The sequence below is a fragment of the Aythya fuligula genome, chromosome 3 (assembly GCF_009819795.1).
Source record: "Aythya fuligula isolate bAytFul2 chromosome 3, bAytFul2.pri, whole genome shotgun sequence".
Classification (NCBI taxonomy): domain Eukaryota; kingdom Metazoa; phylum Chordata; class Aves; order Anseriformes; family Anatidae; genus Aythya; species Aythya fuligula.
In genome coordinates, this window is record NC_045561.1 from 70,354,432 (window position 1) to 70,476,327 (window position 121,896).

At 41.1% G+C, this 121,896-nt stretch overlaps 3 protein-coding genes across 3 annotated transcripts; 2 read left to right on the forward strand and 1 right to left on the reverse strand.

Moving 5' to 3' along the window:
- The first annotated feature begins 21,333 nt into the window (after nucleotides 1-21,333).
- On the forward strand, nucleotides 21,334-34,859 carry NR2E1 (nuclear receptor subfamily 2 group E member 1). The gene is made up of 9 exons (XM_032185421.1): nucleotides 21,334-21,358; nucleotides 25,726-25,871; nucleotides 26,045-26,132; nucleotides 26,349-26,584; nucleotides 27,547-27,693; nucleotides 31,913-32,009; nucleotides 32,401-32,550; nucleotides 32,791-32,896; nucleotides 34,697-34,859. Exons 1-9 carry the CDS (start codon nucleotides 21,334-21,336, stop codon nucleotides 34,857-34,859), a joined length of 1,158 nt encoding a protein of 385 aa, XP_032041312.1.
- Nucleotides 34,860-36,579: 1,720 nt separating this feature from the next.
- Nucleotides 36,580-52,540, reverse strand: SNX3 (sorting nexin 3). The gene is made up of 4 exons (XM_032184768.1): nucleotides 52,352-52,540; nucleotides 43,033-43,128; nucleotides 42,221-42,345; nucleotides 36,580-39,358 (listed from the first exon to the last, which is right to left on the reverse strand). Exons 1-4 carry the CDS (start codon nucleotides 52,511-52,513, stop codon nucleotides 39,253-39,255), a joined length of 489 nt encoding a protein of 162 aa, XP_032040659.1. The 5' UTR covers nucleotides 52,514-52,540; the 3' UTR covers nucleotides 36,580-39,252.
- A 5,457-nt stretch (nucleotides 52,541-57,997) lies between these two features.
- Nucleotides 57,998-120,752, forward strand: AFG1L (AFG1 like ATPase). Its single transcript, XM_032184359.1, has 13 exons — nucleotides 57,998-58,078; nucleotides 63,933-64,159; nucleotides 72,927-72,978; nucleotides 73,600-73,701; nucleotides 74,956-75,086; nucleotides 80,732-80,831; nucleotides 83,148-83,206; nucleotides 98,135-98,217; nucleotides 101,403-101,473; nucleotides 101,730-101,830; nucleotides 117,127-117,267; nucleotides 118,657-118,770; nucleotides 119,507-120,752. The coding sequence occupies exons 1-13, from the start codon at nucleotides 58,000-58,002 to the stop codon at nucleotides 119,639-119,641; spliced, it is 1,395 nt and encodes a 464-aa protein (XP_032040250.1). The 5' UTR covers nucleotides 57,998-57,999; the 3' UTR covers nucleotides 119,642-120,752.
- The last annotated feature ends 1,144 nt before the right edge of the window (nucleotides 120,753-121,896 follow it).

The following is a 121,896-nucleotide window of genomic DNA, read 5'->3' on the forward strand; positions in this document are numbered from 1 at the left end:
TCCTTGCCTTCTTGCTTCTGCAGTTGTAACAGTGAGACGAGTCCACAGAAGTCCTCCCGCAGCCTTAATTCCACATCAGGTTTCTGACTTTTGCAACTTTCTGATTTCCTTGTGCTGTTGGTATTTTTAGCTTTCTGAATCCTCACTGCAGTCCTGCTCAGTTAGTAACCTCCAGTTTACTTGCCAAAGTTTCCTTGGCCTCCCCTGTCCCCGGAAAAGCTGCTGGTCCTCAGCCATCTGGTTACTGGTTCCTTATTCATCTGTTTTGAACCTGTTCCAGTTTCTGCTGCCCCCCAAAAATTTTACCTCCAGTCCCAGGCCATCTCCCAAGCCTTTCAACACAGCCTTCAGATGCTGCTTTAATCCCTTCAGCGAAGTCTCATGCCCTTTTCTTGAGATTTTAGACTTTATTTTTGGTTATTTGTGATATCCTCAATTTCTGTGGGTTTTGTTCATAGAATTTCACAGGAAGTCGCAGTGCATGGCAGAGCACAGCAATTATTTTATTTTATTTATTTATTTATTTTTATTCTTTCTCCACTGGAAACAGCTCATTTGAAATAACCTAAAATTGCATTTGCCTACTTGGCAACCCTATAGCTCTAGTGTCCCATGACCAGAGTGTGGTCAGTAACAGGTTTTTTTTTTCCCCTTTTGCATTTCTAAGTAATGAACTTCTGGCTTCAGGCAGAAATTCTTCTAATTCATCCATAAATCCATTTTACACAATTACAAATCATCGTTTTTCTATTTGTAAAGGCTATCAGCTCTTCCTGTTGGATATTCCTGTCCTTCTCTGAATAGATAATGGTGTTTCATTTTGCACCCAGATGATTATTAAAAAATATAAATTGAGTAACTTCTTGAGAAACCCAAAGAGTGGTTTTCCTTGATCTGACTGCTCCCTATTCCTCCTGTTTAGCTCATGACCTCCCACAAGCTGTTACACTGAAATTTAGATATACCAGAGTTCCTTTATTAGAATGGAAAAATGTCAAAAAAATATGTTTTCAAGTGTCCCTCTGTTCCCGTGGATACAAAAGGACACTGAAACAGGAGTAGGTGCCTAAAGATATGCAGAATTACTGCCCCTCTCAAAGACTCCACCTTAAATTTAGGAACCCTCTTCTAGATACCTGGTCTTCCCCAGACATCCTTCCCACGGTACTTTTAGTATGGTGGAGGAGCACCTGCAGTGGCAGCCACAACCAGGCTCATGGACATCAAGAGACCTGGGTGAAGCCTCTCCAGGCTTCTGCCAGCATTCTTCCTCATCTCCTGTACCAATTCCTTTCTGTTCCTTTTTGGGAAATTGAAAGATAAATGGGTTTACTACCAAAACAAACAAACAAACAAACAAACAAACAAAACCTCTTCCTCTTCTCAGTCACTTGTAAGTGTTCCTATACTGAACATGGTTAAAAAGTAATTCTAGTATGCACCTTTTACCATCTTTATCAAAGATGTATTAACACTGAAATCACCGTCAAGTGATCATCGTCAAATTCCAGACCAAGGATGCAATTTGGGTTGCAATTCCAGGAGCACTAGCTCAGGAAAACAAACAAACAAACAAACAAACAAAAATTTGTAAGTCACCTTCTCATCCTTCGTACACACCTTACAGCCACAGCTACAAGAATCTCCTCCCTCCCGTGAGATGTCCTCATCCTGTCCCTACTCTGGACATCATCTCCATGAGTAATACACTGCTTACACCAGGGCTTTCTCCAAATGCTATTCAATGTTGCCAGGAGATTCATCACAAGAGTGCTGAAGTTAAAGAGAGCTGACACCAGCTCTTCACCCTCATATATACTTTAATATGGAAGCTCCAGTGATTCAAAAATACATCTAAGTAACAGGAACCCTGCATTCACCTACCCAGAATGACTTACAAAGCCTCCTAAAGATGCCACCTTAAATTTAGGAACCCTCCTCCAGGCAGAGAACGAAGCTCTCAAAACCACAGGACTGCTACTAGAAGACAAAAGGCAGTAGGAAAACATATAAAAATCCACAGTTACTCTTGAAAAGCTACTGCTGCTCCGTAATAAAAGCATAATAGCGTGTGGCACTCTTATAGCACTTTATCTGGAGACCTCAGTGGCTACACAATGGGTGAGTTAGTTTGTTTCTTAGCCTAAAAGAGAAAAAAGCCCAAAACAGAGCTGTGGGAACACAACGCCTCTCCAGGTCAAATCACAATTCTCTGTGAGCTGTTCAAAGCACAGAGAAAGCCTAACTTGTGGAGTAAACCTTGCTTCGTCTCCCTTTTGATATGAGAAGAAGGACACAGACGAGCTGGGGGTCGCATGGAGTATCCAGGAAGCTCGTCATTTCTTTGCTACTGCTTCTGTGCTGATACTTGCTTTCACTGTGACATATTTTACATCTTGAAATACTAGGTAAAAGCTGAAATATTTTACAGGAGAAACTGAATTATAGGTTATATTAAAAAAAATCTACTTCAGTGTTCAAAAATACATAAGAAATAAGGTTGATGTGTGTGCTGTGCATTTCAGATTGAAACTTGATTCTAAAACGTAATATTTTTTTTCTTGGTATTTAACATTTGAACACTTTATGGTAGAGAACTTCATGCTAACATGAAGAATCTTTCTACCAGAATATAAAATGCAAGATTGAGTGCTAGATTTTTCTTTTTGGAGCTTGTTAGTCTCTAATGGCCTGAAACTATGTGTAATTTCTCCTGAAGAAGACCGGTCAATTAAACTATTAGTCATCCAATTATCTTAAAAAAAAAAAAAATAATAATCTTTCTAACACATTTTGTACCATGTGGTGCATAGGATATAGGCCTCTAAACATCCCAACAGCTCAATTCCACATTTTTTAAAACCCTCAAACCAAGCCCATAGGCTTCAGGATGTCAGAGGTAGGACAGCACTGCTTTAACGTAAACATCCCAAACTGCAGTTGCCCTTGTCCTTGCCTTCCTCCTCTGGAAAATGATGGATTCCCATGTCCCAGCAGAGCACTGCTTTGATGCTAGGTCACTTTCTTGGTTAAAACTCTGGACGCACTTGCTGTAACTACTGTCCTGGTTCAACACGTAGGGAAAAATATGAAAAGTAAGCTGGTTTCTCCCAGTAGGTTAAAAAATATACATGTTAAACGGCGGAATTGTCTAACGTTTCACTGGAAATTCTCCATAGCAACACCACTTTGGTACTGTAGGGGAAAAAAAAAAAAAAAAAAAAAAAAGGGTATAAAAAAATCTGAGGTCTTCAAAAAGGCCCTTCAACTTTGAAGTGAATGTATTCGTGGAGAAATGAAGAGTCTGTTGTGCAGATGGCTGTTTGCTCTCGTTGCTAGAAGCAGCCGGTCGTGGTGCTAGGGGAGAAGGGGAGTCAGATAGCGTATTACCATGCCAAAGCAGCCAGCTCTGCCTATGATGACTGCAATATTAACTCCCAGGGCTTCCTGCGGCTGAGCGGCAGCGGCGGCAGCAAGCAGCGGCAGCGAGTTTCGCTTGCCCCCTGCCCCCCACCCCCAAGCTTCCAGGTTCAATAAAGATTACATCATGGACAAAGTATGCCATGTAAGCCTGAGAATCAAAGCCGTCACAATTGGCGGCTGTTTAACTGTAATGTCGCTGAAACACATACTCCCCCTGTGCGCGCACACACTTTCCCCCCCTTCACCCCTCCCGTACCCGCCCCGAACCCTCCGCTTCTCCTCCGATTAAGGGTAGTATTATTGGGGAGAGGAAAATCTGATCAAAACTGTCGACCGCCAACTGCCGATTTTCTATGGATTCAATAAAGGCCACCTTAACGATTTCCCTAATTAATGGATGACATCTTTGGCTGGAGGAGAGGCGCTGTATTCTACTCTGCCTTAGTCTTTGTTAACCTTCTAATTAACTTTCGTAGGTCACCCAGGTCTCCCAAACCTAAAAGTGAAGAGAGCCATTGTGCTAGAAGCAGTAAACTTACTTTTTCTGCCTGGGTACTTAAAAGGGAGAATGATTATAGGCAGGGAAAAATAACTCCATTTAAACTCTTTGTGACTGCAGAGAATGCATAGGTCCCTGCCTTAGAAAATAATTGAAACACCTTTTATACCAATATTTGCATGCATAATAAACCAAATTAGCAAATATGCATCTAAATTCAGCTGCAGTTTCAAATTGGCTAGGGATTTGGAGGGGGTTTGGGTCTTTTTTTTCCTTTTTTCTTTTTTTTTTTTTTTTTTGGAATGTGAACTTCAGTGGGTCAACAAAAGGAATTGGATTTCTTGAGCAAATTGCAACTGCAACAGCTATCAGCTTTTACCCGGCATGATCTCAAGCAAAGAGTCTGGGCTAATAGTACACACACACGTAGTCTAATACTATAATATTAGGCCAGATTAATCCCTGTGGTAAGACCATTGAAGTCAATGGAATTGTATCAGAGATGAATTTGGTTCACTGCCTATTGTGGAATCTAATATGAATTGACCATTGAGCTGGAGGCATCAAAGATGATAAATGCAGCCCTCTTTCAAACAGTCTGATGCAACCAAAAAAAAAGGGCAGGCAGAAGGCATTTAGGATGGGTGGCCTTTTCTTCTGTCTCCAGCTTTCTCAGGGAAATTCTGCCCTCATTCACGCCCATTGACTGAAGTCAATTAAATTATTTTAATAAATTGTAATTAAAATTCACAGTGTACAATGAAAGATTGAAACTTCGTAGCACAACTTGACTAATAAACCTGAAGTTAATTGCTTCTTGAAAGTAAAGATTGAGAGTGCTTCTTTGGCTTACGGGAGATACACGAAATTAATTGTTCTTAGTTTTCTCTACTCAGCACAGGACAACAGAGTAGCGTAGAAGAGAGTAATAATTGCTCTCCAATACAAATATATGGATGTGCATCCCTGAACAAATATTTGATTGTAAAACCTGTAATCCTGGACAGAATGTACTGAACTGAACTTAAAATTTACACCAAAAGAAAGAGAGAGAGAGAAAGAGAGAGGGAGGGAGGGAGGGAGGGAGGGAGGGAAGGAAGGAAGGAAGGAAGGAAGGAAGGAAGGAAGGAAGGAAGGAAGGAAGGAAGGAAGGAAGGAAGGAAGGAAGGAAGGAAGGAAGGAAGGAAGGAAGGAAGAAAAAGAAAGAAAGAAAAAGAAAGAAAGAAAGAAAGAAAGAAAGAAAGAAAGAAAGAAAGAAAGAAAGAAAGAAAGAAAGAAAGAAAGAAAGAAAGAAAGAAAGAAAGAAAGAAAGAAAGAAAGAAAGAGAAAGAAAGAAAGGAAGAAAGAAAGAAAGGAAGAAAGAAAGAAAGGAAGAAAGAAAGAAAGGAAGAAAGAAAGAAAGGAAGAAAGGAAGAAAGAAAGAAAGAAAGAAAGAAAGAAAGAAAGAAAGAAAGAAAGAAAGAAAGAAAGAAAGAAAGAAAGAAAGAAAGAAAGAAAGAAAGAAAGAAAGAAAGAAAGAATTTGGACAAAATAATAGCTTGGAGAAATTTTTTGATTATCTGAGGAGAAAGCATGTTATAATGATTAAGGGAGGCCCAAAAATCAGGTGGTCTCCAGTCTTATCCATCACTGCCATTGGTTCACAGTGGAAAACGGTCACTTTGATTCATTTTCTCTATCTTTACAGGCGTAGTTATTCATTGAAATAGCTTCTTTTTTAAAAAAAAAAAAGGCTTTGAACTGATCAGATATGAAAGCTATAGACATGCAAAATGCAGCATGCCACGCCACGGTCTGAGTTTTCAGATAGTCCAATTCTTTTTTTGATGGTTTGATTCTGCCACCATGTGTACATTTTCAAAGAGAATAATTGGCAGGTAAGAAGGTGTCTACTGTTTCCTTGCTCTGTTCTCCAGTCAGGTGGTGCAAGGGTTATCAATCATCCTCCCGAGTGTCCCTTCGATGTCACTGGAACGGCTTGGCCATGGATACATAACTCAGAGGAAACGTGAACTATGCCACCTTTCAAAAAATACCTTCAGTTAAACAAGTCTCCTACGCTTCTGCCTGCAAGGTCCCAAAGGAGATTTAGCATCATTAAGGTCTGGTAGTTGAGGAAAAACAATCAAATGGTGTGTACAGGGTCAGGCTGGAGGAAAGATGAAGCACACCATCCCTCCCTCTGGGCAGCTGGAGGCCTGCTGCTCTGCCTTGCTGTGACTGAGCGCTGTAACCAGGCAATATTTTACCTGGTTGTTCACAGGACAGACATTTTGGGAGACAAGTGACCCCACATCAACGGCTACATATTGCTCACTGTAGCTCAATGACTCACAGAGCTGAAAGCACTCAAGGTCCTCAGCATTAGTCTCTGCCTTGGATGGAGTATTTGTACTAAAGCAAGAGGTCTTCCTAGAAGACCATCATTGTTAACTTTCTCAGGAAAACTGGATTAATTACCAGGCACCAACACAACCCCCCTGTGTGACATGGAGCTGGGTATGCATCTCATCTGACCTTTAATAGCCCTGTGGATATAACTCTATCTGAGTCTTCAGAGACTGGATCCCTCTTGAGTCAGTGGAAGGACAGAAGCCATACCACTGCTAGCCCAGAAGTGCCTACTTTGGATGTCTGATATAGGATGGATGCACTGTGCCCCGGAAGATTTTTTCCTTATTTGGTCTATTAAGAGTCCACATACCAAATCTGAACATTTACAGTTACTACCGTAAATGTCAGTTTTGTGGTCAGGTGAATCCCACCTTCAGTCTCTCCCTGTTTCTTCTGCTCCCTGTTTGTGTGATGGAGATCATTTCCTTTCTTCTATCCTTTGTCCTTTTTGCCCTCTTAAACAGTAAGGTCCTTAAAGAGCATCACGGAGATTCAACTGGCAGGAATTAGAGAGCTACTTTTAGGATGTCTACTAAATGGGTATTTTTAGGATGCAGTTTGTCTCACCTAAAAATCAAAACCTAAAATTGATCTGAGGAATGCATCATTAAAAATGACTTTTTCTCACCATAGCGGGAGATGGAGATAACCAACTCTGCAGTTCAGATTTCTAAAATCAGGTGAGATTAATTTCCCCTATTTGTTTATACAACACCAAGCAAACAGAGGGTCCTGATGGAAATAGTTTAGATATCTTGTAATACTGTTTTAACTGCCTTTGCATCTTAAATAATCCAATGACTAATGAATTTGGAAAACCTGGTTGACAATCAGTAGAAGAAATCATAAGTCTTATTCCCCAGTAATGAATATAACAGACACTTTAGACCTTGTTATTTCAAACAGAATAAATATTTCCATACAAATATTACACAACAGCAAAGACATTAATTATCTCTCTTCTTGACACAACATATAGGGTTTGTGTGCACCCAGAAGTTGACTTGACTTCTGACTCTCTGATGCTAAGTCATGTTTCACAGTCTTTGAAAGAAGCAGCAGCTAGAGACGGATGCCTCCCTCCAGCTCAGCCTGTCCCTTTCCGGAGGAAATCAATTATTTTTGCCAGGTAGCCTTGTTAGCGTTAATTTGAATTACTCTCAGTTGTTATCCAGAAACTGCCACACTTTCACAAAAACAACCATAAAAAGAAGTTACAGGCAGAGAATGTAAACCAGGGCTCCTGAAATCCATTTAACTTGTCTTCTCACTATGACAAAATTATCTTTTTAAGGTCAAATTGGTAGCAAGGTCCTGAGCACATAGCTCATTTTATCCAACTACCTTGACTGAAGGTGGACCTCAGGAACTGCAAATCTTCTAACTCCAGCACTATCACCTGGGCTAGGAACTCTACCTTGCTCCCTCCTCAGCCCTGATGGGTGGGATGAGCTGGTTTCCCATTGCAGGAGGCTCATCTGGGCTTTCTCCACAGTCTTAGCTTTTCTTGGAGAAGAAGCTCACAGAGATGTCAGCCCTAGTCGGTTGAAAGTGAGCTCAGTTATAAAAGTGACCGCACAGAAAGCAAAGCTGCACGTTAATTGCCTTTGGTGGTTTCTGCACCAAAAGTGCTTAATTTGCATGAAAAATGAATAAATAAATAAATATTAGTTTCTCTTTCCCTACCTGTCAGACTGGTCTCTGAGAAGCAGGAGGCTTGATCACTTCTGATCACCTTTGTGTGATCTGCAGCAGTCCTTCACACTCAGCGACACCCCACTGTCCCCACACTGGGGTTGCACATCTCCCTAACAGGGCTGAGCCCTGCTTGGGGTGAGCACAGTGCCGACCAGTGCACTGGCATCGTGGCAGGTATTATAGCATCTGCATGTCTGGCAGACATGAAAATCATCTCTACCTTCACCTAATTTATGCCTAACTTACAGCAGAAAATGTAGTACCCAATGCAAAGATCACCTTCACAAGATTTTGATGCAGTAAGACTGTTTCTCTTGGAAGCCAAGAGCCATCCACAAAACTCTTGTGATATGAAGAAGCATAACTCATATTCTGTTTTCTCTTCGTGCCCCTGGATGCTGCCAGATCTTTGTGGATGAGCTGGACTAGACCCACAAAGAAGTCTTAAACAAAGTAAGGGTGACTAAGATGCTCAGCACTGTGCAATAGCAGAGATGCAGGGAGAACAAAGGCTTTATCTCTAAAATCAGGTACTTTTAGTGCCTACAGGTTCATCTCGGCACCTGTATGTTGATCTTAGGCATCAAAGGGAAAAACAAGACCAAAAGCAAAGTGATTTGCTTAGCCTTAGCAAGAGAGCCGTTTGCTGAACTCTGGACTCTCTAGGTAGGGAGCATCCAACGCAGGAGGCAGGTCCTTCTGTCCAAGATCAAATCCTGATATCTGAGAAGTTCAGAGGATTCCCAAGTCTCTTACAAAGACAAAAAAGAAAACAAGCAGCCCCAGGTTCTTCCATGGCTACGGAGAGGGTTCAGCAGTGCTACTTAGCTCAAAGGGAAAGAAGGTAAAAATCAGTACATTTGGCAGTACCACCACCGAAAGTAAAGCAATACTGAGTGTTAAGCTTGCTCAGATGCTCTCCTCCCTGCTCTACAAATCAGCACACCAGCGTACCCTGCAGAACAGCGCATCCTTGGCTTCTCAATATCCTGCAGTGGCAAGAGATACCTATACCTATGCCTTTCACAGTTAGAAGCAAGGGAAACGTGTTTCCATGGGACACAAGGAACCTCAGATTTAAAGCTCTTAAAGGATTAATTGCTGATATTTCTTTGGACATCAAAAACCAGTCCTGTTTTTTGAACTGGGGCAATTTACACTAGACACCAGCCAGAACACATAGTTTATCAGATACAATATAGTCTCCTTCTGCCTGGGGAAAGATGAGGAGAACAGCACCACTGTTGTTTTATTTGAAGAGTCTCCTTTATATTTCCTGATTACACCAGCTGAGGCAGGACAACTGGTTTTGGAAGTCCTTATGGCCACACCTGAAACTAGATTAATGTGTCAAATTCCTCAGTACATAATAGCATTGCCATCTCCCCAGTTCTCTTTGCCTCACTGTGAACTCTGTTATGTCCACCAACTGTGGTGCCAGTCTCTTTTTTCTCTTTTTGCTTAGCTGCTGCCCTGTGATGTGTTCCTGGCAACCCTTCCTCTTCCTCCTCATTTTTGCTGATTGGGTTTTTCTCGTTGCGCTTGCAGCTTGAGCCCTACTTTCAGAGCTTCAGGCATCAGCTGCCAGCTCAAAAGGTGGTCGCTGACCTCTCTGCATGGCTGTTTCTGCCTTTTAAACCTTGCACGCTTTCCAGTTACCTTTTGGCTGCTGCTCTGATTTCTTTGTCTTGTTTTGTCCTCACATTAGCCCATCAGCCTGATTTTAGGTACACATAGTTCTCCCCTCAGCTTCCCTTGCCCTCCCACACCCACTAACCACTAACTCTGCCAGCCTCCCCACTGCTTCATTTCATCCTTGCACGGGCTCTGGTAAATGTCTTTGGGCCCTTGTGCTCACCCTCTGCATCTTTTCATTTACCTTTGGAAAAAAAATAATCTTTTCTTCACACGCTCCCTGCCAGTGTGCCTTCAGCCTCCTCCCATCCCTACTCATTCTTTGCTTAGCACTTTTCTCCTCCAGACTCACCAGCACACTCTTTCTATGGACCCCCTCTTCCTCTGTTTTCAAATAAGCCTCTGAAGTCCCTGCAAAAACAGCCCTCCCCTACATACCATTATGCCTTTCTCATCTCCTTTACCTCTTATCCTTTCAAATGACGAGTTTACTCCCATTCTCTTGAACTCACCTCTCTGACACTCAGCAGTCTGGTTTTCAGCCACTTCACGCTGCAGGAATTGCTCTCTCCAAAATCACTAATGATGTCCTTCTAGTCAATTCTAACCACCTCTTCTCCAGCCTCTTACCCTTTGATTTTTCCAACACCTTTGACATATCAGACCATTCCTTCCCTTGGATTTCCCCCCAGCTCAGCTGCTCTGCTGAAAATTGCCATCTTTAGTTTTAGGTTAGGTTGGTAGCTGACAGCCAGAAGCATAAGAAGAGGGGCACAATGAAAAGAATAATTCTTTGTATTGTCTTCTGCACACTAATGAAGCTCCTCTTAGGAAGCCATGAAGATTTTAAGACAGAACCCAACAGTAAGGAAAATCCCAGTACAGGATCTCTCTGTTGCCTATAGTCATCAATGCCAGGTGATGCAAAATGTGAGATTTCACCTTTCACATCTTCATAGTTTCCTTGAGAAACATAGTTTCTCATGAGGAGGAAAAAAGGAAGATAATGAAACCAATAATTTGACCTTTCTACAGATCTGTTGATTTCATGGTTCTCCCTGTTTACAGATAAAATTAAAGATAGATTAATTCAGAACTATACATAGGTTATAATACAGACAGAAAGAGAATCAGGCTGGGAAAATAGTGGAGGATTTCCAGTGGTAAATTAGAACACAGTGCAGAATAAAAGCAAATGCTGTGGCATAGTGAAGGTCACAGTCAAGAGTTCAAGGTTTGGGTTTTTTCTTTCTTTCTTTCTTTCTTTCTTTCTTTCTTTCTTTCTTTCTTTCTTTCTTTCTTTCTTTCTTTCTTTCTTTCTTTCTTTCTTTCTTTCTTTCTTTCTTTCTCTCTCTCTCTCTCTCTCTCTCTCTCTCTCTCTCTTTCTTTCTTTCTTTCTTTCTTTCTTTCTTTTTCTTTCTTTCTTTCTTTCTCTTTAGTTTTGTTTGTTTGTTTGTTTTTTAAATCCTATAGCTCAGCAATGAAGCCAGGGGCTCTTTTCACATTAGACTGTACTTGCAGAGTTACATGGATAACACAAGCAGATGTTCCTACTGTTTGGCTTTCACTGTACCCATTTCTATAAAGTTAGTTCCACTTGGAAAGTGTGTGGAATAAAACCCATAATCAGTTTACATGGACCTTAAAATATCAGAGGTTCATGCTCATAGCACACAGAGACGTAACACAGGACAATTAGCATGAACTTCAAATCAAACTGGGAAATTAAAACTGCTGCACTCTGTGCCCTGCTACCCTAGTTTCATGCTCTGTTTGTCTGCAGCAAAGCTGTGGATGGTAAAACACACTGTGTTTCCTCCTAAAGTTAGAATAAGTTGTAAAAAAATATGTTTGAAAAAATAAGGGGAAATTAATTTTAACTCTGAGATGCACTGCTCCTTCCGCAGTGTGTCAGAGCAATTAGTGAGCGTCAGATCAAAGGCTCTGCACTGCAGACAAGGGAGAAATAGAACCCAGTGTAAGATGTCCCCTTGCAAGGACAAAATATATGCAAATAAATTGCAGGTAATTAGGAGATCTGATACTATACCACCGCCAGGAGGAGAGGGTCAGCAGTTACATCTGATAATAGCCTCTTTCTTGTATTTGGGGATCACTTCTTTCCAAAAGAAGAGCTAAATATTGATTAAGTGATATCACAAATACCACAAGATTATCAAAGCAATTACAGGGATTAACTTCCTAAAATGTTCCAGCGCAACCTCAGCCGCAGAAACCGTGCCAACTTGGTAATGGCTATTAACATCTGCATGAACGGGAGTAATCCCCCGGGTTTGTTTTTGTTGTTTTTTGTCTCTCTCAGTCTCTGATCGCTCGTATATATAAAGTAGTTGTTATAAGCACGCGGGATGCAGCCCTGCGGAGCCTTATTCTGCTTTCCCCAGAGGGACCTGCTCTGACTCAGGGCAAGTCCAAGGCCAAGCAAGGCAAACACAAGGCATCTAGTTGTGTTGCCTGCTTTCCCATGAGAACACCATCATTATTAGAACAGGGGAGGAGACCTCGCTGGTCACAGTGCCTCGTATGGATATGTTGACTTCAATCACACCAGCGCGGTCTCATTCCACGACGGCACTGTCTACCTAGGGACTGAAAGTGCTGCAGCCACCTTTGACAACAACCTGGAGACATTTATCTCCACTGGAGAAGAGGTCAGGCATAGTCCAGGCTGCTGGGCAACTTCTGATCCCTGGAGACCATGCTCATGTTCGTGCTGATGGGGACGGCTCCCTTCTGCTTCCATTTTTCTCCCCTCACTCTTCTCGTCGGGGGAGAAGCAACTTTAAAGCATGGGAGAGACAGACAGAGAGAGCATGACGCCCTATAATCCAACAAGTCAACTTCCCGAGCTCAAACATGAACTGATTTTTTTTTTCTTCCCTCGCCTTATAAAAAAGAAATTGACTTTTGTTTGGAGTTTGTGAAAAGTGGGACTCGGGGCCCAGTCAATGGGGCTCCCCGCGGCGCGGGCTGAGTGGAGCCATCTCGAACCAGTCAGCCGCGGCACCAATTAATCCGCTCTTTGTCACAGCCCCGGCCTCAGCAGCAGCGGCAGCAGTAGCAGCAACACATTTGGCCATTGTTCAGACCTTCATGCAACGGGATTTACCCTTTCAAAGAGGCAGTTTTGTCCCAAAGAGTTCGAGCGGAAGTTTCTCACTGACAATTTGCCCCAAATAGATAGATTTGTCAGCAGCAACCTTTAAAAGCAAAAAGCCATGGAAGGAAAAGGGGAGAAAAAGAAGTGTGGGGGGAAGAGCAAGTGCATCCTTGTCCGTCCATCCGTCTGTCCGTCTGTCTGTCTGGGGGTCAGTCCTGAGCAGGTGGGGCGGGCGTGGGGCCTGAGGTACAGCGGGGTGAGGTGGCAATGACGGGGGCTCTCGCTCATGGCAAGGCCGATGTAGCAAGGGAACTAACAAGCTCCCGGGCTGCCGTACGGCTGCTCTGACTTCTGAAAGCCTTTCAGGGAGCTTCTGTTATGTGGCTTTGTCATGCCTGCTACACAGCACCGTGCCGGGCTGCGAAGGGTTTCCCAGCCTCGGGCTCACCACTGGCAGACCAGGCATGGTTCCCCACCGCCCTGCCACCAAAACCTACATTTATACCAACACCAGCATTTTTTTTTTTTCGAGGACGGTGCAGCATTTCCCACACACAGGGCCCTGAGGCCCATATCTCAGGCAGAAAAAGGTGAAGCAAACCCACGGGTATTTCTCCTTAAGGGCAGATCCCCCCTGTGGGCTTCAGGGACTGCTTTCATGAACTGAGGGTCTAATGAGACCTTGCTGAGGGCACAGCAAGCTCTCTGCCCAGCCTGGGCTCCAGCAGACCCAGGGCTATCCACAGCTTCTCCCAGCAGCAAGGAGACAGCCCTGCTCTCACACTGGGGGCAGCACCAGGGAAGGCCCCAACTGAAACATTAGCACCTCTTTACAGCACAAATCTGGCAAAAGTAGAAAAATGTGCCACATCTGTGACTCCACATCCTATCCTGTTTACCCTCTGGGTTGACTAGAAGTTTTGTGTAAGCTCTATGGAGCTGAAACCTTGAGCCCTGCCCTAGGAAAGGCTGGAAGATGTTGTTTAGCTCAATCCATATGTTGTCTAGTTTACACCAGAACTATCCCATCACCTAGACCCCAAGCATAGCCTGCCCTGCCCCAGAGGCATCAAAGAAGACAAATTTTCAGGGGAATGAGTAGTTCTGCTGTGCCTGTGGTGTTCATCTTCTGGTATTCAGGCAATCCTGGGTTCCCAAACACAGCTGAAGAAACCCGGTTCATTGAAGTAGGTCTGTTGCGGTTATCTGACTAGAAGGAGTGGCATGAGAAAGAGATGCAAGGCAGCTATACAGCCCTACAACTTCGCAGTGAGCTCGGGAAACTCCATTGCTGGGTGACAGGCAGTCCAGCTCTTCTGTCAGACTACTTTGTCTCGCTGTATCTTAAATGGATTTGATCTACGTTACTCAAAGAACCTCATTGTGTGAGCACTGCCCTGCCCACTGGTGTTTATTTGATGGCCTTCCCGAGGCATTTCCTGAAAGACGCAAGGAAAATGAAGGCCAAGTTCAAACTGACATCTAAAATGTCATCAGCCTGCTTTATAACCACCCGGCTCCCCTCAGCCTGCCTACACCTGCTCTTCGAATGGGAAAAGGGTACAGGAGGCTGCACCCTAATCACAAACCAGCCAGAAGCAGGGATTGTTTGCAATTAGGTTGGGGCAGTTCCAAGCAGATTGGCTTACTGCAAAGCTAAAAATGAAGCATGTTCTAGGTGGCCTTCAGCACAGAAGACAAAGCTCAAAAGGCAGTTGCAGATCGGCAGTGTCCTCAGCTGCAGTAGGCAGGTGTAAGACCTAGGACCTTCCCCATCTGCAGGCGAGGTTTAAGAGGCTATAAGACCAGGTAAGTAAGGACAGACACAGCTTACAATGGCACAAGACACTGAGATGTGCTCAAAGCCAAGCTGCACGGTTGCAAATATGTTCAAAGACGGTTTTCTACAGAAAATCCAGAAGACACAGAAGCCCATGTGGCATCTCACCTTGCTCATATCCAGTTACTGGATATGGCTGAAAATATTCTGAGTGTGTTTACCAAGTGCACAAGTAAAGAGAACAAAGAACCCAGGTCCTCTGTTTATCTGTCAGGTACTGATTCATTTCAGATTCATGCCAGCAAAAGCACTAGGTGGACTTGGGCAGCATCAGCCAACACCGGCTGTCAGGACAATACATAGAAAATGTCAATAATTATCAAACAAATGCTCCTGACAACACAAAATTGGTTAATTAGCCATACACTGGATTTTAAAACCGTTTTTCAACCAAATCACAGTACTTGGATCTCTCTCAGGATTTCCTGAACGTCATGATCTAATATTCAGTATATTCTCTGCACTTGTAAATTGGCGTAAAAGCACTGTTGAAAAATAATCTGCACACTGGACTTCTGCAGCTTGTAACCAGTCATCTACCAGAGCTACGCAGCTTTGCTTAACAACGTCAGCTTTACCACGGAGAGGGGTAACTACGAAAAGCAGTTGATGAGAATGCTACTAATTGTTATCACTCTGCAAGCACTGTTCCGTGCTGAACTGCTGCCCTTGCCCATCATCTGAATTTTAGATGCTCCAATACTTTGTGCTCTGCATTGTAGCACAATGTTAAGCCACAAAATAAAGCTTTATCCCATAATTCCCAGGAATTACAGGATAAAGTAATGTGTTATTGGATCACATCTCACCAAAGAGATACCTTCTCTCATATCCAGCCACCTGGAATCCCCTGATGCTTCCTTTCAGTGATACTTGCATGTCCTTGTACACCTGCAGTAAAATCACATCTGGCAGAATCATATGGGGACACGAGTGAAAATATTTGAAGTTTTTTTAAAGCACTTTGAGCTTGGGATCCCTGCATCAGTAGTGTGTGATTACCCCACACTGCAGAAAGCAGTGTGAACCACCAAAATAAACTGCAGGTTGAAGTGCATTTTATTTGAGCTGGTGACTGACAGGAGTCTCCAGTTCAGATGGGCTGCCTGCAGCTCCCATTGTTCATGCCAGGTTTTGCAGATCATCTGCACACCAGCAATCCTGCTGAAGCCTATTGAAACACTTCGTGTTTCATACGGCAGATGGAAGACTGCAGGATCAGGATCTGTCTCTTGGTGATATATTTTCATTTAACTGCTTTTTCTGTTCAGGTAGAACAAGTGGAAATAGCTGCAGGAGTTAAATCGTTTTACAGGGGATCATGGCAGAGCTCTGCTTTCTTCTTTTCTAAGAGCTTAGAGTGCTAGATTTCGTTACACACACTTAAATCCCTCGTTTATCAAGTTTGCCATCCTGTCCTCAACAATTTCTGATATTTCAAGTGGCAGAAACCCCCAGCTAACCTCATAATGCATCTAGTTAGTTGCAGGGTGACACATACTGTGCTCTTCTCTGTTTGGACTCGCAAGTAATTGCTCTACCTGCAAAGATATTCAGAGACCTATATTTTATGAAGCAAGAGATAGAGCAAGAATGTCTATAAACGTCGTAGATAGTCATAAAACTAGTCATCTCTTCTTAAAAATCTATCTGCACCAACTGACTCAATACATTCAGGCAGCACTGAATGCTGTGTGCTGACTCAATGCTGCATCTGGAAATACTTATTTTTGTTGGTTCTAAAATTGTTTCCCTAAATAGATGCCAGGGATCTGGTCTCCAGCCAATATCAAGAGACATAGCTAAATTGAAGTCAATGGAGCCGAGCCATTATATTGCCAGGTAGAAATATGTCCCTTCTGAAGAACGTTCTTTGCTGCCATTACACAGTGTATTGTGTGATTGCCTCAAAGGTCAGCCTGTTAATAGGCTTCTACAGCAAAATTTGGGAAGCCAATCTACCATAAAAATGATTACAGTCAAAGTGCTATCAATCAGGGTCATAGCTGAGGCAACCCTTTCCTACACACACACACACACACAAGTATTTAGGACTTAACCAGAGATATTCATTTAAAAGACTGGTAAAATGATTTTTAAATGTCACAGCATAGCTCCAAGATGTATTTATTCTTTGTAGTCAGCATTCTTTCATTGACAATTTGCAACTATTAAAGTACAGACCTGATCTTGTTTCACATTTTCTTTTATTGAGATATTTTTGCCCTCATATTCCGACCCTTAACTAGTTTTTTACTGCTGTGTCTCTGCTGCCTTCAGTATCGATATTGTCTTTTGTGTTCTTGTCAGTAAAACTAAAATGAGGCTGTTTCCCTCTAAATTAGATTGCAGCTGCTGCTACATCATTGGCTTATTACGACACTTTGATTTATATCTAACTAGCAAACTAACAAATAAGTCAAGTTACTAACTAGAGCTGCTTTGTTAAGCACTTGTCTCACATTGTCTAGATGGGATCAGGTACCAATGTAGGCGTATAAGCCAAGCCTGACATATCCCTTTCAAAGGCATATGTGATTAATGGGGCATTTCATTGCTGCAAGTGAACTCAGGCTTGTTCCACCCCTGAATAAAAGTACTGAGAAAAAGTGCAATGACTTAGACACATTCTCTTTTCCAACTGTCTTTCCAAGGTGCAATTTTTCCTGCCATTCTGCGCAAGGCAGCTTTGCAAATACACGCCCATCAGATGCACACATGGAAACAGAAATATGAAATCATTGTTTTTAACACAGTCATCGGCTTCTTTAACCAAGCACGCACACACAAGGCAGAAACTCACCCCCGTTTTACCAGCAACTGCAAGGACTGCAGGTCTTCTCTAACTTTCTGCAGGATTGGTAAATCCAGGTCAAGGATGGGCTGAGAGCAGCTCAAGACAAAAATCTACCAGAGGTAGCTGTGATGAATTCATCAGGACTCCTCGGTGAGCGGCGGCTGAGCACAGGGTGCCGCTGGCTCGGGGCAAGGCACTCCCGGCTGCAGCAGGAACACGTTTGCACTTTACAGAGCGTATATAAACAAGAGGAAAGCCCTCTCGTGCCAGGAGGGAGGGAGCGTTTACAGGATGGTCAGTTCATTGGATCATCTTTCTGCTTCTCAGATTTTCACCTCATCTTGTCCCAGAGCACTTTAGGTCAGCCATTCCACGGAGATTCGTTCGCTGAAGGTGAGTTCATTTTACTGAGATCCAAAAGTCTGTCAGATAGGAAAAAATAAGCATCCCGAAATGCAGTTTCCATCAATGGCATGGAAAGGACATCTCCAGAAGCACTGCAGCTACCTCTGCAGGGGAGGGAGCTGCACCCTGGATCTCCCTTAAGGATGGCAAAGGAGTCTCATGCGACAGCTTCTTGGGCACTTCCAAGTGTCCTTCAGGAAGGATAAACCCCACCCCAGGTGTGTGAAGCCACCTCAGTCAGTACCACACCACCATGCAGGTAAGGTTTTGCAGCCCGGGGTTCACAGCCAAAGACTTACCCTCAGCAGGTGAAGAAATGGACAACCACACACTGGCTGGATGCATCTCAGGCGGTGAAACACAGGCGTGGCAGCACATCCAAACACCATGCGTGGCCTCTTCTGAAGCAGCCTTTGCAGTGCTGCTGCCTGGCCGTCTGCCTGCTTGTGGGTATGGCAATGGGTTTGTGGAGGAGCCACAGGACCAGGGACTGACCTAAAAAGAAAGGAGGGAGTTCCCAGCTTCAGAGTGGACTCACAAATCCAGAAGAACAGAACTGAGCGCCTGTTTGCCATGAGCTTGCTGTTGCAATCATCGCAGTGCTCCTTCCTGACACCTGTAGCAGGGGAGGGAAGTGGGAACAGTTCCTCATGTACCCCAAAGGAGTAACAGTTCCTCCTCCCAGGATAAAACAGTTCTGTCTTTTCTTGCCTCAACTCCTTTTGAAGAAAAAAGGGTATGTCAGGTTTGCCAGATCTTACCCAACACTTTCCCATGGAAAGAAACAGATGAAAACAACATATCTGTGGACTCTTCTGCTACATTCATACATGTCTGTCAGCTTAAGTTTTTCCCTCACCTTCTCTTCTCTTCTCTTCTCTTCTCTTCTCTTCTCTTCTCTTCTCTTCTCTTCTCTTCTCTTCTCTTCTCTTCTCTTCTCTTCTCTTCTCTTCTCTTCTCTTCTCTTCTCTTCTCTTCTCTTCTCTTCTCTTCTCTTCTCTTCTCTTCTCTTCTCTTCTCTTCTCTTCTCTTCTCTTCTCTTCTCTTCTCTTCTCTTCTCTTCTCTTTTCTCTTCTCTTCTCCTCTTCTCTTCTCTTCTCTTTCCCCTTTCCTTCCCCCTTCCCCCTTCCCCCTTCCCCCTTCCCCCTTCCCCCTTCCCCCTTCCCCCTTCCCCCTTCCCTTCCCTTCCCTTCCCTTCCCTTCCCTTCCCTTCCCTTCCCTTCCCTTCCCTTCCCTTCCCTTCCCTTCCCATTTCCCCTTCCCCTTCCCTTTACTTTTCCCTTCCCCTTCCCCTTTTCCATTCCTTTATTCACTGATGATTTTTTTGGCTCCACATCTGAAGAACAGAGAACAGGAGCAAGGGGAAGGCAGAAACAGTGCCCTTAAGGATGGGTGGCACATCAAAATCTTCTTTCTGCTGAGATACCAACAGAAGGAAAGATGCCTGAGACTGTGGCACAGCAGCTACAAGTGTCACCAGCACACACAGGCAGCCACAGCCCAGCACCCTGGAGAAATTTTGGGGAATAGGGAGCGCGTGCCACCTCTGCAGAGGGCTGATAGCCATTTCTGCTCCCGAGGCATTACGAGGAGGCAGTAACTTCCATTACTGTATTAGCATCTTCTGTATACGTGGGACTGCCTAATAAACAGAAAGCTAAATACGACGGTAAATGCTAAGTGGTAATAATGGCAAAAATGGTAATTACTGGGTGCTAAATATAATTCCCTGCCTCGCTGCAGTTGGGCTGCATCTCCAGCGAATGCCCATGGAAACAGCTTTGACCGTGGAGAGCTGGGGCTGGGAGAGCTCTTCTCCGGGCGGGTTAGAGGAGCTCTGGGCTGAGAGGCAGAGAGTTTGACCTCTTCTTTTTCACCTTCGGAGCAGCTCGTGCAGGGGGTGCCCAGGGCCGGGTTTGGGCCCTGCTGCCAATTAACCCGGCTTTGGCCTCCGGGCCCTGCTAATGTGGCCCCGTCCTCTCCTCCCCTGGTGCTTTGGCCGTCGCCCAAGGAGGTGACCCTTTCCCTGCCTCCTGGAGGAGTGAAAATCCGCCTGCATCTCCCTTTCCTCGCGTTTCTTTGCTTTCTGGGGCCTCCTGGAGCAACTCCCCGGGACTCTGGGACAGCGCTCCCCAGGCTGCTTCCCGGCCTCCTTCCCTCGAGCATGCAGCAGCCGCAGGGAGGAAGACGAGGGTGAAAAACCCGAGCCAAAGGGCTCCCAAAGGGGGAGGAAGGCTCGGGCACCCCAGCGCTGCGGGGCCGGGCCCTCCTCTTCCTCCTGCCCAGCTCCCCACAGGCAGCAGCCGCGACTTCAGCTCCGGGCACTTCGGGACGTGCAGGGATTTCCCAAATTGGGGCAGGGCAAAGCTGTCCCTTGGGGGGGGGGAAAAAAAAAACCCTCCTGCCCTGCTCCCTGCTGCAAGAAGCAGGGGGGGACCTGCAGGATGCTCCCCCGGAGCCCCGCGGCGAGGACCAGGGCGAACCGCGGGGAAACGTAGAAGAAACGGGATCTTTCTCCCTCCTTGCTCTTTTCCTTTTGTCTCTATTTTTTTTCCCTTTCCCTTCATTTATGCTTTTTTTTTTTTTTTAGAGGGGGTCGCTTTTTCTGGCAGCGGGAGCCCAGGGGGAGCGAAGAGGCGGAATGGCCTGAGCAGCCGCCGGGTGCTTTTACTTTTATTTTTATGTTTTTATTTTATTTTTTTTAATTATTATTTTTTTGGCGGGGGGGAGCCGCTCGGAGGTTCATTAACATCATTCGCATTTTAACCCCTCTCCGCCGCTCGCTGACGTCAGGCGCCGCCGGGATTTTGGGGGGAAAGCGAGAGGGGAAGCGCGGTGGGCGAGGGGCGTCCCCTGCCCTCCCCGGCCGTCCCCTCCCCTCCCCGCCGCCTGTCACAGCCCCTCCGCCGCTATTAGAGAGGGGCCGAAGCCCGCAGCTCCGAAAAGCTCCAAGTCAGCTCCGAGGGGCGCGATGAACTTCTGCAAAGCTTTTCCCTTCGCAGAGCGCTCGCTGTCGGGGAGGCAGCCACAGCCTCCTCCTCTGACGCCTTTTCCCCCCTCGCCTTCTTTCGCCCGGCTCTGATCTCGCTGCTCCGAGGCGCTCGGCGGCTCCCCGCTCCCCATCCTACCTTCCTCCTCCTCCTCCTCCTCCTCCTCCTCCTCCTCCTCATTGTTGTCCTCGGTGCTCTGCCTCCCAGGAGCGCGGTGGAGAGCCCACTCCGCACCCCCCGCACCCTGCCGGGGTCCCGCGAGCATCTTGTGCCGGGTGGGGGGGGCGGCTCCAACTTTGGCTCGATTTCGTTTCTTTTTTTTTTTTTTTTTCTTTTTTTTTTATATCTATTTTTCCCCCTTCTTTTTCGCTCCTCGGGAGGAGGACATCGCCGGGCGGGCGGCGGCGAGGATGTGCCGGCCCCCGCAGCACTGAGAAGCCCCGAGGGGAGGCACCTGCCCGCCCTAAACCGGGGGGGGGGGGGTCCCGACACTTCGCCCCCGACTCGGCGGCTCTCCGGGGGGCTTCGAGCATGAGCAAGCCGGCGGGATCAACAAGTGGGTAATAACGCGCCCGAGGCTCCGAGCAGCATCCCCGGGCACGGCTCTGCAGCCTGGCCCGGGTTGTGGGGAGGGGGGGGTGGGGAAGGGGATAGCGGAGGGGAGGGATTTTTTTTTGGGGGGGGGTCCAGGCTGTGCTTTGGATCCGCACCCCCCGACATAGCGAAAAGAAAAAAAAAAATCTTGTAAAATCTTGTATTTCCCTCCCGAGCGGCAACGAATATATAGGATCCCGGCTCCCCCGAAGGAGCCTGGGCTGGGGGCTGCCCCCCAAGACCTCCCCCAAGGCTCCCCGAGCCCCCCAAGAAGCGGGGCGCGGAGCCGACCCCCGGCAGCGGCGGCCCCGGGGGCCGGAGGGGGCTGCGGCGGCGGGGAGCGGGCTGCTCGCTCCTGGGGCTCCTGGGGGGAAATTTGGGGTTTTTGGGGCACCACGAAGCTGACCCGAGCCTGCCGTCCCGCGGATTTTTTTTTTTTTTGTGGGGGGGGGGGTGATTATTTCTTTAGGGAGTTGCAAACTCCGCTCGCTCCACGCCGCCGAGGGGAGGATTTCGGCGCGGTGCTTTCTGCACACGCCGCTTCCAGCGGCACCAAACGAGCCCTGCGACGGGGAAAGCGGCAAAGAACTTAAAAGTCACATTTCCCTTAATCCCAAATCCATGCGCCTCATAACTGGGGAATTTAAAGCATGAGCAGCCGGCCTCGGCCGCTGTAATCCCGACGGGGCTCGGGGAGCGAGTGGGTAACATGGATGGAGTCAGTGACAAAGGGGGGGGGGAAAACACCCAATCCAATTTAATGTCTGACAAGTGATGGATCGGACGTTTATTTCCTCTCGGGCAGGCTCCCGGTGTCGCGGAGAGGCGGAAAAAATATATATATTAAAAAAAAAAAAAAAATCCTAATAATAATCCAGGCTGAGCCCGGAGGGGAGCGGAGGAGGCTCCTGCCCCCGCCACCCCAAAGGCCTCCTTCTTGTCCCGACCCGGCTCGGCCTCTGCCTCCCCGCAGGGCCAAGGGAAGGGTTTTGGGGGGGTCCTGGGGGGCTCCCCGTGGGCTGCAGATGCCGCTGGGGCCCGGCGAGCCCTCGGGTGGGCTCCGGGGAAGGGGCAGGGGGAGGCCGGGGGGCTGAGCCCCGAAGGAGGGCGCAGCCACCGCCGCGGACATTTTGCGCAGGGAGCCCCAGAGGCCGCGGATCCTCCTGCCAGCGTCCTGCTGCTGCTGGATCCCACCCCAAACCCCCTCTGCGTCCCCTCTGTCCCCCAGCCCTCCAGGCCTCTTGGGGACGGGGACACCACAGGCTCTGGGGGGGGCAGAGTCTGCCTGGGTGGGCAGCGAGACCCCATCCCGCCGCCCCCCGAGCCCAGCCTAACTTCTTTCAACAGCCTCTGATGGTAATTACAGTAATCGGGGCTGCCATATATCCTTTAAGCAATTATGACACACACACAGGGGGAAGAAAAAAAAAAAAAAAAAAAAAAAAAGAGCCCCCGGGGACCCCCCGTCGGGGAGGGGATGTGCAAAACGCTTTCCCAGCCGAACAGAAATCCCATTGCCTCGGCGCTGGGCTTCTGGGATGAAGCCGTACCTGGGCGCTTTTAGGTTTATCTCATCATCCCATGTCAGGCTGATATTCTCTGCCCACCCTCCCCGGCTCTTTTCATTCGTATTTGGCCCTGCCCGAAAGTTTTCTCCTAAAAACCTCGGCGCGGCGGGAACGGGATGGATGGGACGGGTGGGATGGGATGGGATGGGATGGGATGGGATGGGATGGGATGGGATGGGATGGGATGGGATGGGATGGGATGGCACGGGATGGCTCCGCTGCCGTGCCCCCCCCTCCTGCCCCTTCCTCCCGGCGCTCCGACGGCCGCGGTGAGCTGGGTTTGGTGCGGTTTTTATGGCTGTGGCTGCCTAAATCCTACAACGGAGCATCCGCGGTACCTATAGGCGCGCAGATAACGCAAGCGCGTTTCATTTTGTTTTATTTTCTTAAATTTTAAGGGGTTCCCAGGCTTAAAAAGCCGCTCGGGAAGGGCTGCCAAACCCAGCCGCCTTCGGGGTTCCCACGGCGGGCCGGGGGCGGGCGCTGGGGCCGGCTGGTGACGGGCTGGGCACGGGGATGCTCCGCTGCCTGTGCAGTCCCCGGGGCTTCCCCCCACCCCCAGCCTGTCCCTCCTCCTCCTCCTCCTCCTCCTCCTCCTCCTCCTCCTCCTCCTTTGTGTGTGTGTGTGTGTGTGTGCGCGGGGACCGTCTCCCCGAGGATGCCGAGGGCCGGGGAGGGAAGTGGAGCATTTTTCCTCCCCCCCCCACCCCGTTGGCATTGTGCGATATCCGAATTCCCATGCTACACTTTTTGACGGGTCACTGGTGCCCCAATAGGCAGGTGGCAAGGAGGGCTTGTAATTACACACTCCCAGGAGCCGTGCCTTGGCCCCAGCCCTCCCCACGGGCTCCTACCTGCGGCTCCAAAGCTCGCGGGCAGCGGGGCGGGGTGGCAGGGGGGTCCCGGGGGTTGCCCCCGTTATTAATTGCGTAAAAAAAAAAAAAAAAAAAAAAAAAAAAAAAAAAAGTTTTCTATTCTTTAACCTCTCCCCCCGCCGCCCCCCCTGCCGCCCGCAGTCCCTAACCTAATCCCCGGCCCTCTAGCCGAGCTGTGTATAGCAGCTGTCGGGTCACATTTAGGGGAGAAGCTGGCAGCTTGTGCTCATTGGAGGCAGTCAAACGAGTTTCAATGGGCAAAATCATTAAGTTAACACTTTATCTAATGTCCCTATTGTCCGCCGGCAGGCATTGTCTTAGAGCCCCAGCGCAGACGTCTGAAAGCATCCCGGGCTCCCAAAGCCTCCAGGGAGCCCCCGGAGCCCCCGGCCCGCAGCCAGACCCCGGCGCAGCGCCCTAAAAAAGGGGGACGGCATCGGGAGGGGGCTGGGGTCGGGATAGAGGGGGTAGGGGGCGTCTGGGGGGGTTGGAGAGGAGAGGAGAGGAGAGGAGAGGAGAGGAGAGGAGAGGAGAGGAGAGGAGAGGAGAGGAGAGGAGAGGAGAGGAGAGGAGAGGAGAGGAGAGGAGAGGAGAGGAGAGGAGAGGAGAGGGAGAGGGAGAGGGAGAGGGAGAGGGAGAAGAGAAGAGAAGAGAAGAGAAGAGAAGAGAAGAGAAGAGAAGAGAAGAGAAGAGAAGAGAAGAGAAGAGAAGAGAAGAGAAGAGAAGAGAAGAGAAGAGAAGAGAAGAGAAGAGAAGAGAAGAGAAGAGAAGAGAAGAGAAGAGAAGAGAAGAGAAGAGAAGAGAAAAGAAAAGAAAAGAAAAGAAAAGAAAAGAAAAGAAAAGAAAAGAAAAGAAAAGAAAAGAAAAGAAAAGAAAAGAAAAGAAAAGAAAAGAAAAGAAAAGAAAAGAAAAGAAAAGAAAAATAGAGGAGAAAATGTAGAGGAGAAAAAGTATAGGGGAAAAAGTATAGAAGAAAAGAAGAGGAAAGGAAAGGAAAGGAAAGGAAAGGAAAGGAAAGGAAAGGAAAGGAAAGGAAAGGAAAGGAAAGGAAAGGAAAGGAAAGGAAAGGAAAGGAAAGGAAAGGAAAGGAAAGGAAAGGAAAGGAAAGGAAAGGAAAGGAAAGGAAAGGAAAGGAAAGGAAAGGAAAGGAAAGGAAAGGAAAGGAAAGGAAAGGAAAGGAAAGGAAAGGAAAGGAAAGGAAAGGAAAGGAAAGGAAAGGAAAGGAAAGGAAAGGAAAGGAAAGGAAAAAAAAATGAAAAAACGAATAATGAAAAAATGAAAAACGAAAAAGGAAAAAGGGAAAAGGAAAAGCGGACGGGCAGAGGGAAGCCAGGCGCCCAGCAGGGTTTAGCGGGACTCTCGGCAGGGGCCCGGCCGCCTCTCCTCGAGCTTTTCCCCCTCTCCGGGCGCTGCCGGCCCGGTCCCGGCTCTGCCCCGGGGGTGCCCGCGGTGCCTCCCCCGCCGCTGCCCCCCGGGTGCCGGCTGCCCCCCGCTCCCGGCCCCGGTGCCCGGGCTTGCGGCGGGGACGAGGAGGTCCCTTCGGCTCCTGGTGGCCCGGTTTGGTTTGGGTTTCTTACGGGGCTCGGTCTGCGGCAGGAACGCCCCCCAAGCCCGCTGCCCCCCCCCCCCCCAGCCGCAGCCGCAGCCGCGAGCCCCCCCTTGCAAAGCGGGTCCCGGCGATTACAGGAGATCCGAATAAACGTAGCGGTGCATGAATAATGCTCATTGTGGAAAACTGACACTTGCTCAAGGAAAAGAAAGTTGGCTATAAAATCACTTCATTATTTGCTTGTACCGCAGCTCCGGGGCTAATCCCTCCGGAGGTCAGGCTGCTTAGCGCTCCCTCTCTCCCTCCCTCTCTCCCCCTCTCCCTCCTCCGCTTTCAGGTCGCATTTTGGACATCCCCTGCAAAGTGTGCGGGGACCGCAGCTCCGGGAAGCACTACGGGGTGTACGCCTGCGATGGCTGCTCGGGGTTTTTCAAGCGGAGCATCAGGAGGAACAGGACCTATGTGTGCAAATCGGGGAACCAGGTAGGCTGCGCACCCCTCCCGGAGCCTCTGCGCCCCGAAACAGCCCCGGGGGACACCGGGGAGCCCCGGGGAGGTCGCCGCCGTCGCTGTCTCGGGTGCTGAAGGCTCGGCCCGGCTTGGCCCGGCTCGGTTGGGCTCGGCCCGGCTCTCCCCGATGTCCCTTTGCCTTGCAGGGGGGCTGCCCGGTGGACAAGACACACAGGAACCAGTGCCGGGCCTGCCGGCTGAAGAAGTGCTTGGAAGTCAACATGAACAAAGACGGTACCTGCCGCCTCGCTGGGGCTGGACCCCAAAAAGGGAGGGAGTCAAGGGAGCCCACCCCAAGGGACCCCCCCTTTCCTTCCCTTGGGTCGCCCCCTGTGATGGGGGACCCCCAGCAGTGGGTGGGGGCTGGCAGTGGGAAGGACTCGGGGTGGAGGGGACCCCATCCAAGCAGGGGCACCCTTGGGGTCACCGCCTCTCCTCGGTGTCCCGCAGCCGTGCAGCACGAGCGGGGACCCCGGACGTCGACGATACGCAAGCAGGTGGCCCTCTACTTCCGCGGGCACAAGGAGGAGAGCGGCGGCGCCCCGCATTTCCCCGCCGCCGCCCTGCCGGCGCCCGCCTTCTTCACCGCCGTCTCCCAGCTGGAGCCCCACGGCCTGGAGCTGGCCGCCGTCGCCGGCACCCCCGAGAGGCAGGCCCTGGTGGGCCTGGCACAGCCCACCCCCAAGGTCAGACCCCGCACCGGCCCCCCAGGGGTACTTGGAGAAGAGCAAGGCGTGAGGTGTTGCGGGTTGTGGTGGGGACTCTGTTTTTATGTCCCTAAAGTGCTCTGGATAGACAAAGTGCAAGGGGTGAGAGGTCCCAGCAGGATGGAGGGTGCTGAAGGACCAGCTGATAACCCACTCCTCCTGCCTGCAGCCCGCCACGGCCTCAGCTGCACAGGAATGAGCCACCGGGGAATCTTCGTCAAGCCCTTTGCAATAGCATTTCATGTATTTCCAGCACCTAGAAAATTGGACAGCGGACCACTTAAATAGCTCTGCATTTCGAGTTGGTAGCTTGGTGTCATGAACACGACCATCACGTGTAGTTGTATATTATGCCTTGCAAAACACTGAATCAGAAATTATTTAGCTAGTAAATATACAACATGTTTGAAAACATAACTCCATTACGTGCTGTAGGTGGGTACAGTTAGCTCCAGGCATCTGCTTACAGCCTGTTGCAGTCGGGGAGTGAGACAAAGGGTGAGGCTCCACATGGATTTACTGCTCTGCCATGCAAAGCTGGGCTGCTGAAGCAGCCTCTGAAGCACAAGTTATATGTATAAAAAAAAAAAATCCTTAATCAAACTTGCATTCTTGTAACTCTTCCACCAGAGGCGTGCCACTCTGTGACAGGGTAAAGGATGACACCGTATTTAATAGTTTTTTTTCCCTGATGTAGTAATTTTCTTTTCCCCTCAACACCCTCCGGTGAACTGTTCCAGTAGTGCAGCCCATCCACAAACAGCTCAGAGTGGTTTGGAGGGGGCCCGCTGAAAGCAATGCCATCTGGTTGCAGAACAAGAGAGTGCACACCGCGTACGGGGCACGAGCGTGATTCACTGAATGGCAGCTGGATGGGAGAGGACGATCAGGCTGCCTCGGTGGCATTGTATGAAGTTGCTTTATTTTCTTTTTGACATTAGTATCCGCACGAAGTCAATGGCACCCCCATGTATCTCTACGAAGTGGCCACCGAATCCGTCTGCGAGTCAGCAGCCAGACTTCTGTTCATGAGCATCAAGTGGGCCAAGAGCGTCCCAGCCTTCTCCACCTTGTCCTTACAAGACCAGGTAAGGCACCTACAGATGAAATGGCATCCGTCGGGCCTGCCTGATACAGAAGGCTCAGAGCACAGGTTGGGTCCTAAACCTTCAATTACTTGTGGCTCAACTTTTTCTTCCATAAAATGGGAAACAGTATAACATTTTCTCAATGAGACGTGCTTAGTTAAGCGTACAGCCCAGGATATGAGTGAGGTGATTTCTGAAAATCATTCCCTCCCTCACACCTCTCCTCTCCTCTCCTCTCCTCTCCTCTCCTCTCCTCTCCTCTCCTCTCCTCTCCTCTCCTCTCCTCTCCTCTCCTCTCCTCTCCTCTCCTCTCCTCTCCTCTCCTCTCCTCTCCTCTCCTCTCCTCTCCTCTCCTCTCCTCTCCTCTCCTCTCCTCTCCTCTCCTCTCCTCTTCACATAATTTTTCACCTAGTCAACATTTTTTCCTTGTTCACGTTGGTTTCAGTGAACTTACAATTACTCCAATATAGTGGAAGCCAAATTTGGCCAGCCCCCAATATTTCTCACCGTTAATTAAAATCTTCCCTAATTTGTCTTGTTTTCCTCTATGACAATTTGCCTTTGCCTCAAGTAAATCACATGTGAACCATATGAGCTGAAGCAATTTCTTAATGACTTGATTCTTGATGAGGACTCTGCGTGCCTTGTAAAACGCACTAATTTAAAAAAAAGTAATCAGATAATTATAAAATGGAAGGGGGGAAATCTATGCAAAGCTCCAATCAAAAAATGGATACCTAACACTTTGATACGATTGAGCTGATTTCACAAAATGGTAACTAGAGATGTTGTGCCTTAGGTGTCACATATACCAGGTTCCAGGGGGAAGGTTGCAGTTCATATGCAAACACGGATTTTGAACAGAAGGAAAGGACTTCTTAGGAAACCAAGAGGGGTTTCTAACTAAGGGCTAAGGTATATTGAATAGTCCCTTTTCTAGCACCAGACCCCCATTTTGAAATCCCTGTCATTAGGGTAGACAACCAGGGACAGATTAGACCCCACTCAGCTCCAGCTGAGGGGAGGGATGGGGCAGGCCCAGGGGTTACACAGCCACCTTTAGGAAGGCAGCAGCCCCAGATCAAAGTGCTGTTTTCTACTGCTGTCTCCTGCTGCTGTTACTCCTACGGAGCACCAGATCTGCCACATGAAGCAGCTGAAGAAAGGTCCCGACATCAAGAAGAAGCAGCAAGGGTGCTGCTCCAGCAGGGCCTCAGGGCATGGGAAGGAGACGGATCCATCTCTTGGCCAGTGATGTCCACAGCAAACAACAGTGTCCACAGGGAGCTGAAGAAGCAAAGGAGAAGGCCTCGTTCAGCATAATAAGGACGCATTTCCCAAAAGTCACCTCTGCTTGTGTGGGGAGAAGGTGGGCAGCAGGATTTGGGAGCAAGAGACGTCTCCACTGCACGTGACAAACACAGCTCAAACAGCAAGGCCTGCTCAGCTGCCATAGATAGCAGACTGCTCCCCTTGTCTTTACGTGACCTGGTTCACCTCCAGGGGCTCCCGTTAGTGAATTACCCACGTGTTAAAGTCCCAGCCTCTCCTCAACATCCCCTTCACTCACCGGACCTCACCGCGAGACAATTTTTGGAGCTGCTCTGACACCAGCCTTTTTTCACGTGATTCCCCTGTCACATTCAGGAGAGCTGGAGAAGAAACAACTCTGATTTTAATCACCTCATATCGCGAATAATCAGACAGTTGATTTTTATAATACTGCCACCGCACTATTTAATTTGACAATGGCCCAGCTGTAAATGTCTGAATTTCTCTTTTTGTATCCCTGACATCTGCTCAAGTAGAGCCTAAAAAACCTTCTCCTGGATTTTGCTTTTGTTTCGTGCTCTTCTGAAAAGGCAAGGACATTGTGATTCCAGGACTCTGTTTCGTCTCGAAGGCAAGGAAATAAGCAGAAGCCAATTTGCTGACAAAACACAAGCCTGCGGATAGCTGTGTCGCTCCCGCACACCTGCCCGGCTTGTCCCTCAGAGAGGTTGGCCCAACGCAAGTCACCAAGAGAAGGTCACGCCAACAAGGATGGGATTGATTCAGGAGCAAAAACAGGTCCTTCAGAAAGCCTGGTATTTCTCGTTTCTTTGAAGGAGGAGGGCTGAGGATGACTTCAGCATGAATTATTTTAATTGGTGGTTTTACAGACTTATGCATAGGCATGAAGAAAGCTTCAGCTATTGGGATAGTCTCTTATTTGTAAAGTCCTCTGACTTTAAACACTTGGGGAAAAAGAACAGATGAAATCGATATCTTCCAGGAACCACCATTCACTACCATTGTATCTGCATGAATGAGTGGCAAAAAAAAGTTTTACAAAAGCAAATGAAAGGTTGGCAAATCATTTCCTATGTCATCCAGAAACCTGTATATCCATCAGGATTATCTGGAGGAGGGGAAGACTTGCAGGCAGGTTCAGCTGCTCTCAGACCAGAGCTGAGGTTGGTGCTGTGCCTAGACTCCCCCCACATTTCCTACAAAAATCTGGGCAGCTTCTAGTGTTGTAAAGTCCAATTAATTTATTTCAAACAGTAATTACATGTAAACAGAGGCAGAAATACTTTCCTGTCACAGTTTCTTTAGCCAAGTTCTGCAGAAGTTCTGCAAAGCACATAGCACAAAAAAGCACAAAATGGGCATAAGCCTGTAACGATGAGACTCTGAGAGCTCTTCCTCCCATTTTGATCAGAACAGGGTGGTTTAAAACCCTTAATACTGTTAGGTGCTAACACATGGATAAAGGATTCATTTTTAGTGCATGTTTTCCGTACCATTTATAACTTTCATATATCTGATTCCAAGGAGATAATAATTCATTTGGTATGATTTTTTGTTTGTTTGTTTGTTGTTTTTGTTTGTTTTTCCTTTTTCATAATCTTCCTAATATATCCTCCTTCCTATCTTCCTAAGATGAGAAGCTGCTGATACTTTCAGGGGCCATAGCAGTATTAATGTGGTTTGCTTTTTTGCTGCATGTTCTGTGCAATCTGTTTTCACTGCATGGAGCCACCAGATGACCCCTTGTGAGTCCACTACAATCCTCATCCCTCCAAATCTCTCCCACCCTATAGAGAAATGTGATGTCCCAGCCATTTGTATGCACTACAGCATGTCCTTTAGGCTGGGCCAGGGAACTAATGACTTTCTGCTGAAAACCAAGCCCTCCAAACCCCTCCTAAGAGTCGATCCGGGCCAACAATCCATAGATGCTCTCAAGACTTAAATATTTCTGTTCTGGCTCTGCCATCTGCATTACCAGGAGTCATGTCTCCTCAGATGCACCAGTGCCTCTCCACGGAAATCGATGGCATTGCTTCCAAAAAAAAAACACCACATCATCCATAAAGCCAGACGATGCACAAAAATCGCAGAGAACCAGCAGTGCTGTCAGCTTAGCTGCGGCTGGCACGCTAAGTTCAGAGCCCACTGCCTGGGTGACCACAATTTGTGCTGTTAGGGAGAGCTGAAAACATGAGGCGTGTGGCTGTATTCGAGTTCCTCCTCCCTTGCCCCTCCGTCGATGGCTTCCCCAGCCCTGCTTCTCAGGCTTTCTGAAAGGAAACAGCGTTTACTGACTGGAATTCCTGAGTCATTTGAGGCAAAAAGCAGGAAAATAGGTGGCATTGAGTATTTGTATGTGTGTGCAGATGCTGTGCTTGAAAGAGCTGAAGATTTCCTTAGGAAGGAAGGGGTTAAACGTACATATGTGGTCTAAAGCAGTGCTCCCTACCCCGTGATGCAATTCCAGGCTTTTCCTCAGAAATCCTGCCTTCAGGAGGGAAAGGAAGGTAGTCCCTAGAGAGCGATAGGAAAGCACCCTTCCAGCTTGCTCTAGGACAGCTCTACATGGCCACGGAGAGGAGAGCCCACACTGATAGGAGTCATGCTGAAAAATAGAGGCAAGCACTCCTGTCATGGGTGAGCTCTCTGGGGCAGGAGCTGTCACTCCCCTTTCTCCTTCTGCTCCCGTTTGGTGTCCAACACGGTGCACAGGGAGCCAACACCGCGTGTTTCGCTACAATGCATGGACTTATTTCGAGACACCTTCTCAAAAAGCTAAGAGAAGAGCTAACGCATTCTGTGGGGAAAATACCATGACAGGCATTTAAAGTAGTTTTTAAAATAACAGAAATTTACATATTTAAATTGTTTATAAATCTATAAATTATACACTATGTTATATTGTACATCTATTGTATGACAGCTGATGCTTTTGGAAGATGCTTGGAGAGAACTGTTTGTTCTAGGAATAGCACAATGGGCCATTCCAGTTGATGCTAACACTCTACTGGCTGTATCTGGTAAGAATTGCACAATTTAATGACTTTGTTACAAAAATTACCATAAAAATACATTACTGAAAAAAGAACAACATGTAAAGAATAACAAATTCCTACTGAACAATGGAGCATACCTGTCATTTATAAATCTATATTTAAATGCAAATAATGTTGTTTTGTTGTATTCATGACTGCTTGCATTGTCATTTAAATGCAAATTACTGTGTTTGTTATCATCCAAGAGAAGATTTTATATTAACTTTCATACAATATAGTCAGTTTACATGGAACCAGATAGACAAGTGTGACAATAGAATGGATATTGATACACAGGATTTTGTCAGAAATCAATATAAAATAAAGCAAATGCCTTTAATATTATTTATTTCATCTGCTTCTGTTTCTCTTTCAGGCATGAACGGTGACAATACAGATTCTCAGAAGCTGAATAAAATTATTTCAGAAATACAGGCTTTACAGGAGGTTGTGGCTAGATTTAGACAACTCCGGCTAGATGCTACTGAATTTGCCTGTCTCAAATGCATTGTCACTTTTAAAGCTGGTAAGCAGAAATAATCTCTCACTAGTCTGTCCTGATAGCTTTGAGGTTGCTACTTTAAAGCAAAAAATGACGTTTTAAACCAGATGTAGTGTTACATCACCCAACAGGTTTCCTGGCATTAAATTCCAGTAGTCAGTGCGGTATTTTGAAAGGCTGACAATGGAGTGCTTAGCCCTCACAGATAGCATCAGCTGAACTGTTTTGACCCACGCTGAACTAAGTAACTGATCTGCTTTCCAGTGCCGACACACAGTGGCTCTGAGCTGAGGAGCTTCCGAAACGCTGCCGCGATAGCTGCCCTCCAAGACGAAGCCCAGCTCACCCTGAACAGCTACATTCACACCAGGTAGGTGAGCAGCGCCTCCTTCAAGTCTTTCCTGCAGGCGTAGGGGCCAAATCCTGCTCTGGCTGTAGCAAAAGTGACATTTCCACTGACTGCCGTGGCGACTAGGCTTTTACAGCCAGTACAAATTGACTGCCAGCCTGCTGGGATTTGGCATTTCCCGATGAAATGAGGAAGATGGGGTTTATTCAGACAAATGGAAAATGGTAAAAGGAGGAATCTCCCCTTGCGAAGTGATACTGCTGTGGAGCATTTTGCATTTCAGAAGGCTAGGTTTTCTCTACATTTTACTCTATTAAGCAATGCCAGTAGTGATACTCAACATCTCACCCCACAGCACTGTAAGTGCTTATCAGCCAAGATCTCCAATACAGTTAGTTCCCCATGTCATTTCGCCCATTTTGTAGACAAATTGAGACACGGGGAAGCTACATGGCTCTTCTGAGATGCTATCCTAAATCTGTGTTCGGGTTGAAATGAAAAACCCGCAATTTGTGAATCCCATTTTGGTGACAGAGCAGGGTGATGCGAATCATTGCTTTGGGAAGAAAAGATTACCTGTCCCATCCAGCACAAGAGTCCCATGGGGTACAGGAATGTTAAAACCTGCTGTAAAAGTTGTAGCTGACATGCCACGAAGTATACGGAGGTAAACTCAGGAATGGGTGAAATGTACTGTGCGAAATGCAAACCCACGCTCTGTAACAGCTGGCTGAGAACAGGTGAGCAGCCTCCTGCTATGGACCATTTTGGAGTCGGGGGATGGAGGAGAGGCCAGGAGAATGCACCTAACACCTCCTGCACCAGCTGCTTGGGTGGTTCAGGACTGGGGAGAACAGCGAGAGGTCTTGCAAAGTCCCAGCCTCAGTCTGTTAGCTGCAGTGGAGGTCCATGAGGCTAGCACAGTGGCAGACAGAGTGGTACTCAAACAAGCTCAAACTCCCATTGCAGGGTATCAAAGCCTTTCTAGAAAGGGAGAAACCCAAGCTCCACTAACAGAACTGTCACGCTGACTCCAATGGGATGAGGCTTTCAGCTTGTTTCACCCTCAGGCTTGAATTTACTGTCCTGCCAGTGTGACCGCAGTATCAGCCTCCTGATCTCGGTGGAGTCACTTTCAGTAGGACGCAAGGGAGGACCAACGTGGGGAGCAGGATGTTTCTCCATGACCTACTCCTTCTTTTAGGGACACCACTGCAACTCAGGGCTTGAGAATCACACTGACGTAAAGTCAGTGTAAGCACAACTAGGCGCCATATCCCGTGTTGTGTTGGTTTCAAAAGCTGGGAGAAAGGATGGAAAAGCTTATTACGCAAATACATTACCTGGGGACAAAACACAGCTTCTTTAATCAAAAATTTTCTTTCTAAATGTCAATTGTTATTAAACGTGTAAGGCAACCAGAAGGAGGCAAAATGATTACCATGACAATCCAGCTAGGTCTAAATTGCACTTTAAATGACAGGGTATTTATTATAGGTCAAGCTCTTCCCTGAACTGCATCAAGAACATAGTTGTTGTCTGAGAGACAAACCAGAGCAGATCCTGCCTCTGTATTGCTCCTGCTCTGAGGGGATAAACAAAGGAGCTAATCAAAACTCAGAGACCTTGGTCTATATTCTGCTAACCTCCATTAGGAGAGTTTGCCTTGGGGTCAACCTTCTGGCTCATGTGAGTACAAAACAGGGTTTTAGCACAGGTAGCGCCCATCTGTGCAATTTTTCTACGAAGCGAAAGATTTTCTTTGGAAAAACATCTAAAAACTTCAATAACACTTTTTTTTTTCCTCTCTCCGTTTCCCAGGTACCCCACACAACCCTGTCGTTTTGGAAAACTTTTATTGCTTTTACCAGCTTTACGTTCGATTAGTCCATCTACAATAGAAGAAGTGTTTTTCAAAAAGACCATTGGGAATGTACCAATTACAAGACTGCTTTCAGATATGTACAAATCCAGTGACATATAAATTACCTTAAAGCAAACCATCAGGACGGACAGTTTGAGAAGAACTTTTATCTATGGAGAATAAGCCTCAACTAACAAAACCTACAGGAAGCATAAGCCTGGGAATGTTTAGCCTTTAAACTCATTGACAAAAAATACCCCAGTAGATATGATTCTGCTGCTCTGAACAGAGCGATTTAGATCATGGAGAGAAAGCTTTGTTCTGCAGAAAAAGTGAAAGTGGTTGGAATTTGGCTGCTTTTCCTGTTAGTACAGGATGGAGGCAATTCAGATGCCAGTCATAGTTAACAAAGACTCCGCTATTCTCTCATTTAACTGGCAGATCCGAGACAAAATGTGAAAGAAGGTACTTTAGTTTGTTCGGTATTTGGAACTGGGTGACCAAGCTTGGCTTCTGTTGTGACGCGAGATGCGGTGGCCTTCAGAACTGTTTTAAAAGTAGCCTATGTTGGTAAAATGTTTTAATACGGTAGGCAACATTTAAGACCAGGTTACCAAAACATTGCTTCTGCTCTAATACATCATGAAGTGGCCTTCAGAACTGATTAAAAAGTAGCTTATGACGGCAGTTCCATTCTTCCTGCAAAACGAGCTGGTGATCTCTGACGCAGCATCACCAGACGTCGTTTGGTTAACATCTCAAGACAGAAGAGCTTTACACACCTCCTCCCCGACCTTCCCTTCTTCTTACACACACAAGCACCCACCCAAACACACCCCCGAAAAAAAAGTCCGAGTCAAGAAAGGAAGACTAAAACAGCAAAACCAAATCCAATGGAGATGACCGCTTCAGTGACCTGCTGGCTGTCCCGTTGGCACAGTGCTGAAACCAAAGGCAACGGTGGCCAAACTCTTTGTCAATGAGATGTGCAGAGAAGTGAAATGACTCTAAAGAAATCAACGGAAGGGATTTTATTTCAAAGAAATAAAGGTGGCTGACTGATACGATGCTAACAATTTCCCAAAGTCTCCAATGCCTTCTTAGAAAACTCCAGGTTCTAATTTTGAAGCCTTGTTCGCCTACACCCTCTCACACACAAAAACATTATAAGCTGCTTATTTGATGTATGAAACATGTAGGAAAAAAAACATTTAAAGATAGCTGCTGTACTTTTCAAAATTTGATTTGTTATTAGAAACTAGCACTGAGAAAAATCAGCACTTGGACTATCATAGAATGAGTAAAACTTTTCCTGTACAAAGTGGATTAACTGATTTGTGAAGTTAAAAAGTTGTACTCATTGTATTTACAAAGAATAAAAATATATTGAATTTAAATTACTTTCCACTGCCCTTTTAATGCTTATCCTTTTGTTTCTGGATTAGTTTCTTTGACTGCACTCTGCTTACCAGGGAACAGAAATAATCTCTACTAAAATGAGTTGCCTCGGATGCTGTGGAGTATCCACCATCAGAGGTTTTAAAGAGCAGGTTAGACAAATTTTAAGGGAATAACTTAGCTACAGGTGATCCTGCCTTGGGGCAAAAGGATCTGATGTCCTACAAAGTTGTTTTCTGTATTTCATACACATTTACTGCAAGCTTTCTAACGTTTCCTTCTCAAGGAGCTGACACAGAGCTTTTTCTGGGACATAATTCCAAACAGATTCGATGTCTAACCTAGCATACGTCTTCTGTTTCGTTATTTAGCATTGAGTTATTTAGATCCAGTACCTGTGAGTTGTGCATCTCACGATGGTTGATGAGAACAAAAACACTGCTTCAATTAAAAAGATTCTGAAGTTTTATTGAGGTGTCCAGTTGTATTTCAAACCACAGAAAGGGGTGAGCAACTCCCCGGGCTCAGGAAGAAAAATAAAACATATTGTTCGTAAGGCAGTGAGTGAGCAAAGAGTAAAGTGTGGAAGTGTACAGTGGAAGTGTACAGTGTGTATCAGTGGCTCATTGTTGGTATCACAGACCAGAAGCACGTGCACAAAACTCCTGCTTTAGAGGTCCAAGTTTTCACCCCCTCTCTCTTCCACTTGCTCAGTCCGACAGGTCTCACGTTGCGTTCTTTCCAAATCAGCAGGACCATTAGGAGTCAGGTGAGATAAAGCACGGACTACAGGACTTTGAAACACCTTCCATGCAAACCAGCCCCGAGTGCTTGAGAATGTGTTTCCCAGAGCGTGTGGAGAATTTGATCTTAAAAAGAAACCAACACTTGATGAGGGGTTCTTACTGCATTGGTAACTTACTGCTCTTTAACTGTTTTCTGCTCTGCACTCAAGAGAACTGGACAGGGCAGAAAACCGGTTGTGGCTTCCCACCCTCGTGATAATTCAGTTTATGAGCTTTAACTCGGTTGCACATCAGGCAGGGCAATGGGTGCGCACCCCTACCTCATCTTAGTAGGACCCAGCCCGTCTTTTAGGGATATGACAAGACACTTTGATTTCAGAAACAAGCTTCTCACATAAAGTATTTGAGAAAAGAAAAAGAACACTGCTATGTATCTAAACCTAAATCAATAAAACTTCACATACATTTAGTCCTTCTTGTCCCTCTTCCAAGAGTAATTCAGCTTTTAAGTGGGATTCAACGAGCACAGGGAGTTTTAGAATTGATTATTTTGTATTACCAAAAACTTCTTGAAAAGCCTTTGCCCCCCTCAGAGTTAACAAAGACCGTGTTGAATCTATCCCACAGCCCTACCCATGGAAGCAGGGACCAAGACTTCCACAGCCCACCTGCAACCCAGAGCTGTGCCACCGGCGTCCGCTGTATTTCCTTCCCAAAAGTCCAAAAATAAGAAGACTGCACTTGGTTGTGAGCACCCAGATCACCTCTGCCGATAAACTGAGAAACGAATTCTTGTTTTATTACAGCCACAAGATAGAACGCTCCATTGATACCACACATAATCCAGTCGGCCCACCAGTGTTTGTCAGTTCACACTTTCACATCCAGAGTTCCATACAAATGACATAGGGGAAGTTTAAAATGAGATTAACGCTCTTATTTAAAGGAAACGAGTAACTTTGCAAGTTGGTAGCATGTTGTCTACACAGTGATAGGAAGGAATATATATATATAAGAGGACAAAGCAGTAGCAGAGCCAAGCCTAAGCCAACATGCAGTGAAGTTGCTGAGAACATGCACTGTTAGGAAGAGCACAGCACACTGGATCAGATTGCTGTTAGTGTTTCTCAACTGGTAGCTCCCTCATCAAATTTTGGATCACTGAAAAAAGCTTCTCTAGCCACACAAACATCTAGGGAGAAGGAATACTTCAGCAACACTGCTTGTGAACATGAGTTCAGGAGTCCTCAGCCTGCACTGGACCTGTGGCCATACAAGCACAGTGCTACAGCCTCCCCTTAATGTCCAGGGAAGTCATCTGTGATTACAGTTTATAGCAGGCTTGCATGACTTCATATCCCCAATGACATTTATACTACTTTAATGTTCAGCTAGAGGACTTCAAATTTATTACAGAACATTGGCAGCATTCCTTTCTCCATAAGATGATATAATTCTCATATAATTGAAGCTAGATTGAGGCTTCTCATACCAAGTAGAGGGCTACCCTTCTCCCAACTTACTGAAGCCACATAGCTGTTGACTGCCAACCACATACGGGGTTGCAGCTCTGAGTCCACAACACCAGAGCAACCTTTAATATCTTTATATGTTGAATAACACTGTCAGTGAGTGCCAGCATCAAACAGCATTTAGTGACGGCTGTTAGTGGCAAAACTACGTTGCAGAAGAGCAGCACAGCACTGCTGAAACACCAGTTGACTTAGTTTAGGCGAGTCCCTGCTCCTCAGAAATCATTAGATACCCCACACTTAAGGTCAGGAGTGACAAACATGTGAAGTGCATTTTCACTTTTATTTCAAAACTTTAGACAAGTTATTTTAGTATATAAATTTGATTTTTTGTTTCCTTACAGAATATAAAGATAATTCCCTCATTGCTTCGGTATAAAGTGTTTTACAAGCTTGAAGACAATTGCATAAGTGTCTCCCACACAGGGTATCAGAAAGAAAGCAGTCTCTACAGAAGTTCAGACAGACGACTACCTCAGAAAGCATAGCAGTTTAGTCATATACAAGTGACCACGTGACACTACAACTGTGCAAGTTCAAGTAAGGCCAAGTCAGTAAACATTGTTAAATCATTGCAAATAAGAGTGGAAAGGTCTGAGAGATGCTGCAAGGGGTGGATGGTCTCATAGTATAATACTCTTAAATCAAGGGTTCAGAGGGATTTAGCTAAAATACAAGTGAATTCTTTAATGCTATAAAGTATATGCAAAGACCAAGCAGTGCACGGATGTTAGTGGAGACTTCGTGTCTGGTTATCCTCTGCATGCTAAGACAAACTATAACCTTTTAAAACCAAGCATAAGAACCACTAATGTTTGGAAGGATTCTTTCAAGAGCTCAAGTATGTCTTATTTTGGATGGTGTGTAGTTTTTGTCTATTACTTCATCTTGTAAGAACATGTGCAGACAGCGCTCATTCTGTGCCAGTGGATGGCCCGCAACCCTAGAGGGGGAGACAAAAAAAAAAAAAATAAAAAATTGTTAGTGTTAACAAATTGAGTCTGCTTGCAGCTTGCCAGCGGAGCAAGGTTTTTATACCAATAACCTATGGGTCAGCACATATGCAGCGATGCACTTCCAGTTTACTGTTGGTGACTAGAATGATGTCTGGCAGAAAGACTCTACGTTCTCCCCTGTGTTAAATCCATCCATAAGAACTCTGAATCGTTTCTGATCACAAAGATGCATGTTATGTCATCTGCAATTGAGGGGGCTATCAAAGCTATCGTCCTAGCATTAGGAAATCTAGAATTAAGCCAGGGCAATTTTATTGGTCATGATGCCTTTGACACAGAACACCTCTCTAAAGGCAGCTTAACCCACCAATTCTCAGTCTAGTTCAGTTTTGTTAGCCCAAGCAGAGTGAAGGAGTTATTCCACCAGGGGGTGTGAAGGTCTTGTGAAGGCCCTGACATGATTTAAAAGTGACTTTACCATGGTGTTACTATTCCCAACATGCACAAGCAGCATTGATGATCAACTGAAGGGTACTAGATATGACTATTCTGTTAATAGATGATGCCTTTAAATATGAAACATGGGGGAAAGCAAGCTTGTCTGCTCCAGAAGAGAACAGCACCTCTACCACAGATTTATTTTTGTTCCAGACAGGCTTCACTGAGCCACTATCTTTTATCAGTAAAGGAGCTTAAACTGAATTAGATGTTCCCAAGCTCGGAAGAAAACCACAAGGTTTAGCATTTAACCCCTTAAGATACCTCATAGCCCTCTGTGTATACAAGAATTGAAGAGAACCAGAATCCCAAGAAGCTGATCACTTATGGATATGAAAACCCAGAAGTGATCTGTAAAGAGCTGCATCAGTTCAGTCAATACAGGCCTCTCCCTTTAAAGGGAGAAAGTCCCCCAACATACCACCACCCCTTTCCTCCCCAGGACGGCCTTTATCAACCTTATGACTTCTAAACCTGCCAGAACACATCTGCTCTAAGGGGAAGCATAGGAGTAAGTGTAACACAGAGCCAACTCCAGGGGCTGAGTATCAGTACTTTCAAGCACTCTTGTGCATCTCCTCCGTATCTCCGTCTATGAGTGCTTACCTCACCCTAGGAGGATCAACTTGTCACCACTTGTCACTGAGGGCATCCTTTAACGAGGAAGCAGAGCTCTCCTACTCAGCCCTGACAAAGATTTCAACTGCAGTCATAAAGCCTATCAACCTTGATAGGTTCAAGTAAATGAGCAGCGGTCTAAAAACATTGGTTCACAAGACAGCCTGGAGTAGGTAGTTTAAACTTCTTACTCCCACTCCACTCGCTTGCCTTGAAGTACAAGACAGACAGGACAAGAAGAGGCAGCAGCAGATTTCCTTTCCCTGTTCGGAAAGCTTGCAAATTGGTGGCTGAATTGCTCCACTAGATCTGATCTCAGAGTACTTGGTATAAGCTTTAAAACTACATGGTTAAAACTTGAATTGGTAATATTTGCTCAGGTAGCCCATGCCATTAGAATAAACTGATGAGCTTGAACAGCTGAGATCTGCCTGAAGAGTCCTGGTTCAGATGCACTCAGGTCTGCCACTACATCAATAACTACATTAACAGCCTGCTTCTGTCTTTCAGAGGAGACAAAGTTGACCAAGAAGTTTCACACTGCCACAAGATCAGTGTATTACTTGCTCTAAGACTCAAGCTGATACCAGCAAATTCATCACTTCATTTCCATTAGCAGTACTGAGATGTTTTTCAGATGCTCCTGTTGCTGAGAGTTTCACTATTAGCTGCTTTGGAATGTAAACATCCTTCCTCCCGCACATATTGCTGGACTCAGTGCCAACAAGTACATTTCCTGCAAACTGTACAGTCCCAAGCCTGCATGGATATAGAGTTGTATTTTACAGTAATGACTGTCTTAGTCATACAGCCTTCAAAACACACTGCATCTTACTACAAAAGCATATCTGCATTAATGTGTTGTAGAACTTGATGCACTGGGAATTCATTCCACCTGACTAACCATCACTGGCTGTAACCAACTATATATGATGGAGTTCTGGCTCATCCTCTGTCCCCATTAAACAGCATTCTTATTGAACAAGATTAAAATGCAAGTGGAACTGATGAGTTTCAATCTCTTCTCATGGGAAAAGTCCAGAATTCAGTTGGTGCGAACAGTGTTGGCTCTGGAGGCTAGAGGAACTAGGTAGTGACAGCATTGCTTCCGACCTGCTGTTTGGATCCACTTTGTGGGATGAAAATAGCTGCTTGGGGCACTTATTTAGAGAGTAGTTAGTAGTGTCAGGTGGCAGAGCAAGAAACAAATCTTTGTTACTATTATGTCTGCTCACCCTCTGCAAGTCAATGACAAAGCCCGAAGTGTCTGTGACAAACTACACACATGCATACCTCAAGTAGTGTTTCTACATCTTCGGAACGATTCTTATGATGATTACAGAAAATGTGCATCATTATACAACCTGATAATACCTCGCATCTGCAATCAAAGTAAACTGCTGCACGCCCATTGTAAGCTTCATTGTTCACCCAGTGGAGGATACCTTTTCAGAAGTGAGAAGTAGAACTATTTTGAATGCTATAATTTTAGTAGTAATTTGCATAAATTAGCTACAACACTAACATTCATTTCAGCGGTTCAGGTAAGCATTAAGATATCCAAACCAAACACGGGATGAGCAATGTTAAGTGTGTCCTATTGTGGGATTATGTTAAAGTTCCATTGTTCTGAACCTAGTGCAGCTACCATAGCTGGAGGCTTGGCAGCTCTAATTCCATTTTACAGAGCTCTGTTCTGGGTTTGTCTCCACATAACTAGACCCAATACTTACTTGTTTATGAATTGCTCAAGAGCCTGTTTCCTTTCCTCTATAAAGGAATCATCAAATATGCCATCATCTCCTCGGAAGGGGAGCTGGCGAAGAAGAGCTTTTCCTGGTAGAGGTGGTACCACAACCTGAAACATTTAGAAAAGCATCCTTAAGTGCAGCCTGAAAGCAAGCTTATACAATTCCTGTGGCATATCTTCCTCTTAGGGGATCCAACTCATCATTCAGATCCCTAGTGAAGTAAGAAACCATGAACAGGTAAGAACAGTATCTGCCCATAGTGGTAAACTGAATTCATAGGCTTAGGTTGGAAGGGATCTTCTCTGGGCAACCTGTTCTAGCGCCTCACCACCCTCTAAGCGAACAATTTCTTAACATCTAATCTAAATCTCCCCTCTTTTAGTTTAAAACCATTCCCCCTTGTCCTGTCATTGTCCATCCAAGCAGAAGTTGCTCTCCAACTTTTTCATAAGCCCTCTTTAAGTACTGAAAAGCTGCAATGAGGTCCCCCTGGAGCCTCTTCTTCAGGCTGAACATCCTCAGCTCTCAGCCTTTCTTCATAGAAGAGGTTCTCCAACCAGGTGCTCTGGAATTCAAGTTGTTCAACTCTGAATTAACTCAAAACCATTAAACAGACTCTAGCACTGTATATTTAAGGCTTGCTGAAAGGCTGACACTATTTTAACTCCAAAGTTTTTCAACTGCAACATCTGCTTGGTATGATACATATGCTTTATAACATACAGATAACATTTCAGTATCAGTACTGCTTGCATGTCTATACAAAGACTTCATCTACCTTTCAGTTTACCCACCTTGCTTTCTCTTTCTAGTTCATTCCTTAGCCATTCAAAGTCGCTGTACCTTCTTCTGACTGTAGATTCTTTCAATTTGAAGATAGGGAGATTTGTCTGGAATCAAAACATAACCAACTGATTAGATGAGAAAACTTGGATAGTTTCTCAGAGCAAGAAACAAGACACTATGTTACAAGTTAACCCCACTTCAGCCACAACACAACAGAATTGAGAATCGCTTGATGCAGGAATACTGATAAAGCCCTGTGTAAGTAAGCTGGGTCTCAAACTGCTTAACTGTGAGCCTTCCATCTGCACAGCATTCTGGTAACTTGCACGTCATGAGTAGACATGGAGAGAGCCCTCCTCTGATGATATTCCGGGAAAGGAAAGCTCCAAGACTTCAACAACATTTATATTTCAGATAGTGACGGCAAACTGGCTAGAGTGTTACAAAAAATGTTTATGTAGTTGCTGTGACCTAGTAAGGGCAAGAACTGGGGTCCATAAGTGCCATATATAACCAGCAGTAACAGAGTAAAGCTTACTGTCTTGTTCATATTCACTAACTTTGTCTCATACTCTTTGAAAGGAGACTTTCTAGGAGCATCCTGACATTCACATTGGACTACGGTTACACGAAGTTCTTCTGTTGGCAGAAGCACAGTAGTTATTCTCAGCTAGAATTTTTTTTTGAAGTTACGAGCCATCCCACTCAGCTTCTGGACCCAGTTTGAGTGAATATCCCAGAATTATATCATTTGTAGGCTGCTGTGCTTAAGCTATCAAGTGACAGTTTTGGCTGCTCAAGATGGGTTCGATTGCCAAGTCACTTCCCTGCACTAGCAGGCCTGTGACTATGGGCCATTGTATTCCTGCCTGTCAATAACACGCTTTTGGCTGTCACAGTTCAAAAACACTTGCAAGGTTAGCCGGGTACTTGCACATCGTACTAGTTAGCCCACGGTTTACAGGGGAAGCATAAAACTATTTTGTCACGAGACCTCATATATTGCTAAATGTTTAAAAGTATTTGGGTTCTCCTTGCCACGTAAACACTGCTCATTGTACGAGTGACTCATAATAAAATTGCACTTAGGACTATTATGTCAGAAGTAAGGCTTTATAAACACTCATCTTGAGGATAAGCATACTCTACTCAAGAGTGAATAGGGCTAGGTCTCCAGGAGTGCATGAAGGAGATTCCCAGAAGTGAAGCAGTGGATTATTTTTCTCCAATTTCAGCTGTTGGCTTTTTCACCAAAAGTTCAGCCTTCCGTATTGCAACATCAACTCTTTGTCAGCGTCTCAGACAAAGTCCTTCACAATATTTAACACGCAGGCTCTCACCTGCGGGAAATATTCCCTTCTCCTCTCGAGTTACGTACAAGAGGGATTACAACTGACTAAAAGCAGATAAAGAGCACCAGTTCCCAGGTCTTCGGGAACTCTTTTCATGCTTCTGGGCATGAGGTCCACAAAGTTAATCTCTAAACAACCTAGCAGGCTTACAGGTACAATGTGAGGGTAGAAGTGCCAATTGAGCTCATTTTACCTTCTGCATTCCCTTTTGAACTTTTGACATCCTAGCCCAGCAAGGAGAAAAGGATGCTTAAGGGACTTGTTTTCCCTCTAAGGTTAAAAAAAAAAAAAAAAAAAAGCTTCTCCAGTTTTGATCATTTGTCCTTTGGTCTGGATACGAGTTCAGAAGTTATCTGTTGGGATCGATTTCTTAACCCCATGTTTCTTAAAGCTCAAATTGCAGCAGCTCTCCTTCCTCTAGAAGTTAGTACTGATCCAGCAGCGTCCTTCAGGTATGCAGCTCTTAGTGGAGTTGTTTTATATTGCTTAGCAGGATTACCTGTTTACATTTTAAGTACCTATTTTTAACGCAGGATACAGCCACACCTGAAATTACTGTATGTTCCTCGTCCACTGCAAGGTAATTACCCTGCTTGAGAAGACTTTCTTTGGTGAGGAAGGGTTTCTGCATGCCCTACCTCTATTTACCACACAGATTTCCAACAAGCAAGCCAGACAGCTGCTGAAGCATGCTGAATTTTGTCGAAGACAACACTGAGATGCCAACAGAAACTCTCAATTCCTCCTGTACTGTCAGCAGCAGGACCACGCAGCACCTTCACAGCTCTGGGTTGAGTTATTCTTGTTTAGTCACTGAGGAGCCAGTGGCTATTCTGAACACGGTGTTAGCTCTGGGATTGCCTGCTGGAACAGAGATGCCCACGAGGCACAAAACTTCAGGCGAGTTTCATTTTTTACACACCTTCCCTCACGCTCACTCAGCATTATCCTCAATTTTCTGGCCTGCTGATCTGCAAGCCCGTCATGAAGCTCACGATCCTGCTTGGCACAGCCCCGGATCAGAGTTCATTCAGCATAATCACTGTAGCAATTATGACTTCCACAGCGTAATAATTAATCTCCTTTTCATCAAAAACATTGTTGACGACTTCCTAGTCTGAAGTCACGCCTCTTAGCTTGAATGCAAATCCTAAATCGGAAAGGACTGTGCGTTACCTGAGGTGTTAAGACAGGCAGGTCACTGGTCAGGACTAACCAAGATGACTTTAACTTACCTAGTTAAAGAACCAAAGATGACACCCAAACCCCTAACTCACTCCTGCGTTTACCCACTCGGATGCCAAGCAAGTTTCTAGAATCAAGTCATTTGGCTAGCATTTAAACCAGTAGCAGGAAGCAGTAGCTGCCTCCAAAGAGATTTTAGGGCAAAACCTACATTTGTGTTATTGTAACATTCAAACTACAAGTCTAACTCCAAAGCTCAGGAGGTTCCCAATTCGCCTCGGAAACAAATGAGGGTTCAAGACAGCAGCTTGGATGACCACAGATCACCCCAACAACTCCCAGAACTCCCCAGCTGCAGCCATCCAGGTCAGGTGGAGGCAAATTTGCTTAATTTCTTCATCTGCCAATGCAACGCTAAGCAGCAGCACCACATTGCCTGTGTCTCCCACTTTTAAGAGACTGAGAATAAAGCTGCGCTGTTGCCATAGCACCTACTTTGATGTTGTCTTTTCAAGTAGGTTGTGGTAGCCTTGATACAACTCTATTTCCATTAAAATAGAGTGAAAGAAAGCACTCAGCTCACTTCTGATAGGAGTTTGCGGCCTTGACTCTCAGAAGCTAGATTCAAGCTTCTTACCACCTCTCTATACGAGCTGCAATCTTTGTCGAGGGACTGCACCCTTTGCTTACATTTACAGCCTGCCAGTGGGAGCTCCGGGGCCCTACAGCAAGTAGCATTCAGCGGGGAGAAAAAGATATTATGGTTTTCCTCATGCAAGAGCCTGCTGTCCTCTGGTACAGCAAAACAAGTCACCAGCAGCCCACTGTTATTGCAGACACCTTGCCCGTGGTTCGTTTCCTTCCAGACTTGGAATAAGCAGCTACCTCCTCACTTCCTAGAATTATATAAGGCAAAAACAAAAGCAAGCGTGCTCCAGGCTTCAATCAGTACAAGTTTAGGTTTCTGCTGTGTACTTCAAAGGGAATATATAAGATTTTTAACATGTTTGCTAAAAATCAGTCATTTGATCGAAGTTGATTTCTACAACCTTCCTTTATTTCCACTTGGTGTCCAGGTCTACTGTAGGTACCCTGAATGCAGAAAAAAAGACACTGAAAGAAACCTGACCATATTTATAAGCTCAGATTTTTTTTAAAAAATGCTGACTTAAGCTACATCAAGCTCTGCAGAGCTTCTCACTCCACAGCACTGAGACACAGACCTAGGATGGCTTCCAGTCTGAAGGCTAAAACAGTAAAATCCTAAACGTAATGCAACCAGGTAATTGCAAGAAGTAATTGCAAAGCAGGTTCTGGACAACTGAACTACAGTGTGCCCCAGTCAAAAGGCTCAAGGCAGGAAGGATAAGCCCTGAGATTAGATGAGAAAAACAGGTTGCTTAGTGATTTCTTATTCTGGAGGTTGCATGCTCAGAAGCCAAGGCCAAAAACAGCAGCCCACTTTAAAACAAACTAATTCAGGGAAAGGCTTTTACACCAGCCAGCCAGAATTAGCAAATCCAGGTAGTTATTTCAGGGTTTGCAAGCCTCCTCTGAAATATCAAGCATTCCTTTTATTCCTTTTGACTGTCCCTTTACTTTTACACAATTGCCAAGTAAACTGCCCTATGCTCGGGTTTGGCCTACTGTAAGGCCAAGTGATTTATTTCTCAGTGAGAGGGACTGAATATTCAGTTGTTTTAGCACCATTAGCTCACAACTATCAATTATGGCCAAACGGAAAGGAAAAAAGCACAGTGAATTGGTGCTCTTGATGGTTTTTATTAGAGAAGTTTAAGTGCTTTGTGAGCTACAGACTGTCTAGTATGATTATGTAAATGTAGAGATACAAGAAACAGATAATAGACCTCCTCCCATACTAGTTACCAGGAGATTTTTTTGGCTACTTAAGTAATACTCACATTTTCTTGGCTCCAAAAGTAATACTCACATCCTTAAGTGTCCACCTAGCAGCTACAGAAAAGCTCCTGCTCAGTAATTTATCACCCTTAGGGGGTGCTGCAATTTAGGCCCATACAAAGAGTCCCTGAAACTTTATTTGCAGATACAGAAGTGGCTGAAAACCACAACATCCAGCTTCATTTTCCCTGAATTTCGGAGCAAAGCCGCTATGCATTTACGGTTCTACTTTCAAGACAGGTCATGAAGCCAACAAGCTGCTGCTATGAGCATCAGATCCTCCCACAACAGGAGTTGTGAGCTGGGTTCTCAAGAAAAAGTCACTGGAATAACGTGCTCATGGGGCTGTCCTTAGTTTGTGATATTTGTTTTTATAAGAAATATTGCCTGGATTTCCAACAAATAATGTCAAGACCAGAAGATTAGGGCTTCTCCATCCTTCTCTCATCAGAAAGTTGCAGCAGCAACTTCAGACCGAGTGCTGTAGCTTCACGTGGCGTTGGGATTAGGTACTTGCTGAAAACAGCCTTCAGCAGAACAACAGGCACTGCAGTACCAAGTGGAAAAAAAAAAAAAAAAACTTTCAGGAAAGTACTTTCTCTACAGTTCAAAGCTCATAAGTCTGCTCCGTATTATTTATTTCGCCAGATGAAAAACAGGAGACCCCTGACTGCTCTAAAGTTCAAGCTGACACTTTTTTGGCAAGCCGGCTAAAAATAAAGATGTATCAAAAAAAAGCCCTCTGGCATCACATGCCTACCTGGATCACAGCCATTTGTCCCACAAAGATTAGCCATTGTGGTGCTTGATTTGGGCTGTTCAGCACTGCACCAGAGTGCACTCTTAATACATGACAATCAAGGCCTGCATTGTACGGGCAGAAAGAAAAAGGAGCCCGAGTCACCAGTTAAACTAATATACTAATAAGAAGTGCTATTCACAGGCTTGGTTATTTTACTTACACAGTAACAGACATCAACACCAAGCTGGTTCAGTACCTTCGGACTAGGTTCCTGAGTCTGGTTTAAACAAAAAAAATCTGTACAGGAAAATCAGCCACTCAGAGCTAATAGATGGAATAGAGTTGTGCATCTACTTTCCCTGCTTTAGAAGTTTGTTTCATCCAGTAGGTGCCAGTTCTTGCTCTCCCTAGTTAGCATCCTGGGAATCTGCAAGCCTGTCGGATATCGTTCTGAACTATTGCTCAAGGGAGCAGTTAACGTTTGCACAGATGCAGCACCTGCAGAACAGAAAGTCACCTGAACCGCTGCATCTTTGCTCTTTGAAGAGGACTCTGAACAGCCACAAGCATCCAGAGTAGTGCACTAAGAGAATAATTAGCTGCAGTCAGAACAGCCTTGCGGTGTGATGCAAGATTGATGCAAGATCTGCAGCATTACAGAGGATTCCTGCTGATGGTGCATCCCTGAGTCAGGGTTTAGTCATTACTCCGCCACAAGCTCCACAGACTGCAAAACTCAACAACGCTGAAGTGAACTATGTGCACCAGCAGGGGAGTCTCCTCCTGGCTTTAGAAGTTTACAGCTTTAACCCCTGCTGAAGACAAGGGCAGAAAGTTTGCTGCTGCTCCAGGACAAAGCATGTCAGAGACACACTCACCAGCCCAAGAGCACCGTGCGTAAGACAAGTGCTTTCTGAGCCAGTTATACTCGAAGCTCATTAAGCATCTTGCTCTGGATTGATTTGATCACAGAGCTGCTATCAGTATGCTGAAATGCAAATGCTGTATGGAGCAGCTAGGTCCTGAAAAAAAGAGGAGAACAGGCTTTTAAAAGTAGCTGAAGTTTAGCAGGACTTTGATTGACTTCCCCAATCCTTTGAGCCCGATACTATTCTTAACGCTGCGTGCGCTGCACAGCCTGCGCTCACTTCCTTCCCCACATCTGGCCTCCAGAGCCACGTACCCCGCAGGTCCCCAAAAGCCTTTCTGCAGAGCCGACCACTGCCTCACAGAGCATGGGTTCCACCCAAAAAACGCACTGCACGTCTGGAAGCACAACAGCAAGGCGTTAGGTTTCGACACAAGGCAAGCCACTGAACTGTGTAACCCCACCAAGCTGAGGTGTGCCCTTGATGCTGAGTGTAAGCACACTGATTAGAGGCGATTCAATAGCAGTGATCAGAATTGAGGAATCAAAAGGTTTTTTAATTTGACCTCGCTTTAAGTGATGGAATTCAGCTATTTGGATTAGTAGCTCTTATAGATGCTTTATTTTAGTGCTGTCAGCTTGAGCATTAGTGACTTCTCTACAAGTTCTCACCAATCATAAATGGATAAATTTAACAAATGGAGAAAGCCCCTAGGTAATCTCTCTGATTTGCCAACACTCACCAGTGTGCTCATCTCCTGTGGCACTGCTTTTACAGTGGGTGTATGGTTCTGTGGTGTCACCAACTGCTGGCTTCTAAAGCTTAAGCCTTGCCTCCTTAAAGGATTTAGCAACTGAAGCTCCTGCACAGAGCCCTGTTGACCCACTTACCAGGAATATCATCACTCTTAACTGAGGTACAGGTCTGGTAATATCTGCAGGTGTGCTCTAAGATGGCAATGTAAGCTGCTGTTTGTTCTACTTTTGTTTCCTGGCATTCAGAAGGAAGGACTAGACTACAGTCCGTAACTGTTAGTTCACATTTTTCTTTTAGAGATAAGGGCAGGGAACTTCTTTGCTATGTTACTTCAGCAGACAATCTGCTTTTATCAGTTTTAACTATTGCACAAGCACCACATTGCGACCATCTAGGTGCCTTTAGATGACTCCTTCATTGAGTTTTGTTTGTCTAGAAGACACACTTTGAGCTTTGTGCCCTAACTGCATCGTTCTCCTCTTCAGCACACCCTAAGCCTTCACACAAAAGATACCTTCAAATGGTGCAAGCTCACTGCTTGCCATGGAGAACATTACCTACTCAGATTCACTATTTTAGCACCACACTTCAACAACAGGATGGTGTTTTCCATCATTTACCAATCCCAAACAAGACGTTTGCTTCTTACTGTCAAGCTGAAGCTGTGCCCAGCAGCTTTTGCTGGAGGTTTTCAATAGCTACGCAAAAAAAATCTTTAAACTTAAAAACAAATAATGAAAGAATCTGGCAAGTGACTGCCTGCGAAGTAAGCTGCCCCACTGGAGCCACTGCATAGGCATTTATTGGCAGCACACATGGGGGAGTTGTCAAAGTATAATACATTTACAATATAGCATGTGTCCTTGTGCAGGCTGGTGAAAAAAAAAACTTTCCTCAGTACTGAAGTACAGCTGACCTGCTTTTGCCGTAGCATGCAGCTCAGCAGCCTACTCGAGACATTTAGGCTCCCCATTAGGCTCTCTTCAAGCCTGAGGTTGAAGAGCAGAATGACCCAAGAACTCGAGCACAAGGTTGCTCCCCTCGTTGCCTTCCAAGCAGCAGGTATGCTTCAGCTGCAGCCCTGGCAGAAAGCTTTTGGGCCATGTCGCAGTGTTTTACACAAGTACCTTTAGCAAGACATTAGTTATCACACATCAGTTCGAGAGTTCTCTTGCAAGCTCAGCCTTCCTAAGAGAAGTTAAACTTTGAGATGTGGACAAAGCAATAAAGATGGAATGACTTTTGAACCAACTTCAGAAGCACCACGACACTGGTGCAAGCCTAATTGCTTCAATGCAAACTCAAATCTGTGTCTTCTGTGACAGCATTTCTGTCTCTACGTGATCTCCAGGCACGACACAAGGCTGCCCAATGGCTTTTACCTGAATTTGTCAGGAGTTGAATCATCCATTCCTGCACTGCCTGACGTTTTAGCGTTGATCTAAACCCAAGCCTTCCAGATACGGCACAGGTAAGTCAATCCATCTGGTCAGATTTGTTCTGCTGCCATTACCAGCATAACTGGGGAAGCTGGGAACACCAGCAGCTATTTTCTGTGACCACAACTAGCTGTGAAACCACAGAGATTAGTTGGTGGCTCCTGTCTTGTCACGCTTGAACAAGTAAATTGTGCTACAAGACCTGCCTTTTAGAAGAGGCAACGCTAGAGTAACTTCAGTTCAAGCTCTTCTCCCATGCTGACATTTGCCCTTTAGCCATATGGCCTGTGTTCTGCTGAGAAGCAAATAATTGACGCCAATTCAGACAGCAAACATCATTCGTGGTGTGCAGTACCTGCTCTGTAGCCTGTTCCAGCATACAGAAGCAAAACCCACTGCTACAATTCGCGATACCTGCGAGCACACAGATCGTGGAGGCACCGTGCACACAGCGGTGCACAACTGCAGAGAGAGCCATGGTGTGCGACAGGAGGTAATGCTGCACGCAGGGCAGGCAGAGGAAGCAATGTTTATACAGCAAGCTGATTAGGAAGAAACACAGAGGAAGGTCACGGTATCATTAACGTGTTTGTTAAGGTCACTTCTAGATCTTCACCAGAACAGCAGTCCAGGATTTTCTACCCCAAACTGGTCAGTCTGAGCCCACTTGCAGTCCAGTCCAGAAATCTGGTTTTGTTTTCATTTCCCCTGAAGGACGTCAGTTGGAATTACTTTTTTTTTTTTTTTTTTTTTTTTTAATCCCAGCAAGCTCCACTTCATCCTCAAGGACATACCAGCGCTGTGGCCCTTATTTTCCACCACCTTTCTGGGCTCCCGCAGCCGCAAACACCCAGACGCGTGGAAGCCAAAGGCACCAGGGATTCAGGACACGAAAACCAAGCAAAGAGCTACACCCTGCTCGCTGCTAAGCGAACAGCGAGGGTCCCAATAACAGCAGCTTATTCACCTAACACCATTTGGCTAGCTCTACCCTTAGTTTTGTGCTTTTTAACCCAGCCCAGCCCCAGCTGAGGGCTCCCACACGGACCCCCCCCCCCCCTCACCTTGACGCGGATCTCGTAGGTGGTGAAGCGGCCGCGGCCCACCCCCACGGTCTGCGGGTTGCCCACGTCGATCTCCAGGAAGTTGCTGGGCGGCCCGTAGGCGTCGTTCAGGTTCTGCGGCTTGCTGATCAGCCGACGGGTGTCCGCGATCGTCTCGGCCATGGCCGCCCCCCCGGCCCCCCTTTTCTTCCCCCCCCCCTACGGCCGCCCGCCTTCTTTGCCGCCCGCCCGCCTCTCTTTTCGCCCCTGCCCGGCAACGCGCACCCACGCCGCCGCCGGCGGATGCGCCCGCCGCCCGCGCGCGAGGCAGCCTGGGAGTGGTAGTCCTCGCGCCGCGCCCCCCCTCTGGCTGCGCCCGCCTTCCGAACTACAAGTCCCGGCGTCCCCTGCGGCTGGTAGAGCTTAGTTTGTCGGGCCCGCCCGCGGGTTGTGGGGTTTAAGCCGAAGAGGGGTTTTTTTAGGGAGATAGAACAAAAATAACGGGGAACTGTGAGGGGCAGCTCCTCGCCCGCCGGCATTAGCGCTGCTCCTTATGGCGGGGAGGTCTAGTGTTGGTTGGTGTATTGGCCAGGAGCGTAGCAGAGGTCAAGTGCTGGGCCTGGCCCCACTGGGGTGCTGGGGAGCTTGCGGGGGGGGAGGGGGGGGGGTGGCGTCCTGAGGTAATTTGGGTTTTTAATTAGCAGCGACACCTCAGTATCAAACGCACAACATTTGGTTTTCCCCCTCGCTGTCGTTGGGGTGCACAATAAAAACGAAGTCCAAAAGCTCAAGCAAATAGTGTGTTACTGTAAAGGAGACACTGCCAAAAGGAGTGGAAAGCTCGCCTTCTTGTTTCACCTAAAGCATCAATAAACATAAATCATGTTAACCCACTGCTAATATTTCTAAGTGACCCTATCATTGTAGAGCCCTTCCAGATTGATTTTTATCTATTTATGTACATATCTGCTAACAGTGCCCCTACCCCTCCAATAAATAAATATATATATAATTTTCCTATCTTCCTTATGAGAGAGTTCTAGTACACTCTATTTGACTACACTCAACTGCGATCCAGGTAAAACGAGCCCGTAGAAAAACTAGTTACAGTATTTTTTTCTATGAATTTGTGTCTAGGCAGTAGGCCAAGTGCCAGGTTTCCCACAAATCACACCCAGGAGACCCAAATTTACCATCCAGCAAGTTTCGTTAGGGGTTGACTATGATAATAAAAAGATAATCGAGAAGACGACGTGAACCCAAGGTACAAAAATAACCCATCCACATAACCAGAATGCAGTAGGTGGTTTGCTTGGTAACTTTTCTCCGGATTTCTTGCTCATCACTCCCCCAGTGTAATTCTCACCCTTACTAGTGCATCTTCCTTACTTCCTTTCTTTCTGCTAATAGCTGCCAACTCTTCACTTCATAATTACAAACAGAAATTAAGCTGACAGAGTTTTAAATAGCGGCAGCGAAAAGAAGCCTCACCTGAATTAGACTAGTTATTAAACTGGTTTTGCAGCAAGGCAAGAAGAACTCGTGAATCCTACTGAATTACTTATGCACACATCTGCATGCACTTTTGTTTGTTGCAAAACCTCTGCTACCACATCTGACTGTGAACATGAAAATACAGCAGAGCACTGGTCCTATCGTAAGTATAATATATTGCCTGCCTCGTTTCATTTTCCATTCAAAAGAATTAAAAAGTGCCTAATATTGCACACTTGGGAAGTTGGTGAGCGTAAGATGAATATAATTTGTTCTCACGCCGAGTAAATACTATTAGCAGTCAGCCTTAAGCTGACTGCTTTTCTCACAGCATATTGTCTTAGCAGCATTGTTCTGTCTGCCTTTCCTAACAGAGACAACTGGTGGTGGAGAGCCAGATGGAGGCAAGTGACAGGGAGCGAACATTTTAGTGCCCATGTGTCAACAGTATTGGTAAGTAAGGAGGTTACAGTCGTTTGGTAAGGTCTCCCATCTCTCTTTTTCTGTTTGTTTGGTTGTTTTTTTTGTTGTTGTTGTTGTTGTTGTTTTCCCATGATCTTAACAGGATTTGGATAGAAATCCTCAGACCTGGCTAGCCCCACCGTGAAAGCACGTATGCCACACTGGCTGGCTAACTAGGCAAAGAGGAGGGATTGAAGGTGCAGGGAAAATCAGAGTCCTGTGAGCTCCCTTGTTTCTTTCTGCCCCTCAGAGAATGTGTTCGTTTATTTTGAATCGTGGTTCAGATTTCTTTTTGTCAACTATGAGATTTACACTCTCTTTAGTTGTTTCTGCTTGCTGCAGAAGTTCTTCTCTCAGGATGGAAAAGGTGAGCATAAATTCAAAAAGAAAGTTTAATTCCTTGTCTGACATGAACTTTGAGTTAAATTTCAAATCTGAAGGGAGAGAGGTCAGCTGTGTTTGTCAGTCCAAAGATTATCTGCAAGAAATCAAGCATTCAGAGGAACAACCAGGAGGTTAGGTACTCGTGGATGTGTTACTACACATTATTTATTCAGCTATGACAAAAGAATTGCTGGCATAACTTCAAGTGGCGATACACCACAGTCTCCTGGCATGCATCCATAGAAGCAAGTATGAACGTATGATTAATTCTTAAATTTGATACAGTGATACTTCTTAATTAGTTTGTTGTTTGTTTTTAAAAGAAAAAAAAATACATTTAACTGGAAAGGAAACCAAATTGCTCTGTTATCCAGCTGGAATTCTCTAGCCTTGTGACAAGTGCCCAAGTTAACACATTTAGTCAAACACAGGCATATTTTGTCAAAATTTTTGAGGAATGCTGACTCAGGATAAAGCAAAAATAACATAAAATCATGAACTAATTATACTAATTTTGCAACGCTTTATGTGGAAAAATGACTTTCTGATCCCTGCACTAGCAGCCAGTGCTTTGAAGCACGGTCTTTGGATATCTTCATTAGTCCTTACCTGCCAGATAAGAATATTTAGTGTATAAATATAATTTGTAATATACACATAGATTAACTATTATATTCAATTCCTCTTCCCCCTTTTTACATGATATTATCTCTTTCTACAGGGATGATCTGCATATATACTTTTAGATTCTTTCTTCTTCAAAATGGCATCCACCTGCTTACAGCTCACAAGTATTTTCTGAACCCCTTGTTCCAAGAGCAGCTGTTTGAGCTGACTGAAATCCAAACTGTAAACAGACATGTAAAAATGGCTCTAAGTCCATAAATCTGAGAACATTTTTGCAGCTTAATTAATCAGATTAGTAACGCAGACTATTAATTGCGTATTTGTTTTCGTCAGAATAGATGAAGCTAAAATCAAGTTTATTCCAGAGTGTTTTGTAATAACTCCAGAAGAGTGGCTTTTGATGGAAACTCTGTTAATGAAAACAAGCCACAAAATCCATTTTCCTAGAGTAGGGTGAATGATCAGGCCTGGGTCTAAAGTACCTACATGTATGGGAGCCCAAGACATTCCTGTGGTGGGAACATCTTGGACCTTTGCAGGCAGGTAAACCCTGATCTGCCTCTGCAGGATTTCAGAGGAGGTCTGGAAGAGATACAAAGAGGTCTGGAAGAGATACAAAGATCCTTGGACACATACTTCCTCATGGGTTGAGCACACCTGTCTTTACAAAGGAGTGAAGTTCATACCTCCAGAGGCCAGAGGAGGCCTTCTATTATGCCCTTGTTTTTCTTTTTCCTATTGAGGACCACCTATACTTTTGGATAGCTGGCAGACTAATAATGCGGCTGGGTTAAACAGGCATCAATCTAATTTCTACACTGTTAAAACTTTGCTTTTCTGGAGGTGAATAAAGGGACAGAGATGGTGAATGAAGTGTACAAAGGTCCTACAGAATGGATCTGTGTCTGTTACAAGCCATCAACCATAATAATCTATAGAAGTACTGTTCAAACTTGTGTTCTTTTAGGTTACCACCAAAATGTGATTTTGACAAATACAGATTCAGTTCCTGGGGTGTGCAATACAGTGAGTATATCGTGGCATTTCAAAGTTTGTCACGTACAGAAGCATTGCAGAGAGTTTATTCTGTTAGGTAGAAGATGTCTGAACAGACACAAATGGGAAGTTTTTATATGCTGTCTTGGATAACAAGGTTAAACAGAGAATCTGTTAAGAAAAAAAAAAAGAAAAACAGTGACAATTTAAATAAATCAGATGTTTTTGCTGAAGATTATGCTGTCATTTTCTCCAATTATTCTTGACATTTCACCCAATCGTATTGTGATCCGAGTTAATAATGGAAGAAAAAGAACGGCTCTTGTTGCCTTGTTTATTCTTTGTTCTGAAGGAGATAAGCTGTTTATAAAGATATTTGTTATTTAAATCACTTTTACTGAAGTTGTTTGTTTCCTTGTCTGAGATTCTAAAAATATTGCAACAATTGCAATGCATCTTTGAAATGTCTATTCACTTCACTATGATTTATACTGAAATTCATTCCTAAATGGGCACAGGTGTTGATAGCTGTAACGTGCTAGAATGAGTCAAAACCAATAAATGCCCAATAAAGGAAAGATGAAAGAAAATGCACTGAAAACAGCTCTTTTAAGATGTGATAAATTGGCATTTTAGTTCACTACTTAATTAAGTGTATAACATTGAAGATGTCTCTGGTGCAACTATGTATTTTAAAACAGCTGAACATGTTAGAAGATAACTTCAACCACTGTTAATGTTTTCAAGATCACAAACATTATTTTAAAAATCAGCAATACAATTCAGCATAATTTACTTTTGTTTGCAATGAGTTCTTTAGTGCTTTGATGTGATATTTTGCTATACTCTTATTAAAAAAAAAGCAACTGTTGGATAGTGTTCTATAAAAATGACTCGTACACTTTCTCATGTTGTGCTGAAATTTAACTGTAGAATAAGTTATAGGCATTCTGATGTTGCAAAGCCAAAAATTAATGAAAGTCTTTCATTTGTGCTTTTACCACAAGAAGACATTATTAATCTGTTTCTTGTGCACTCAGTAGTTAACATCTATTGAAGCCACACACTTCAAAACACACTTTTGGGTGTGTTTCTGACAGGAATGGAGGAGGGCCAGCCAGCAAACAGGTAAATATTATGGTGAATGACTCCTGAATGCCAGTGCCCTTTCATGGGAGTGTATACTTCTTTTGCATTGTGTCTTTTGTGTTAAAAAAAAAACAACACTTTTTATATAAAGTCCAAATGCAAGTGGTTGGATGAGGTAGCCAGCTGCCTGCTCGCTTTCATGGAGCTCCCAAGAGCACCAAATGGGCAGCTGAGCTGCTTCTGCCAAGGAGAAGCCTTACAGTAGCTGACCCTACGAGGCTCTGTCAGCATCTAGGATGGGGATATCTGCTTTTAAGGTAATATATCTCGCAGTTGTTGTTTAAATGTATGTTCACGTGCATAAAAGCGATTGTATAGCTGTGTGTAGAGGGGGATCTGCCTCTGACCAGGAATATTTCTCCGTTACATTTTACACATTTAAAGGGAAATAAATAACACAAACTAGAAGTCATTACAAATATATATATAAAAAATAAAAAGACGTTAAGCTGTGAAAATTGCCCCCAGCGGCCTCCCCCCTCAGGCGCCTGGCCCCGGGACTCCATTTCCCAGCGCTCCCCGCTGCCCCCCCCCCCTCCACCCCCAGCGCCGAGAAGATGGCGGCGCCCGTGTCGCCCTTGGTTACTGCGCGCTGCCTGCTGCGGGCTCGGGCGCGGGCCGCCGCCGTGAGGAGAGGTCGGTGCCGCCGGCCCCGCCGGGGCAGGGAGGGCGACAGCAGGGGCTCGGCGACCGGGGGTGGGCAGGAGGGAGCTGGGGAAGAGGGCACGGGGCAAGGGGGGCTTCTCCGAGAGGGGTTGTGTCGGTAACGGGAGCCGCCGGTGGACGGGAGCGGGGGGAGGATGAGGGGGAATGGGTTTAAGGTAAAAGAGGGGAAATTGTTCGCGCTGAGGGTGGTGAGGCGCCGGCACAGGCTGCCCAGAGGAGGTGTTGGTGCCCTAGCCCTGGAGGTGCTCAAGGCCAGGCTGGATGGGGCTCTGGGCAGCCTGGGCTGGGGGGAGGTGTCCCTGCTTCTGTGCCTTTTCTTCAATTAAAAGATTTCACGAGGAATATTTGTGCAAAGCTGCAGTTTCCCTCACAAGATTCCACATCCTTCATCGCTAGCTGAGGTTGTTAATTGGGCTGTGCATGGAAACAGTACAAAAAATCGTATTTTCATAATAATAATAACACAGATATCTATGGAAAAAATCAGAATTCTACTTCTGCTGTAACGTTCATGTTTCTCAAGAAGTTTAAATAGTGAATATATATTCAGATATTAGTGAATGGACTGTAAGAAGACTAAATAAGGGTTAAGTGGTTCAGCTAAGGTCACATGAGGCAAAGACGAGAGAGAGGACAGCCTCAGTCCTTGCTCTGGTGTCCTAGTGGCAAGCTGCCTTTGCTGATTTGATCTGCTCATTTCGGCAGCTGTATATTGAAGAATAGCTGTATATTGAAGGATTTCTAAAAGTTGCCTTCTGTTGCAGCACCCCCCACCCCCAAGGGTGACGTTGGTTTAGCGGCAGTTCTTCAACAAGTATTAACTGGAAGTATTTTCTGTCTCTTAAGGCTAATAGCGATTAACCACTACAGCAAAATATCATAGGAAGTGGTTAATTTTCTATCTCTTGCGTCTTTGCAATGTATTTTCTTCAAAATGTGCTGTAATCAAACACAGTTTCTGAGTGTAGGGGTAATTAGACAAATGTAATTGTTCCTAATACTTAAAAAGGTCGATGTTGTCTTCTAGCCTTAAGCGCCATAAAGGAAAATTATTTCTGATCCTTTTCACGATACATACGTACAGAACAAAGGTTAAACATGCTTTTTTCACAATCTGTCCCTTGAAGGGTTTGTTTCAACTTTAATTTATTTACAAAATTAACAATACATATATTTACACGTGTACTGTACCTGACTGACACTGTAGCGAAGGGAACATCATAATCTGAAGCTTAATTTACCTTTTGCAATAGGAATTGGGTTTCATTTGTCTAACCTTTGCTTCTTTAGCTGGATATTATCTATCTTTTAATGGTTTTCCCTTTTTTTTTTTTTCTTTATATTTCTTTTACATGTAATTCCATTCAAGGTTCACAGTTCTAACAACATGTTTAAAAGATGCTTTGTTCAATAGCAGTAAGGGATCTTGCAGACCAAATTTTAATTAATCTGTGGAGTACAACACTCTTTCCTCTCTGAGTAATGAAGAATCACTTTAAAGGCACAAGATCTTTTTTGCATAACTCTGAATTTATTAATGTCAGTTTTCAGGGTGTTGGCTTCTGCCCTCATAGAAAGATACAAAAGGTGAAATGTGTGTTAGGGAAGCCCAGGTTCTTTTCCTACCCCTCAAACACAGGAGAGACAAGGGCCTGCTGGGGTTTTTGTCATGGGAATTCTCTTCCGATAGACGAGACATCACAGGTCAGTACCGTACATAATGAAATCCAGCTACTAGGAGAGGAAAGAAGAGATTTACCAGGGTGAGTGGTGTTTTTCTCAGTCACCCTTCTGTGCTCTCATCCTCCTGTCAAGATCAGTTTATGATACGCTACGACCCAGCTTCCATTTCAGATTGTCTTCTTACAGAAATAACTCTAGTGCCTGCCTCAGCTGTGACTATTGCTCTCAGAAGCAGTGCCATTGAAACTCGTGTGCCTTTTTCCTGTGCCGTCTCAGGCTGAAGTTCTAAGTGGCAGTAGGAAAGCTCGACAACATACTGATTAATTTTTCAATTTGTTGCTGTTTTCCAGAGCAGAAGGTCTTTGGAGTTAAGAACACTTTTATTTTTTTTTTTCTGTGGGTACTTATCTTTGCAGTGATAAATGAAAGCTACTTTATTGAAGGTATCCTAAGCAAGTCACTGTAAGGGAAATTGTTATAGTTTCAGATTGGCATTTCCATTAAGCATTAATAAGTTTTTATTGTCTTTGTTTTTTTTTCCCTCAGATTTTTCCAAGAAGGACCTTTTTGGTGGATGTGTATTGCAGTAGGTCACTATTAAAACTTGACCTGCGATGCTTGGGTAGGCAAGCAGAAAGGCAAATGCAAGCAGCTAGTTTTGTGGCTTGAAGTAAAATGAGATCGGATTAATGCTTATGTTTCAGGAACAGCAATTCGAAGTTGCAAGCCAGTGGCAATTCTTAAATTAGCATTGAATTTTAGGCAAAATGTGAGAAAATCCAACACTGTAGCCTACCCTGGGGGTGGGAAAGATTATGGATAAGCACATAGCTCTAGCTTTACACTGTTTTATGTAAAACTGAGTAATGAGGTACAACTACAGAAAAGCTCAATGTAACTAGAAAAATACATAGAAATAGAAAGTGGTTTCTCTGTGTTTAAACATTTCAAAAGGGAACTAATACAAGGAAGTAACAGTTTATGTAACATGAATATGTGAAGTAGTAGGAGAGAAAGTGAGTTTTTGCGACATAGGGAAGGCTGCTAGGACTAATGCACTGAATTATGTGTAAGTGATTCCTAGTGAAGCAGTAGTTTCCTTGGTATGCAATGATGGAAGGTAATTGTCTGCTATTCCTCTGCCATATATTAAAATTTCTAAAAATTCCTTTTCTTTATCCATTCAGGGAGTGATTAGTGAGGAGCTTTAGTGGTGTGAATGGTTTTGCAGCCTGTCCCGCAAAATACAGTTCAGAATGGAAGACCTGTATTTTGTTTCTCTCTGTCATTTATCATTTGAATAGCTTGTCTTCTGTTGACCTACCTCTAAAACCCCTTTTATTTTCTTTCTAGGGACATCAGACTTTGCTTTGCAGCTATACCTTTGAATTTAACACTTACCAGTTACTGCATGTCTGTCGGTACCCCCACCACATCTAAATCCTACCATTCAATATTATTTTAGGAGAAGAGTGAGTAATTTGTGCCATGACACCCTCTGTCATCACTTGCGCATCCTGTTCATCTCTGTCATCTGTTAATGACAAAGTATTTTATTCCCATTCCCGGGACGGCTAGCTGCAAGTACGCGTAACCTGAGACAAAACCCACGCTTCTGAGAAGTCCTGCTTGTGTGCTCTGTCCATAGCCAGGAAAGTCATGAGCCACAAATGCTTTCTTATCCCCAAGTCAGCTTTTATTTTTATTTTTTTCCCCTTCTAATCTTGTGGTAAGGAGTGGGCTTTACAGGTAGGTGCAGTGGGGCACTGGCTGCCTCTTAGGGACATCAAGCTCTGTGTGTTGTGAAGGCAACATGTGATTTAGATGTACAGATCACAATTGACTTTATGTAGCAGTAAATGGTTGAAAAAATAAGATAATCTGTTTTTCCCCATCCCTGCTTCTGTTTGGATGCAGGTCAGGTGTCACTGACCTGTTCCTGATAGATTTTTGTCAGACTTAATCTTAAAATTCTCTCTTCATCAGTCAGTTCATTCACTGCCTTAATTAAGTTTACCATTTATTTCCTTTTTTTTTTTTTAATCATTACTGTTTATGTACCTGGAGATAGCTATGTGCTTTTCTTTAGTCTTCTGCAACAATTTCAATAAAACCTTTACAATGACAAACTCTGAACTCAGCTCTCTGAGATCTCTTCAGCTATGGATGATCTAATTACTTTTAATTCATAGCAGTAACTCAGCTCCTTCAGGACGGAAGAACTTGGTGAAATTACTGACTACAGATGTAACCAGTGACTTTTGCTTTGGAGAAATGAAGGTCTTACAATAAATAAATTAATAAAGTTATATTATAAAAGGATAAAATTGATCAAGTAAAAAAATATTTGGGACAAGTTTAAATTCTTCTGCCCATTTGAGCCCTCCTACAGCACCTCTGTGGGTTGTGACCCATGGTTTAACAAATACTACTTTAAAAGTCTACTCTCTCCTTTGAGTTTGTACCTTTTGTGAAATATGGTGAGAAAACTTAAGGGTGTTTCAGGGCAGATCATACCAGTATTGAATAGAGCAGGGTTATTTAATTTGTGCTTATGTTTTGCCCCTTGTATCTGTATATACACAAACATGCACACATACACACACCTCGGAGTACTTTATCCCATACGGAGTAGTGTCATGGTGAGGTTTTGCTGTCAGTCTGTGATCCAGCATAGCCCTGGATCTTTTTCTGCAGAGCTGCTCTTCAGTTGGTCGTTGTCTGTCTCTTAATTTCAGTTATTCATCAGTCCTAAGCACAATACCTGCTTTCACTATGTTCTATTTGTATTAGGCTTTTTGTACAATTGGGATTCTGAAACTCGATTGGAAACACGTATCTTGTTTAATTGTAGTACCCGTTCATTATGGATAGTTTTCCTAGCTTGTTTTGTACCTGCTTAAAACGTATTTCACTTGGATCTAGCGTTCCTACTTTATTTAGGAGAACACTGTGAGACCCAAAGGCAGAAGTGTTAGTGCAATTAAGATGGTTTTCCTTTTTCTGAGTGTGTTATGTGGTCAGAGAGGAAAACTCCTTGCTCCTGAGAAGTTTGTGTTGCCTGTCATTTATCATGTTGTTAAGTGCTTTACAAAAAAATCACAATCCTGTCTGTACTCATTCCGGTATTTTGCTGTGGTTTAGATCTGTCTTGACTGACCTATGACTTTTTCTGAATTTGTCTTTTTTTGAAGATCACAGTAGTTTCATTTTTTGGTGTGTTTTTGAACCTCACTCGCCATCCAGGAGGCCTGTAAGAAACCTGCTGGAGGCTGTTATGTTGCGTAGGGAGCTTGCCTGAAGCATTAAAGGGTGACTTTCAATGGATCTAGCAATGTTCAAATTATTTGACATTGTTCTGTCTGCTCCATGTTTTTCCAAATCTGTTTCTTTTGTCATTGGTACAAATTATGTTACTCATGATTATACTCAAGCTTTGAAATTACAGCATAAGCAACACCTCTTCATAAACGCCTTTTCAATGAATTCTATTGTTAGGTGTCTGATCTTACTGATTTAGCAAGCGTTCTCTGTAAGCTTGCTCTCTTATTCCTAGTTATATCTCATTTCATGCCTGGTGATTGTGACTTATTTTTAAATTTCAACAATTTCTGCTTGGGCATGGTCCTGTCTCTTCTAAGGAGAAGATAATGCCAGCAGGGCTTCACAGTTGTTGGGTTGTTTACTGTGGTCTTTGACTCCTCAAACATGCTTACAAAACTCATAGTTGGTCTTGTTTGGTAGCTTTTAAACTCTGTCTCTTTCAGCCCACCTCTCTAAAGGATTAATCTATTCAGAAAAATGCACTCTGAGAGATTTTTTTAAGTGGTTTTGCCCCAGTTTGCAACAGAGATGTCAATGCTTCCCTCACAACAGCTCATCCAAATTTTACCAACTTTCCAGCTGGAATTTTTGTGTGTGTTTTTTAATTAGTAAAAGTGTTAAGACATACTAATGTTGTTTTGTAGTAAGAAGTTGATTTAATAAAAAAATAAAGGGGTAACATACTCTAGTGGTTGTAGGTAAGTAATATATAGATATATCTATCTTTGCAAGAACTGTTAACAATGTGTGGTTTTTATGAATATAAGAGGGTGCTTCTCATAACTTCTCCATTAAAAGTCTACTTTTCATTTTACAGCATACACGAGTCAGGTGGCAGATGAGAAGACAGTCTCTGGTACTCTTACAGATGCTAACGCTAGAGCCTTGGTGGTTTGCAGTGGACCTTTGGAACATTACGACTTCCTGATTAAAGAAGAAGAGCTGAGGAATGATGAGCAGCAAAGAAGAGTTGTGCAGCACCTGCAGAAGTTGCACGACAGCCTTAAAGGCTACACCATCAGTTCAAAAAATCTTCTCTCAAAGGTGGGATTTATAATGATGATAAATATATATATATATTTTTTAATTTTATTTGATCATAAGAATGTGCTTAAAAACACAAATTTCTGTCATTAACCTGAATCTTATTTTTGCAGCTGCATCTTTACAGGTAGATTGTTGTTCATGTTTGGTTCTCTGTTTTTTCTTTTTCTGATTTGTAAAATTCCAGTGGCATGCTACCAGCAAAAAAATGTTATTTCAATAATTCTGAAAGAAAGTCTTGTATGATTATGGTTATGTCTGTGTTTCCCAAAGTGTTACTTATCTGTAGGAGAGGGTAGCTTAGGCTACATTTTTTGCTCTGAAGCACTGGCATAGCATACGTGTGTTTGGGTTACAGACACTTAACATTGATGTGTTGTGTCTTGGCAAATGTTCCATGCATATAAGTGAAGTCGGCCAGCAGGTTCTAAATAATCCAAGTTAAATAATCCAAATTAAATAATTTAATTCTGCAAAACATTATAATATAAATCTTTCTTTTTGAAGTCATGTCAGATCAAAAAAAAAAAAAAATTAAAAAATGTGGCTGATGTTGGTAGTCCCCAGCTGGGGGGCTGAGAAAAGAAGGCAAGATCTGCACCCGAAGTGTATTTTTTTGTGAGCTTCTTTTAAAAGCAGCATTAACAAAAACAGCGTTTTTTTAATGTTAAAAGAAACATTAACAAAAAAACCAGGCATATACCTGTCCTACATTGCATTAAAAACCTCAGTTGCTTTAGCATTATTGCTGCTGCAGGCCTGCTGTTGCACTTCTCTAACTTTTTTCCTGGAGTATTTGATGCAATGTTTTCCAGAGCTGCTGTGGCAGTACTTTGCACGTCTTGTTCTCGTGCTGTTGTTCTTGTAGTGTTGCTCTTGTGGCCTTGCACCTGCACATTCTGATAGTGTTGTTATGGCAGGTTCTCATGGGAAGCAACTAGAACTGGTGTGAGAATGACTTCTCTTCCCCTGCTTTCCTTGCTTCTTGTGTTGTAGGCTTTAGTTTATGTACCAGAAAGTCAAACAGAGCACAGCAAAGCAGATAAGTCTTTAAATACTTAATAATTATTAGCCAGTAATAGATTTTGACAGAAGCTGAATGACCAGTGAAGGTGCAACATTTGCACCTGGTTAACATACTCCTGTCAGCACAGATTCATAAATAAAGGTGGGGGACACAATTGGGCATTTGAGTGAGTCTGATGAAAATGATATTATGCTGGGAAATAACATAGAAAAATCCAAATTGCCATGATTGTCTTGTTGACTTTCCTGGCCTCTTGCACGGGGGAGACACGTCCTGTGTCGACAGCTTTGTACTCTTCCCAGACACTCACTGGGAGTTCTCTCTGTTCTTTCTCTCTATTGCATGACTTTTGCTTTTATTTTTTCATTAGAAATAACTTTCACTGTTACAGTCAATGTATGTCATCAGCTGCAGGCTGTGTTAATAGATCTCCACAGCAGCATCTTGCAGTATCCATTATGCAACGCACCTCATCTCATGGGCATAAAACTGTTTGTGTAACGATTGGACTCATTACTTAACTATATACTTGCCATTACAACCCCAAATTCACCGATTACCTGGCACAAATACTGTACTTTGTTTGCATGGCAAGCTTCAATGATGTAGAATGAAATCAGAGGAGTCAAAACCTGCAGGGCTGGCCTCTGCCTTTTAGATACCAAACTACAGTTTACTAATCTAAGGTTCTTGAAATTTATTCTAGTTTCAAGGAGTTTAAAAAAAAAAAAAAAAAAAGAAGCAGAGAAGCGAATATTACTATGAGAACAAGTATTACACCAGTGGAAATACCTCTTTCAAATAGGCAAGTGTAACAGGATACAGAACATTGGGACACAGTGCTCGTTTATCAGTTTGCCTCCATATCCATAGAAAACTTCAGGCTCGTACTTGTAGATGGATATCGTGTATTTGCTAATCATATGCTCGACTGGAAATGCCTTCCTGCCTCCTGACAGAGGGAAGCAGACCAAACACCTAGGAAGGAGCTCTTTTTTTGTTGATCATAGAATCATAAAGATTGGAAAAGACCTCCAAGATCATCTAGTCCAACTGTGATAAACAGAGAGAAGAAACCTGAATGAGAAGTAATTCCAAGGAACAGAAGTCAGGCACTGTGGAAGGAAAAGCACGAGCGTGGTTAATAAAAGGAAGCAAAGTGCTAAGGGAAGTTGGTTCCCAGAGGGCAAGGAGTATGTCGTTGGAAGTTCTGTTCTTTCAGAAGTTAACCCGGTTTTGAGCAGGGAGTTTGACCATGTAGTCTTCTGAGGTCCCTTCCAACATAATCGATTCTGTAATTTTGATTTAGATAAGGGGTTTGGAGCATATTTTTACCTTTTCCAGCTGGTGCATTAGCTCATCACATTACTTAGCTTTTTACTTAGCCAACCAGCCAAAAGAGCTTATTCTCCTACTACGTTTAGCATTGGTGCAGCCTCACCTTGAAGATTGCGTGCAGTTCTGGGCTCCACAGTATAAAAAGGATGATAAAATCCTTGAAAGCCTCCAGAGGAGGCCAACAAAACCAGGTTTGTCTAGTCTGGAGAAGAGGAGGCTCAGAGGTTATCTCGTTGCTGTCTGCAACCTCCCATGTTGTCTTATGTCCTTACAGGCTCTTGAGTCTAAACAAGACTGTGGGCAAGTATTGAAGAGAAGAGAAATGTGCTGTTTCAAAAGTGGTTGTTGCTTATCTTTGTTATCCAAAGCAATATTGTGGCGTGCCTGAAAGAAAACTGTTTTCCTTTGGTTGTAAGGAGTTCAAGCTGGATTCCTAAACCTCTTTTGCTTGTGTGAAGTAGGCAAATTATTTCAACAAGTGTGATCTAACAGGCCAGAGATTTGTGTACAAAGGATGTTTAATATGAGAAGTTGTTCTTTTTCTTTCTTTTCTCTAGACTTTACCTTAAGCTTTGGCTTTGGATTCATAAGCTCTTAAATCAGATGTCTTCAAAGTATCTGCAGACCCCGTACCTGACTAAAAGAGAATGTTGCTCAAAAGATACCAGTTACTTGGCTTTCTCCTGCATTATCTTTTGGACATCCTGCCAAACTTTTATCCATTTTCATTCTGTAGACGAGTGACAGAGGAATGATCAGTAGGTTAGCATTTTGATCTTTTCTGGTAAGCTGTTTTGGAAATTCGGATATTTTTCTCTAAAAGCTCTGCCTTTGAGAATAACTTGGAGAGCTGACTCGTGTTAACTGGAGTGCTGTGAATCATCATAGTTGTTAGAGCAGGTGTCTCGGAATGGTTAGTAGATCGACCATTATGTGGGTTTGTTTACTGTTTCTTTGACTGGGAAGCGTGTAAAGTGAAGCTTTCTTTACTGCTGAGAGTAAAGTAATACCAATCTTCCTGTATTTAGGAGATTGTGATGGTGCCTTGTCCTTGTATAGCAGCAGAGCTAATCACAATGAAGCCATCTAACCGACCCGAGCAAAGTCAAATGCCATTGCTTTAGGGTGAGGACGTGGATTTCCACTAATTCCTCCAAAGCAATCCTCTCATTGCTTCATGTTCCATTCGTTAATTTCAGCCAGCTTTTAGAGATTGTGATACCTGCCACGTAATGCTGACTTCAGTGAGAATCACAAAATCATTAGGGTTGGAAAAGCCCTCCAAGACCATCTGGTCCAACCATCTACCACCAACGTCACCCACTAAACCATGTCCCCAAGCACCACATCCAGCTTCTCCCTGAACACCCCCAGGGATGGTGACTCCACCACCTCCCTGGGCAACGCGTCCCAACACCTGGCTGCTCTTTCTGAGCAGAAATGTCTCCTCATTGCCAACCCGAACCTCCCCTGGTGCAACTTGAGGCCATTCCCTCTAGTCCTATCACTAGTTACCTGTGAGAAGAGGCCGACCCCCAGCTCCCCACACCTTGCTTTCAGGTGGTTGTAGAGAGCAATAAGATCTTCCCTTATTTAATGAGATTTAATAGATGTAAATGAAATACTGATACATTTTAAGTTGAGAACTTTATGCAACTGAGTCCAACTGTTTAATCAATTACACATAGTAGCGTGAGGTCTTGCTTTTTCAGGAGATCTCTAGAAATTTGAATAACCTACTTTTAGCTTGAAATCTTCAAGGTTGAGAAGGATCTACTGCCACTTCTTAGAAGTATAAGAAAGAAAAGATGCATGGCATTTCAAGCATGCTCATTTTTCCTGGATCTGGCATTGAAGAGAATGTGATTGAGAGGTTGCAGTGAAAAGAAAAAAAAGGGGGGGAGAGGAGAGAGGGGAAAGGAAGGAAAATAGTTGTCAGCCTCTTCTTGGGTCTGATACTCGCTATCTCGTTACCTCAAATGTAAAATACTCTTCTAAACTGAGTTATTCCAGTAGAAATTTATTGTGCTTAGGAGTCAGTAAAAGAATGGTCTGTTTTGCTTTTATTTATTGTCACCTTTTATCTAAATAGTTTTGTTCACGATAAAAAGTGAAAGTAGGATTAGGGAACTGATATTAGATATAATAGAAGCGTTTCAATATTTATCTGAGAGAGTTATATCAATTCACAGGCAAAATGTTTCTACAATAAGCAATTTTTGGGGAAAAAAACAGCTGCTTCCTTTACCATAGTGAATCTGTATTTGTTTTATTTTGATACAGTGTCTTTTGGGCATCGGTTTAGAATGAATTTAAAGGGGAAAATCAATTAGTGTGTTGCTGCAAATCAAGTATGCTTCTGTTTTTCAAAATTATTACTCAAATTTGAACAATGACTTTGATCTTCAACTTGGTGAAAGCACGGCCTTGTATGTGGAGATATTTTGAGATCCTCTGAATTGAAGTTCAAGGCCATAAGAGTTTCCATAGATGTTTCAGATCTCTAGCTTTTCAAAATAATACCAATTGGGACATCTTAAGAGTTGTTGAGTTGCTGTACTAATGACTTGAAATAAGCTCAATTATAAGTGAGGTCATGTTTTGAAAGGAGGTATGAACAATAGGAAACGCCATCCAAGACCTTGAAAATGTCTTCAGCTGCAACAGCAACCAAAAAGAAGGTCTGAAAGAGTGGGAGAAAGAGGCAGTTTTCTTAGTGTTTTCTTTTTTTTTTGTGTATGGATTTTTTTTGGTTTTGTTTCTGTTTTGGTTTGGTTGGTTGATTGTTTTTTTGTTTATTAGTTTTCTAAGTGCCATCTGGATACTTGTCTCTTGAATTTTGCATATTTTAATTAACCACCTTAACACTGATGTGGATTTTCAATTAAAAGTTTCTCAGATCAGTGTGAAATATTCCCAGGAACTGAGTTGTTTTCTCTTGGTGTCTGAGGCAGGCAGCACTGGTGAAGGTGGGAAGATGTTGCCCATTATCAAATATGCCGAAGAAAGAACAGAAAGTTGTCAGTTTTAAGATGTTTTAATGAATATAATTCTGTAGAGGGGAGGGGATGCTAATTGATTGAGGTTTAAGCAAGATAAATCTAATGCAATGGAGTCAAAGCAAGGCATTCAGTTACAAAAACAGAAAAGTAGAAAATGTTTTGGAAGTAGAGAGGAAAATTCCCTAAGTCTGGGGACACAGATGTGTATATTTTCTAGTGGAATAGTAAATATTCTAGCATACAAATGATTTTTTTTTTTTAAAAAAGTCAAAGATAACTGTTCTATAAAAGGAATGAAGGTTCCTGCTCTAAGCATGTTGTAATGATAATGAATCTTAGTGAAACACTTAAGTTATGATTTTTTTTAGGTTACTGCAAAGAATATTATGGGAATGAAGAATCTTGGAGGACTGGAGGGTATTGACATGCCCCTCCAGTGGTGATGCCTTTATTTGAAAGGATGTGGTAGAGCATTCAAAACATACATTTAAAGATTTATAAATTCTCTCCTTCAAACCCAAATTCTGTGTATCCCTTCAAGTCTTTGGTTTTGTGTACTTTAAGTGTAAGCTCTAACATTCTTAAATCTTAGCACTCTGGCAAAAACAGTGATGTCAGGCAATTCAATACTGACAGGTCAAATACACCTCGATATGATGAGATGAGGGAGGAGAAGCTCATTGACTTTGTCTTTTGTGCCCACTCTTCTCCCATCCCTCCATGAAACAGACACATCAATCTTTATTTTAGGGGAACTGGAGGATCATCTGCATTAGATTTCCCTCCTGTTTGTCTTTCTTTTGGAGTGTGTGCTTCAATGGAACCAAGATCAGGCTCCTGCCTTCTTTGCTCTGAGATACTGCTGGCTTTCTTGACTGCTCTCTGGTCTCAAGTGAGCCAACAGCATTGACTGGATTTTATCAGAAATCCTAGTGAAAGTTGATCTTTTCCTTACGCTATTTTCCAGGCTTCAGGAGATGAGAATCATTAATTAAAAAAAGAAAAGGTCAATTTTAGGGTCATGTAGAGTAGCTTGAAACCTTTAGGATGTCTGCATTTCAGAACTAGAAATCTAGTGATTGAATTTTTACAAGTACGTATTGTATTTTTTAACAAGAAAAACTACAGTTGATTGGAAAATACATCTAAAATTGCTCTAAAGTTTAGTGTTCTACAATACCTGACAGGATTGAGAAAATGAGCACCCTAAGTGGTGATAGTGTCACTTCTGTCAGAAGTATACAGAAGATAATTTTACTTGAAAATAAAATATTTCCTACAAATATCTTTAAATTGCTCAAAGATTATTTGCTTTTAGAGTTTATCAGCTTCAGCAAATGTATTCGGATCTGCCACAGTATCCCTCTTTTTTTTTTTTTTTTTTTTTTAAGGAATCAGATACCACTTAACTATTGTTATCTTAACAAAAAAATAGTAATTTTTTTTTTCTACTTTAAAGTAATCAGGAGTTGATTTAGACTTTCTGGAATCCAAGCTATTTTATTGCCTTCCTTTTGCCAACAACCAAACCAAAATCCTTTACTGCAACCTTTTTCTAGAAATGGTAAGTATTGGAGTGAGAATAAAACATACTCGAAAAGGAAAACTTTAAGATAATTAAATGTAATTAATAAACATATTTCAGTTTTTAAAAGGGTATAAAATATAGGCATTACTACTTGTTCTAGTCATATTATCTTCACAAAAATAGGTAAAGCAGTACTGTAAGCACTCATCTCTCTTCTGAGTCGTAGGAAAAGCTGCATACCTCATTAAAACTTTATTTTTATGTAATAAATTTTGTTTTACCTTGTTAAAATGCATGCTATTAATCTCAATATAAAAATAAAGAAACTTTTATGTCTGATACACAGCGAAGAAAGGAGAATTGGGAAAAAAAAAAAACTAACTTTGAGAATTAATTTCAATGAGTTCAAGCTCTTAAAAAGTGTACACAGAAATATGTACGTCAATTAAATGGTCTTGCTATGCTTTCAACGCTCTAGCAGGTAGCTGCAGCCATGGCTATTAATGGAACTGTTTCAGAACATCTGAAAACCCTGTTCAGCCACAGATTGATGATACACATTTTTGATTATCTATTAATGTAGCTCTAAATTAGATCTGAAAGTGGGTCTTATATAAGAGTTATTCTTGCGTGTTTTCTGAATAAACTGGTTCTGTAGACCAGAGGCATTATCTGTCTATCTTTGGTCGTGTATTTTCTTCCATGTTTAATTAGTGTTTTGCTACTGACTCCCTCGTTTCTTTAACATGGTGCTGTATTTTGAAAAGCGCTTTAGATTCAAGTTGTTTAGCAATTATCCAGCTCCAAATGAGACTACAGGGTTGTAATTTTAATTTTCCTTTGTTTTGGCTCAGCTCATATAACTCTGGAAGTGGAACACTTTAAAATAACCTTATACTCTTGTGTGATGATTTTGTGGATGTCAGTTCAGTGTCATGAATTTGGGATTTCTTTCTTAAGACTTAGAATTTTTTAGAAACTGTTTCTTTTTAGAGTTTTACTTGGAAGCCTCTATGCATATGAGGGTCCTCCTAGAGTGGGAGAGGAAGACTGATTCAAATTGCAGTACTGAGGCTATTGCAAATATTTCCATAAAAACACGTTTTTGAGTAAAACAGGATAAGTAATCAGGTGTCATAACATATGTCCTGAGTAATGTTAAGAGGTTAAAATTTCTTAACCAGTACTAATTAAAATAAAACTCAATTGAGAAAATGTTTAATGAAATGTACAGTTTGAATATAACCTTTCATTTGTGTGTGTGTGTGTGTATAAATACAAATTTAAAATGATACATGGGAACTGTGCATCCATTAGTTTAAATCATGTTTAAAACAGATAATTCTGCATTTCAGATTCACAGTAGAGAGAAGGGGGACCTAGAATATTCACTCTTTGTCATGTTGATTTTCTAAATCCTAAATGTTTATATCTTAAAGAAAGCTGGTATATACAACATACATGTGCAAGTCCTGTGGTAGTGCTTTATTTTACATCCTTTTTTTCTGAGCTTGTTTGAGGGAAGAGGGTTTATTTGGATCATGATGTATTGGAAAACATTTAATCATTTTTCTATGTGTTCTAGTTATTAAAAAAAAATATATACTTGGACCAGGGATGGAGATATTTTCACAGTGATCTAAGAAAAAAAAAAAACATCAGCATGTGTATTTGTCTTCTTTTTCTAAATTCACAGAAATACAACATGAGATTGCTTACCAATTCTGAGCTAATAATTTATTCAAGGTTACACTTTGCAGGCTATTCCTACTCAGGTAGTTAAATGTAGCTGCTTGATTACTTTATCACAGGTATATGCTTGCTTTTATTGTGCACCATGTTTGTATTTATTCTGCTTTTCTTGATTTGCAGCTCTTTGCAAAAAACAAACCTCCAAAAGGTCTTTATGTCTATGGAGATGTCGGTAAGTTTCAGCTACATCAGTTCCAATGGAATTTCATCTAAATGTGTGTTCATTCAAATTCTGAAGTATCTACAAAGTTGACAATTATGTAGCATTATTACTTTAATGATTTTTCCAGGATTATTTTTCTTCCAGAATATGATGTTAATTAACCCTATTACACCTTAGAAGATCGGAAGCCGTTTAATTAGCCTACACCAAACCTTGTCTGCATTTTTTGCAGTGTTACCTACTCACTAATATTTAAGAATGCAATTAAAGAATTTGAAAAGCAACTTGGTGGGGAGTGGGTCAGGGAGAGAACGTGTATGGCCTAATTACAACAGTGTAGAGTAAGAAAGCTTTTCAAGTGAAAATGTTGTTTTCTGGATGTCTATGGAGCCATTTGTGCAACCTTTCAGTCAACGCTGTTTAGATCAAAATGGAACAATAACAATGCAGTTGTTTGGGGTTTTTGAACATGAAACATAACCTTTCTTCCCCAACAGTCTGGCTTTGTACTTACTTTGTGGAAGAGTATAGGTTCATTAGTTCAAAGCTAACGAACAATCATTATTGTAATCAGTACATACTGTTCTTAAATTAACTACCTGTTGGGTGTGTTGTTTTTTTTATTTGAAGGTACAGGGAAGACAATGGTGATGGACATGTTCTATTCTCATTTAGAAGTAGAAAGGAAAAAGAGAGTCCATTTTCATGGCTTCATGCTAGATGTGCACCAGAGTAAGTGCAGATACTGGTATTTACAACAATTTTATGAACTATGGTAACTATAAAAAACCTTGTCTCATCTTCAGATGTCTAGCATACAATGTAATCTTACTTAATTTCTAAGAAAAAAAAGAAACAAATTAGAGAATTTTTGCAGTGTTTGCCATGCTGGAGTAGATGTTAATTGCATACTATTTCTCAAGTATCTTCTCAAATGTTTTGTGTACCAGATTGTATAGAGAATTGCATGTATGTTTAGGATTAAATCCTTATCTAGATATTCTTCAGTTACTGGTAAGCTTACGTGCAGTCTGAGGAAGGCAGCTGCTGAAAATGAATGATAAAACAGAAAGTAATGTGATGCTGTCACTCAAAAGGACAGATAAGTGTAAATGCTACATCATAGTTTTTTTTCTGTGATGGATCATGATTCAGAGACAACTAAATCAGTGAAGATGAATACTGTGAAATTGTTAGTGAACAATGCTACAATTTACAAGTATTGTGACAGCTGCATTTTTCTTGGAAGGCATTCATTGGCATAAACAACTTCTGCCCCTTTTACTGCCCTTGTTTTTTTTATCACCATTGGGTCACTGTTGACATTTTCTGTTTCTTGTCACTAGTGCTCTACTTCATTAAATTTTTAACAAAGCTGGCTTCTTACTTTGACCTTGGTTTGCCAAACACTTTTGGTAGGCTGATGGAATGCAATCTGTGGCATTAAAGTATGTATGTAATAACTTGATATCAGCATCATCTTGTTTACATTGTAAAATCTAATTGCAGTAACTTTGTCTGAGTTCTTTTAACTAAGTATACCTCCAGAGCATGTGATGCACAGAGCTCTGCCACTGTTTTGTAAAATCTGAAAGAATTCTTTTTTTATACTCACAAGATGATTAGGACAGAAAATGCCAAATAATGAAGTGAAACTGAAGCTAAGGTCATGAACTGGAGCAAGATAAAACTAATTTATATCAGTTCTATAAATAAGCAATAGGTATTTCATATTAGTATCCAAGGGTTCTATGATTTTTATTTTTCATGTTTTGTAGCAAGAATATAGAAATCACAGTCTCTGTGGTTTTAGTAGTTGCCTGGATGTGGTTGAAAACAGTGGTTTTGCACTCCTGAAGTTAGGTGAAACCTGAAGTTTTTTTTAACTGCATTGGGCTGCTTTTTATTTTATAGTTAAATAATTTTGTTTTCCGTATTTTACAAAAGCATGAGAAATATTTATTCACTTATGTCTCATCAACTCAGGAATACATCGCCTTAAGCAGACCTTGCCAAAAAGAAAGCCAGGACTTATGGCCAAATCGTATGACCCTATTGCACCAGTAGCAGAGGAAATAAGCGAAGAGGCTTCCCTCTTATGTTTTGATGAATTTCAGGTAAGAAATCAGAGGTTACTCCTTGGCTTTTAAGGGAAACTTCGTGACATTACTGTGAATCTTAAAAATAGGATATTTGTTACTACTCAAATAGTATTTGAATTACTGGCCAGAAGTCAACTATGGAAGTTCAGGAGCAGAAGTGATTTTACGGTTCGGAAGATGGTGTTAATTTTTTTATATTATTCCTGGAAAAAAACAAAAAAAAAAGTTATCTGTGTAGTTAGTACTCACATTAGTGGGTAATAATTAAAGTTTAGGTTCATAAGTGCTTCAGGACAGGAATTGTCATCTTAAAATGAGTCTGTACAGTGCCAGGACAGTAGTCACCTGATACGTGGTTGGTGTGCCTGGTCTTTACTGTGGCTTATATAGAGGAACAAAATGGTCTCACTGCGGTTAAGGACATGGAAATAACATACCAATTTCAATTTAAATTCTTTCCTAGAGTTACTGGAGGCTTTGGAGTGTCAGTGTCAAATTTTATCAGTGTAATGTACATTTTAAGAAACTCCTTTTCAATTAAATGTGAAAATTAAAAATAAAGTGATAAAATGATGTTTGCCCAAGCTAGCTTGCTTGATTCATTTATGTGGCTTGTGAATTTTGTTTTAAGGACATCACAGATTTAAGCATAGAGTTGCTTTATTAATTTTATTTTTCTGGGAGCAGGAGGTATACTAAGCAGCTCGATCAGCTGAGATTCTGAATTCCAAGAGAAACTGCAGGGGAAGAGGAGAACAGAGCTGTGTTGTTTCTCAAATCACTGCTAGAAAAAGAATCATCTATTGACTGTAAATTTTCTGCATTATGCTCTTAAATTAGCATATAACTGAAACAGAGCAATTTTGATCTCCTAGCTACTATTTATAGCCTACGCACAAAAGAAGGTAACCAGTTTATGATCAGCTCCCATGAATGGGATTTTTTTTCACCTTGTTAAGTAGTTGGTGTCTTTGGTTTAAGTTACTTCTGCATTTTGCAGCAAGGGATAATCCTTCGACCTGCAGTTTTGGAATATGCGGGGTTATTGCAATCTTGTTAGGAAACGTTTAAGAAAAAGTTGTATTTGAGTTATATTTTGCGGTGTTTCACTGTGTTAAAAGAATGTTTTCATGATCCACTTCTCAATTATGAGCATCAAATGTATTTTGTCAAAATACTTTCTCTAAAATACGTTGACTTTCCCAATTCAAATAATTACACCAAAATCTTGCCTTCATCTCAACCAAAAGCTGCAGATTGCGGTTTGGTTTTGTTCTTTGCTTTTGGCTTTGCTTGTTCAGAGTAAAACTTGTTACAACCAAGTTTAATATATTCTAATTCAATATACCTGCTCAGTATTCTAACTGCAGTGCTCATGGGTTTCTCTTAAAAAAAAAAAAAAAAAAAAAAAAAACGATTTTGAATGCTGTGTAGGCATACATGCAGTTGGACATATGTGGAGGTATGTTTGAATGGTTCATAGAGGCATCTTTGCTAACAGTAGAACAGTTTATTAGTGTAAATGTGTGATTTTCACTATTAATGTCCGCTGCTTGTTGCCGTGTTTGCATATTGTCTATCATCCCTAACACGTTTTAAGGAGAGACTCTGGTAATTTTGGTGTCCAAATTGATTGCCTGCTCCCCCTGCTGACTTGCTTGAGGTACAGCAACCACTTCAGTTGTAAAAATCACCTTGTATAAAAATACTTTGGTGGTGGGTCACAGTTGGGAAAATAAGCATAAGAAATATGCATCAAAATGTATTTCCAAGACTGCATTCTTATGTGATTTTTAATGCATGTGCTTGTTCTTGATGTACCAATGGACTACATTCACAGATTTCTGAGCAGCTGGTTTTTTTTTTTTTTTGGTTGATTTTCCATAGCATTAAATGCTAGGAAGGCTTTGCCTGCTGAAGAGGAGGAGCCCCAGTTTTCTGAGAGTTGGTGGAAGGCACTGAATTTGGAATAAGAAACCTTCTGCTTAAATACTCAAAGTAGCTGGTAGAGCAATTCAGAGTGACAAAACTAACACCAATAATCCGGAAATCAGGACTTCCTCAGTTGATTTTCCCAGTGGAGCTAACAGCCAGATCTCACTACAACAGCTTTATTTATACTTGAAGAATTGCTAGATTAAAATAAAACTGGAAAGAGCTGGAAGGTCAGATTGTATGCTCTTCTGACTCACAGACAAAGCTACTGTCTATTTTGGTAGGTGGGAAGTCGCGCTGGGTCTGTAACTTGCTTGACTAAACACTTGTGCTTTGAGGAAATATCAGGAACCCTATTGAGATTTGCTGGGAACATTTCAGGTTTCTTTCAAATACCTGTCGGAAAAAAAAAAAAAGCTTAAGCTGTATTTATGTAAAGATCAGACACAGACAAGGATTCTGTAACAGTGACAGCAAAAAGCAATGTTAGTGCTTGTATTTCAGATGAAACCAAATGTAGAACTTCAAAAGACAAAAAAAGTACTGCTGAGGTTTCAAATTCCTCTTTGACAGTGGGCTAAAGGAAACAGAAGTACTCTGAAGTGAGTCATGTTGCTTAGAGAAACCCCAAACAAATGGGGAGTTGTTTGACAAAATGACTTACACAAATATTTCAGGATGCTGTGAGGTAGTTTGTGTGTTCCAAAATCTTGTTAAGTTTAACAACAACAACAAAATGTCCTAAAATGTTGCTTTTTACAAATACTGTGAGATAGCCTGCACATTAGAGATGATGTGAAGCTTCTGAGCTTGTCCATGCTGAAGCTGGTGTTGTATCAGCATTCACCTGAGGTGCAGGCTCTCAGGTTAAAACATTGCTCCTTGTTATTGATCTTTGTCACACTGTGTACTATAAGTGTTAGTCCTTTTTATTTTTTTTAAACCACAGAAGTCTTGAACCGCTCCAAAAATGTGCTCATTTAAAACAACAGGATTGAATTAACCCATTTGTAATTATAATTTTCATGTTTCGGGACATAGAGGTTGGCCAATATAATGAGAGTAGTCATTGTTTAGTGATCAAATAACTCCACGCAGGTAATTAGAAGCTCTAATTTTGCCATGCGACTGAAAGCTATGGTAGTTGGTATGGGTAATGAAAACAGAATCTGCACTTCTTGGGATGCTGAATGATGATACAGTGCTAGTATTTATGTAGCTTCAGTACCACTTAGGCTTTAACCAAACTACAATTTAGGGAGTTTTTCCTAACCTACATGCTATTAAAAGCCTCTAATAAAAACTAGGCTCTTATTTTTGTGCTAATACTAATTACTGATAATACATGCTTATGTTTGTCATTCATTACATGGAACTGTACCAATCAGTGGATGACTGAGTCTCAGGCACTTATACATGTAAATTAACTATTACTGATGTGTTTTTATATGTTTTTTGTTTTTTTTTTTTTTCTTGATATGAGCCGTAGTGAAAAGCTGCACTAGGTCATAAAAATCTTTTCTCTTAAATGCTAATGAAATATATCTATTCTCTCCATTAGCAGGCTCTCCCTACTGGTAATTTGTAGCCTTTGCTTTTGTTCCTTCCTGTAATGAATTCTGGACGTAGTGAAAGATATGAGAAATGACAGTGCTTTAGTTGCTGTCTTCCAGTTGCTTTATCTGGTAGAATTCTTCTCTTCCCAAAGCTTTGGTAGGTCAAGAGAGCCTAATTTTTCATTCCAGTTCTCAAAATGGCTCTTGCTTTTTGATAGAGGTTTCAGGAGTTACTTTTTTTTGTAATGCGATGAAAAAAGCAGAATTCAGCATCAAATAGCAATTCTCATTAATAAGAGAAAATTTTTAATTGTTTTCTTTCATTCAAGTGCTAACATTGTTTCAGCCTTTATTTCCTAAAGGTAGTGTGCCTTAGTGATTTTTTTTTTTTTTTAAGCACATGATGGTAAAAAAAAAAAAAAAAAAAAAAAAGGAAATTAAAAAAAATGCCACTACAAACTCATGGATTTAAAAACTTGTATCACAAAGCAAACCCAATAGCCAAGAAATTCAGGTATCTCTAAAATGCATATATATATATTAATTTCTTTTATGCAGTATTTTTCAAGACAACCAGGAAAGTTCCTAAACTTTAATATCCAGAAGCAATAAATTTAGCACTAGGTGGATGCATGAACACCTATATCAGACATACAGTACAATAGTGAATCATTGTGCTCTTTAGAGCTTAGTGATGAGAAATACACAAATCTGGGAGTGTGTTGCTGATCACATCAAAAGAGTTTTTTTTTTTTTTTTTTTTTTTTTTAAAAAAAAAAAAACATATTTTATAGAACAAAATAGAAGACATCTTTGGGAGAATGAAACTGATATTTACTTATGGTTCAACAGGAACTTTATTGCTTCCAGTCTAGCTGTGAGAAATGTAACCTGTGTTTCACTGTGTCTAATGTAAAATTACTTTATTTTGCTGCTTAGAAAGGTCTTTTAGAAATGATGGAAAAGGGGATCAGAAAAAAATATATAGAGAGAAGTGGTTGGAGTCTTCTGTAGCTTGCATTACCATTACAACATCCACATCTAAGCTGGCACAAAATAGCAGGCCATCAATCTGTTGTGTCATGAATGCATATAACTCTCAGGATGCCACCACTTTTTAATTTTCTTAGAACTGGGGTCTCTGGTAAGCCAAAATGCAACAAGTGTCTGTATAATAATCAAGGAGAATGCAAGAGAAACAAGAGTTTAATGATAGTAAAGGTGATTTACTTATTAGGACCGCTGATCTCAGCTGGTGAACACCTGCAAAATATGAATTGCTCTTGTAACAATGCTTTTCTTCCATTCAGACAAATTTATTACTTTTTATTTATATGCAGTGGTTTCTGGTTTGCATTCCTTTTATTTCTTGGTACTGTAAAGCAAGTTAGTTAAGCTAAACTTAGATATTTAAAGAAATTTTACTTTATTGCTCATTGTTTAGCCTTTTTATTTCAGTATCGTTTGTTCCACCCCTTTTTATTTTTTGTTAGTGTTTTGTGCCTGAAGGTTAGAAGAGGCTGACTGTGCTGGAAGTGACTGCCGTGCCTTTTGATTATTCATGGACAGTAATAGAAGGCACTTAAAAAGAACAATGAAATTGCTTATTTTTGTGATGGGCCATCTGTTGAATTGTTTTTTGCAACAATCACACAATAGTATCTATGTCATATCATTCTATTTTCAACAGCAGCTGATTATGTATAGTTGGCTACTTGTCTTTATTTCTGAAGTCCCATGACCATTTAAATTCACCTCTGCAAACCTTTGCCTCAAAGGTAATAGAAATGTAAAGCAGCCGGTGTGTGTTTCCTTTCTGTCTTCTGTTTTTTTTTCCACGTGGTTTCCAATTAATTAGGCCTCTTAAATGTTTAGATCTGTTTTCTGTGTCTCCCACCTGTAGTTTTATAATAGAAGTTAACATGGAATCATTTAGCAATTGGTAAAGATATGGTGGAGTTCCATAATAAAGAGCGGGCAAGTTTTGAAAGACTGTGGTACATTCACTGCTTATTAATTATCCCTTTTATTTTTTCTCACCAAGCAATAATTAGAATCTTTCTCCATGGCTTTCACTAACGAGCATTTTTCCTAGCTATAAAGCCACTTGCAGATCTATTGCAGCAGAAGCTGAAAGCAAAGATAAAACAAATGTGTTGTCTTCTGCAGGTCACTGACATTGCTGATGCCATGATTCTGAAGCAGCTTTTTGAAAACTTGTTCCAAAATGGGGTTGTCGTTGTGGCAACATCTAACAGGCCACCAGAAGGTAAAAACAAACATGTTACTAGTATTATCCCAAATACAATTAATCTCAGTATTTTACAAAACAATTTGATGAGAATTACATGGTATTTAATACTAATAAACCCACTAGCCTTCAAGAATTTGAGATGCTCCAATTTGTCCCCCGCTGTTTCATGTTCTCAAGGAAGAAAGGTTTTTCACTAAGTCTTACTCCTTTCTCATCTCTAACTCTACATGTTTCTGCCCCCTTTCCTTACCCTTCTGTGGTTTCTAATTTTCTATACTCTATCCAAACCAGTGGGAGGGAATTTGGGAACAGGGATGCTGAGGGTGCTTTTAACTGAGCAATAATTGCAATTTCCTGCACACGAGAACTTTTGTTGTAGTGTAGTCTTAGTAGTTAGCATAATACATGATTTTTATGCGACTTTTATGACACTATGACACATAAACCTGTTGGTTTATTTCCCTTTTTTTTGAGCAAACCAGATGAAATCAGAACTAAGATAGCTGGGTGAACTCAACAATGGTGCCTCATTCACTTGGGATCCAGCCATGTGTTTGTGGAACCGCTGCTCTTTAGAGTTCACGAGTGATTCTTACAACTTGGTGTTACATCCCACTTCTTAATTTGTCAATTTATGGCAATTATTGTTATGTGTCTGTCTGAAAGACATCACTTTTGCTAGCTACCCAACAGAGAACATCAAGAAAGGTGTCTCCAGAACTGAGCAACATTGCAATCCAGACATTGGTTGCTGCCTTTTGTTTTTTTTTTTTCTTTTCCTTCCTCTGTTTCACTATTCCTGTGTGCTTATGGTCTGTATCTGAAATACTTCCACAGAAAAGTGTTAGATTAATGCAGCGTATTTTACCAAGGTTTAAGATTGAATTCAGAGATTCTCCTCTTGTGGTTACAAAGGAGGAAAGTATCTTTTCCATTAGAGAGCAAATGCACTCAGCTGCTGACAATTAGTGATATGCTCAACCATGTTAAACTTCTCCCGCAGGGGAGCATGAGGGGGAAATACTGAGGTATAGTGTGTGAGGAATCCTGGCTTCTTTTCACCACCAAAATTACTGTTTTTTCCTCATCCTACCAAAACAGACATAATTAAAACCATCAAAACAAACAAAACAAAAAAAAACTATAAAACCTCAGACTTATTAACTAGAAGAAGTAACAGAAGTCACTTTATTATAGTAACGGTACACATTCACAAATTTCTCTGAGTAAATATGCAACTGATTGCTGTTTTAACAAATGTTTACCTGTTTTGGTTTATAGAAATATGGAGGATATGTGGCTTCATACAGCTTGGCTCATAATTAGGGTACAGAATCACCTTTGTTAATAATTTTCCTAAATGCTTCTGTGTAGATACCATGTTGGTTTCTCATGCAACCTATCTTCTGTCCAGCAGTATCTGGTAGTAGAGCATGAAAGCTTTAGCCTTGTAGTCTTTGGGCATTACGGTGAGTACAGGTGTTAATAACCTGGTGTGGCCTTGGATTGGGATTTTGGTGGAAGGTGTTCCTGCCTCCATCAGGTGTGGTAGTAGCCAGGTGCCTGTATACTCTTGGTTATTCCTCCTGTCAGCAGTAGCTGCAATACTGCCTTTTTATAGGGCTTCCAAATTTATTCCAAATGGAATAAAGCAGCACATCATACAATCTAAGTGGTAATATTTTCAATGAAGAAGTTTATGAATTTGTTAGGCAGTTGGATAGTTTCTGGAGAGAACTTTATATAATTGCAGAGATAAATAAGACACAACATCGCTTTGCAGTTGGTTTTCATTAATTTGTATTTTCTCTGAGTGCAGATTTACATGCCTAACATACTATTCTTTTTTTTTTTTTTTTTTGGTACTCAGTTGTATTTTGAACAACTTTGCATAAAGGTGTGTGTTTTTTTTCCCTCCCTTAGATGGATCTCCTTGCTTTGGAAACCTGGTAGAAGTACTTGGTACCTAGGTACTTAGTTTTGGCCTTATAATTATACCAGTTTTCACCCAGCATTACAAATCCTTTTTATATCCTTCTTAAACAGGCATAGGCCTTATTTCTTTTGCTAAAATCAGTTGAGTATCATTAGAGATTTATCATCTTTCACTCTCTGCCTTTTCCAGACTTTCTCAGGATGTTTCTTCCTTTCTTCCTTAAGAATGTAATGACTTTTCATACAGCAAGAGAACAGAAATCCATTTCAACTCTTTTTCCACTTGTGTTCCTTATCTGTCTAGCAACACAGAATTTTATTTGCCAGACTAAAATACAAGGTGATATTGGTATTAAGACTAAGTAGCAAAACTGGTACTGATTTTCTTTCTTTCAGATCTCTATAAAAATGGTCTTCAGAGAGCTAATTTTGTGCCATTCATTGCTGTGCTGAAGGTAAGGAGAATCACTTGTTAAATGCTTTCTGATTTTGCTTTCTGATTTTGCCTTCTTATTAACAATAAACTCAATTTGTACAGGATTACTTTGATACCAGTTTCCAGATTAGTTGTGTATGCTTTAACTGCTTGGGGTGAAAATAATTGAAGGTGAGGCAAAAAAAGGAGCTCTTACTAGAATTGACACGTCTTGAAAGCTGGGCACTTAGTATGACAAAGGTAACTTTTTGACTAACGTAGCAGAATTTGTTTGGATAGGACTCTCTATCTGCTGTGTATATTCCACATGACATAGTGTTCCTGTAACAGTGATGCTGTGTTGTACTTGTGGACATCTCAAATTTATTATGCTGTAAAAAGTTGGTATTCCTCAGGTGTAAAGAAATCAGTTGTGTATGTACCCTTCAATCAGCTTGTTTCTGGGTCTGTGCTTTTTTTTTGCCCTCATGTGGGTATTTGTGAGGCTTCATGCCATGGCCAACAAGTAGAAGTTCTGAAGCAAGCTCCCTGGAGACTGCAGGTTGTGGTGTGGCAGGTTAGAGTTGCTTCATTTAGATGAAAAAAATGGGGTATTCTTTTTAAATGTGAATAATATGATCAGGGTTTGTTTTGCTATTACAAAGAGCCAATGCTGAACTGATGCTTTAAGGTCTGGGGAAGTTGCAGATATTTTTAATTCCCAAAATGTGATTGTATTGTTATGTTACTGAAGGCTTGCAATAGCATTGCCAGCATCAACGCATGAATAAGGTGAACTATCTAAGAAGAAATACAAGGTAGAAGTTTAGGGCAGGTTTGGATTAGTGAGAAGAAATTTGGAAGTGCAGACCAGATGGATCAGTTGGATGCTTCTGCTAAGGTGGTCAGTAGTGAAGAAGGTAACAGTGCTTCAGACTTTCAGTGGGGCATGTTGGACACGAGAGACTGCTTCATTGCCTAAGCATCTTTTAAAAATCCTACCTAATGTTGACATTTGAGCAATTACCAAGTTCCAAAGTTAATGTGCCATTGACACTGGCAATGCTGTGTCTCAGAATGGCTGTGGGTGACGTCAGGGAGGTTACCACTGAAAGCGATTCCTATCTGGATGGCTTTAGAAAAGTAAGAAACATGAAAACAAATCAATAACTCTATACACTTCAGATCCATAACAGATCCTGATCACAGAACACTTTCAACAATAGTAATAGTTCTATATGCATTTGCTTTGTGAAATGTCGCATTATGCTCAGTCAGCATCTACAGCAAATCCTTCTTTTAGTTGTTGTTATCCAGTATCTTCTATGTATCTTTCCTTGTCGGATCTTAGTTTTCTTCCTTGATGAACGCAAAATTCATTTGTTTCACTGATGGTCAGACATGATGAATATCTATCATGCTTATTTGTAGCTTGCTTTTTTTTCCTCCTTGTGGCTAGCAGACGAAAAAAGTAAAATGCATCTTACACATACAGAATGCCTGTGTAAATTATTTATTATTTACATGCAATTTTTAGAAAGGACGTTGTGGATAGAATGCTGACAAAAGCCCTAAAGATTGGTGGGTGGGTTTAGAGTTGCAGTTGAGGATGGAGTAGTGTGAAAAGAAACAAGTGGCACAACTCTGGCTAGAGATGCACGAACATTACCATAATAATGAATGAAGAGAGAAATGAGGTTGCACTTAATATTCTATTCACAAGGACCTTTCTAAAATTCCCAATTACTTTTTGCTGTTGTTTTTTTCACCCCTACATCTTCGTGTGTTAACGCAGCTCTACATATATCTACCTTTAACATCAGTTCAGTAAATATTACCAAAATAACACTATTCTTTCCCAAAACATAATGCCTGAAAAGCAGATCAGATGAGGCTTATCAACAACTGTTCCTCTGACCTTAGATGGAAAATAGAAGGGTAGGGGCAAGGTATAATAATAATAAGTACAAATCTACATTTTTATTTCAACACATCAGAAGTAGGCATTGAAAACAAACGAATGTATTTTAAAGTAAGATTTTAATAAATGACCTTTACATTACAGCTGCCTCAGCTGTTCAGAATCCCATGTGTGGCTTTAGGAAATGGAAAGATGATATTTTCTAGGGTTTTGCATGAGAATGTAACAAAAATACTATGGCTGCAAACGTTTGATTTGCCATCTTCTGTACTTTCACCCCATTCTAAACCATGTGTGTCTTGTGTTAGTGTCCTTACAATCTAACCTGTTTTGTGGCAATGGCTTTGACCACTTGGACTAACTTCTGTCTTAGCTTTCTCTGGATTCAGAACCTCCTGCAATGGTTTTGCTTGGGGTTTGGAGGTGGTATTTTTCGTTGCTCTTTGTTTGTTTCAGAAGTTCTCTTTTTATGATCATAAATCTTAAAATAAGGCTTTAGCACAAAAAGTGATTCAACGTAGGAGCTTTGAATTCCTTTAAATAGCCTTATGAAGACAGGATGACTGGAAGATATCAACAGTACGTTTCTGTGAAGAGCTACTTCACTTGAAATAGCACAGATTTCAGGCTGTTTCTATTCTTCGTAAATGGAGTGAATAGCTCTTAGATAACCTGATAAATTAAGCAAAAATCTTTCCTCATCTTTATATGATAGATAAACAGTTTCTGTTTTAGATCTAGAATTACCTATGCTAATCTTTGGTTGTTGTTGTTTTTATTTTATTTAGATTATACAATTCTGGTATCTGTGGTTGAGTTCCTGTTTTTTTGCAAAGACAATTATAAACCAATTATAAACCAACTATAAACCAAGGTGGAATAAGCACAAAGGAGAAACAGTGGTCTAGGAAAAATGTAGTTGTCCTGCAAAGTTTGCCTATGTTGCCTTTCTAGATGATGGACTACTGTGGACAAGCAATTGCTGAATGCCTATGGTGGGAGATGCAATTAATAAGTTGCTTAAGGCCAGGTAAAAGCTGCAGGTACTACAGCCTGTATCTGTAGTTGGACAGATGGTCCCTGTCCAATCTAAACTTCTCCTAGTGTTCTGATTTTTTTTAAGATTTTATGTAGCTAAAAATCTGATTTTTCAGGAATTCTTTCATCCTGTAACAAAGTTGTAGGTTTCATAAATAGGGAAACACTCTCCGTTGACTGGTTTGTTGTTGTGGCTAAAATTTTAGGACAGAATATTCTTTATAGAAGGGCTTAGTTTCTGCAGCAGAAACGGAGTGCTTCTTCAGTCTGTGCAATTTTATAAAAATACAGCTTTTCAGAGATAAGTATTAGGAAGGAAAATCTTTTAATTCTGTAATTGCAATTAGATTCAGTCCCTTCTGATTGAGCTTTTAATCTCGCAGCATCGCTTACAGAGAATTTTGAAGTGCATGAAACTCCCAAGTGATTTTTTACAAAGGCAGTTCTTGACGAGAAAACCATACGTATTGGTCACAGTTCGCTCAAATGCTTAGAGCAGAAATGCTCCCCAAGTTAATAGTCCAAATCAATATGAAAATATGAAAACTTTATCAACATTTTTAAGCTAGTGTGCAAATAAAACTATACATCTCCAGCAATTTGGTGTAAGATCTGAAGTCATTCTATTCAAAAAAAAAAAAAAAAAAAAAAAAAAAGAAAAGAGAAAGCACACTTTATTTTACTAGTTTAGAAGTAATTTGTCAACAGTTGAATTTTTGCAGACAATTAATGAAGATATCTACATTAAATTTTTTTTTTTACATTATTTAATTAAAATATTTGCACTAATCCTTCACTATTCTGGAATCCTAATTTGGTGGCTAGATTGGTGTTTAGTTCTTCAGGCAAACAGGAAGGAAAGCTTCTCAAATTGGTGAAGCTTCTCAAATTTTGGTGTGTATAAACTCAAACTTAAACTAGTGTTCTTGACGCTTCCAAATATTTCTTGTAGCCATGAAGTTTTAAACGTCAAGCCAAGTCAAAATACCAAATAATTAACTTCTTTTTTTTTTTGTTAGAATTTTTTTTCCTGCAATAGACATGAAATATCAGAAAGTCCTAACTCAAAATCGGGAGGTTTTAGGGATTTATTAGCCTGCATGTATCTTCAAAAGGTATGGATTTATGATGATAATATAAAAAATCCATCTTCGGTTACCTGTATATTGCTTTAACTAAAGATAAAGAATCAATCAATGAGAAGTCTGTTTTCGGTAGGACATGAAGTTACTGTAAGCTTCCTATAATTAAAGAACTTTTTTTTTTCCTGCTGCTGCTAGGGACCAAATCATTATTTCTTTTTTTTAAACTTTGGTTAAAGTGACTCTTAACAATAAGCACTGCAAACACCTTTTGAACAGAAAGCAGTGTATGTACATGCTGTGCTCTGTTTGCTGTTTATCTCAAATATTGTTAACAATTCTATATTGACATTACTACCCACTCTGGCCAGTTCTAAATAAAATATACAGATTCTTCCAAAGCAATAAATGGAAGGATTTAAAAGTATTTTAAATTTCCAGGAATTATAGGTGAAAATATTTAAAATGTTTTGAGCTGTCCCTAAGGAAACTTGCAGGAGTTGGTTTTGTACAAAGGCATTTGGTAGATATAAAATTTCTTTGATTGTGCATTCGGCTTTTGTCCAACCACCTGTGTTAGAAATACAGGGATTTGTTGATTGGTGGATCTGCCTATTTCCCCAAAAAAAAAAAAAGTCATCTCATTGATGAAATTGATTTGTCAGTTTGCTCCATTCTAATGGCGTGATAGCCCAGCAGCTTTCAGTATGTTGAATAGTTAAAACCTGCTTTTGAGGTCAGTGTCAGCCACTCTGACCCCTGTGAACTGTCACCTGAGTCAGAATTGCTGGGATTAATCCTTTGATATTGTGATGGCTTCGCCTATCAATTGACTTTTTCATTACTGAAGATGTTAGGCCTTTTGTTTCCCTTCTTAGTATGTAACCAAGCAAACTCCTAAGTAGAAGGAGCATTTGTTCTTGTTCTCTCTCTCTCTCTTTGCAAGTAATAGAAGCATTCATCTTTTGTGAAGTGTACCTAATTAAACATATAAAAATAGAAAATATAGCATGATTGCAAGTATTTTCGTGCCGAACATCACTGTCATTTATGGGTAATTTGTGTGACAAATTTGTAAGACTTAACTAAAAAAATGTTGTATTTTGAAAGCAAGGTGTCGGAGTAGAAGTTATCAGCCCGTTCTGCATCCAGCCTTCAGAGTTCGTCTGTTTTAAATGTAAACGTGAGTGTTGCTTGAATTATCGGTGTAAAGCACTTCACTGCTACAGTATTTTTATAACGAGCCTATTGCTTTAGTGTGCTCTGCAAATATTGAGCTGTTCAGTTTGTTTACTTTCTATGACTGCCTTAAACACACGTGTGCACACGTAATCTCTAGACAGTTTATTTAGATGCTGACCAAAACTTGATCAAAGGATAAAATATTTCCTATTGTAGCTCGGTGCAAGGCTCCCTGCCTCCTCACTTCCTTTAATTGTTGTTGTTTCCCAAGCTCTTGCTTGGCTGGTTTGCTCTTTGATTAAAATCAGTAAACCAAAGCATATCGTAGATATGGAATAGTTGATTCCTGCTGTATCAGGGTAAATTAGCCTAATTACACGTGGCAGTTTTATTTGCTTGTGATGTAATGTGAAATGAGGTCCTGCCTCCCCCACCCACCCACCCCCCCCCCCCCAAAAAAAAAAAAAAGCCCAAGCCAATTAATAAAGCTTTTAAGCTCTTTGTCACAGGCCACCGTGGAGGTCTGCAGAGAAGAACTTTAATCCAATAAACATTTCATTTAGATCATGAAAAGAAAGCATGAGGAGAAGCTCCTACAAGAGGGTGTTACCAGCAATCCTAGCCATGAAGAGATGTGAGGAATTTGCCAAATTAACCAAGCGGCCTTCATATTTAACACATAAATGTGTCAAAACTAATAATAGAATAATTTAATTTGAGTTGAACCTTTATATTGTTAAAATTCTAAGAAGCCACAACTGTTTTCTTCAAAGACTTTGCTGTTGAGCTGGATGGACAGGGCAAGAGGAGGTTGTGAGAAACCCAGATAGCAAATAACACTGGCCGAAGCTGGTGGAAAAAAAAAAAAAAAAGGAATAGATAATTAGGTGTAATTAGCGTGTTTGAATTGTTGTCTCCCTGCCCTTGGCTTGAATAAATTTCGGAGAAAAAAAACCCTAGTGGCGAAAATGCTTTGATGTAAGAAGAGTCATTGTGGTTTGGCAGCATAAAGGCAGTGTTTTATACTTCTCGCATAATGGTCGTGATACAGAAAGAGTGAATGGACTCTACACCCCCCAGTCTGCTTTACAGCAAGGACTTTTGGATTCCCTTGAAACAAAATGCATCAGAAGTTTTCAGTTGTTGGTAATGAGGTAGTAGACCTCATCGGAGCTAAGCGTAAGCCATCTTTAGCCTTTGTTTAGCTCTTTAATCGCATTTTTTTCTTATTCTGAGAAATCGAGTTTCGTAAATCAATACTAGTCTTTTTTTTTTTTTTTTTCTTCTTCCCTGCCTGCCAACAGTTCTGGCAGGAGCAAAGGCTAATACTGGGAAAAGAAATACTAATCAAACATTAAAAAGAAAAACAGCAGCAAAAAAAAAGAAATCTTAGACAAATAACTTCAGGGTAAAATTTCAATGAAGTACACACACTGAGGTGAATTTGACCCTTAGCTTATGAAACATAACGTTATAAACTCAGAGGGAACTTTTGGCTTTGTGTTTTTCTCAGAACAGCAAGGCTTGTTTATTAGCAGATTGAAAGTTACAGTCGTTTTGGTTCTTTAGCAAAACAGAATTTATTTTTTTTTAACAGTAATTTCTTTATCCTTACTCTGCAAGGACTTTTTTTTTTTTCTAAGCAATGTGAAATGGAGAGTGTAATACTTACTGCATGCAAGTTTACTTTTTGCCATTCTTCTGTTCCCTGACTAGAAAAAGGAGAGACTACTTGTCTCCTACTCAGTACTGCCACATCTGTACCTCCTGAATTCTTGTACTTTTGTCTGAATATCTGAAATACTATTCACCCAACAATGCGTTTTAAGAGTCTCTGTCTGTATTCATGCAGCATTATTTTACAAGTTAATTGTCTATTTTTCTTCCTCTTAGGGGGTAGCTGATTTATAGATAGATGTTAAAATAAGTTACTGAAAAGCCGTACAATGGATCTTATGTTCCTTGCGGTAGCAAGAATAGGGAGGTTTCTTAGTTGGTGAAGTTTTGAGGGCTGTAATGTAAACTCGTGCAACTTTCACTGAATAAATTTCATCTCAATGCTACCTCTCCCAAACTCTTGGTTTAAGGTTTGATGTGTTCCTGTCACAAGCGTAAGACGTTTTACAAATTTTATTTGTCAGTATTTGACTTCCTAGAGCTTTGTGCCGTGTCCATTTAAAAATAGTTCAAAGGAAATGTTTGCGTTCTGGAGTTAACCTAAGCACGATTAGTTGCACTGACACTATACACTACACTTGGGTGGCATTTTGAAATTGTTCCTCAATTTTTTTTGCAGTGTTTAAAATTGGAACAAGCATGATGTGCCTAAGGCTATTGTAGCAATTTCCCGTGTTTCGTTATTGCAGGTAATGAAGAATATGGGAAAGAGACTTTAAAAAAAAAAAAATAAAATAAATTAACCCCTTAAAGCACTGCACTATTTTTACAGAACAAGTAGGCTTTTGTACTTGAAGTTGATTTGATCTGTGAAAGGCAACACCTGAATATCATGCAAGACTAAGTAATTATGCCTGATTGTAGGTGTTTTTTTTTTTCCAGGTATAGGTCACAGGAAATTCAGTTAGGGTAGAGAATGTACAAAGCTAAGAAATATGCAGATTTTCTGTTGTAAGATTGTGTAAAAATTATTTACAGTTAATACTTGCATAAAGGTTAGAAAGGTTGATGAAGTGATATTTAGTTTTGCTTTACTATTCACTGCGTGTCAGAATGTAATTATGACTGATTCATGAAACTGTCTTAGCAATGAACCATCTTTATTAAAATGCTGATCAAGACAAGAGCTGACAGTAATAAAGAATAGAACATTTTAGTCTTGTTGCTTTTGAATGATTGCTAATTACCCCAGAGGTCATGTATAGTGCTTATGAGGATTCATTGACATTTTCTTTGAAGTCTACTGTTTCAACAACATGTGAACAGGAAGACAAAAACTGTATGCATACCCAACAGTGCTCCAACCAAGTTTTTATCCCTCTCAAAATACCTGACGATTCTCTTTCTCCTTCTCCCAAGTCCATCTCACTCCCATGAGCCTGTATAGGCGAAAGTTAGACATCTTACAGAACAGATTTATTTTTAACAAGACCAATTTTAAGCAAGTGTTGAAGGTCCTTCATCTGTACCGTGCTTGATTGTAACTACTGGCTGGTTTTCTTGAGGAGCTGAGCCCGAGCAAGGAAACACTGCACGCGTTTCTTGTGCTTCTCTCGGCAGGCTGTGGAGGGAAGGTAGGCTCCATCTGGCCTCCAGCCCATCTCCTGAGACCCAGTCAGACCAGTTTCATCTTCTGAAACGTGCTGGCGATTGCCACTTGCTGATAACTTTGAGGCTAGGCCAAGGTTAAAGCCTACAGTGCATCCTGTAGGCCCAAAACCGTATATTTCATGACACGCTGCGTTTTGGCTGGAGAGGATTCTTCTTCCACCAGAGTTACGAATCACTTGAGAAAATGCTCGTTGTAATGCTGTGGAGAAACCTTTTTCATGAAATCACTTAAGAAAGAATTTTAAGAACAAACAAATAACATTCTAGTGGATGATTTGGCACGAGGTGAAGTCAATTAACAGAACAAATGGGTAATTGTCGTGAGCTTTGTTGACCTGAGGAACTCTTCCTCTGTTGCTGGCTGGGACTCTCATGGTGTCCACATGTTGTATGATGTGAGATTTTTCTCTTTCTGGATGGATGTATTTATATGAGAAGAGTGATTGCCAATGAACAATTGCATTATTTTCAGGTTTGATGGAGGGAAGGAATATTAGTGATTCTCCATATTATTAATGGAGACCAAATCAGGAAGACAGGTAGGGGTTGGTTGCTGTTTTTTTTTTTTTTTTTTTTTTTTTTTTCCTTTTCTGGATATAAGCTAATATAAAGAATTAGATGCTGATGATACCTTTGAAAAGGGATGATACCTGCGTGGAAGGTATAATTTGTTCTATTCAGAAAGAGTGGTTAGAAGTTGCACTTCTCACTTAGCTGTGACGGAAGACCTCAGGAAAGGCTGAGGATGTTTGGCAGGTGTGGAAATAGCTGGATGAGTAATGCTCATCCCAGGATGAATCACTCTTAAGCCTCTGTCACCCTACAGCCTCTGGGGGGGTCCTCAGGTAGGGTTTGTGTGATCCTGTAGGTCAGCAGGACAATGCGTATGCTTTTGTATGTTTTTTGTGCCATTAAAACTCAAAGCAGAGAATGACGATTGCATTGACTTACAGTGGTCTTAAATAAAATTGAGAGATTTCATAGTCATAGGGTGGTTGGGGTTGGAAGGGACCTTAAACCCTATCCAATTCCAACCCCCTCACCATGGGCAGGGACACCTCCCACCAGACCAGGTTGTTCAAAGCCCCATCCAGCCTGGCCTTGAGTGCTTCCAGGGTTGGGGCAGCCACAGCTTCTCTGGGTGACCTGTGCCAGTGCGTATTTGCTCATCTGCATTATCAAGGGTTTTGAGCTGATCACAATATTTCAGTTGACAGGCACACCTTGCATTTAGTACAGCATCCTTCACGGACCCTAAGGCCATTTACTGGCTTTTCAGATTTTTATTTTTGTGATACATGGGGAAACAAACATGATAAATTGCAGGTTATCCATCTAACTTCGACTGTCTTTTGAAGTTTTCAGAAAAATTTGTTCCTGTACTTAAGAATCTGCCTTGTCATTTATTTTACATTCTGGAGTAGTTTAACTATTTTAATAGTTACTACTCAGGAATGCAGCAACAGAGTCATTAGAGGTGCTCATAGGAAGAAAAACGTATTCACATCAGTCTATGTTTAATAACTTCATACACAAAGTCTAATTTTATCTATTGTATCTGAAGACAGTCATTTGAGGTGTTCTGTCTCGAGTTGAGCCTCGAGGCTTTGTCTTTTTTCCGTCTGGAATAAAAAGTTTTTCTGCCACTTCAGTAGAAATGAGTGCACGATCATGTTGTATTTTTAACTTACTAATTGCGTTTTCAATTTTGTAATTGTATTTGTTCTTTGTATACATAAATACATAAATGACTTCAAAATAAGTTGTATGACTAATTAATTTTATGCATTTGAATTGAATAGGGTAAGTCAGACTTGAAATATCTCAGTGGAATAGAAAATCTGTTGGAAACTGAAAATGGTTCTACAGGAAGAGACTAGATGAGCTGTAGCTTTGATTTTAAGTGTTTATTTCAAAAGAAAAGTAGAAATTTAGCCCAAGTAAATGAAATTTGTAATTTTAAATCTCAGCCTTAAAAAAAAGTAAACCAATAATTACAATTGTGGCTTTGACAATTAAGTACTAACAATCTGAGGATGCTGGTTAGTTCTTTGGCTGTTGATTAGGATTCCGTGGTGGTGATTAATGAGTGTGAGGATGCAATCACATCTGTAGGGTTTAATCAGTTCAGTGCTGGAGAAGTTAGTCTGAAGACGGAGGGAGAAACCAGAACTTCTGTATGTAATGCTATCAGGGTTTTTTCCATGCTACAGGAAAACTAAGGGTACAAAGTAGAGAAGCCTATTTTTTTTTTTAATCAGAATTTTTAGGATTTGTGAATGGTAGTATTGTGTTTTTTTTTTTTTCCCTAATTCCATAATAGAGGAGTATAGTGTTGTTGGCACCTACGAAGGGGAGAGAAAATGCATCATGGTACTCACGTGTCCTGTATGACAGTCAGTAGTTCATTCGTGTAGCTGTGAGCAGGATTTGTTTCTCCGTGCTGTGCAACCACGAATCTATGCTTTCATTTTTGCAATTCTGATATTTAAAGTTTTTAGCTTTGAAGAATATGATGTTTTTAGCATGTTTTATTTTCCTGTCACACATTTTGATTATAATGCTGTGTTGTTTTTTTTTTTTAACATCTAAAGCATTGACAAATATAAATGTTTTGCCATGTGTGCTCTGGTGAAACAGATAAGTGAATGTGTACAAGTACAGAAACAAAGAAACTGGGTGGCTAGCATTGCCTACAAAGGAAACCCCAAAAGGGAAAACTTTCAGATCTCTGCTCTGTGCATAGCTTCTTTGTGACCTTTTTGACTCTGGCTTTGAGTGAAGGCTCACCAAGTGCTGAGCCCCCCTTCAGAACAACCTTTACCATTGCATTCTCAACCTGGATGAGAAACGCTGCTGCTCCTGCCTGGTGGCATGGGCAGTCCTCCCCTAACAGCCCTGTAGCCCACTGGTGCTGTTACCACACCATTTCTGCGGCGTGCAAGCTGAGTATATATACTCAGTATGTATATTTACATAATACAGTGCCTAACACCGTAATTGTGAGCTTTGAAATGTTTCACTAAAAATAATTAATTGCAAGCAGCGGTAGATACTTATTTGCATGAACTTATAGAAGGGTTAGGAAGTTCTTGTGTTTTTCTGTCTGTGTAGAACATGGATTGGTAGACAGTGGTTGGAGTACACTGATGAGCAGAGCAGCAGTCTGCATGGGGGAGAAAAAACTGGCTTGGAGGTCCAAGTCAGTGGTTTTGGGGACTGAATCTTTAGCATAATTTTTTACTCATTACCAAGTAAAATATAAAGCAAGATCTGAAAGAGAATGCTAGTTTGAAAAATGGAAGACAAAACTGTGTTTGAAAGACAGGACAAAATTACAACAACCACCACCACCCCAAATACATATATATTTATTTAAGACCATACAAAGAGTAAGACAGTAAAATGCTCAACACTTTCCATCTTTCAAAAGTTCCAGTTACCAGCCCCCTACATCTATGTTTATACCAGGTGTTACAGGAAACTGTTGTATATTAGAATTGTGTTTTTTTTACCTTGTTTTGTTAAATTGACCTAGGCCTCCTAAGAAAGCAAACCATCAATAGGACTGTAATAACTATATTTTCTGTCTCTCTGAACTAAATGCTGCTGTTGCTTTTCTGGATGAAAGGTATATACATAGCCCAGAATATCTAAGAAATATTTTCCAGATAAACTATGTAATGTTACATCACATTAGAATTAATTGTATGCCTACAATAACATGCTAGAAGGTTTAGAGGAAGAAGTAATACGTTTCATTTAGGCAACTGCTTGTAGCTTAAAATACAGCCCAAAATCATAATAAGCTTTTAAGCATACAGGCTCTTAACTAGTGTCACTAATGATAGTGATTTTTCCTGAATATTGATAATACTAATTATTTTGAATAATGAGAAAAGGGAAGAAAGACAGAAGAAATGCATCTACTTCACAGCTATATCAATAGCATTGATGTCTGCAGTTCTTACCTCCAGAGCTCATTCACTGTGATGTTACATCACGAGTGATAAAAGACTGTGACTGTGTTTGAGGAGCCTTAAGCTTGGAAGCAGAAGGCAAGTAGACTGAAATATAGTGTAGCACTGAGTGCTGATAAGTGTTTCAGCAAGCCTTAGTGGCCTGTGCAGCTTTTCCCAATGTTGCTCTGTATTCGAGCGTGCAGGATGTCTGCCTGACACAGCAGTCATTAGCAGCTGAGCTGCAAGCACCACTGTAAATATCAGCACAAGAAATTTATACCAGCTGTAAAAAGGTGCACTTTGTTCTTCAGGCATACTAAATCACACAAGGCTCTTAAGGATGTGTTCTGTATTCACTCTTCACTCTGTGTGCAGCACAGCACCCTGAAGGAGTGGTACGGTGTGAAAACCTGCCTTGAAGGCCAACGAGGCGAGGCTAAATTCATACAAAAAATACTGTCTGTTGTTTCCAGGAAGAAAAAAGGTATTAAACAGCATTGCTAAATTAAACAACATTGCTAAATATCAGAGTATCTAAAGTTATTCTAAATAACCACCCACGTACTACATTCTGTAGTAGTATTTAATTCCTGCTAATATGAAAAAAATAGTACTTTAGTTAATCTAATACTTTGGAAAAATGAAGTGTTAGACAGCAAGATGCCCAGCATCACTGCCTGGCAAGGAAAAGCGAAGTGTACCAGCTTTGCTGTGAAATTTCAACAATCTTGTTTCTAACCTTGACTGCCAGACTGATGCTGAAGCAAAACACAAACATCTTCCCTTCCTTGTGCGTGTTATAACATGCCTCTGGAACTTTTTTTTTTTCTGCTTTTACTCTTTTCCTTTGTAAGCTCTCACCAAAAGAAACGGAATAGATTGTAATAATATTGTAGCACCGGTGCTATTGTGTTTGCACTAGCCTTAGCCCAACAAAATGATTTGATTAGCATGGCTCTTTCACTTACCAGAATTAAAATATATGGATTTTCCTGGGTTTCTGTGCTTTCAGGATGATTTTTTCAACATCGTTGTCTAGCTGTGTATCTCTGCAGATCTGTTGAAGGTTTAAAATAAGTACAGAATCCTCAGCAATTGCCAAAGGCAAAAAATTAGTGCAGTGAATCATCACAGTTACTCCTGCAGATATTTGTAATCAATAAGTCCTACGCAATACAATTATTTAAAAGGGACATTGTTACTGAAATCACTGATACTTCTTCTAAAGTGTAAGGATGTCTCTGCAATGTAGTTGCTGTAAATGAGATTTGACATTTCCAATTTTGATATTTGAAAAGCCTCAAGGAGGTTTTAAAAAATTTGACACAGAATATGAAATCTCTAATGAGAATATTAAAAATAGACGGGCAGTTCACAGTGCAGTGAAGATGCAGAATAATTTAGTGAATTCTAGCAATCCACTCTAATAATTCACAGACCTTGAACTCAAAGAACTCTGATGTTGAATTACCTACAAAAAAGAAATTGGATTGCTTTAATTAAATTGGTGATAGAGGTGCACCTTCTGAAATATTTAAACTTTTCCTCCCTTTCCTTTACAGCTTCTTTTGCTTGTGGTTGTATAACAGCCAGCAGTTGTGTATGTTGGCAGTAGTAATAACAGAGAAGCAGAGAGATTCCTTTTGCTAGAGGGTGTAAAATATTGATAACTCTGGGGTTAGTGAGAATTTCGTTCTCAACTTCAAGGCCTTGAATTAAAACACAACAAAACAAAACCAAAAAAATCCTACCACCCTTTAGTTTAGCACAGCTGGTTTCTGTTTTTGTTTTGTTTTAAACAGAATCAATTGTTGTGAGGATTCAGGGACATCTATATCATAAACTTACAGGTCTTGTTGTTTTAATTTTTAAAAAGTTCTTTTCTGAATCAATGCAAACATTACAAAAGCAGAAAAAAACCTTTTTGGTAGCTTTACTTATTCCCCTTTCTACTTCAGTCGATTTTGTAGCAAGATTTGGCGTGGTTCACATCTTTTGATGTTTGACTCATAAATTTTGTATTTTTAGTGGAAGGAAAAGATTATAACTAATTTTAGCTGAAAAAGTTGTGGTTTGTCATCTCTGTTGCTAGAATTTGGATCTTAAATGTTTATTGCTCCTATTTTTCTAAATTTATGTTCTTTAATGCCAAAATAATTATTTCTAATTCCTGCCCCCCAACAAAGTACTACCCAGAGAGAACGAGTAAATCCCACTCTCATTTCATTCACTGTTCCTCAAATCTATTCATTTTCTAGCTGATGGACTTTTGAAAATTGTCACTTGTTTTTTGCTTTGATTGTGTGAATAATTTTCAGCTTCTTTCTTTACTTCAATAAATGTAAAGGAGTCTTCAATTCTGTGGACTTGAATCTGTTTTGTAGGTGATATTCACGCTGATAGCTTATCACAGCAGTGTGCCTTCTCTCTAATGCAGACGATAATAAATACAGCTTTGGCTTGAGGAAAGCTTTTTTTTTTTTTTTTCTCTGTAGAAATACTGCAGCACAGTCCAGCTTGATTCTGGAATAGACTACAGGAAACGAGTGCTTCCTGCTGCTGGAAAACTTTACTACCTGTAAGTTGATCTATGATACGGTATTTGCCCTCTTTTTCCTTATTAGCCAATAATTTCCCAGTCAATGGGAAACGAAAAATGTGTGGTAGAATTAGCAGGGTGTGACTCTTCCTTTCTTTGCCTTCTGGTCCATTTTGTTCAGCAAACCGCCTGCCATTATGCCTTGATATTAACTTCATTAAACTACGTTTTCAGTATCCACACTAGCATCATTCATAATGTGTGACTGAATAAAAACTAATTAGATTTTTTGGGGAGGTGTGGTGTTTGGAGAACTGAAGTGACAGATGGTTAGAAAGTAATGAATATCCTCTTGTAAGAGATTGCACAATTCTCTTATAATAGAAGAACATCCTTATTGTATTTAAGTAATTAAGTATTTATAGAAATCCAATGACAAGGATTCATTTAATGTTGGGTGTTTCCAGTGCTATGGATTTAAAAAAAAAAAAAAAAAACCACCTATTTTGACATTGTTTCTGTTTATCATGACTAAAATTCTTTAGCACTTTATTCTGTATTTGCAAATGTATTTAAGGAATACATTCAGAGTTGTGCTTATGGTTGCAACATCTATCAGCTTAATAGGAGCATCTTCTCTTTTTTAATAAGTTCTTTGAAACCTTTGCATTGCATGCGTTTTTTCTGTCTCATACTTGCTCTTAAGCTACAGTATTATTTAATCAGTAACAACCTGAGCAAGGCAGAAAATAGCTTAAAATGAGGTTTATAACCATGGTATCCTTCAATCCAATGTACAATATTGGTTTAAAATCATGCTCACATTAAGAAAGGGGCAGTATTTTCATCTGTGTCATGGATATTTGGAATGAAGTATGCCCCTATCACTTTACAATAAAACTGGAAGTTGTGCTTTTTCATCTGGAAGAAGCAGTACTGCTTAATAGAATTGCAACAGGTCTTTAACTTCTGCCACATCTTTGAAATACAGTTTGTAGCCACTGTTATCTCAGAGTTGGTCACCATGGCTCTTCCTCCAATGTCTACTTGGCTGTCCTTGCTTCAGGCTCTGCGTAGCGTGCTTGCTGCGCTTTGTGGCCTTCAGTTTGATAGTTCTGGAGAGCCCTTACCATATATTTCTTGCTTCACTCTTCATACTCTAAAGAAATGGAAGACTGCATATGTGGATTTTAGCAGGTAACAGGCGAAATGTGGCACCTACAGCATCGTATCACAGGAGAAGGGATGTGTGAATAAGCCCCAGGAGCAGTATGTGCCCTGAGTATTTATTTCATAGTGTTCTGCTGTAAAACTCGGGACAGAATTATTACCGGTCTCTGACATTCACTCGATACGTATTCTGTCGTTAGATAGTTGTTGACTACCTCTAGAACTCATTATGTAATTCATTAGGAAGCAGTGAAAAAATAAGATGAATCCTGTAGCTGCCAATAGAAATAAGATGCTTACTTTATTGTCCATCCTTTCTCTGAGGGAATTGCATTCCTTCTTCTATTCAGACTTGTTCACTGAAGCTCTCAGCTGTACAGAGCTGGCTTAGTGAGTGTTGTTTTTGATTTACTAGCTACTAGATAATATTTTGTTTCAGATTTTTTTAATATTTATTTCACAGTACCTCCCCTAAAAGAAAATGATCTTGTTCAATATCTGTATGTTTCGCTACTGATGGTTACAGTAATCATCATCATTTTTTTTAAATCCTCATGTTGCTTCACAATCTGTGTAGCCTTTTCTTCATGTAAAATAAGGGTTGCATCTAAGGATTGCTTAAAGCTGTTTCATACTCATCCGAAAGCAATCAGTGTAACGTAATTACGAGATTCCTGATCAAAGCAACTTCCTTGATCTTGGGCTCATGTGTGTATTTTCAGAACAAACTTTCTTGGCAATTAGGTGCAAATATCTACCTCGACATCATGCTTGGGTGTTTCTTCTTGCAGCCTTTCCATCAAACTTTTTGATAGATACATGTGTACACAGGTGCATGCTCTCTGACGCACATGCACTCTTTTTTCCTCCTTTATGGCTTTTCTTCTGGGCTTGTCTGTGCCTTTTCATTTTATTTTTTAACTTTTAGAGGAAAGCAGCACTGAAATATCAATGTTAAGAGAGACATACATATTTTGGAAGGTATTTTATTTAATGCAACCTCTGTCTGCTATCATTAAATCTTGAGTTAAAAAGTAGTTATTTCAGTTCTACTGTTAAAATTTTTAAGGTGATTAAGGCCTAATGAAGAGGAAGGTAATTATGTAAGGTGTTGATCATCACTTGTCAGTTAGAGGAGGCCTAGAGCTGTGTGAAGCAACATAACTTGGTTGCATCCATGATCCACTAAGGTAGACTTTTCAAACCAAATTGGGTTGTATAAACTTCATTGAAGCATTACCTGATGTCTGAGTTCTAGTTTATTGTGTAGCTTAGCTTTAATTTGCTGTTCTCAACTTCTGAACTCAGCTAGAAATATCCATCTTCTCAAAGAATGAAAGACACAGAGAGATCAGCCCTGTAAGCCGTTGTGACAAAAAAACACTCTGGACTGATTTATAATTCTTATGGTACCATAAGTTGAATATAAACTTTTTCTGTGAGTACGTACATTTTATACCTGATATCTTACATTTTCACAGTCCGTGGTTGAGTTTTTCCTAAATAGTATTTTGTGGGCTAGGGGGAAAAATAAAACTGATACAATTACTGATGCTGGCATTTTGAATCTGTTTAATTTTAGAAGCTGTTTACAATTTGATTAATACAATCAGTTGACTTTTTTTTTCTTTCTTTAGAAAGCCGCTCCAATATTTAATTCAAAAGTCCCCTCAGAAATTTCAAAGGATACTTCTTTAGGTGCTTGACTGCCTTGCCTTGTCTATTTGCTCTTATTTTGCATGCAAGATAGAGCCAGAAGCCTTTTTTCTCATTGTGTACACATAGTGTTAATGGATCTGCTCTGCCTGTATTGCCTCATTACTGGAAACGGCTCAAAACACAGAAGTCTTTCAGTGTATGCAAATAAGGCAGAATCATCTACCTGAGAGTTAATATTCTCTACTTTTAAGTGTATTCTAAATCTAATGTTTGTATTTAGAGCATAACATCCTGTTCTCTTTTTTATGGGCAAAAAGCTAAGCAGGCTCAGGCAGCTGTTTGATGTTGGCTTCAAGTGTTATTAATTTCATATTCTATTATTCTTTTCACTGTAGCACAAGTGAAGCTGATGTGGAGGCTGTCATGGATAAGTTGTTTGATGAGCTGGCTCAGAAACAAAATGATTGTACGTAAGTTAATTTCTCTTGAAAGAGAATACATTTAGAACACAATGCCCAATCTCCACTGACCAATTAATAAGTTCCATTGCTGTATATGGGTTGATGCCACACTCAAGTGGCAGTCATTGTATCAGCATTTTGTCTAATTTATGTGTTGAATCATGTGCTATTATTCATCAAGCTATGCATTTCCTATCTGTAAGAGATGAATTTTATAGTAATTATCCAGAGAAGATTGAGTCTTTGTTCATGTTCCCATAGTAACTAGACCAAGGATTCTAAAAGTGCAAGGCAGAGAGCTGAGGCTGAATAAAGCATGTGGAACCATTGCAGACTTCACGTTTGAAGAGCTGTGTGACAGAGTGAGTACCCAGTCAAATCTAGATCAGTTAACGCACAGACTTTTCACAGTTTAAAAAAAAAAAAAAAAAGAACGAACTTGCTATTTTTCCAAATCTTACTGAATTAAAGGGGCTTTTTTAATTTGCAGAAACATTTTGAATTTAAAAGGAAAAAAAAACAAAACAAAACAAAAACAACACACTAAAAAGAACAGTAATAATTTCCTTTTTAATGATACAGTAAATTCACTCTCAATTATATCTCAAATTGTGTTCAAAAATCTCAGTAGAGTATATGCCTGGGCTTGCATTCTTGGGATAGTAGTCACAACATATTCATATGTAAAAAGCATTCAGATACTGCTTTTAAAATTTGGGATGGAAGTAGATGGCACTTGAGCAAAGGAGTAGTAATCCTGACACCGCTAGAGTAACGCTGTGCTGCTGTTCTTCTCTGTTGCATACCTTAGTTTTGACTAACTGTATCGGGGCTGGTTAGTCCCAGACTTCCTCTAAAATTTGCCAGATTTCTCTAAATACTGCCAAATTCTGTTAGACTCCCCTGGGAGTCTTACTGCAGTGACCTTTCTACTGACATCTGAAGTTACTGTTATGTGATTACAACTCTAAGCTGGGCTGATAGCAGCATTTGTTCAGGATGTTGACCAGTCCTTTGATTATAACCTTGTTTTCGCATCCTTGTAGCTACTAAGGTGATAAGCAGTGGGATTTCTGTCCAAGTAATTATGTTTCAGACTGTAGGTTTTGAGCTTGGCAGCTTTTCAGTGTTGAGCAAAACCAGTTAGCCATTTGTGAGAATGGAGGTGTGCCATGGGTGGAACAGCATGCTTTTCACTAGAAGTTTTGAGACTTCTTTGTTATGCCTCTTAAAAAATCAGAAAAAGGTGGTGTGCATAATTAAATAATCACTTGTATAATTATTTAACCCAATATATGCCTCCTGTACCTCAGTGGGTTGATACGTTGCTTCTAAGGAGATGTGCCCTGGTAGCTGATGTGGCAGCAGCCAATACTTTGGATCTGAAAGTTGATGATGAATTTATCACCAGGGTTTCAGAATAAGTTGGTCTAATGGAGCTAAGTTGCTTGGTTTTCTCCTAGAACAAGACAATCCTTACGAAACACTAAAATTATTTAACAGTATTGTTATTATGTTGATCACCAAGGGTTTGAAATTCATGTTCTCTACATTCCAGAAGCCTTCTGCAGATGTATTATGACAGTCTCTAATGAAATTAGAGAATTTATTGGATTTTATTCTTAAAACTAATAACACAGGGCAAACTATAAATGGTTTGCTTTAACAGCTTCTTCAGTCCTTGGGACTACGCCTTTTGTTCTTTGTCTACACATCTACTCATTTATCCTGTTAATTGTTATACACAATTATTTGTTTTGCCATAGTATTTCTCTTGGGATCACTGATACGCCTTCAAATACTACATTGGTATATTGGTAAGGTGGTATCTCTGTGCTTACTTCATGCATAGAGAGCTGAAGGCACAAACTTCAGAATCATTTGTTAAATTTGAGTGAGTGGCTTCAGTTTCCTCTTATTTTTTTTTTTTTTTTTTTTTTTTTTAATGAGCGTAAACTTTTACGGTATTTTATAGCAACAATAAGGAATTCCTGTTGGCTTAAGCTGCATTTGAAAGCTTATCCTGTCAGTGAATCAAGCCCTTGAGATTAAGAATCTGGAAAATTTTAAGAACTGGTAAAAAGCTCGTGAGAAATTTTAGTTTGTGTTTCCTCCCTGTTGCTGTTTGCTCTTCCTGCTGCCTTTAAACTCCTTATTAAAAGGCAAAAGAAAAAATGAGTTGTCAAACCATGAAGCCGTGTTCCTTTTTCATGAAATCTTCTTTGGTGGAAAAATTGATGCATGCACTATCTTTGACGATCAGAATGGAAGTCATTCCCAGGGATGCCACAAGAAAAGGAAAAATAGGTAGGATGCAGGAGATGATCACTGATGATTCATTGCCAAAAAAGCCCTCAAAATCAGGAGACATTCACCATGACAAGACATGTAAATACACTCGTATGTATTCAAGTAAGGTGGGTAATAGATGACCCACCTTTTGTTTTTTGGAGTGATTATGCTGAAAATTGAGGAGCCATAGCTATAAGGTCTTTGATACTGCTTGTGGTTCCAAGTAGTGCATGGGCTGGTAGCATCATGAGCAAAGCTATTAAGGAAAAAGAAATTGAGGTTGACAAAGACAGGATGAAAAGATCAGAAATAAATAAATAAATAAATAAAATGGAGGGGCAAAAATGGAGGGGCTCTAACTGTTGGCTTCAGCTAGAGGGAATCTGCAGGCTCGTTTGTGAAGGGCGAGGGGATGGAGTCCCATGGGAAGGCAGATCCTGTGACTGGACACGGTATTTTGCACCGGGGAAAGTGCTTAACTGGCAGCCCAAGCAAAGTGTCTTAGGTCGATAAATGCAATTTAAAGTTGGTGCATTAGGACCCAATTAAACATTTGACAAGAGAATTGAAAACAAGATTTGCAGTTGGTTTCATATCAGTGATAAGACCAACTGATAAGCAAGATAAACAGCAAGTTCTCGTTAATGGAGAAAGATGACATTTAATTGCTATTAGTGAAACCTCTTGGTGCAATTCATAAAATGGGAATGCAAAATCAGTGCTTACAGCTTGCTTAAGGATAGACTGGCTGAAAGAAGTGGAGGGCAGCACGCAATGTTAAAGACACTGGTACCTACCCTAAAGTTAATTAATACAAGGTTCTTGAATACATATCAATCAGCGTGCTAATTAACAAACTTAAGAGGGTAGTACTGACAGGAGCCTGATGTCAACAGAACGAGGTGCGTTACTTCTTGAGCACTTTGCTATAAAAAGCCTTTAAAGAAAAAAAAAATATATGGTTGGACGGGAAGCTTTTGCTGTAGATGAAATGCAGAAAATGGTGAAACGTAATTAGCCTGGAAATTGCAAATGATAATTTTCTAGCATAAAATGTACTGCAGCCAGTACAAGGTCATTTTGGTTTGAGCAGCTTGACGGTAGCTTATAGTGATGAATGTACCTAGAAATTTGTGTTGCCTACGGCCAATCTCCATAATTTTCTCACATTCAGTGCAACCAAAAGATACTTCTAAACGGTAAAATTTCATATTTGACCATTCAGGAAAAGTAATTCTGAAAAGCAAAAGGAATGTGTGACCAGAACCAAGTGGAAAATGTAAAAACAAACAAACCCAGACGGAGAAAGGCAATAAAAGTATGTCCCGTGTCGCTGTCAAAACAAAATCCAGTAACACAGGACGAAATGGCAAGTAGTTAAGAAGTGCAGGAAAATTAAAGAGAAACTAAAGGTCATGGACAAATATCATTGCTGCTCAGCTATGAGGCTTGTTGAATAAAATGGGAGTTTTGGTATGGTTTATATTATCTGAACATTACTAGTTTATTCTCAGCGGAGGTGGCTGAACTTTTAATAATGATGTGGAAAAGGGAAATGGTTTTTCAAGAAATACTTGCTTCTAGAGGAGGCTGAGTGAAGTACTCTTTTCACTAGGGATAATAAATAACTTTCAATCTGTTAGTAATTAGAGAACATGTTAAAAATAGTCTGAAAATATATTTCAAACCATTGGAGGCCTGGAAGACTAGGCTGAGAACTCTGCTAGCTTTTTTATTTTAAGTCAGTGTTGGAGTGCAAGAGAAATGCCACAGCCCTAAAGAGTGCTGCTATGTGCCAATATTACAAAAAAAAAAAAAAAAAAAAAGGGGGGGGGGCATAAACCACATGCAGGACCTGTATAACTGCAGGCAATCGGTGGGATTTTAGTCTAGAAACAGTACTGGAAAAGCTGGTTCTGGACTTATAGAGTAGATGACTAAAGAAAGGAAATTAAATGAAATCAGTCTCCCTGATTTTGCAGGAAAGGTTGACTTTTGTACATACTGTTCCTACTAAGAAATTGGCACGCAGTGTTGGAAAGGATGTGTTAAATGGATTGAGAAGTTAGTTTAATATATAAAAACAGCAAGTACTGAGGGATTGTTGCTGAATGTAGCATTCCTAACGAGCACATTTTTATATCAAGCCCAGTACGTGTGCTTTTTTTTTTTTTTTTCCCCAGAGGTTTTGAACGTAACAAATGCTAACACAGATTTGCTGTAAATTCCAAGCATGGTGTGCATGTGTGTACAGGAGAAGCAATGAAATCGGGCATACCATGTGCAACAACCTATTTCTCAGCAGAATTGAGGGAGGATAGGTTTTCTTTTGGATTTAAAAAAAAAAAAAAAAAAAAAAAATCTAAGCAAACACAGCGTTTTATATATAGGAGCTGGGAACACAAGTCATACCTACAAGAGCAGGAGACTGCATCCTAGGCATAGTGACTTGGACTCTCTAGGCATAGGGACTCTCTAAAATTCAGAGCTGTGGAGGATCTCACGATCTCTTCTGGTCAGAAACCAGAGACATGAGGGAGTTGGGGTCCCCATTGCCTGTTGGTTGCTGTCACTGCCCCTGTGCATGCAGAACCAAGTACAGCAGCTTGCAGCAGAACGTGCCGAATCCATCCCAAGGGGATTGTCTGCACTCAGCCCACTCGTGCTTTTGGGAGATGGATAATATTTAGTCTACTATCAGTCTAGGTAATGATTTTTCTGAGGCTTGTAACTTCCTTGGGTTTGAGTGATGCTTCACGGGACGTGTGTGAGGCATTTCCCTGATACCAAAGCAACCTCTCTTCCAAATTTGATATTCTTGGTCAACACCATGGAAGCACTACAACTTTTCACCGAGTAAAGTTTAACTTCAGAGCAAGTAAGCAGCCTTGCTGTTAGAAATACAGTGACTGACACTTTCACGAGTAAATATTCATTCGCATATCCAGATGCATATTCTATATGAAGCCATTTAGGATGGAAAAGTTCTAAGATTAAAAACTAGTTTCATAATGGAAGTTTAATTTGCATGTTTCTCATGGTAAACATATGCAAGTTTTTTTTTGTGTGAAAATGTCACCATCTCAGAACAGCTCAAAATATATAACTGGACTTAGTTAATGCACTTAATTTTAGTTAAACTTATTTTTTCCTCTGATACAATGTTTTGGGAATTATGAACTAAATATATAATAGAAGATAGGAGGATGAGTGACTGTAATGAAGGGAATCAGTTGTTTAGGGAAGTTAGTTTAGAGTATGCTGGGTTGTTGTAATAATGGAGGACTCAGAAAACTCCAGGTAACATCTTTCAAAATTGGCATATACCAATGCTCACGGGGTTCCTGGTCAGTCACGTCATGGTGGCTGTCAACACTGTTGTCAAAACTTTGTGAATCGATTCCTTTGCCCCCCCCCATACATAATCCTTAGTGGTTCTGGAAAGAAGATACAATTTGAGTTTTGCAAGCCAGCGTGAAAGGATGGGTAGGATGGATGGTTTTGAGTTGGAGAAACAATATATGAAACAATACATCACACAAATGACTCTGCTTTTATGTCATTGTGACAATATGTCTTATGATCTGGCCCTGGATAACCATTACAGTGGGGTCCATAGCAATAAACATCCTAAGACCTAAGAGCTCTGATTACATTTGTTGGTGTAGCATTAAGGGATACGTTTCAAACTAGAAGCTTACTTATTGAGACAGTAATTTGGTAACATGACATGTCATCTAAAGAGTCTAGAAAACTGTTGAAAATTCAGTGATGTTCCTTTGAAATGAAATCAATTATGTTTTAAAGGGAAGTATTCAAATATATTTTTCACTATCGTATCTCATGATTTCATGAAATGTCAGCCAGTATGTAAAAGATGAAAATAGCGAGTCAGCAATTGATAACTTGATGGTATATGAAACATTTCATAGCTTAAAGCAGAGTTTTCAGAATAGCTGCCTTTGTAATTAGTACCTGAAGACTTTGGGAGGCAGAGTTGGTGCCATTCTAGGGTTATAATATTTCTTTTCTTGTTTCGTATGTAAGCATAAATCTTGTCCTTGTCAACAATATGAGGAGATATTTGTCTAAAACAATGCATAAGATACTGGTAACTAACAGTTGCCCATTAATCTTCATAAAAGTAAAATACAGAAAATAGATTGTGTGCAATGCTGGTGTGGCATGCAGTTGACTCAATAGAAAACATTTTGTTACATCGTTTGCATCAATTTTTAAATAGGCTTTCCAGTTGAGGATAATTCCATGTTTTATCTAATTCGGTTAACATCAAAACCATGCACTTAATTTTTTTATTTTACTGTATTATGTGAATATGTGGGGAACTAAAAAATGCTGGATAAGAGAATATTGATATATTTCAGACGCTTAAAAAAAAAAAAAAAAGTAAAAAGCAGCTTTTCAGGTCTATGACATGCCCAGGATTTATGTGGCAGTGTGACGTGATTTGTGGCATTTGTGGTGGCATGAAAGTAGTTATGTACTCATTAGCATGGATTCCTGTAAGTGTGCTTCTCCTCTTTGATCTTCTAGAACTGTTCTTATTTATCAAAAGCATTTGTTATCATATCTTCTTTTCAAAGGCTCCAGAAAATGAACAAATTCATCCAAAGGAGGCTGGGAAAGGCACCAAGCAGAATACAGACATACAGTTCCTGAATTTAAATGCTAACACGAGCTTCTCGACACTCTTTGTGGCCTTCCTTTGCATGAATTTCTCCATTTGTATCATGAGGTGTGCATTTGCTGGTGTAGCCAGAGTGCAGTAAAACACAACCACCTAATTTTTAGAAAGTGCTGTGCGTTATTGAGTCAGTGTGTGAATAAATTTTGCTGCAGTGGTGGATTCTAAGGAGCTGGTTCTTGACAAGGAAATATAGTTTATAATTGTCACTGACAAATCCTAGTAGGCTTTGAATGAATCAAGTCTGGTAACTTGAATTCAACTAAGTTCATAATTTTTTCCTTATCCCTTTCTCAGCAGTTGCTTATATGTACAAAGTTTAGGTGAAAATACTTAAAAAAAAAAAAAAAAAAAAAAAAAAAAAAAATTAAAAAAAAAAAAATAGCTATATATAAAAAAAATTTTAAAATCTTAATATCATAAACGACCAAGTAGTGCAAATAAAGTCATTCTACTCCATCAGAGTAAAGTTTTGTTTCTGTGCTTACACGTTAAGGTAACCATTCCTCTTCCTTCACTTTAAATAAAAGTTTCATTTAAAAATTAGTAATTGTGACAGTTTTTCTTGATTCTTGATCTGTTATAAATAATTTAGGCAACAGTGTACCTTATATGTAATTCTCCAAGGTCCTAAGGGAGTAAGTAGCTAAATAAGTGTCTAGCTCCCAGTGTTGATTTTTAGTCTTCCTCTCACTTGGGCATAGCAACTGCTGCCCTCTGCTGGCACTACCGACTGCTTAATGTACTCGAGCACAATTTAACCTTTTCTTTACAAAGGTTGACTAACTGTTTCGTGGATCCTGTAAGATTTTCTTTAATTACTTAAATATATCCATTCATCCAAGTACCAATGAACATAGCGTCTTGATCTGATAGGAAAACATAAAACTGATTTTGTGATGGGTGAAGTAAAGAACGGTGATGTTAAATGCCAAAGGCTATTACACAAACGTGGAAGTTCATCAGTGACAAGTCACTGGAACCTGGGAAAATAAATCAATGAAGTACTACCAAATGCATATCTTGCTCCCATGTTTGCCCTAGGCAGCTGCTGCTGGCCACTGTTACAGGATATATTGGTCCAGGTAAATCTTTGGTCTGAGTCCAAGGGTCTTTAACTTTTAAAATAATTTAAATAAGGTCATGTTTTCTGTCTGAGCCAGAAAACAGAGCAAGAGAATTTGGGTTACTAACTATTAGCAAGCATACCACCACGTAACAAAGCTAAGAAAATGAATTCAATATCTGTTGCAAAGGCTATATTAGGATACATGTATTTTTTGTGTGTGTCTAGAAGTTGTTGAGATTTTCTGCAGTGGTCAAAATATTACGTTAGTGTAGATCAGCACAAAACTGTTCTACTGCGGTTGCCACGCTGGACTGACCAGAAGGAAGCTCCAGTTCCTGACTTTTGAATGGTTTACACTTCAAAGTGAAAGAAGATATAACCAAGTATTGGAAATCAATTAATTTCCAAAGGCAGCAAGTGATTTAGGAATGTAAACGTCTGTTCTTTAGTCAGTTAAGTGTCTCCCCAACGTGATGGCACAGTTCAAGCTGCCTTGGCAGTTTAATGGTTCTGAATCATTTTGAGGGAATTGCTTTCAGTGAGAACTGTTGCATGTATCCAGTGTATAATTTAGTGTTTTCTCTAGGATTGTAGGGTTTGTAGGTGTAGTTCTAAATAAAAGTACTATGGAGTTGCTCAGAAGTGAGTGTTGTTTTCACTAACTTTTCAGAACTGTGGTTTTCCTTAGTTTGATTTTAACCTTAGCTTCATTCCCAGCAGGAGATGAGCTTTTGCATCTTAGGCTGTGCACTGAGTCTGTCTTTGGTTAGCTACATTTGCTATAAGGACTTAACCAGTTTCTACACCAAATAAATTTGTTGTCTTATCTAACTGAAGAGTATATTTTCTAAAATACATTCGGAAACTTCTTTCTGGTGGAAATATTGTAGTGTAGTAATACTGTTAGCCAAGCCTCATTTCAGTTTTATACCTTATTCAGCATGCGTCAGGGCTTAACTTTGGAAAGCACTCCCATCAGTGAAAGCTGCACAGGCTTTGAAGGTTTAGATCCTGTGTGATCCTGTATTCCTCGCCCAAGGAATACACCAAGCCAGCTTTAAAAACCTTGGTTGTATTTTTTAAGGATCTGCTTCTTTAATTCAGTTCATTTTTTTTTTTAAATGTCAGAATGTAGGTAACGTTTAAAAGCTTTGTTGCCTGTGGTTCTGAAATCTTAACAGTAATTGTTAATATTTAACTAGAGCTATAAATAGAATGACCTATGAATCCATAGTTTCTGCGTTCTTTTGAAGACTTAAAATACATGTATATGTATTAAAAAATTGCAAGATCACTTGAATTGTCATCTAGTAACTTATTTAAGGACTTTTACACGCCCTTTTGATGTATATTTATCTATATATGTACTTGTTTCTTATGGCCTTCAGAATTACACCTGCTTATACTTTCTTTTTTTTAAGCCTCCAGTAGCTTTTGTGACCTTTTCATTGACGAGTGCCACAGTGGAGCTGTAAATAAGTCAGTGAAGGATTTGAGGGCTGAACACGCCCTGTGCTGTTCCACCAGTCTCTAGCCAGCTCTGACTGCATGGTAGGTCTTTGAGACGCCTCCCTTTTGTAGGTTCAGCGTGGTTATCTGAAGCTACTTCGTTAAGTTCCTCTAAAGCAGGAGTTACTGCTAAGTGATAAATGAACAGGAGCATGCTCTCATAAGAGTAACATTTCAACTCAATTGGGCTAAAGCAGAGAAATTGGCAAAAGGAGTATTTGTATGTGGGGAAAAAAGGAGCTCAAGTAGAACAGGTACAGGAAGGGTGTACTGAGAGAGTCCAGACTAAAACAGCATCCATGTTCTGATCACAGACAGGGTGGGGATGATGAGGGGCGAAGAGACGAAATGCAAGAACCTCATGCACCTCACTCACTCACAAATAAATACCAAGCATGGAAAAACACCATTTGGCTCGATGGATAGCACTGTCATACAAAAATAGAAAATTCTTCATGAATACCAAAAAGCTGGAAGTTATAACCATCTTCTTACTCATCAAGAATGACTTTCTGAAACAACTTTCCATTTTGAGAGATGGGAGTAAAACCAAAACAAACTTCTGCTGTAAGATCAATCAAAATTTTTACCAGGATTCTATGATGAGGTAACCTGAGATAGCAGGGGACTTGAGCCAGAAGATATCTTCTACCCCAGGGTTTATAAATCTCAAATTCCTGCTCTACTGATCACCCATGTAGGTGTCAATCAAGCTGGAAAACAGCTTACACAGGGGATGTAACAGAGGTATCAGACGACGTGCCATCAAAACCAAAATGCAGTTAGGACATTACACAGCATCAGTCATTCTGGAATCTGCTTTGATCCTCTTTCTGCATATATCATTGCTATGGGGTACTTTAATTGCAGGATCACATACTTCCAGTGCTTCCCCAAAGAACTGATGCTTCATTCAGGAATGAACGAACTTGGAGGTGATTCAGGCTGCATAAGAAGCCTTGACCTGTAGGGCCCATGCCTTGTTTTCACTTTCTTGAATCACAGCCATAGTTGGGTGGTGAATTCCTTACTACAGGTGAAGTAGCTAGTTGTTGTTGTAACAAAAGCTTAAGAAGAGCAACATAATTCTTCTTCTGCATAAGCATTGGAGAAGTCCATGAAAAATGAGACCTTGTGACACGCCGATAAAGAGGACAAAGCATGTACTGATGAATGTGCATTATGTGAGAATCACTGTTCTGCATGCTGGTGGGTCAAGGGTCCTGCGTGAGAGGGGGAGCGTCAGATAAAGCAATTCAAGATGATATCATATATTCAGGAGATTATGGAGCACGCAGACAACTGTCTAACATCTGACTTTTCAGTTTTAATGATGTTTTTTCAATGTAGCCTTAATTTGTGTGATTAGCAGTGGGGGCATTACTGATTCGTTTATTTTTGGTGTCTTCCATCTGAGAGTAGTTAAAACATACTTTAAAGAGTATTTTAGAAGGAAGAATAATGAATCATCAAAACAGATTTAAAGTTGCAGGCCAACTCACAATGCTTAGTTAGGAAACACCGAAACAAAACTGCATGTTATTTTAATCTTTCCTTGGTACGTCTTCTGATGTGACATGCCTATTAATTTATTTTTGACACAAGACCCCTTCACTAAAACTTGGGAAGAAATTTTCTTCTTCATTAAATTCTCAGCTTATTACTAGTACGTGAAATAAACATCCCTTCTTTTCCTGTAACTTATAAAACTTGCCAGAAGATTTGCACTGCCATCACCATCTTTACATGCCTTTATCAAGTTAGCTGTGCCCTGAATGTTTTATGCTTTTATTTAAATATGCAATTGCATTCAGAGTTCATGCTTCAGGATTTTCTGTTCCTTTCTGGAATTGTGATCTTGGTTACCTTGATTACTTTGGTGCTCTGTTCTATCAGCCGTAGTAGTGATAGTGTGTGGCTCCTTAGGAAACAACAGAAAAGCTCTGTCGTTTTCTGGTTTTGCTCAATGTCTAAGTTGTAAATATTACATAAGTTGTAAATATTATATAGTCTTAAACCATATTTTGTTTTTAGGAAGTTGTTGGAGTATTGGAGTTTCTGCACTAAATTATAGCTATTCTGGATCACAACTCTTCTGTGTTATATTAGAATTAGCCCTGGAATATCTTCCAATATCAACAAACGTAAATTTTCTCTGAAGATGAAATATCTTTTTCTAACCTATGTAAAGTGTTTTGTATTCTTCAGGCAATTTCTAAAAGATGAGATACTTTGTTACTGGTGAGTCAACAAAGAAGGATGCTTTATACTTTAATTAATGGCATATATAATAGGAACAGAAGACAGCTAACTCTTAAAACAGTCCACAGAGAGCTCCAAATAATAAACATCCTACTTGAACTGAGATGATGGTAGCTGAAAATGCATTAAGTAGGCAGAGAAACAAAAACAAATGAAGGTGAGAACTCAGTCAAGCAGGCTGAAGTGGTGTAAACGCTTTGTCGGGAGGGTAGCCCATGCTCGTGCTAATGCGTTTTGCATTAGTGCGGAGCGTATAAAATACTGACTCCTGGCATCAGAGTTAATGACAAAAATCTGCAACAGTTTTACCATGTGCAGGAACAATAACGCAAGAACGATCCTTACCTGTTCATGTTTCTTGGCACAAAAAATAAAACCACATCAAGTAAAAAAAAAGCTGGTAAGAAATGGCTAGTGACAATTGTTATATTTGTGTGTTACGGTTTTGAAGTTCAGTTTTGATCAATAATTGTTGAAAGAAAAAAAGATCAGACAGCACCAGAAGCACACACCAAATTAAGCTGTTATTTTTAGATTGCTGTTCAGAGGACCAGATTAATCAGGCTGAACTTCTAGTAAGACGATTACATATATGTGTGTCAATTAGGAGGATTTCTAGTTTCATTAGCAACTTCAGAGCAACAAATACCTTTATGTGTGCTACTGAACAAAATAGATTACTTTCTGTGACTAAATGAGGTTCATAAAATAAACTTCATCCCTGAAGAGTTACATACAGGGCAGCAGTAAGTGTCTGAAATCATTTGTCCCTAATCTTGTCCAAGCCTGTACTGCTGGAAGTCAGGACCCAGCCAACTCTGAGTATCTCACTGCAACATGTGCAGAAGGGCCTGTAGGCAATCCTGGAGATTTGGGTGGCAGGCTGTTGGCTGCTGTGATAGTGGAAATCTGTTCCTAGTTAGTTGGAGCTTCTACATGTAGAATATGCGCCCAGCATCTCTGGCAGTGGTGTTATTTCCACTTGGACCCATTTTTCTGTCTCCATTTCCTTTGTGGCACATTGGTACGTGGGTGTTTGTGCCATGCTGTCTTTACAAGGACAACAGGGCAGTGAGAACAAGAAGCTGCAGCATCTCTGAAGAAGAGAAGCTGTCGGGGTGCCCCAGCAGTGTCATCTCCTCCATTTACAGCACTGCTAGCACACCAGGTGAGATAAAAAAGCTTCTAAGCAATTGCAGGCAGCATAGAAATTGGGCTACTACTAAAATTAGGGGAGTACAATACAGAATTAGAACTGCCCCCAGTGTTTGCAAGTTTGCTGGTTGTTCCTTCTTTTTACCAAAAGTAGAATAAGGCAGAAGGAATTTCAAAGGACTCGTCCAGGATGAGAGCAGGTCATGTTGAGAACAAGATGAAAAGCTTTGTCTTCATCTCCAGGGCTATGTCTCCCCAAGCCCTAAAAGTAGAGGGTTTGAGGATGTTTCTACGTGGAGAACTACAGCTGGTGCCAGCTGAGCCATGTGTAGCGACGGACTGGCTGACAGGGGGTTTTGGTGGTGTCTCAGCAGGCACGAGCCTTGGCAGGGAGGTACCCACTTACTGTTAAAATAGAAATGGCTGCTAGGCTCAGACCCTTCTCATCGTAACACTTGGGAGTCTCCACAGGCATGTTTCTGCCAACATTTACAGAATATTATCACTTAGCACCGGCGTAGGTGTTTCAGAAATTCTTGTTAAAACACTCAAGATGATCTGCCTTTTATGTCTGTAATTAGAGGAATTTTGAATTGCCTGCGTTTTGAACTAGAGAAGTAGATGGAGTTCTCGTCTGGCTGTGGTAGAGATGCATATTGTAACCCTCTATAAACTGTGTTTTTTATGTCTGTATAAAAAAAGAAAAATTAATTTTTTTTTGTCTTCCTTTCTTCACATTTGAAATGCATTAGCCTTATTTTTGTCTTCTACCTTCTTCCTTCCTCCCAACCCCTACGTTTTTGATTTCCATGTGTGGATATCCACCGAGATGCCCACTAAATTCTTACTTTAATTCTATGAAAGTGTGTATCTTGGTGCAAATTTTGCAAAAGTTTGAAGTTCTTTAATTTCCTCCTTTTTTTCTTTCTTGGAATCAGATTTTAATATTTGAGATCATCTTTTTGAAATGAGGAGGGTACGTTCATATGGTTTAGGGCAGAATATGCATCATGTTTGGGGCAAGAGAGAGTAATTCCTCAGGGTTGTGGGCTTCAGCAGGAGAGTGCTCAGGCCCATCGTGTGATAAAAGAATGAACCTGAGCAGCAGTTTATTTATTTAGTTATCCCTAATTTCTTAACTAAAAAGAGAAGTTTCATTTCTTTCTCATGTGCAATCAGACCATTGTACCTTCAGGTGTTCAACATACAGGTATATTTGATTTTCTCTGGACTTAGCAGTGTTTCAATCCTAAATGTGGAAGAAAAAATATCATTACCTGAATCATTTGCTTAATCTTAAAATCTCCAGCAGCATCCTAGCATGTTATGCTTTTAGTATTTCCATTGCTTTCTTGTGTACTTGTTAAGATTGTTGTCCACCTAGACATGACTCATAGCTGATGGTAAGATATTAGGTGGGCTGTCTCTGCCGTGTTTCTGTCCACCAGCTCCTGTGGCTTCCTTGAACATTTCCATGCTTTCTTTTATCGAAGCATTACAAGTCCAGCCACAGCCAGAGACTGTTTCTGTGGGTTTTTCATTCTTATGTCTAAATAAAACCCAAGGTCCTGGTCAAGGATAGTCGTTAATAATTGCCCTTAATTTCTTGAAGGATTCTAATGAAGCAGTTACGCTTGGCCTGCAGCGACTTAGTCTAGCAATTTGTTATATAAAATATTTTTGGTTTTCTGTTTTTAAGACATTAGCAGTATCGCAGTGCTTTATAACCATACTGTACTGTGCATTTCATTAGCTAGGAGGAGAGTTGTAACAGGATTATGCAAAATGCTGCTGATCTTACTCTGTGGAGTGGTTGCATCCAATATATCGAAGTACTTTTGGAAGTAAAACTACTGAGATGAGTTTCAGGAGTATGAAGCTTTTTTCCTGAATACTGTGACTTGATAGCTTATGATAAAATACTGCCTGCAGTACTAATAGGGTAGATTCAGCAGGAAAAAATGACCTTCCATGTAATGAAAGGCATTTAAAATGAATGTATTTGAATGAGTTACCACTATTTGTCTGTGTCTTCTGTTGATGGGTTAGATACACCAATATACAAGTTCTTATTAAACGTACAATACAAGCTCTTCTTAAAGCTTTTCATTTCATCCTTACAGGTGAAGCCACAAACAAAAGAACTGCTATAAATTGTCTTCTTGTCCTTTTCCTGTTGTATTCAGTGCTTAGACATAAGGTTATTTTTGTTTGAGTTGTTGATAGGTGAACCAACTCACTGTACTTAGGATTTAGTAACTAGCCTGTGCATTTGAAAATCTTGCTGCTGGAGAGCATCCTAATAGCTGTTCAAGTTATTTGTGCTTTAGGTGGTTGTTGTAGCTTGACCATATTTATTCTTCTGCATGTTATGGTTTACAATGGTTGTTTTATTTGAGTTGTAAGGTCATAATCCTGCCAGGGCATGGAAGAGCCAAATTTCCAACAATCAAACACTGCTCAGGTGCAGCAGACAGCTCAGTGAGGACCCACATTTTCCTGTGTCAGTAAGGGCAAACTGAAGCTTTCCTGAAGTAAGATGGGAGGGAACAAAAATAATATGATTGGGACTTTTCACTCATTCTTCTGTAACTGTAGTATTACAAGATAAAGTGTTCGTGTATCTTTCTCTCATAGGTTTCTATTTCACATGGTTTTTGTTTCAGCCTCTTGGGGCCAGTGACTACTTGGAAATATCAAAGCATTTCGATACAGTCTTTGTTCGTGAAATTCCGCTTCTTACCATGGCAAAGAGGACACAAGCTCGTCGTTTCATTACTCTTATTGATACCTTCTACGAGCATAAGGTGAGAACCAAGCCTTTCATATACATGTAGGAATAATATTGAGAGCCCTAAAACCTGCCTCCTACCGCAAGCCAATTCTTTATTAATCATCTGTAAAATACAAGCAGCAAAGACTGCAAAGAAACATCATTCCAGGTTCACAGGAAGGTCCCGTTACAGTAAAGGCTAATACGTAGGTATTTTTTTGATTTTTGTGGGTATTCAACATGACCATAAATATAGGCTAGGGGATAGTTGTCTTTCTTGAATAGGGATGTTATTTCTTTCCTATCTCAAAAAAAATAAACAAGAAAACCAGAAGCCATCATTTTAATAATGAAATTTTAATAATGAAGGATTGTGTTGCTAACTGTGCTGGGGCTGAACTGAGAGTGATCTGTATGGACAGTTGGTCAGGGATCAGTGTCTTCCTGAACAGGGTATGAAGGAGTTAATAGCGTAGTTGTGTTATTAATTTTAGAGGAAACAGTCACTTGAGGCTTCACGTGGAATAGTAACGATAAATTCAGCACTTCACTTGGATTTACAGAGGCTTCAATTATGGAAAAAGCAAAATCAGCATTATTAGAACAAGGAAAAAAAGAGAAGTTGATGTTTAAAATGATTTTTTTAAGTAATGAAAGGTGAGATTTCATATCTTGTGTGTGGCTGTCTATGCATACACTTAAATATTTATGCAATCAGGGAATATCAATTGAGATTTTTTTTTTTTTTTTTCCAAGAGTGTCCTGGCAAGATGATCAGAAAGGCCCCGATCCAGCAAGGTGTTGAGCTGAGTTTAGGAGCAATCTCATTCACATCAGCCAGCTTCCTTGTGCTCGCTGTCTGTGCAAGCCTGTTTGTGGGGACCTGTCCAAAATGCAAACATCTACACACAGTATTTCTTCCCAGCAGACACGAAAACAACATTTATTATTGTTACAGCAAGCAGTGTGCACTTGAGTATCTTAGGTGAAAGCAGAGTGGCCCAGCTCAGCCTTGGGGGATATTTTGAAGTTGGGTATTCCTTAGATGGAAATATGCACACAGTGCACTTACCTAGCCATGGGGGGAAAGCAGGCATTGTTTGCTAATATTTTGTAGCTGTTAGTGTACAAAAATAAATTTGATTTCATTCGTTGCCCATATAGCAGCTATTCTATATATTTAATAGCACGGTTGTGCTGTTCTCTGAGTAAAAGTTGCTTGAGGTGTTGTCAAGAAAAAGATCCCATGAGGTTAATATTCCAAACGACAACCTAAGGTTCTATGGCAGTATTAATGAGAGAAAGGAAAAACACCTGGAAAAAAAAAGATCCTACTTAAGTTTGCTTTTCATAAAACATGCATTTCATCCCTCTTCTATAAAGCACAGGTGTTGAATATTGTTGCTTCTCTTCTTTCTTTCAGGTGCGTATTATTTGTTCTGCTGTGACTCCTCTCCAAAGCTTGTTCCTGGTCGAACATGACAATGGTGAGCTGGAGGACAACAGAGTGTTGATGGATGATTTGGACTTGAGCCAGGTACATGATATTAGCATCGTCTCCCTTTTGTAACAAAATTGGTTTTGGTCTCATAATTACAGCAGCGTTTTAGGAAGAGGAATCAAGTAAGCGTTTAACCAGTGATGTGCTGCTTTTGCTGCAGCGTGTCTGTCTCTTCCATAATCGCACGTTATGTTAGTTATTCGTAGTCAAAGAAAATATCGCAATGCATAGAACCGTTTGGCCTAAGTTTTAGGGTCATTTTGATTGTTAATCATTATATTTGTTTAATCATGTAGGAAATACTGATTTCAGCTTAGTTCCAACATTTAAAGTACAGAAATAAAAAATGATCTGTTCTACCTCTTCATAGACTGTACAGAGCTGCCTCGCAAATCCTCACAGGCAATTTTGCATGTTGCATATTCTGTTTTTCCTTTTCCCTATAACCTATTGTTAATGGATCTTTAAGTGATTTGTCTCAATCACTGTACAATTAATCAACAGAAAAGTGGATGTAGATGATTAGTGTGTTATCATGTTTTAACTCCAAATAATTACTTTTCTGTGCTCTTTCAAAGCATTGTTTAAATGAAATTGGTGTTTTTGTTTAATATTAGGGGCTTAATTTTATTTTCCGTTGGTGCCTTGCTGCTGTCCTTTACTGTCCCCATCTGTAAAGCACTCAGCATAAAGAGTTAGATAGGATGAACTTTCACAGGATGAACAGCTGTTTCTCACAGTTTTTTGGTACTGTTTTTGTGTATTAATATAGGATTCTGCCAAAGGACTCTCCATGTTTACAGGAGAAGAGGAAATCTTCGCATTTCAGCGTACTATCTCACGGCTTACAGAAATGCAGACTGAGCAGTACTGGAAAGAAGGGGACAGAAGTAAAAAACAGTCGTAATTAAAAGTTGTAATTAGAAGTTATATAAAAACACCAAAAAGTATGCAGAGAAGTACAACTACAGAATTGGAAAGCTTTGTAGCACAACTGAAATAATAATTGCACTTTATCATCTGGACCATGTTTCTTTGATCAAGTGGTTTTCATGTTTAGGACATGAAGACTGATTTAATTTTTCTGTGCCACCAGCGTGTGAACATGTGAAATTTTACCTTCATTTTCTTTTCTGTAAGGCACAACTTTGATGTTCAGGAAGTTTAACTGGATTAGAATTTTTCTGGAGTATTGCTGTAGAGACAAAGTCAGTGGGCTATTCAGGGTTCACAGTAGATTGATAATGTTACGTGAGGAGGGCACTTTGTGGTTCGTGCACTACGTCTGTCACATACAATGCAATTTGCACAAGAGAGATCGAATGCTTGCTTTATGAAACTCCTGACGTTCTGTAGTTCTCTCCTAGAATCCTAGAACTACTCTGTAGTGTATTCTGTTTTCTTTCTTTTTTACTTTTCCTGTGTGTAGCCATCTGCTGACTTTCAGACCCTAAGAGTTTCATGTAATCAGCCTGTTGCTCAGTCTGGTTAATTGAAAACAAACAGCTTGATCCAAGAGACAAGGCTGAGGAGGAGCTTGAAGGCGCTTGAAACCTCAGAGGATTAAACCCAAGTAATCATGTATGGTAAAAGAAACTATAAAACAGGGTATACTGTAACATGTAACTGCAAGTTAATACTTTTCTTGCAAGCTGTGTGTCTTGCATTCACATTACTGATATATTTCTATCCTGAATTATCTCAGGCTTCATCTCTGTGGTACCTTCCACTGCTACTAGCACATCTGCCCTGATCTGGGGATGGTGGTATGCAGTGCTACTGAGGCAGATTGTAATCATATTACAATACAAACGTGTTCTATAAAAAAGGTGGTGGGGCTGATTCCCCAAATCACATCATCCATCTTCACGTTTGTTGGAAGCTTTCTTTGAGTTAAAACCACAATTAATTGTGTCATTCTTGGTTTTAATCTGACTGAAACAAAAGATGGTACTGCTTGTATCAGTTTATACTCTATTTTTTTTTTAAAGCACATTTTAAAACCTCAAAGGTAGAAAAATATTATGCAGATGAGCTGAAAAAGCTAAAAAAAAAAAAAAATCAATTTCTTACGGAGGAGGTATATAACAAATCGTCCACAAATTTGAGGGTTTTTCTTGGATTTCGCAGTGTGACTTTTTCTTGTCACCGTATTTATTATTACCACTAATATTAGTTTCTGCCTTTATTAAGCCTGATTAAATTGTCTGAATCCTAACCCCCATCGCTAATACAGAAGGTTTTTAAAAGGGACTTTTTGGTAGGGGAAGTGAGGACTGGAAAGGTCCTGTGTGCTTGGATGTCTTACAGCAATACAGATGCTTTGGGAGTCGCGTGCTCAAGTCTGGTTTCCTGTTCTGACCACTTCTGTTTGCCCTGGAAGCTACTTGAACTGGCTACACCTGTTCTCCAAATAACTTTTAGAAGCTCTACTTATCATTTACAATTTGTGCAACCGTGTTATTCGCACAAGAATGACTACAATTGAGAATTTTAATGTATATTTATGGAAAATCCAGTAAGAACGTATTGCACTTAGATCAATTCTTCAGCAATTCCTAAGTTTGTCTTCAGAGATTGTAAGTTTCTCAGTGGAGAGACTATTGAGATCCATGTGGGTGTGTCTGTGTGTATAGATGCATACTTCATTCATACGTACATGAACATAGATAAAGCTAATATATATAATTTAAGCGTGTATGGTTATATATTTATATACATCAGTCTGTACTCATCAGCCTGGCCTCAGCTAGGCTGTAACTGCCCTGAAGTTTCTGCTGAGTCTGGACTTTTTCCTTCTAATAGCATTCAAGTGCCTCTGGCCTTGTCCAAACCAGAATTTGTTGTGGGAAAATGGGAGGTGGCGCTGTGTTCCCTAAACCATCCTGCATCTAGATATTTATCTGCATTATTTAAAGAACCGTGCGTGTTTAGCTCGTATGTCCTCCTCCGTCATGTGGCAAATAACTGCAGAAACACAGGTGAGGCATCTGGGAGGCGTGAGAGGAGTTTGGCAGGCTTTGTGTTCCCACAGAGACTCAGGCCGTGGAAGTGAAGTGGTTTTCCATGGTCTGTGTGGGTGACGACCAACCTCCTTTAGCCAGGGTCTCCAGGAGCCCCCTGAGCAGATGTTCCTGTGCTCAACCCAGTGCAGCAATACCA

Excerpts from the sequence above, each read along its gene's own strand:
- AFG1L (XM_032184359.1), top strand. The coding sequence starts at position 58,000 with ATGGCGGCGCCCGTGTCGCCCTTGGTTACTGCGCGCTGCCTGCTGCGG. Across the intron at positions 64,160-72,926 it reads CAAAAAATCTTCTCTCAAAG|CTCTTTGCAAAAAACAAACC; the intron begins GTGGGATTTATA and ends CTTGATTTGCAG. Across the intron at positions 83,207-98,134 it reads CATTCATTGCTGTGCTGAAG|AAATACTGCAGCACAGTCCA; the intron begins GTAAGGAGAATC and ends TTTTCTCTGTAG.
- NR2E1 (XM_032185421.1), top strand. The coding sequence starts at position 21,334 with ATGAGCAAGCCGGCGGGATCAACAA. Across the intron at positions 27,694-31,912 it reads CCTTGTCCTTACAAGACCAG|CTGATGCTTTTGGAAGATGC; the intron begins GTAAGGCACCTA and ends ATTGTATGACAG. Across the intron at positions 32,551-32,790 it reads CATTGTCACTTTTAAAGCTG|TGCCGACACACAGTGGCTCT; the intron begins GTAAGCAGAAAT and ends TCTGCTTTCCAG.
- SNX3 (XM_032184768.1), bottom strand. The coding sequence starts at position 52,513 with ATGGCCGAGACGATCGCGGACACCCGTCGGCTGATCAGCAAGCCGCAG. Across the intron at positions 43,129-52,351 it reads CCTACGAGATCCGCGTCAAG|ACAAATCTCCCTATCTTCAA; the intron begins GTGAGGGGGGGG and ends TTTTGATTCCAG. Across the intron at positions 39,359-42,220 it reads CTTGAGCAATTCATAAACAA|GGTTGCGGGCCATCCACTGG; the intron begins GTAAGTATTGGG and ends CTCCCCCTCTAG.